The following is a 144,179-nucleotide window of genomic DNA, read 5'->3' as shown; positions in this document are numbered from 1 at the left end:
AAGTGTTAATGACTTGAATTCCCACTGAAAAGGCACAGGCTGGCTGATTGGATAAAAATGTACATAAAAGTTCCATATATTGTCTTCAGGAAAAACAACTACTCATGAAATACAAAAGAAAACTCAGGGTAAAGGATTGGAAAACAATATTTCAGGCAAATGGAAACCAGAAGAAAGGAGAGGTCACAATCTTATTTTCAGATACAGCTAAATTTAAGGAAACTAAAGTTAAGAAAAGACAAGGATGGTCACTTCATACCGATCAAGGGAACAATACATCAAAAGAGCATTTCAACTCTAAATATTTATGTGCCCAACTTAAATGCTCCCAGATTTATAAAACAGACATTGATTGGTCTGAGTAATATGACATCCCATAACACCATAATAGCTGTGGACTTTAACACGTCTCTGGTTGAACTTGACAGATCCTCTATACAGAAACTAAAGAAAGATATAAGAGACTTAAATGCAATCCTAGAACACTGGGCTTAATACACATATACAGAACTCATCATTGTAAGCTAAAGAATTATATTCCACTCATCAGCCCATGGAACATACTTCAAAATAGGTCACATCCTAGGTCACGAATCAAATCTCCACAAAATTTAAAAAACTGAAATTATACCTTGTGTCTTGTCTGACCACATGGCAATAAAGTCGGAACTCAACTCCAACAAAAGTGTTCATTCTCACAAAAAAGCATGGAAATTAAACAACTTTATACTAAATGACATCTTGGTTAAGAAAAAGATAAATAATATCTCAAAGTAGTTAAGATTAGCCCACATCACAAAATCCCAAAACCAGAGATGTTGGTGTGGATGTGGAAAAAAGGGAACACTTCTACACTACTGGTGGGAATGCAAACTAATACATTCCTTTTGGAAAGATGTTTCGAGAATACTTTTTTTTTCGTAGAGACAGAGTCTCACTGTACCGCCTTTGGGTAGAGTACTATGATGTCACACGGCTCACAGCAACCTGTAACTCTTGGGCTTACGCGATTCTCTTGCCTCAGCCTCCCAAGCAGCTGGGACTACAGGCACCCATCACAACACGTGGCTATTTTTTTTGTTGCAATTTGGCCGGGGCTGGGTTTGAACCCACCACCCTCGGCATATGGGGCTGGCGCCCTACTCACTGAGCCACAGGCGCAGGAGAATACTTAGAGATCTAAAAGTAGACTTGCCATTTGATCCTACAATTCCTCTACTAGGTATATATCCAGAAGACCAAAGATCACATTATAACAAAGGTATTTGTACCAGAATGTTTTGCAGCCCAATTCATAATTGCTAAGTCATGGAAGAGGCCAAAGTGCCCGTCAACCCATAAATGGATTAATACATTGTGGTATATCTATGCCATGGAATATTATGCAGCCTTAAAGAAAAATGGAGAATTTACCACTTTCATCTTTACATGGATGTAGGTTGAACATATTCTTCTTAGCAAAGAATCTCAAGAATGTAAGAAAAAGTATCCAATGTACTCAGCCCTACTATCTATCTAATTTATAGCTTTTAATATGAAAGTTACAGCCCAATTATAGCCCAAGAATATGGGGAAAAGGGAAAGTGAGGGAGTGGAAGGAGGAGGATGGATGGAGGGAGGGTAATTGGTGGAACCACACCTAGGGTGCATCTTACAAGGGTACATGTAAAATGTACTAAATGTAGAATATAAAAGTCTCAACACAATAACTAAGAAAATGCCATGAAGGCTATGTTAACCAGTTTGATGAAAATATTTCAAATTATTTATAAAACCAGCACATTGTACCCCATTATTGCATTAATGTACACAGCTATGATTTAATAAAAAAAGAAAGAAAGAGAGAAAAAGATACAGTAGAAAATTATAAAATTTCTTAAATATAACAACAAAGAAGCCTAGAAGTTACCAATACCTATGGAATACTACAAAAGCAGTCCTAAGAGGGAAATTTATTGCATTAGATGACTACATAAGCAAACAAGAAGAGACCACATCAACAATCTAATGAAACATCTTAAGGAAATAGAAAAATAAGAGGAATTCATTCCCAAATTCAGCAGAGGAAAAGAAATGAACAGTATTAAATCAGAAATAAATGAAAGTGAAAATAAAAGAGTTATTCGAAAAATCAACAAAAGAAAAAGTTGGTTCTTTGAAAAAATAAATAAAATTGATAAGCCATTGGCCATATTAATCAGAAACAGAAAAGTAAAATTTCTATTAACTTCAATAAGAAACAAAATGGGGAAATAACAACAGATACCACTGAGATACAAGAGATTATCTCTGACTACCAAAAGAAACTCTATGAAACTCTAAAATTTGACAATGTGAAGGAAATGGACCAATACCTGAAATCATACCATCTCCCTAGACTTAACGAAGAAGAAATATATCTATGAACAGACCAATATCAAGCACTGTGATTGCTGGAAAAAAAAAAATCTTCTAACAATAAAAAAAAAAAAAGAAAGAAAGAAAGCCCTGGAACAGATGGCCTGATACCAGAATTCTATCACACCTTCAAAAATGAGCTTGCACCTATATTGCAGAACCCATTCCAAAACATTGAGAAGGAAGGAAGCAACACATTCTAACACATTCTATGAAGCAAGCATAACCCTGATGCCAAATCCAGGAAAGGACCCAACTAAAAAGGAGAACTACAGACAATTTCACTGAAAATTATGCAAAAACACTCAAAATCTTAGCCAATAGATTACAGCTATACATTATAAAAATTATAAATCAAGATAAAAAAGGATTCACCCTAGGAATGTAAGGCTGGTTTAATATATGCACATCCATAAATCTAATACACCATATTAATAGACGCAAAAACAAAGACCATGTAATCCTTTCAATAGATGCAGAAAAAGCATTTAAAACATTCAGCATCCTTTTCTTTCTTTCTATTTTTTTTGGTGGGCAATTTTATTAATTAATTAATTAATTTATTTATTTATTTATTTATTTTTATTGTTGGGGATTCATTGAAAGCACAATAAACCAAGATTCACTGATTGCATTTGTTAGGGAAAGTCCCTCTTGCAATCATGTCTTGCCCCCAAACAGTGTGGCATGCACCAAGGCCCTACCCCTTCCCTCCTTCCCTCTTTCTGCTCTTCCTTTCTCTATCCCTCCCTCTCTTTCTCTCTCTCTCCCCTTCCCCCAACCCCACCATGACCTAAATTGTCATTAATTGTCCTCATCAAAATTCAGTACATAGGATTCATACTTCTCCATTCTTGTGACGCTTTACTAAGAATAATGACTTCCACTTCCATCCAGGTTAATACAAAGGATGTTAAAGTCTCCATTATTCTTAATGGCTGAATAGTATTCCATGGTGTACATATACCACATCATGTTAATCCATTCCTGGGTTGGTGGGCATTTAGGCTGTTTCCACATTTTGGCGATTATAAATTGAGCTGCAATAAACAGTCTAGTGCAAGTGTCCTTATAATAAAAGGATTTTTTTTTTCCTTCTGGGTAGATGCCCAGTAATGGGATTGCAGGATCAAATGGGAGGTCTAGCTTGAGTGCCTTGAGGTTTCTCCATACTTCCTTCCAAAAAGATTGTATTAGTTTGCATCCCACCAGCAGTGTAAGTGTTCCCTTATTTCCACATCCATGCCAGCATCTGCAGTTTTGAGATTTTGTGATGTGATCCATTCTTGCTGGGGTTAGATGGTATCTCAGGGTGATTTTGATTTGCATTTCTCTAATAGATAGGGATGATGAACATTTTTTTAATATGTTTGTTAGCCATTCGTCTGTCTTCTTTAGAGAAGGTTCTATTCATGTCTCTTGCCAATTGATATATGGGATTATTGGCTTTTTTCACATAGATTAATTTGAATTCTCTATAGATCTGAGTTATCAAGCTTTTGTCTGATTCAAAATATGTAAACATCCTTTCCCATTGTGTAGGTTGTCTATTTGCTTTGGTTGTTGTCTCCTTAGTGGTACATAAGATTTTCAGTTTAATGAAGTCCCATTTGTTCATTTTTGTTGTTGCAATTGCCATGGCAGTCTTCTTCATGAAGTCTTTCCCCAGGCCAATGTCTTCCGGTGTTTTTCCTATGCTTTCTTTGAGGAATTTTATTGTTTCATGCCTTAAATTTAAGTCCTTTATCCATTTTCAATCAATTTTTGTGAGTGGAGAAAGGTGTGGGTCTAGTTCTAGTCTTTTGCATGTGGATATCCAGTTCTCCCAACACTATTTATTGAATAGGGAGTCTTTCCCCCAAGGTAAGTTCTTGTTTGGTTTATCAAAGATTAGGTGGTCGTAAGATGTGAGTTTCATGTCCTGGTTTTCTATTCAATTCCAAATGTCTATGTCTCTATTTTTGTGCCAGTACCATGCTGTCTTGACCACTATGGCTTTGTAGTACAGCCTAAAATCTGGTATGGTGATATCCCCAGATTTATTTTTATTACTAAGAACGGCCTTAACTATATGCATTTTGGGAGGGTTCTATACAAAACACAGAATAATTTTTCCCAAATCTTGAAAGTATGATGTTGGTATTTTAATAGGAATGACATTGAATTGGTAGGTTGCTTTGGGAAGTATAGACATTTTAACAATGTTGATTCTTCCCATCCATGAGTATGGTATGTTATTCCATTTGTTAATATCCTCTGCTATTTCCTTTCTGAGGATTTCATAATTTTCTTTATAGAGGTCCTTTACCTCCTTCATTACGTATATTCCTAGGTATTTCATTTTCTTTGACGCTATGGTGAAGGGAGTTGTGTCCTTAATTAGCTTCTTATCTTGACTGTTATTGGCATATACAAAGGCAAGTGACTTGTGGACATTGATTTTATATCCTGAGACGTTATTTTATTTTTTGATGACTTCTCAGAGTCTGAGGTTGAGTCTTTGGGATTCTCTAAGTATAATATTATATTGTCAGCAAAGAGGGAGAGTTTGACGCCCTCTGCTCCCATTTGAATTACCTTTATTTCCTTGTCTTGCCTAATTGTATTGGCTAGAACTTCTAGCACTATGTTGAATAGTAAAGGTAACAGAAGACAACCTTGTCTGGTTCCAGTTCTAAGAGGAAAAGCTTTCAGTTTTACTCCATTCAGTAAAATGTTAGCTGTGGGTTTGTTATAGATAGCTTCAATCAGTTTCAGAAATGTGCCACCTATGCCTGTGCTCTTCAGTGTTCTAATTAGAAAAGGATGCTGGATTTTATTGAATGCTTTTTCTGCATCTATTAATATGGTCTTTATTTTTGCTTTTGTTAATATGATGGATAATGTTTATGGACTTGTGTATGTTAAACAAGACTTGCATCCCTGGGATGAAACCTACTTGATCATGATGTATGACTTTTTTGATTATAAGCTGTAATATATTGGCTAGGATTTTGTTGAGAATTTTTGCATCTATATTCATGAGTGAAATTGGTCTGAAATTCTCCTTTTTAGTTTGGTCTTTTCCTGGTTTTGGTATCAAGTTGATGTTTGCTTCATAGAACGTGTTGGGGAAGATTCCTTCCTCCTCAGTTTTTTTGAATAATTTCTTCAGTATAGGAATAAGCTCTTCCTTGAAGATTTGATAGAATTCTGGTGTGAAGCCATCTGGACCAGGGCATTATTTCCTTGGAAGCTTTTTTATTGTTTTTTTAATATCAGTGCTTGATATTGATCTGTTCCAGAGCTCTATTTCTTCCTGGCTAAGTCTAGGGAGAGGGTGTGATTCCAAATATTGATCGATTTTCTTCACATTGTCAAATTTTGGGGCATAGAGTTTTGGTAGTATTCAGAGATGATCTCTTATATCTCTGTGGCATCAGTTGTTACTTCCTCTTTATCATTTCTCATTGAAGTTACTAGAGATTTTACTTTTCTATTTCTAGTTATTCTGGCCAAAGGTTTATCTATTTTTTTTTATTTTTTTCATAAAACCAAATCCGTGTTTCTCTAATTTTCTGAATGCTTCTTTTATTTTTAATTTCATTGATCTCTGATTTAATTTTGGATATTTCCTTTCTTCTACTGGGTTTAGGCTTATATCATTCTTCTTTTTCCAATTCCATAAGTTGGCTTGTGAGTTTGTTGATGCCCTCTCTTTCTGTTTTTCGAATGTAGGCATCTAAAGCGATAAATTTTCCTCCCAAACTGATTTTGCAGTATCCCACAGGTTTTTGTAGCTTGTGTTTTCATTGTTGTTATGGTCAAGGGAGTTAATGATTTCCTGTTTTATTTTTCCTGCACCCAACTGTCATTCAACTGAAGGTTGTTTAATTTCCATGCTTTTGTGTAGGGTTGAACATTTTTGCTAGAGTTGAGTTCCACCTTTAGTGCCTTATGGTCTGAGAAGATACAAGGTAAAATTTCAATTCTTTGCATTCTGTTGAGGATTTTTTTTTTTTTTTTGTAGTCTAGGATATGATCAATTTTGGAGAATGTTCCATGGGGTGATGAGAAGAATGTATATTCTTTATCTTTGGGATGGAGTGTTCTATATGCGTCTATCAAGCACAGTTGTTCTAGGGTCTCATTTAAATCTCATATATCTTTGTTTAATTTCTGTTTAGAGGATCTGTAAGAGGAGTGTTAAAGTCCCCTGTTATTTTGGTATTATCAGATATCATATTGCTGAGACTGAGTAAGGTCTGTTTCAAGAATCTGGGAGGATTTAAATTGGGTGCTTAAATATTTAGAATTGAAACGTCTTCTTGTTGTATTTTTCCCTTGACCAGTATAAAGTTATCATCTTTGTCTTTTTTGACTTTAGTTACTTTAAATCCACATGTATCTGAAAATAAGATTACAACTCATCTTTTCTTCTGAATTCCGTTTGCCTGAAAAATTGACTTCCAACCTTTAACTCAGAGTTTTAATTTGTCTTTTGACATGAGGTGTGTTTCCAGCAGACAGCAAATAGATGTCATGTGTTTTTTAATCCAGTCAGCCAATCTATGCATCTTCAGTAGGGAATTCAAGCCATTAACATTTATTGAGATAATTGATAATTGTGGTAGTATTCTATTCATCTTATTTTGTGAGAGATCATTCCTTAGTTTTATCTTTTGCATCAGTGTGGAAGTAGGTTCTGTCCTTTAATTTCTGAGTTCCTACTTTGCTGCTGATCCATTGTGATGGTCAGTGTATAGAACAGTTTGAAATAGCTCCTGTAGAGCTGGTCATGTAGTGAATTTCCTCAATGTTTGTATATCCATAAATGATTTGATTTCTCCATCAATTTTAAAGCTTAGCTTAGCAGGGTATAGAATTCTGGGCTGAAATTTTGTTTTTGTTTAAGTAGGTTAAAGGTAGATGAACACTGTCTTCTTGCTTTGAAAGTTTTATTAGAGAAGTCTGCAGTCACACTGATAGATTTGCCCCTGTAGGTCAACTGGCACTTACTCCTGGCAGCTTGAAGAATCTTTTCTTTTGTCTTGACTTTGGACAGGTTCATCACAATGTGTCTTGGAGAAGCTTGGTTAGAGTTGAGGCGACCTGGGGTCCAATATCCCTCTGAAAGAAATGTGTCAGAATCTTTGGTGATATTTGGGAAATTTTCTTTTATAATATTCTCTAGTATGGCTTCCATTCCCCTGGGGCATTCTTCTTCCCCTTCTGAGATTCCTATAACTAGTATGTTGGAATGCTTCATAAAGTCTCATAGTTCTGTCAGTGAACATTCTGCTTTCTCTCTTCTCTCTGCCTCTTTAACTATCTGAGTTATCTCAAGAACTTTGTCCTCTACCTCTGAAATTCTTTCTTCTGCATGGTCTAATCTGTTGCTGATACTTTGTATTGCATCTTTATGTTCCCTAACTGACTGCTTCAATTCCTTCAGCCCTGCCATATCCTTTCTATATTCTTCATATCATTCATCTCTTATTTGATTCTGTTTTTTTATTTCCTTTTGGTTATTTTCAACTTTATCAGCAGTTTCCTTTGTTGTTTCCATCATTTCCTTCATTTTTTCATCATATGTATTCTAAATTTCCTTTCTGTCATTTCTAACATTTCTTTATAGTAGGAATCCTCTGCAGTAGCTACCCTTTGGAGGGGTTCCTCTGGACTGGTTCTTCATGTTTCCAGGAGTTTTCTGCTGATTCTTCCTCATGAGTGATTTCTTTTATCTGTTTCCTTGCCCTAACTTTCCTTTCACTTCCTCCTGCTGTTTAAGTTGCCATGCCTGTGAACTAGGGTTTCAATGAATCCTTTTGGTATAGGACCAGAAGAATGTGAAGATTGAAGAGCAAGAAGGGATAAAAAAAAAAAATAAGAAGAAAAGAAAGAAAGAAAAGAAAAAAGAGAAAGGAGAGTGGGTAGGTAAAAGGTAATATTGACAAAAAGAAGAGAGGAACAGAAAGAGGAAGACAGAGCAATATAGGTGTACAGTAGGGTACTTTGACCCAACCTTAAAAAAAAATCCCCAACCTCTGGGGGTGTCGAATTGGGTGGTTCCCTTGAAGTCAGCAGCTCTTTGCTAGCCTGTTTGGACACAGTACCCCACCTCCACCAATTAGAGAGGAAAGACAAAAATGCTATAAATCAAACCAAAACAAGCAAAGAGAAAACTTTACAGGATAAAATTAGGGGGAAAACCAAATAATAGGGGTAGAAACACTAGCGAAAATGAAGTTATAATTATTGAAAAAGGCAGAAATAGGAAATTGTATTTAAACTAGAAAAATGGATAAAGAAAATAAAAAAAGAAAAGAAAAATCTATAGGGAAAAAGTTGAAATAAAAAATCAACAACAAAAACCCAAAACAAAGCAATATATATATATATAATACATATATATATATCTTTAAAGAAAAACCAAAGCAAAAACAAAGCAGTATATATATCTTGCCAAATATTGTCTGGGCAACAGATCTTCTTGGGGTATGAGATGTTAATCACAATGCTGATATGACTGGAGGCCTCTGCTGATTTCTCAAGCCCCACAGGGTGGAGAGCCTAAATCTCTCTTCAGCCCTCTTAAAGGGCTTTAACTTCTAAATTTGGCTAAGCAGAAGCTTTCCATGGAAAGCGCTTGTCACTGGGATCACTGCTGAAGTGGCTATCCACTTACTTTTGTGCCAAAACTCGTCTAATTTTGCCCCTGAGGGCTAAGGCTGTAAGGTGGCTCAGTCTCTGCCTTTAGGCTGCTCAGTCACTAGATTATTAGCTCCCATCCAATCCTTGCTGTGTGACCCTGAGGGCAGAGCTTGCTGGGGCAGTTCTCTCACAATGGCTCTGTGTGGTGGCTCAGTCTGGGGACCTAGACAATGCCCAAATTTCTTCACACTCCTGCCCAAGCTCTCCCAAGGCAGTTCAACTGAGTGCCCAAATTTCTCCGCACTCCTGTCCAAGCTCTCCCAAAGCAGTTCAACTGAGTACCAAGTCCAAAAACACCAAAACAGATCACCAACATGGTAAGGTCTTTCCAGTTTGCAGTCTCACTGTTGCTGTACTTACAGCTGCCAGCGGGATTAGATCGAAGGAACACATGCAACCACTTGCCAGTTTTTCACTGCTTTTGTCCTCCTCGTGGGGTCCAGAAGTCTGTCACTTGCTCCCTGTGTCTTCAAAGGGATGATTATAGGCATATCCCACCAGCCAGAGATGCCTGAAGTCTTGTCTCCCCAGACTCACCATGCCCAGTTGCAAGGAAGTTGTTACTTGGCCACCATCTTGGTGGGAAATTTTCTCAGCATCCTTTACTAACAAGAACTCTTGAGCATATAGGCATAAATGGCACATTGCTTAAATTGATTAAAGCCATCTACGACAAATCCACAGGTAATATCATACTGAATGGAGTAAAACTAAAAGCTTTTCCACTTAGAACAGGAACCAAATAATGATGTCCTCTATTGCCACTACTATTCAATCTAGTGCTGTAAGTTATAGCTCATGCAATCAGGCAAGACAAAGGATAAAGGTCATCTATATTGCAGAAGAGAAGGTCAAACTCTTACTCTTTGCTAACAATATGATGTTATACTTAGAAAACCCTAATATTTGACCACAAGACTACTGGAAGGGATGAAGAAATACAGTAACATGTCAGAGTATTAAATCAATGTCCACAAATTGGCAGCCTTTGTATATACCAATAACAGCCAAGTTGACAAACTAATTAAAGACATAATTCCTTTTATAGTAGCTTCAAAGACAATGAAATACCTAGGAATATACCTACAAAACAGGTGAAGGACCTCTACACAGAGAATTATGAAACCCTAAGAAAAGAAATAGCTGAAGGCAAATGGAAGAACATACCATGCTCTTGGCTAGGTAGAATCAACCTTGTTAAAATGTCTATAATACCCCAAACAATCTACAGATTCAATACAATTCCCATTAAAATGCCCACAACATATTCTGAAGACTGGAAAAATAGTTCTTTATTTTTGTATGGAACCAGAAAAAAACTTGCATACCAAAGCTATTCTTAATAATAAAAACAAAACTGGAGGCATCACCCTACCAAACTTCAGTCTGTATTACAAGTCCACAGCAATCAAAAGAGCATGGTATTGTCATAAAAATAGAAACATACACATATGGACCCAAATAGAAAACTAAGAGATGAAACCAGCCTCTTATAGCCACCTGATCTTTGATAAACCAATAAAAACCATATAATGGGACAAGGAAATTCTATTCAATAATGCTGCTGGGAGAACAGGATGACCACATACATGTAAAAGACTGAAATTGCACCCACACTTTCCACCACTTATAGAAATTGATTCAAGATTGATAAAATATTTAAATCTAAGACATAAAATAATAAAAATCCTATCAGAAAGTATGGGAAAACTTTTTGAGGCTGTCAGCCTGGGGAAAGATTTTATGAAGAAGACTTCAGTGGCAATCACAACAAAAATAAAAATAAACAGATGGAACTTAATTAAACTGAAAATCTTTTGCAAGGGAAGAACACAAAAATCAAAGCAAATAGACAAACTTCAGAATGGGAAAATATATTTGCATATTACAAGTATTACAAATGCTTGATAACTAGGATCTCAAATTAATTAACAAAAAATACATGAACAATCCTATCACTGGGAAAGAGACATGAACAGAACCTTCTCTGAGGAAGACAGACAATTGGGTAACAAACACATGAAAAAAATGCTCGTTGTCCCTAATCATCAGGGAAATGCAAATCAAAAGCACCCTGAGATATCACTTAATCCCACATCACAAAGTCCTAGAGTTGCAGATGCTGGTGTGGTTGTGGAGAGAGAGGGACACTTTTACACTGTTGGTGGGACTGCAACCTAATATAGCTTCTTTGGAAGGAAGTATGGAGAATGCTCAATGAACTCAAATTAGACCTCCCATTTGACCCCAAAATTTCACTACTAGACATCTACCCAGAAGACATTTTCACTAGAATGTTTCTCGCAGCTCAATTTAAAATTGCCAAGATGTGGAAGCAACCTAATTACCCATTAACTCAGGACTAGATTAACAAGTTTTGGTATATGTATACCATGGAGTACTTACTACTCACCTGTAAAAAAGATAGTGACTTTACATCTTTTGTATTAACCTGGATGGAGATGAAACACATTCTTCTCAGTAAAGTAACACAAGAATGGAAAAACTAGCATCTGATGTAATGAATATTATTATGAAGCCAATAGATGATCTAACACTTGCCACATAGGAAAAAAACTTAATTACATTTAAATTGTAGGAAGGTCAAACAAGGAAGGGAGGAGGGGGAATTGGTGTGCTCCCACTTAAGGGATACATGGTAGGGGTGTATGGCACATCTTTTGGATGTGGGGCCCAACTACAAGAGGAACTCTACCTGAAATATTCAAAAATTGTGACCTGGTTGTACCCTCAGGATAACCTGAAATAAATTAAAAAATTAATGTTGAGTTTACAAGGCTATTACAAAGCCCTTTTGAAAAACTGGCTGGGAAACTCATCAGTAATGTTTCTTGACCTATAATAAGTAAAGAATGTCACTTTCTGAAAGGTCTGGGAACCCTCAGTTCCTTTGAGACTTTAAGATAAGAAGAATTTATCCAATTCCTACAAGTATCTAATAACACAGATTAATCCTTGGCTTGACTTGAGAGACTTTCAAGTCTAACCTGAGATTCCTTATGAAAAAAATAATAATAAAGCTAATTTAAAAAGAAAAAAAATTAGACAACACCATTTATTAACAAGATAAATCTATGTGTGGCCATGGTTCTCTTAGTCAACTCTTCTCTTAGGACCCCTAGTGGCTGTACTTTTAGCACTCATTTTTGGACCCTACATTCTCCACTATGTAGTAACATCCATGCCAAACTGAAATTGAGCTCTTTCCATTGCCCTAAAACATGATCCCTATCCCATTTCTACTCTGGCTTTTAAGATTGTTTTGTTTTAACCTCTCCTTTGAGTAAACAGCCTTAATTGGACACCCCGGCAGGCACAAGTCTACAACTCTTGTAGACCATGTGAACGTATTCCTCCTATTCATGTACTTCAACAGAAAGTACATGAAGTTATAGAAGAATTGACCCATTGTCCACACACCCCTGTCTCCCCCTCCATGGATAAGAATGTCGATTCTAACCAAAGGAAAGGGAAACTAATAAGAATTGTTACTAAGCTATCTACCATTTAAAAATATATTTTAAAATATAAGATGCTTCTCTGCTTAATCTATGGCTTAACTCATTGTTTTTAAGAAACTATTTTTTAATAGCACCCCAAGAGTACTGAGCACACAGAAAGGGTGCAGCCCTTCCCTGTATCTTCCAGACCATATTCTGAGACTGATAAAGCCAACCTAGTAGAGAAACAAAACAAAACAAAACTTGAAACATGCAGCCAGCTTCTGTTATTTTGCAGCAAAACCTACTTTTTTAAATCCTTTATAACCCCAATAAAATCCAAGCCAGTTATATTTATGGCCAGTACTTCTTTTTTTCTGTTCCATGCTCTCTTCTCTTGTGAAAAGCAAAAGAAATACCTTGCTTCAAACCTATTCTAATATTTTAGTTGATAATTCTTTCTCAGCCTTCAATACAAGCTTCCCCCTCCTTAACTATAGTAAATAAAACAGTATGGCATTAGCATAAAAACAGACACATAGACAAATAGACAGAATAAAAAGCCTAGAAATAAACCCACATATATTTAGCCAACTGATTTTTTCATATAGGTACCAGTACACACCGTTTTCCATCAATGGTGTTTGGAAACTGGATATCTGTATGGATAAGAATCAAGCTAGATCCTATCTCCCGCCATATTAAAATAAGGGCGGCGCCTGTGGCTCAGTGAGTAGGGCGCCAGCCCCATATGCTGAGGGTGGCGGGTTCAAACCCAGCCCCGGCCAAACTGCAACAAAAAAATAGCCAGGCGTTGTGGCGGGCGCCTGTAGTCCCAGCTACTCGGGAGGCTGAGGCAAGAGAATCGCGTAAGCCCAGGAGTTGGAGGTTGCTGTGAGCCATGTGACGCCACGGCACTCTACCCAAGGGCGGTACAGTGAGATTCTGTCTCTACAAAAAAAAAAAAAAAAATCAAAATAGATTAAAGGCTTTAACACCAATAAGTGCAAAATGACTAGAAGAAAATATAGGTGAAAATTTTCAAGACGTTAGTCTAAGCTGGGATTTTTTTCAATAAAACATCAAAATACAGGCAGAATAATATATGGACAAATGTAATTGTATCATATTAAAAAGTCTCTGATAATCAAAGAAAATAACAGAACAAAGAAATAAACCATAGAATGATTCAATATATTTGCAAACTATACATTGGTTAAGGGGTTAATATCCAAAAGATATAAGGAACTCAAACCATTCAACAACAGTAAAAAGAAATAACCAGATTTAAAAATGGTCCAAAGGTCAAAACAGACCTTTCTCAAAAGAACACATCAAAAGGGCAAAACATGAAACTTTTCTCAACTTCACTAGATATCAGGAATTGCAAATAAAAATTACAACGAGATCACCTTTGTCTAGTCAGAATGGCTATGATAAAAAAATTAAAAGACAGCAAGTGTTGGTAAAGCCATGGAGAAAAGTGAACTTGTATGCACTGCTGGGGAGAATGTAGATTATTATAGTCATTATGGAAACAATATGGAAGTTCTTGAAAATAGTAACAATAGAAGTACCATAGAATGCAGAAATCTTACTATTAGATATATATCTCAAGGAAATGAAATCGATATGTCAGAGAGATATCTGCTTGCTTATGTTTTTGACAATACTGTTCTTCAATAACCAAAATATGGACTCAACCTACATGTCCACTAGTGGATTAATGAATAAAGTAAATGCGATATGTGTATACAATGGAGTACTATTCAGAGTACTGGAGTAGTGGTTACCAGAGGATTGAGGGTATGGTCAACATGTAGAAAGCTATAATTAGATAGGAAGCATAAGTTCAAACGGTCTATTTCACAAGATGTTGACTAGAGTTAATAACGTATGATTTCAAAATAACTAGAAGAAAGATTTTTGAATGCTTTTATCACAAAGAAATGATAATCTTTAAGGTGATGGATATACTAATTTCCCTGATTTTATGATTACACAATGTATATATGTATCAAAATATACATATTACACAATTTATTTATTTATCCATAAATATGTACATTGATAATGTATCAGTCATAAATAATATTTTTTAAATTGAGTATAAGGAAGATGAAAATTTTTCCCCAAACACAACATGATTATAGGTCATAGTATTAGAAAACAAACTTTGCCAATCTAGAATAATAATTTTCTATGTAAAAATGTGGAATGATAAATGAAAAATTAACCCAAAAGGCCGATAGCTGTAAAAGGAGTATGAATGCCTGACAAAACTACATCTAATACAGAATAAAAGTTGGCAGTCATTCTGCTATGAAAATTGAACTAACTCAAAAATGCATTAAGTAGATTATCTCAGTAAAACAGCAATTTCTACTCTATATTTAGCTTATCTAATACTGAAAGAATAAAATGCAAAATGTATTTCCCAAAATTCATGCTTTTTTTTTTTTTAACATTTTGTAGGACAGCAGCCCTTATCATTGCTCTGTAATCCTCACTAGGATAGAATTTCCCATCAACAAATATTTAGAAAATGCTTCACTCTAAGGATACTTGTCTAAAGTGACTGACCTTTGTCCTGATGCAGAATCAGAAGTGTTTCCATACTGTTGTCTCCTTGAGTCATCTCAATTATAACAAAACAAAATAAATCTTTAAGACAGAAATGCACTTAGGATAGCTGATTTACTATTGTTCTGAGCTAACAAAAGTCTTCTTCTTTCTTCCTAGCACATTTCAGATGTGATAATAACAAAATAAATCTCTTAGAAACAAACAAATCTCTTTGGGAGCTAGAGAAAAGCTCTTAAAAGAGTCATTTTGAGGTACCCAATTTCCTCTCTTCCACATTTGGATGTTCAGATATATTTTGGAGAGAAAGACACTTAAAAGAATAGATGTCAGACACCTTTTCTCCCTTTTGGAATATTTTTGAAAAACAAACTACTTATATGTGCTGCCTAGTAGCTCATTTTCTATTTATTTATCTCTCTATTCCTTCAAAGGTACCAAATGTGTTCTAATGGACTCATACTTAAACTCTCATTGATATACAACAAAAGGAAATAATTTTGAGAAAAAGCATATCAAAAAAGAAGAAGTATTTACCCCCTAAGATTCTCAGAGAGAAACGGATAAATATGTTTCTTTCTCTACTGCTTTCTCCATTTTATTAAATTTGTATTTTACCATCTTCATCATCTCCCCACCAGGATATTACCACTGGTCAGCAGAAAACTTAATCTGGAAGCAGGAGGTAAGGCTCCAATCACACCATCCCATGATGTTGGTAGGACCTAGCAGGGAGCTGATTTTCCATCCCACAGACAGCAGAGGCATCAGCTGGTATCCTGATTCTTCCTCCAGTATCAATGGGGTTCAGGAGCCAGTTGAACTTCCACCACCAGTCAGAACCATGAGAGTCAATGAGGCAAGGCAAAGCAGTGGTAGTTGCCACACTACTTCACATACAATACCTGTTTCCATCTGTAACATCAGCAGGGAATTGAGCTTCTACATCCCCTGTCCCAGCTGACCCCTGCCAGCATCCAAGAGATAGAACAAGATTGTGGAAAGCAGAGATAGTTGACACTGAGTTTCCCTCTTCCTCATCCCTAGTGTCAGCTAGGTCGAGCTGAGAAGTGAGTCAGATGGAATCAGAACATTTTTCAATTACTTATAGAAAAGATGAGTCAATAAAAAATTCTCTATCCAGTGAAATATATCAGAAATGAAGGGAAAATATAGACACGGTTGGATAGAGAAAACAGAATTTGTTGATAGCAAACTGTTTAAAAGATAAAATGAGACAGTAAAATTTTAAAGTGTTTATTTAAGCACATAGCAATATATAAATTAGAAAACTCCAAACCAAACAGGTTTGGGAGCTCTGCCAAGCGAATGCAAGGAAGAGGCTTTGTAGAATGAACATAGAAGCAAAATATATATATATATATATATATGTGTGTGTGTGTGTATATATATATATATACACATACATTTAATTAGTTATAGTTAGAGTTGCCTTATTTGGTGTATCCCACTGGAAAGTCCCTAATTATGTACTATTATATGTTTGTTGGCTGCTTAAGTTCTGCTGTTCTTTAATATAGGCATTTACAAAAACTAACTTGCAAATCAGGCAAGGTTAAAATCACCTATGAGGCCTACATGGCTTTGTCTGCTCAGGATTTTACAGGTCTTGGTCTCTATTTTAACTAACTTTAACAAAACCTATTCTTGAAGAATGAATAAAGAAATTCTCTTAATAGAGAGGAAATCATAAGAGAAGAATACTAGGAGCTTCAGAAAATAAAAGAACATGATGAGTGAAAAATGAAAGACCAATCACAAAATCACTATCCTTCATCTCATGAGTTTTTGTATCACATTTCATGATTGTTGCAAAAATTATAATACTATCTCATATGGTATTCAATATATGTAGAGGAAATACTCAAAACAATTACATTTTTTAAAAAAGAAAAATGTACCTTTATGGGAGTAAAAGCAGATCTAATTAGGTGATAAGAATTTGTTCACCTAATGAATAAAGTTGACTTCTTTCCCTAGAGATTTTTTAAATTAACTTAACATTATAGGTGTAATATCTGATTCCTAAGTACTTCTTAAGGGCTTATAAAAATTATAAAGACCAGAAAGAAATATTATAACTCAAAACAATAACTGAAACATTACAAAATTAACTGGCCTGACTTATTTAAAACTACAAAGATCAGGAATGTCAAAGACAGGCTGAGGAACCATTTCCAGATTAAAAAAAAAAAAAACTCTATGCTTGTGATGACTAATTGCAATATATAATTCCAATTTGAATCATGGACTGAAAATTTTAATAGCTATAGATAATATTATTAAAACTAACAAAATTTGAATGTAATTGAGAATCAGTTAATAATGGAAGTACTTAACAACGATTATGTCAATTGCTTTGAAATGATTTAGCATAAACAAGAAAATAAAATATGTATGCAGTTGTAAGGGAAAAAGGTGTAATGGGGAGCAAATGATAAAATGAATAGGAAAAATGGTCACAGCAGACATAAGTAGGAAAGAGTATATTCACATTCTTTTCATATTCTTCTAACTTTACAAGTCTGAGATTATATCAAAATTAAATGTTTTAAGTTAAAAAAAATATTTGAGGTAAGAGAAAAACTTTGTACAAGACACAGAAACAATGGAACTATGCATTTTTGTAAAATTCTTAAAATTTTTCTAAATTTATAATTTCACTGATAAGATATTAGTAAATACTACAAACAAAATAATTAAAAAGAATAAATATTACATAGCAGGAAAAGCATTTGAATTGACCTTAATATAATTTATGATCACAAACCCATAAAAATAGCATGAATCAATTTATATCTCATTACGTACTCATTAGTATATAGTATATTTATTAACCTGAAACACAAAAGAAAGCCAAGAATGTAAAAAAAAAGAGAAAATTATATTAAATATTTAAAGAAATTTTGCAGAATAATGGACTGCATGTATTTTATAATATCAAGAATTAAAAGAGCAGGTTAGAACAGGCCTTGTTTGGAAGGAGAGCAATTGTCTTCAATTTCTCACAAGACAATACATGTAGGTCATCTTCTTAGTAGTCACAATAGTAATTATTAGGAATTTTAAGCAATTACTGATAGACCTTTACAGATTTAAGAAATGTAAAATTAACAGCAAAAACAAACAGAAAAATATACACACATACAAATTTTAGTTACATTTTTAACGTGCAAAACTGTGAAAAACAATATTCTGTATTTAAATCAGCCAGAAAATATTCTTTCCAGAGAAATAAAACTAGTAGTATGGATGGATACAAAGATAGATAATAGAAAATGAAAGAAAGAGATAAAGAGAGAATGGGAAAAAGGTAAGGAAGGAAAGAAAAGAAAGAAAGGAAGGAAGGAAAGATGGAAGGAGGGAAGGAAGGAAAGAACAGAAAGAGAGAAGAAAGGAAAGAAAGAGAACAAACCAAGACAGAGAGATAAATATTTTAGGATGGGGGATGTGAGTATGAAAGATAAAAATGTCTCATAATTTGCCTTCTGTAAACTGGAGGTGTGAAAGCTGTTGGTATAGTTACAACTCAAGCTCAAAGTTTCAAGAACCAGCAGAACTAAGGTTCAAGAATCAGGAGAAAAAGATGAATGTGCCAACATAACCAAAGTTGCCCTTTCTCTGCCTTTTTATACTATTTATGCCCTTAATAGATTGAATGATACCCATCCACATTGGTAAAAGTAATCTTTATCTATTGTACCAATTGAAGTGTTAATCTCTCCTGGCAATATTCAGAAAGACACACCGAGAAATAATGTTCTACCAGCTAACTGGGCATCCCTTAGCCCAGTAAACTTAACACATTAAGTGAAATTAAGCATTACAAGTCTGTCTCTTATTAATTTGGCAGCCATAGGTACCTTCTTAAACCATACTTAATCCCCAAATAAATATAATCACAAGGATGTGATTTCATCTACCATAAGTATTCTGTATTTAATTGAAAATGCACTAATTTCTTCCCTAGAAGAGAAGGTAAAGTCCTTGAGTGATGTCCATTCTTCTCTTAATATTCCATAACTTAAATACTATGATGTAAAATTAACAAATTAAATACTGATACAAAGTCAATTACCTTATGTTACATGATAAGGGAACAAGAGAGAAAACAAAGATATTTATACAAACATAGTCATAACAAATAAGGGGAAAATACTTAAGACAATTCAGTCCTCAATTCTGTAAATGTTCACGTGTTCATAGCCCGTATTTATAACAACCTTCATCTACCATCCATTCTGTATTTCCTTTGTCTTTAGCAAGCATCTCACCTGGTTGTGGATCTTTACCTTACCAGGTAAGGTGACCTGAAGCTTCATGCCTGAAGGCTCTGGGTCATTAGTAATCCTACCTACTTGTAGTTTTCCATTGACCCTAAGGAGAGGGCATGTTATCATAATATTAAGATACACTCTAAGGTATCTCCCTATTCCAGGCATATTTTCTCTTACCTTCATTGTGGAGGAGTAGTTCGATTTCTCTTTGAAAGTTAGGATCAATAACCCCAGCCAGTATCATAACTCCCTTCTTGGCCTGTTGATTCTGAGGCAACTAAAGTGATAGGGTGGGAGTATTAACTCCCAGTTCAATGGAATCGTTGTGTCTCTTTGTGAAAGCATTTTTCCCTCTGGAACTAAGACCACTGGGCCAGTAAAGCATAATGTCTTGAAAACAGGCCACAAAATTGTTGCTAAGCATCACTAGTGATAATGAGTAGAGGCACTCCCACCTTCACCCTTTGATTCCTGGACATGTTTAACATGCTGAAAAAGAACACGAACAAATCAAACTTGTAAGTCCAGTATCCTACACCCATTGCAAATATATTTTTAAAACAAAGGGAAAATACTCTATCAAGTGATTAAACATTGAAAAGATTCATTGTCAATGAATCTTTTGCTCAATAAATCTTAAAGACAAGTCTTCAGGAAGAAGAAATATGACAGTAGATAAGAAACTTGAATCTAGAAAAAGAAATAGTGCTGGAAAAGGAATAAAAATAGTGTCAACTTTATTTTTATCGTATCTTTTATCACACTAAAAGATAACTGATTGAAAGGTACCAGCAATATGCTATAAGTTCATAACGTGTTAATTTTTAATATAACAAAGGATGGGAGTAGGAAAATGGGAGTAGACTTGTAAGCTTCTTAGAAGACAGAAAAACACTAGAACTAATGATTGTGTCTGGTAAAGTTGCAGGACACAACAGCAATACAGAAAAATCAATCAATTTTATATTTATTCACTAGCGATAAAAAAATTGGATATTGAATTAAAAATAAAACACATCATATACTGCAACATCAAAATGAGGAGTTGTAAATGTAAGGTTTCGATATTGATTTTGTTACCTAACAATTCCTAAGATGCAGATACACCTTTGTTTTATTCCCTTGGGGAAATATGTTTATTTTGCTTTTAACATAAGGTACAAAATGGGTTTTTTTGACTTTTTGCTTAAGGACATAGAAAATTAAACTTTTAACTGCTAAAAAGAGAATAATTGCACATTAGGGAATTAGGGATTTCAATGTTTCAGGTGTTTTAGAAAAGCCTTAATAATCTGAAGTTTCACACACTCATTTACATAACACATAAGCTCTGAGACTTTTGAGGTTCACTTATTCCACATACTGAACTCTAAAAGCAGCATGTGCATATTTTTGGGATATCAAATGTATAATCTTGGAATGGTATTTGAAATACAAAATGCATTTAAATGAACCAAAATGATTCAAGAAGAGCACATTGCACTTGCAACACTTACACTCTATGCTATGGGCTTCTAAAGAGAGGTGGGTGAGATTCTGTGAAGAAAAGCAATTCCATTCTCAGTAGGTTATCACAGTGTATTTTCAGAAGTTTCTAATTGAAGGCATGCTTCATTTTCCCTGGCTATAAAAAAAATCTACATTTGCTCATGATTATGCCTGTAAATGCTCTCATAAAATGTACTCTAGCAAACACACCCGCACACTTGCATATGTACGTAGACATGCACATATACAAAAGCATTTTACAATTTACTATAAAATGCCTTAATGCACATTAATTCTTTTTCTTTGTGTTTTCCCTCAGATCTCTAAGAATATAGAAAAAGATAAATATGAATATAAGTTGATTTAAATTTAAATTTATTGAACCACATCAAATAACTGCTGCATTCTGATTTATGAAATTTAATTTTAATATAAGAAAATGTCAAAAAGAGCTTCCTAAACTGTGGACTCCATACCTTGATTTCATTTCATCAATGATTCAATGTTTTTTAAAGGTGTTAATTGTTTTGTTTAGACTTTTTTGAAAACATTGCTCTCTGTACACATACACACAACATATGGAAACAGATAATGTGTATCTATTCTATTCATACCATTTTCCATATTTCCTTGTATCTTGTAATTTGCTAGTGCCTGTTTAGTGCTTATAGAGGAATGGATGTTCATCATAATGTATTTATATATTTTCAAAGTAGTTACACAGGATTATAATAATTATTATAAAATAATAAAAGGATTGAATTAGAAATTGAGTATCAATAGTGCCTTAAGAACAAAAATCGTCTGCTGGGCACAGTGGCTTACACTTATAATCATAGCACTCTGGGAGGCCAAAGCAGGTGCATTGCTTGAGATGAGGAGTTCAAGACCACCCTGAGGAGGAGAAAGACCCCAACTGTACTAAAAGTAGAAAAATTAGCCAGGCCTTGTGGTGGGCACCTGTAGTCCCACAGCTACTTGGAAGGCTGAGGTAAGAGGATTGCTTGAGCCCAGGAGTCTGAGGTTGCTGTGAACTATGACTCCATGGCACGCTAGTCTGGGGCAACAGAGTGAGACTCTGCCTCAAAAAAAAAACAAAAGAAAAAAAAAAACAACAAAGCAACAAAGATCATTGTGTCAATCTCTGGTGGTATTCGTGTTCTTCTCTTCTAACCTGAGGAGGCTAGAGAAATTGGACCCTAAAATGATCTTCACCCTGAAACTCATTCTCATTACATAATATTTAATTCCTGAGAATATCTGCCTAACAAACTCTACTTTTAGAAACAGCACCCATTTTAAGATTCAATAACTTATTTCAAAAATTAGAAGTTATCTCAGATTTTGTTGCCAAAGAGACATTTGCCAAAATATTTGATCTGCCACTTATGTGAGGTTAGACAAATATCTAGCCCCATAAACCTCAGATTGGTCAGATGTAAAAACTAGTAGGTCAATGAGACAGGGTGATATTTTGGGTGACTAGGATAAATGTTTGCTTGAGTAGTCAGGGAGCTGCCTCTGAAGAGGAGACTTTTGATCTATGAACTGTATGAAATAAAGTAGCCCTTATAATAAATAACTTAAAGATAGTCTTTCAGGCAGAGGAGCTCCTTTTGCCAAAGTCCTGAGGCTGGGACACTTTACATTATTCTAAATTCCATACTACTTCTGTTAGACATTCTAAAGTTCCTTCCATATCCCTTATGGAGTCCTAACTCATTAAGGGTATCTGAATATGATGTAGAAATCTAAAAGTAGTGGTTCAGATAAAAGAAAATGAGAACTAAAATGGTGGTAAAAGGAACAAAAGGAAAAGAAGATCATAAAACAAGAGTCTTGATCATATTCTTAATATAAATATCAAGGGAAAAGTAAAATAGAACCATCAAGAATTGAGATTTGAGGTTCATGTATTAATGTGTGAATATTTTAACTCACTCATTTAATTAATATGTGTGGCATTAATAATGGTGATAGTAGTCCAAGAGAAAGGAGACAGGATTATGAAGATTCCTTAAAAGCTTCAAAAGTACAATCCAGTAGCTACATAGCTACTAAAATTTAAATTAAATAAAATTAAAAATTCAGTTTCGAAGTCTTAGTAGAAACCACTCAAGTGCTCACTATACAGACAAATACAATTTCCATTTCCACAGCAAGTTCTATTGGACAATGTTGCTTTACCATTTTAAGCATTAGAAGACCTGCCTATGGTAATATTTTAAAGTGTTATGAAACTCAGAAAGAAGGCTATAATTATTGATAAGTAATATAAACAATAAATATAATAAACATTAAAAAGAATTTTTTTTCCATTCCTGAGATACTTTACTAAAAAGAATATTTCCAGCTGTACTCAGTACTACTATAAAACCAATTTATAATCACTCACACTTTCATATGAGAGATGAATCACAACTATAGCCCAGGATTAAGGAGGGAAGGGATGGAGGATGGGAAGAGAGGGGGTGGTTCCATAGAGGGAGGGTTAATGTTGGGACCACACCTCTGGAGCATATTGCAAGGGTACAAGTCGAATCTATCAAGTATTGAACACAAATGTCTTACATTGTGATTAAGTAAATGAGGTGAAAGCTATGTTAATTAGTAGGATGTAAGCACTCCAATCTGTACAAATAATCAATGTCACAGTCCCTATGGCCCTGGTCTCCATTGCTGCAGGAAAGAACCAGGTGTGTTGCAGATTAGAAGTACAAGCTTGCAAGAGGCGGGCTAACCTTGACTGCAGGGTAGCCCCAGGCAACCTCTGAGGTAGCCTTTTATTGAGACAGTACAAGATAGGTGAGGGGAGTATTAGATAATGACTACATGCCTAAAGATCGCCATAGGCTCCTGTTCTTTCTCTGCAAGGAGCACCTGTGGACGGATTGCCCAAGGGTCCGCTCCCCAGCTGCAAATCATCTTGCTCAGAGGTCGTCTGGCTCTTGGTGTCCCCTATGCACATCAAATCCCACAAAGGCATAAATATATTCATGATCTATGTATATATTACTTAATTTTTAAAAAAAGAGAGAATGTTGAATTGAAGGCAAGCGAGTTAAGTACAAAAGTCTACAGGCTGCAAAAGATAGTAGGAAAGGGCAGCACCTGTGGCTCAGGGAGTAGGGCGCTGGCCCCATATACCAAGGGTGGCAGGTTTGAACCCGGCTACAGGGAAACTGCAACAACAACAAGAAGAACAAAAAGATAGTAGGAAAACGTGAATATTCCATGAACTCCTTTTGTCCTCAAAAAGAAAGAAAAAAAATAGTTTCCTAAAAGATTAAGCAGACTGAAAAAAATAAATAACTTAATAATGAAAAATTAATAGTAGAGAATGAACATTTAGGAAAGATGAGTACATTTGTAGGTTAGTAGCTCTTATTTTGGGGGAGTTATCAGCAGTTGCAGTACATTTCTTAAAGGAGTTGTAGATGAGAAAAAATTTAGTGAGCATTTTAACAGCAATACATTTTAAGTTATTTTTGGTCCATAGTTCATACTTGAAAATGAAAGTTTTGAGAAACATAATGCAGTATGTTTCAGATAATATTTGCAGTAGAAGATAAAAATGCCATGCCTCAGAAGAGGTTATTTTTGTCAGCTGCATATATATATATATATATGTAAATTACATATACATACACACACAAAACTCACATATATGTAGGTCTGAAATATAAGCTAGAAAATCTGACTTCTTGGAGCTCCTAATGTACCTCCAAGATGCGAGAAGTTCCTTATTCATATAAACAATGACAACATATCAAGTCAAAGTATCTTTCAACAAGATATAACACTAAAAAGGAAGTTCACTACAGGAGCCAGGATTATGGCATATAAATTAATAGTGAAAATGCCACTTTAGAGATTTCTTAGAAATTCTTGTGAAGAAATCATTACTTATTAAGCTATGAAGTTTAGTGAGAGCATTGATACTACACCTACCAACAAGCAGAAGCTCCCAGTATTACTAACATGTATCATGGAAAAGAGGCTATGCCCAGACCATGACACCATAGAACAGCAGTTCTCAACCTATGGGTCATGACCCCTTTGGGGGTCGAAAGATCCTTTCACAGGGGTCACCTAAATACATCCTGCATATCACATATTTACATTACGATTCATAACAATAGCAAAAATTCAGTTATGAAGTAGCAATGAAAATAATTTGTTTGGCCTTACAGGTGCACATCATTATTATCAGGCAAGACTGACTTCTAAAGTAGAATTAGGTCTATAAAACCTGGTTTTGTAGGGCTATTTTTTTTGTATCCTTTCAAGTAATCCTCTCTGAACTGCAATTGCTTTGAGGAAGTTGAATTTACCTTCATCTCTGGTCTTTGGTAGTTTGGCTGGTGCCTTCTACTGATGACTCTGGAGAAGAGGAAGAAGGACACATTATCTTCAGCGCCACCTAGTGTCCACATATTTCTCCCATATATTCTAATGTGCTACCCACGCTACCAATCCAACTAACACGACTATGATGAGGAAACTTGATTTTTTTTTTTTTAATTAGAAGATTGGGCATGTTTTAAACATGTAATACAGAAAGAAAGGTTGTAAGTCTTTTTCTAATATTGCAAAAAGCAGACATTACCAGATTGCAATCATCTGTGCAAACCAACTTGCCTCCCATTATCTCAATCTCTGATTCATTTAGGCCCTTCAACTCCTCTTTGTTTTTATCCATACTACTCTCAATAATTTTTAGCCTGCTGCATTCACCCCTACCCTCTGGAAACTCTATATCTCTCCAATGAAGATACAGTTTTGTCTCTTGGCTCTCTGAGCATCCCAACCCGGAACAGAACTTCAGTCTTAAGTAAGTGAGCCTTGCCTCTGTTCCAACTTCCCATCAGAGGAAGAGGAATTCCAGTCCTAGGAAGGAATAAATAGTTTGATTCCATAGATGATGTAAGAAGTAAACACAAACACAGCTCTTTAAGACAAACTTTTCCCCATTGTAGTCACAATAGTAGACTTTTGCACTAAATGCTAAGAGATGTTAACGTACATTTGCTTTTCTTTCTTATAATACAGCACCAAAAAATAGCTGCAAATGTCTTTCTCTTTGGTATACAAAATTATGTCAGTGCCATAATATTATTTAAAAATCTTCTTTCTCTGATGCAAATGAGGTAGTGATATGTTACGGTTCAAGTAAAATCTGCTCTTAAATGTAAGCAAATACTCTGAAATCCTGCATAAATAATCAATAAAAAGACAGCACAAGTATTGAATAATCACACAACAAATTTATATTTCCGTTACATTTGATCTTTATATTAGATACTCACAAAGTTACTTACAGTGGTAGGGAAATTGTTTTCCAGAACTAACTTTCCTACACATAATTTCATTAGCTACCCTGTGGCAAGCTGAACTATGAATATATCAAATAAAACCTGAAATCAAATTTTTAATGGAAAACACTCCATTAGCTAAAGCATGCCTTTGAAGACCTACTAGTTGTTCACTTTAATATCCACTATTCTCTTTTTCTTTAATGGTAAAATACAGGATGTTTAGATGAAGACATGGCTGCCAAAAATAAGCAGTACAATCCCCTAGTTTCCCATGTAATCACTTGTAGTAATGGGTATGAAATCTAGGAGTTGTATGTGGAAGTATAATGATCCATTTGTGAATGGAGGGTTCATACTATTCTTTGGTGTAACCACATTCCCACTGGATGGAATAAGTGTAAGACGGGGAGAACCAGAATTGCCATCTTGGATAATGAGGCACACTCTGAGACTGCACAGCAATCTGCTCTATGCAACTGTTGCAGGAATTTCTTTCTGCAGTAGTAGGTCCTTGGTCTCAGAGACTCAAAGAATGAAATCACCTCATGGACCACAGAGATCAGTGATAAGATAGAATTTATTTCATAGACAGTGATAGAAAGAAGGAAAGGCAGCAGAGTCCCTGGAGGGGAGGACACTAGTGGGAAGCCCCTGAGTGAGTCTTTTCGCTGGGAGTTTATATGTTGGGGAATTATACTTGGCTAGGACTTCACAGACTTCAATGTGGATTAGCAACTGAATGAGGGTGCAGTTCTTTCAACCCCAGGAAAAAGAAGCAGGAGGTCCACTCCAGAATTGCCCAGCTTACATAGAAAAATTGCCCCTCTCCTATCTTTCTTGTATTCAGAGAGTGCATTTTTTTTTTTTTTTTTGAGACAGAGTCTCACTATATCTCCCTAGGTAGAGTGCTGTAGCGTCACAGCTCACAGCAACCTCCAGCTCTTGGGTGTAGGCGATTCTGTTGCCTCAGCCTCCCAAGTAGCTGGGACTACAAGTGCCCATCACAACACCCGGCTTTTTTGTTCAAACAGGTTGAACCCGCCACCAGGGTATATGGGGCCAGCGCACTACTCACTGAGCTACAGGCACCACCCAGAGAGTGCATTTTGGAGAGAAAAACTCTGTTTGCTCTGGCCTAGAAAATGGGGGTCACTGTCCAGCCCTGAATGAGGTACACCTTGTATCACACCTTGTACTAAATCTGGATTGCCAAGTTTATTAATGCTTTATATGAGGAGATTAAATATTTTTTTCGTGTTAAAGTCAATGCTATTTGTGCTTTTTCCGTTGAGTACTATTGAACCTAAAAGTATTATAACTTGTAATCCATCTTAACCAAGAAGTTAAATGTTCCAAACAATAATGTGATACAAATGATAATATTTTATATCTGGAAAATGTAATCTATTTTATGACACTTAAAAAATAATATAAGAATTGCGAATACCAAGTAGTGTCATTGTCTTCTTGCCTTTTCTTTTTCATAAGTTAAGTGGTCAAACATATTTGCCTTTGAAAACTGTGGAGGTTTTTCCTAGCATTTAGTTACCTAATAAGTACATAGTTTTATTGTTTATGGAATATAGAATTTGGCTGAGCAATATAAGAGCTAGAGGTACAAAATAATTAGGTTTTATTAAGTTTTCTCTGTCTTTGTCACAGCACCCCCAACTTCACTTGCTGTGCACTCTGAAGCTGATTACTTTGCTTCTCTGAGCCTCAGTTTTCTCATATTAGAATAAAGATAATATTGCTTCACATAGCTTTTGTGAGAGTTAAAATAAGTGTAAAATAAGTTGATAATATATGTGCATCACATCATATTTAAAACTGTCATCATCATTGTAATGATTAAAATGACTGCTAAATGGGGTAAGACTACATTTGAAAGGATTAGCAAATGGGGTAAAACTACATGTTTTTGGTCAAATTTCATATTTTTTTTAGATGTTACATAATGTGAATTTTCAAATGGAACAAAAAATGAAGGATACTTTGGTCTTGTTCACCAAAATGACTTCAAAGATAAATATTATATTAAGTTAAATGATAGAAATTATGAAGGTTATACAACAAAGTATAATTTAGTCTCTGTGAAGTTAATGCTTCTAAAAATTTATTTTCACTCCAATTTTTAGGAATTTCTTTTAAAATGTAATGTGTCGGGACTAATTTAATAATCCTAACATAATTCGTGAAAATCAGGCTTGCTAGATTTTTCCACTAGAAGTAGAATGTATTCAGACTAACTTATTTACCGGAAATAACCTAACTGAAATTAATATAGCAATTGATATCATCACATGATATATTTCTAAATTATATATGCTATAATTACTACAGACTGATTTGAAAAGCAAACTTAATTTACTGCATTAGGAACATCTGGAAATTTGTTTCTGATTTGATTCTAGGAAGAAAAATAAGTTTGTCAAGTCATGGAGCTCACATTGAATAACCCAGGCAATCCTGGATACCAACAATGTAACATATGTAACTTAATGGCACAATTTACAAAAAAATTACAAAAAAAAAATAAAGGAATCCCTGCTGAACACTTTTAAGTGGGGTACCTATATTCAGACACTCTTAGTTTGGATAATGGCTTCACACATGAAATAAGATTGTAAGAAGTGGAAAAGATTCACTAGTAATGCTTGACTCATTCCAACTGCTTGTGAATTAAAAAGCAGCTGTGGACAGTAGGAGGCTGGTCTCCACTTAAATACAATGTTGGCAACCTGGATAATGATACTATCTCTTGCTTTGAAATAAAATGTTAAGAATCATCAAATGGGAAGTAAAGGACTTACAAACATTATTAAATATTTTCAGTGAAGTAGTTGTTTGGGCATTGCAGGGATATTTTAAATATTTTCAATCTCTTGATTTCATTTTTTTTATTAGTCATTTTTTACACATCACTTTTAAGTCATTGCAAAGATCATACAGATTTCATTTCTTTTTTGCAATTAAAGACTTGAACTAGGCTAATGTGGATAGTATCATATCATTATACAATAATGGGGAATAACTGTAGACTACCTTGTCTTATAGCATCAAAAATTTTAGAAGTCAGCTCTTTAGAAATTTTTCCTTATACTTTTAAAAGGTAATACATGGCACAACTGTCTCTTTTCTGATTGTATTTGTTGCTTACATTTTTGAAGATCTGTTGCTATTGGTGGCATGTATGTATTTATCAATATTTTTAACAATATTCACAGCTCAGTGAAACTTGAATGTTGCTTAAAAATAAGATGTTGCTCTGCTTTTGGAATGTAACAGAAATGCAGGAAATCACCTTTAGAATAGAAACAAGAGAACATTTTTGAGGAGATTGCTGGGGTCAGGGGTCCCACTTTCTTGAATCCAGGTGACCTGATTTCATTACTTGGCTGAGCTAGAAAGTTCAACAGAGGCACAGCTGTAATTGAAAGCAAAAATGAATGGAAATAGAAAATAAAACTGGAGCAGCACAGGCAGTGTGAATAGAGAGCAAAAGTAACCTGAACAAATTTCAGTGTGACAAAGAGAAATTTTGTTTAGGAAGAACAATGAGAACATTTAGAGTACTTCCAAAAAGAGTTAAAAATGGGTCCCTCTCATGATGTAGAGAAGGTGAGAGAGACTGAAAGGCAAAGGCTGTGCAGGGGTATAAATAAATACCCTTCCCATTTGAAATTGATTGCAGTCTTTGGAATGTTCTTAACACAAAGAAATGATGAATGCTGAGGTGCTGGATACCCCAGTTACTCTGACTGATTATTACACATTGTGTGTCTGTATCAAAACATCACACGTAATCCATGAATGAATACTGTATGTAGCAATAATCATTAAAAACATTTAAAAAAATAAAAAAGTGAAATGTGCAAATAATAATTTTACAAAATTAAAAGGTTTAACTGCAACCAGAAAGCTAGAGATAAAATATAGTCACAGATAAACATTCTTTCTATGCTCATGCTGACAAGCACCAAAAATTGAAAGATGAAAAATATGGAGACAGCTCATAAGTATCTTCCAAATGTTCTGTATGTTATAAATGGAATTCAATGCAGAATGCCAGGAGAAAAGGTCTCTGGGGAATGTTGTTCACATTAGAACTTAGAATAGAGAAGAAGACAATTATAAGCACCCAACATAGCCCCCAACAAATAAGTTAAATAGACCAGGTACCTGAAAGAAAAAAAAAAAAAGAATGAAATAATTATTGGAGAAGAAATAACTGAAATGGAAAAAACTACTATAGAAAAGTTGAAAAAAAAAGTTTACAAACCAACAAAACACATATTTCTTAATGAGATGAAGGAAAGGACAAGAAAGATGGGAGAGGTAAAGAGAAGAAAGAAAGAAGAGGAGAAACGATGAAACACTATTATCAAAAAAAAAAAAGGATGAAGACAGATCCCAGCCCAGTGGCTAACGCCTGTAATCCTAGCATCCTAGCAGGCCCAGGCAGGTGGATTGATTGAGTTCAGGAGTTGGAGACTAGTCTGAGCAAGAGTGAGTCCCCATCTCTAAAAGTAGGTGGGTATTGTTTTAGAATAGAAACAAGAGAACAATTTTGAGGAGATTGCTGGGGTCAGAGGTCCCACTTTCTTTTTTTTTTTTTCCTTTGGCTGGGGCTGGGTTTGAACCCGCCACCTCCGGCATATGGGACCGGAGCCCTACTCCTTGAGCCACAGGCGCCACCCAGGACAGTAGTAGGTTCTTTTTTTTTTTTTTTTGAGGTTTTTGGCCGGGGCTGGGCTTGAACCCACCACCTCCAGCATATGGGGCTGGCGCCCTACTCCTTGAGCCACAGGCACCGCCCCTGGGTCCCACTTTCTTGAATCCAGAGGACCTGGTTTCATTACTTGGCTGAGCTAGAAAGTTCAACAGAGGCACAGCTGTAATCGAAAGCAAAAATGAATGGAAATAGAAAATAAAACTGGAGCAGCACAGGCAGTGTGAATAGAGAACAAAAGTAAGCAGTGGCAGGTGCCTCTAGTCCAAGCAACTCGGGAGGTTAAGGCAAGAGGATAGCTTGAGCTGAAGAGTTTGAAGTTGTTATGAGCTATGATGCCACCATACCCAGATCAACAAGGTGAGACTTTGTCTCCAAATAATAAATAAAAATAAACAAACAAAACAAATTTAAGAAAAGAGTAAATAAGAGATGAATTAATACTGCCAAAAAAGAAAATATTATCAACAACTTGAATCAATCAATTATAAAATATTTTTTTCCTTGAAGTGTACAAATGGCCAAAATAGAATGCACAGAAATAGAAAATCTGGTAGAATTATAAAATATGCATAAGTTGAATCTCTAGTTAAAATATTCCTACAAAATGGATCAACTCCAGGAGTTCATTCCCAGTAAATAACAAAACCCACAGAGCAGAATTAAATGAAATTGAAAACTAAAGAATTACACAACAGATAAATAAGTCAAAAAGTTGGTTTTTTGAAAATGTCAATAAAATAGATAAACCTTTGGCTAACCTAATCAGGAAAAAAAGAGAAAAATCTCTAATCTCATCAATCAGAAACGACAAAGATGAAATAACAACAGACTCCTCAGAAATTCAAAAAATCCTTAATGAATATTACAAGAAACTTTATTCTCAGAAATATGAAAATCTGAAGGAAATTGACCAATACTTGGAAGCACGCCACCTTCCAAGACTTAGCCAAAATCAAGTGGAAATGTTGAACAGGCCCATATCAAATTCGGAAATAGAATCAACCATACAAAACCTCCCTAAAAAGAAAAGCCTGGGACCAGATAGCCTCACATCAGAATTCTACCAAAACTTTAAAGAGGAAATAGTATCTATATTACTCAACCTGTTCCAAAAGGTAGAAAAAGAAGGAAGACTACCCAACACATTCTATGAAGTAAACATCACCCTGATCCCCAAACCAGGAAAAGACCCAACAAGAAAAGAAAATTATAGACCAATATCACTAATGAATATAGATGCAAAAATATTCAACAAGATCCTAACAAACAGAATCCAGCAACACATCAAACAAATTATACATCATGACCAAGTGGGTTTTATCCCAGGGTCTCAAGGCTGGTTCAATATATGTAAATCTATAAGTATAATTCAGCACATAAATAAATTAAAAAACAAAGACCATGATTCTCTCAATTGATGCAGAAAAAGCTTTTGATAATATCCAGCATCCCTTCATGATCAGAACACTTAAGAAAATTGGTATAGAAGGGACATTTTTCAAACTGATACAGGCCATCTACAGCAAACCCACAGCCAATATTGTATTGAATGGAGTTAAACTGAAATCATTTCCACTCAGATCAGGAACCAGACAAGGCTGCCCCTTGTCTCCACTGCTCTTTAACATTGTAATGGAAGTTTTAGCCACCGCAATTAGGGAAGAAAAGGTGATCAAGTGTATCCATATAGGGTCAGAAGAGATCAAATTTTCACTCTTTGCAGATGATATGATTGTATATGTGGAAAACACCAGGGATTCTACTACAAAACTCTTAGAAATGATCAAGGAATACAGAAGCATCTCAGGTTACAAAATCAACATTCATAAATCAGTAGCCTTTATATATTCCAACAATAGTCAAGCTGAAAAAAGAGTAAGGACTCTATTCCATTCACAGTACTGCCAAAGAAGATGAAATATTTGGGAATTTATCTAACAAAGGACGTGAAAGATCTCTATAAAGACAACTATGAAACTCTAAGAAAAGAAATAGCTGAAAATGTTAACAAATGGAAAAACTTACCATGCTCATGGCTGGGAAGAATCAACATTGTTAAAATGTCCATACTATTCAAAGCAATATACAATTTTAATGCAATCCCTATTAAAGCTCCACTGTCATACTTTAAAGATCTTGAAAAAATAATACTTCGTATTATATGGAATCAGAAAAAACCTCGAATAGCCAAGACATTACTCAGAAATAAAAACAAAGCAGGAGGAATCATGCTATCGGACCTCAGACTATACTATAAATCGATAGTGATCAAAACAGCATGGTACTGGCACAAAAACAGAGAAGTAGATGTCTGGAACAGAATAGAGAACCAAGAGATGAATCCAGCTACTTACTGTTATTTGATCTTTGACAAGCCAATTAAAAACATTCAGTGGGGAAAAGATTCCCTATTTAACAAATGGTGCTGGGTGAACTGGCTGGTGACCTGTAGAACACTGAAAATGGACCCACACCTTTCACCATTAACTAAGATAGACTCTCATTGGATTAAAGATTTAAACTTAAGACATGAAACTAGCTGGGTGTTGTGGCTGGCGCCTGTAGTCCCAGCTACTCGGGAGGCTGAGGCAGGAGACTCACCTAAGCCCAGGAGTTGGAAGTTGGAGGTTGCTGTGAGCTGTGTGATGCCATGGCACTCTACCGAGGGCAATAAAGTGGAACTCTGTCTCTACAAAAAAAAAAAAAAAAAAAGGACATGGAACTATAAAAATACTAGAAGAGAGTGCAGGGAAAATTCTTGAAGAAATTGGTCTGGGCGAGTATTTTATGAGGAGGACCCCCTCACCCCCTGGGCAATTAAAGCAGCTTCAAAAATATACTACTGAGACCTGATAAAACTAAAAAGCTTCTTCACAGCCCAACACAGTAAGTAAAGCAAGCAAACAGCCAACAGAATGGAAGAAGATATTTGCAGGTTATGTTTCTGACAAAGGTTTAATAACCAGAATTCACAGAGAACTCAAACGTATAAGCAAGAAAAGAACAAGTGATCCTATCGCAGGCTGGGCAAGGGACTTGAAGAGAAACTTCTCTGAAGAAGATAGGCGCACGACCTACAGACATATGAAAAAATGCTCATCATCTTTAATCATCAGAGAAATGCAAATCAAAACTACTTTGAGGTATCATCTAACTCCAGTAAGATTAGCCCATATCACAAAATCCCAAGACCAGAGAAGTTGGTGTGGGTGTGGAGAAAAGGGAATACTTCTACACTGCTGGTGGGAATGCAAATTTATACATTCCTTTTGGAAAGATGTTTGGAGAACACTTAGAGATCTAAAAATAGATCTGCCATTCAATCCTATAATTCCTCTACTAGGTATATACCCAGAAGACCAAAAGTCACATCATAATAAAGATATTTGTACCAGAATGTTTATTGCAGCCCAATTCATAGTTGCTAAGTCATGGAGAAAGCCCAAGTGCCCATCGATCCACAAATGGATTAATAAATTGTGGTATATGTACACCATGGAATATTATGCAGCCTTAAAGAAAGGCAGAGACTTTACCTCTTTCATGTTTACATGGATGGAGCTGGAATATATTCTTCTTAGTAAAGTATCTCAAGAGTGTAAGAAAAAAAGTATCCAATGTACTCAGCCCTACTATGAAACTAATTTATGGCTTTCACATGAAAGCTATAACCCAGTTATAACCTAAGAATCGGGGGAAGGGGAAAAGGGAGGGGAGCGAGGGGGGAGGTGAGCGGAGGGAGGGTGATTGGTGGGACTACACCTGTGGTGCATCTTACAATGGTATATGTGAATCTTAGTAAATGTAGAATGTAAATGTCTTAACACAATAACTAAGAAAATGCCAGGAAGGCTATGTTAACCAGTGTGATGAAAATGTGTCAAACTGTCTATGAAATCAGTGTATGGTGCCCCATGATCGCATTAATGTACACAGCTATGATTTAATTAAAAAAAACCCCACATGAATAGATTAACACAACCATAAAATTTTGTTGAATTTTTAAAACTAGAGGGTTTTCAGGAGATAAAAATGTAAAGAGCAATTGTAATCCTAAATACAGATCCATAGGCTTTAAATTATATATTAGCATATTGATATCAACAAAGTTAATCCATCATAACCAACACAATCTATTTCAGGTTGATGTGTTGACCCAAATGGAGAAATCAATTACCAAGAAATCATTCTTGTAATATATTTAATTAAATTTCAACAATCTTGATTAAGAATAAAACAAAGAAACAAATAATCCAAGAAAAAAAAAATAACTTTCAGTATACAGGAAAAAAGGCAAATTTAATAATGAATATAGTTTATCCATTTAAACATTATATTTACTATATATAATAAAAAAAAAAAACTCACATCGAATGGTGGAACACTACCAAAAACATTTAAAAAAAATTATATGTACATTCAGTAATCATCACTTATTGCTGTTTCAAAGCCAGTATTGTAAAAAAAAAAAATGATACATTTTAATTAGAAATTTAAAAATTGAACATCATGGACAATATAATTATTTACATAGGAAGCCTTAAAAAACCAAATTATTAAAATTATTGGAATTGTTGTCCCAGACTATTGGATATAAATTTACCATCAAAGATGAATCCATTTTTGTAAACCAGAAAGTAGAAAATGTAATACTGAACATATAACACCATGATTTTCCAAAATGATGAATTATAAAATAGATCAAATTGAAAGAAACTTCAAATAAATAATGATTTAAAAGCATAATGTATCTAAGTAAACTTAGACCTCATTTTAATGAATATTAGATTTCAGTTTGTAATTCCTTCTATTCTCCTCCAATTGATAATTTTGATTACAATTCACTTCAAAATTCCCCCAAATTGTCATTAGGTCAGTAAATAAATAAATATACAACGCCCACAAACTCATCCTAGAAAAAGTGCTACACACCTAATTGCTGAGTGTTGCTGCAGTCACCTCTGAGTAATCTTTCTTGGGAAGCTGTGTACTGATAACAGTGCCTACTACACCCTTCAAAGAAATCTTGGCACTTTTCTTCTGAAACAACCATCAGAGCTGTTCTTGTTCAGCACACACACATGCAACAAAAATGAAAGCCACTCAGCAAGACACACCACACATAGACACAAAAGCAACCTGAGGACACAGATATACCCAGGTTATGAACCTTACAGAGTTGTTTGTACAGTGCTGCCAACGTAAGTGCCTGGGGACAACTTCCTGAACATAACTGTCAGACCTCCTACATTGAGAAGTTTGATGGTTATTCCAGGAAAAGAGTTCCAAAATTGCTTTAAAGAGTGGACTAGGAGCTCACATCAGTGCATAGCCCCCCAAAGGGAGTACTTCAAAGGTGATATATCACGATATTTAGCAATGAGGTATGTAGTACTCTTTCTAGGATGAGTTCACAAACTTAATTGTCAGATCTCCATAGTTATGCATAGAAATATAAGATGTGTATAACACCTGGGAATTATATTCATATATGTAAAAAATAATCAGGAGTGTGGTTTGTAAAAGAGGGAAGAAGTGGTTGAATTCATTTTGGAGTACCAACAGGTAATAATAATGTTCTCTAAATTAGAGGGTATTAATGTAAGACTTTATTTCTTATTAAACTGTTTATTTCAATTGTATGCTCCATTTAGGCATTTCTTATATTTCACAATAACAAAATTTAAAAATCCTGATTTTGGCTAACATTCTTATAATCAAACACATCTAAGTTTTACTAATTTAACATCCTCAGGCTTATAAATGATTTTAGCAAAATGGTTTATTTTTTTCCTTTTATATTTTTTGATCTTATTTAGTTCTATCTTTCCATTTGATTGGGAAATAAAAGTACCTGGCAGACAATGAAGTTGGAAAGTTCAACTTTTATTCCATTGAGACCTAAGTCTCAGTATTTTATGTAGTGTAATGCATTCCTTTTAATTTTATGTCTTGTAACATTCCACTTTGTAAAGCTCAATTAGTGTCATAGTTATAAAATCATTGTTAAGTACCAAAACTATCATTTGATATATTCTTTGATAAATTTTCTTCAAAGTTGTATCCATTTAAACTTTTAGTTAATCAAATGTAAATGAAGTAAAGTTTAGACTTAACTGGAATTGCTGTATAAAGATTAATAACAGTTTTAAAAGTAACTTACAATATTTATTACAAAATTTATGTGAGGCATTCTGAGAAAAGTTACTCAAAGTGCTGTATACGTTAGATCAAATATTTTTCTTATTGTCTTATTCAGGAAAAATTTTTACAAAAGGAAAAGAAACTCCATTAATTCAGATTGGCTCTACATACCTAGAATTTAGAGGAGTCTAACATATAAATTAAAAAAAAAAATCATGGAAACTCAGTAAATCATTTCTAGAAATTCAGGTATTTTACCCTCAGTAAACTTTTTCTGTAAAGGGGCCAACAATATGTATTTGATGTTTTGCAAGTCCATGTGGTCTTTGTTTCAACCACTCTACTCTGCCCTTAGAGTACAAAAGCAGCCATATACAACATATAAATTGGTGGGTGTGATTGCTAGGGTTTTGAAACAATTTTAGTTTTAATAACACATGACTACCTGTTCTTGCAGACCTTAGTTTGCCAAACTCTAATCTTGACTTTAATTAATAAGTTCAATCCTTCATAAAAATCTTAAAGAGAAAAAAGATTATTTGTATCACATATATTGTTTTTCCTACTTCTTGTTTTTCAATGCCTTCCTCAAGATAATTTCCTAATTCTTGTTTTCAATGCCTTCCTAAAAGCAATGTCTGCTTATTAAAGATATTTTTGTTTAAGTCATATCAGTTTGTATCTGGATTACTTAGTTCAGGAGACTCTATCCACTGTTCTTGACTGTGACCTATCTTTTTTGTATCTATACTCCTGATTTCAACCAGATGGATATTTCCAAACAAAAAGTTCATTGTATCTTTCTTCATATTCAGAAATTTTAATTGTGTCTTACTGCCTTTTTGATAATGCTGCCCAATGTTCTTTTGTTTAAAATAATAATAATTATGTCCAAATACAGTACTCATGTAACCCATTACATTATATAAAATAATTATGCTAACTTAATTTGCTAAAGGTTTAAAATTAAAATTCTAATGAATTATTAAATTTTAATGAATTTATAATTACTTTGAATTAATAACCTTAATTAATGTTCCAGTATACTGTATGTTGCCTGACGACACATATTCATGAAATGGGAGAAAAAATTTTTGAATATTTTTCAGACATGTGCAGCTCAAAATTGAGCTTCTAATATTTTTTGTGGGTGAACACATGACATAGTATGTATGTTATGTTTGCATTTTATAATTTTCCATAGTCTCAAGATGTAAGAAGAACAAAGTAAGTAAGATAAGCCAAAACATAAATTTTTACTTATGGTGCAAGGAACTGGCCAAGGTCTTGAGTGAGGCTGGGATCTTGCCAAGTGCCTGCTCTTGTTCTATTACCACTTCAATGGAATCTGCAAAAAGGAATCCCTCAGTTTGCTCAGGTGATACAAATATTTTGGAATGACTCCTAACATAATGCTTAATTCAGAAAATGAAATTCTTATTTTTATGAAGAAACATTCAAAGAGAACGTAGCATCTCCTTTAAACAATGAAAAATATTATTCCCCGAGTGGTCACAGAATTTCTTTTAGAACTTGTAAATAATTAAAAAGACATCTAGAAATAGACATACAAGAAAACTTCTACCAAAATGCTATTATATATTTCTAATTCTGTCATTGTATTTGTCTCATATTAATAAAAAAGACAAAATATACCTTCTTCCAAGCCAAAGGATTGTTCTCCTTGACAAGTAATGTGTCTAAGACATGTGTCTATGTACAAAGAAGGTTTGATATTCATTTGATGACATTATATGTGAGGAGTTGTTTAATTTTAGAACACATTGATATTTATAATACAAAGAGCATAGCAAATTTTACTCTTTCTTAAATATAAAAGTATACAGTATACATACAGCTCAAAGAATCATCACAAAATGAACATACTGGTGTAATTTGATTAAATACTTCCCGAATCAACTCTCCAGAAACCTCTCTCATATTGACTCCCAGTCACTACCTCCTTTCTCAGAGGGAACCATTATTCTAACCTCTAAAACCAAAGATGGTTTCTGCCTCTTTTTCAAATTCATACAAAACCACGCTATGTGTTGTTTGGCTTCTACTGTCAACATTGTAAAACTCATTTTCAGTGTTATACCTAGCTTTAGTTCATTATTGCTACAATTTATCTATGCAACTTAACAGTCAGCTGGCTTGTTTCCACCATAAGACCATCACAAATAATGTTGCCATGAATGCAGAACTTTTTAATGTACATGTTCAAACACTTTTATTGAATATTTCTATATCAAAATTTTAAATTTCACATGTACGACCATAGTAGATACAGTCAAACGGTTATTCAAAGGAATTGTACCAATTTAAACTTTAGCAGCAGCAGAGAATTCTTCTAACACATTCTTGATCATGGCTAACAACTGGTATGTCGGTCTTTTTAATTTTAGCTATTGTGGTGGGCATGCAATGGTAATCTTTGATTACCAATGAGGTTGAACTCCTTTTCTTGTTTACTAGCCAATTTTCTTCTTTGAAGTGCTTGCTCAAGACCCTTCCTCATTTTTATACAGGATTATCTGTCATGTCCTTATTGATTGGTAGTTCTCATTTAATCTGGACACGAGATTTAATCTCATTTAATCTTGATTGTACATCATGAAGCTCTATTCTCCTGCCCTGTGGTTTGCCTTTTTATTAAAAGGACATGTTGGTAAAAGTTGGATTCAGTCAAAAGGCCACACTCAAGCATACAGAAGACCACAGGTGGCCCATAGCCGCAGGTTCCTCACCCCTGCCAGGCTCTCCCTATTTTTGAAGGTTGACTAGGTTGCTCTTTGCCTTTGACTTTCCATGTAATTTTTACATTATCTTGTCACATTACACACATACATACTCTCAAACACAAACCTGCTGAGATTTTGTTTGGGATAGCATTGAATCTGTAGACGGATTTGGGCAGAAAACAGTGTCTTTATAATAGTCGATTTTCTACTCCCTGGTATATCTCTCCTTTTATTTAGGACTTCTTTAACTTCCTCAGTTTTCCATGAGGAGGTCTTGCTCATCTTTTATTAAATTCACTCCTAAGTATTTAATGTTCCCTTGATGCTTTTGTAAATAAATTAAAATTTATAAAATTACATAAAGTTTTATAAAACTTTACAGAAAAACAAACGGAATCTTTTAAAATGTGCTACTGGTAGGGAGAAATAAAATTGAGTTTTATACTGACCTTGCTAAACTCATTTTCTAGTTATAGTTGGCTGAATGATGAAAAGCTCTTGTTTTGTCTTTTTTTCTTTTTTAATCTTCATATCCTTTCTTTTTCTTGCCATACTATAGTAGCAAGAATTTTTAGTAGAATGAGAAAGAGAAATGGTGACAGGCATTTTTATCAAAGCCCCTATCTCAGAGAAGTTCTTAACATTACACCATTAAGTAAATTTGCTCTAGTTTTTTCACAGCTACTCTTTATCAGATTAAAAAAGTCCCCTTTTATTCCTAGTTTGCTAAGAATTTTTATCATAAATGGATGCTAAATATTCATAAAATGTTTTTTCTTCATCTACTAAATAATCAGTAATTTTTAAACTTTTTTTACTTTATCATGAATCATGCAATTTTTCCCTTTTTATTAACCTAACTATTGTTAATCTTCATGCATTCACAAGAGCCCACATGCTACCTTTTCATCACACACACATCAAGTGTACATTTTTTCCCATCCCATCTGACAGTATATTGCAGTCTTTATGACATTTCATTATAAATACCACAGTGTATACCTCTTCAGATTTAAGACATCTTCTGGCATAACTAACAAGGATAAATTGACACCTAAAATCTAATATTCCCTAATGATGCCCAGCCTGTATTCAAATTTCTCTAATGGCCCCCAAAATATCTTTTGAACATTTTCTGACTCAAGAGTCCATTCAAGGATCATACATTTGACTATTATAAGCCTTAGCCTCTTTAAGTCTACAATAGTATCCTTATATCATTTAAGAAAATGACATTATATGACATTCTCATTAAAGCTATCAAGGCATATATATTTCTTTGTTGTAGAAAGTACAGATTTCTTATAATTACGGATTCAATTTCCTTAACAAATATTTAGATTTTCTATTTACTCTTTTGTCCATTTTGTCATGTTACTCCTTTGACCTGTTAGAAGCTCTGCCATTTTCTCATCTTCCTCTTTTCCATCCAGCCTCTTCTTGTGGAATGGACAGTCTCTCTCCTCTAGGAAAAAGTGGCCCAAATACCAAGATCACATTTTCTTGTTTGGTTTCTGCTTCCAGATCTTGACCTCATAATTCTTCATTGCTTTAGCAGTACCCTATTTGTTTTGCAGCATGTAATATTTTTTTTAATTCTTCATTTACACTTTGCATTTTACTCTTCTCAAGTCTTTCATTCAAAAATTTTATTATCTTCTTCCATGTCAGGCCCAAATCTAAACCTTGTCCAAAGTTTGGATCGCTTTATCTTTTTTATTTACTTTTTTATTTTTTTTATTAAATCATAGCTGTGTACATTGATATGATCATGGGGCATCATTCACTAGCTTCACAGACCGTTTACCAAGTTTCATATATACCCTTGTAAGATGCAACGCTGGTGTAATCCCACCAATCCCCTTCCCTCTACCCACCTCCCCCTCCCACCCTCCCTTTCCCCCTTCCCCCTATTCTTAGGTTGTAACTGGGTTATAGCTTTCATGTGAAAACCCTAAATTAGTCTCATAGTAGGGCTGAATACATTGGGTACTTTCTCTTCCATTCTTGAGATACTTTACTAAGAAGAATATGTTCCAGCTCCATCCATGTAAACATGAAAGAGGTAAAGTCTGCATCTTTCTTTAAGGCTGCATAATATTCCATGGTGTACATATACCACAATTTATTAATCCATTCATGGATCGATGGGCACCTGGGCTTCTTCTATGACTTAGCAATTATGAATTGGGCTGCAATAAACATTCTGGTACAAATATCTTTGTTATGACGTGATTTTTGGTCTTCTGGGTATATGCCCAGTAGAGGGATTACAGGATTGAATGGCAGATCTATTTTAGATCTCTAAGTGTTCTCCATATCTCTTTCCAAAAGGAATGTATTAATTTGCATTCCCACCAGCAGTGCAAAAGTGTTCCCTTTTCTCCACATCCGCGCCAACATCTCTGGTCTTAGGATTTTGTGATATAGGCTGGTCTCACTAGAGTTAGATGGTATCTTAAAGTAGTTTTGATTTGCATTTCTCTGATGATTAAAGATGATGAGCATTTTTTCGTATGTCTGAAGGCTGCACGCCTGTCTTCTTCAGAGAAGTTTCTCTTCAAATCCCTTGCCCAGCCTGTGATGGGATGCCTTGTTCTATTCTTGCTAATGCATTTGAGTTCTCTGTGGAGTCTCGTTATTAAACCTTTGTCGGAGACATAACCTGCAAATATCTTCTCCCATTCTGAGGGCTGTTTGCTTGCTTTACTTACTGTGTTCTTGGCTGTGCAGAAGCTTTTCAGATTGATCAAGTCCCAGTAGTGTATTTTTGAATCTGCTTCAATTGCCAGGGGGGTCCTCCTCATAAAATACTCGCCCATCCCGATTTCTTCAAGTGTTTTCCCTGCACTCTCCTCTAGTATTTTTATAGTTTCATGTCTTAAGTTTAAATCTTTGATCCACAAAGAGTCTATCTTAGTTAATGGTGAAAGGTGTGGGTCCACTTTCAGTCTTTTACAGGTTGCCAGCCAGTTCACCCAGCACCATTTGTTAAATAGGGAATCTTTTCCCCACTGAATGTTTTTAATTGGCTTGTCAAAGATTAAATAACGGTAAGTAGCTGGATTCATCTCTTGATTCTCTGTTCTATTCCAGACATCTACCTCTCTGTTTTTGTGCCAATACCATGCTGTTTTGATCACTGTCGATTTGTAGTATAGTCTGAGGTCTGGTAGCGTAATTCCTCCTGCTTTGTTTTTATTTCTGAGTAATGTCTTGGCTATTCGAGGTTTTTTCTGATTCCATATAAAACGAAGTATTGTTTTTTCCAGATCTTTGAAGTATGACAGTGGAGCTTTAATAGGAATTGCATTGAAATTATATATTGCTTTATATATTGCTTTGGGTAGTATAGACATTTTAACTATGTTGATTCTTCCCAGCCATGAGCATGGTATGTTTTTCCATTTGTTAATATTTTCAGCTATTTCTTTTCTTAGAGTTTCATAGTTGTCTTTATAGAGATCTTTCACGTCCTTTGTTAGATAAATTCCCAAATATTTCATCTTCTTTGGCACTACTGTGAATGGGATAGAGTCCTTAACGGTTTTTTCAACTTGACTGTTGTTGGTATATATAAAGGCTACCGATTTATGAATGTTGATTTTGTAACCTGAGATGCTGCTGCATTCTTTGATCACTTCTAAGAGTTTTGTAGTAGAGTCCCTAGTTTTTTCCAGATATACTATCATGTCGTCCGCGGAGAGTGAGAGTTTGATCTCTTCTGACCCTATATGGATACCCTTGATCGCCTTTTCTTCCCTAATTGCAGTGGCTAAAACTTCCATTACAATGTTAAAAAGCAATGGAGACAATGGGCAGCCTTGTCTGGTTCCTGATCTGAGTGGAAATGATTCCAATTTAACTCCATTCAATATGATATTGGCTGTGGGTTTGCTGTAGATGGTCTCTATCAGTTTAAGAAATGTCCCTTCTATACCGATTTTCTTAAGTGTTCTGATCATGAAGGGATGCTGGATATTATCAAAAGCTTTTTCTGCATCGATTGAGAGAATCATATGGTCTTTGTTTTTTAATTTGTTTATGTGCTGGATTACATTTATAGATTTACGTATATTGAACCAGCCTTGAGATCCTGGGATAAAACTGACTTGGTCATGATGTATAATTTGTTTGATGTGTTGCTGGATTCTGTTTGTTAGGATCTTGTTGAATATTTTTGCAGCTGTATTCATTAGTGATATCGGTCTATCATTTTCTTTTCTTGTTGGGTCTTTCCCTGGTTTGGGGATCAGGGTGATGTTTGCTTCATAGAACGTGTTTGGTAGTTTTCCTTCTTTTTCTACCTTTTGGAACAGGTTAAGTAATATAGGTACTAATTCCTCTTTAAAGGTTTGGTAGAATTCAGATGTGAAACCATCTGGTCCTGAGCTTTTCTTTTTAGGGAGGTTTTGTATGGTTGATTCTATTTCCGAATTTGATATGGGCCTGTTCAACATTTCCACTTGATTTTGGCTAAGTCTTGGAAGGTGACGTGCTTCCAAGTATTGGTCAATTTCCTTCAGATTTTCATATTTCTGAGAATAAAGTTTCTTGTAATATTCATTAAGGATTTTTTGGATTTCTGAGGAGTCTGTTGTCATTTCGTCTTTGTTGTTGCTTATAGATGAGATGAGAGATTTTACTCTTTTTTTCCTGATTGGGTTGGCCAAAGGTTTATCTATTTTATTGACCTTTTCGAAAAACCAGCTTTTTGATTTATTGATCTGTTGTATTATTCTTTTGTTTTCAATGTCATTTAATTCTGCTCTAATTTTGGTTATTTCTTTTCTTCTACGGGGTATGGGGTTGGAATGTTCTTTCTTTTCCAGTTGCTTGAGATGTCCCATTAAGTAGTTAACTTCCTCTCTTTCCATTCTCTTGAGGAAGGCTTGCAGTGCTATAAATTTCCCTCTTAGAACTGCCTTTGCGGTGTCCCATATGTTCTGATAGTTCGTGTCTTCGTTGTTTTGTTCCAAAAAATTGGCGATTTCTTTCTTAATCTCACCTCTGATCCAGCTATCATTCAGCATAAGGTTATTTAACTTCCATGTTTTTGTATGAGTATGCAGATTCCTGTTGTTACTCAGCTCAAGTTTTATTCCATGGTGGTCCAAGAAGATGCATGGAATAATTTCTATTCCTTTAAATTTACTGAGGTTAGACTTGTGACCTAAGATGTGATCAGTTTTGGAGTAAGTTCCATGGGCTGATGAGAAGTATGTGTATTCAGTTTTGTTGGGATGAAATGTTCTGTAGATGTCTGCTAAATCCAAATGTTGGATGGTTAGGTTTAAATGTAAGATTTCTTTGCTCAGCTTGTTGGAGGATCTATCCAAAAGTGCCAAAGGAGTGTTGAAATCTCCGACGATTATGGAGCTGGAGGAAATCAAGTTGCTCATGTCTGTTAGAGTTTCTCTTATAAATTGAGGTGCATTCTGGTTGGGTACATAGATATTAATAATTGAGATCTCATGATAGTGAGTATTACCCTTAACAAATATGAAGTGACCGTTCTTGTCCTTCCTTACTTTTGTTGGTTTAAAGCCTATTGTATCTGCAAATAAAATTGTAACACCTGCTTTTTTCTGATTACCATTTGCCTGAAATATGGACGACCATCCTTTCACCCTGAGTCTGTATTTGTCTTTTAGGTTAAGATGTGACTCTTGTATGCAACAGATATCTGGCCTGAGTTTTTGTATCCAGTCAGCTAACCTATGCCTCTTTAGAGGACAGTTTAAGCCATTCACATTAATGGAGAATATTGATAAGTCTGGTGAAGTTTTGGGTATCGAGTTTTTCAAAAGTCCAGTGGGCATTTTTAATCCTTTCACCAGTGTGGAAATTGGAGTTTGATCTGAAGTTTCTGAGTGAGTTTACTTTTGTGGTATAGGATTGGGTTGTTCATTATGGAGGATAGGTCTGAGAATATCCTGAAGAGCTGGTTTGGTTATGGCAAATTTCTTCAACATATGAATGTCATTAAAGTATTTAATTTCTCCATCATAAATGAAACTCAGTTTAGCTGGATACAAGATCCGGGGTTGAAAGTTATTTTGCTTTAGGAGATTAAAAGTTGGTGACCACCCTCTTCTGGCTTGAAAAGTTTCAGCAGAGAGATATGCAGTCATTCTAATATTCTTGCCTTTGAAGGTAATGGTTTTGTTTCTCCTGGCAGCTTTGAGGATTTTCTCCTTCATATTAACTTTAGTGAAGTTAATTATGATATGCCTTGGGGATGTCTTATTGGGGTTGAGTCGTGCTGGGGTTCTGAAGCTGTCCGCTATCTGAATTTCAGAATCTCTAGGCATGTCTGGAAAATTCTCTTTCATAATTTCATGCAGAAGGGCCTCTGTGCCCAGCGAGGCCACTTCATCTGTTTCTGGAACTCCTATGATTCGCATATTTGCCTTCTTCGAATTATCCCAGAGCTCTCTGAGTGAGTGATCCATTTTTGCTCTCCATTTCTCTTCCTCTTTGAGAGTTTGGGAGCATTCAAAGGCTTTATCTTCGATGTCAGAAATCCTTTCTTCTGCTTGCTCCACTCCGTTACTGAGGGATTATACTGTATATTTCATATCTTTGAGGGCTGCAAATTCTTGCTTCAGTGTGTCTAAGTCTTTGGTGGTTTTACCTTTAAATTCGTTAAATTCTTGAGACAACTTTTGAATTTCTCCTCGAATTCCTAATTCCACTTTGTTAATCTTGTCTGCAATCCAAATTCTGAATTGATTTCTGATATCTCAGCCAGTTGTTTATGAATGGGATCTTCAATTGCATCTGCCATATCTTTCCTTGGGGGGGTTGATCTATTCTGGTTATTCATGTTACCAGAGTTTTTCTGCTGATTCCGCCCCATGGTTGTTTTACTCCATCTGATTTTTTTCCCGTGGGGCTTTGTCGAGGGCCCGTACAGTGTTGTGGCCTGAGAAACTGGGGCCCTGTCTGGTGTGGTGGGGCTAAATGGTTCTGCCTTGTTTTCAGCTGTTTTCTGTTCCACCCTAGTGAAACAGATACTTTGGATTGAAGTCTCAGCTGTGGAGAAATATCAGCAATTAAGTCACCCCGCCCCCCACCAGCAAACAATTGGAAAAGAAAAATCAAACCTTCCTACCACTGTGCACGTAGGGCACCACCTGATTTGTCCTCAGGTGATTGGTTCAGTTCAAAAATGTCCAAATCAATTGTCTCAGTCTGCACCTGTCTCGGGTGAGAGAGTTTAAGAGGTCTCTGGGAACTGGATCACAGGGGTCTGGTGACTACTCTGGTGTGGCTTGCTCCAGTGCTGCGTGGAGTCAGGAGAAGCCACCCAGCCTATAAATCAGTCTGGGAAGGTTGCTGCCTCCTTCCCCACCTTGCTCCACTTTACACCCAGTCACTGATAGCCCTGCAGTTGGCTGACCCAGTTTCCTGTAGTGAATCGGTACTCCAGGAGTTTGTACCTGCCTGAATCACCAGGAAGTCTTCCAGGCTGCTGCGCTCTGCCTCTCTCCAGCAGGAGGAGGTGAGGCCTGACAACCTCGGGTGCTAGATGAAGGTTGAGGTGTTTTCACTCAGGTCCAGTCTCACCCCTGATTAATGTTACTGACAGAACAGAACAGAACAACTCTGCATTTCCCCTGCAGAAGAGAAGCTGAATTGAGTTCCAAATCAGCTTGTCTTTGCTCTTGTATTGTCTATAGGCTGACGATCCCCTGAGGGCCAGGTGAGTCTTAGGTTTAGTAAGGCTGACCTCTGGGTCAGCCCCACCTTGGGAGTTTCCCTGGTTTGCAAGTTTATGTTGCCTCAGGCCAACTCAGAGTCTCTGGTTGCCCAGGGAGACAGGGGGTGTGGCTTCAGCATATTCTGTAGTGAGCCGTATTGCTAGCAAAAGAGGGCTGCTGCCTTATGGCTCAGGCAACTGTTGCTCTGGTGTAGCTCCCCTCCGGCCAATCGTCCTATCTCCGCTCCGTACCCCAGAGTCTGCACGACAGGCTGCAGCCCAGCGCTGTCTACACCCCTCAAGCAATCGCCCAAGAGTCTGGATCGCTGGGGGACAGGCCTCCAGATCTTGGAGCGAGAGCAGAGGGGAGTGCAGGGAGTGCTGGAAGCCTGGGGTTGCGGGTGGAGAACACACACAGCTTTACACAGTTTTATGCCTGGCCGTATTATCACCAAAAGACAGCTGTCGCACTGTGCCTCAGGGAACTGCCACTCTGGTGCAGTCCCCTCTCCGCCAACCAACCGGGACTGGCCTCCAGACTCCAGTGTGAACGAAGGAGAGCGCTGGGAGCTCAGAATTCCAGGTAGAGACTATATACAGTTTATACAGTTTTATGCCTGGCAGGAGGACCCCGTGGCACCCCAGTAGGGGAGGTAGGTCCAGTTTTTAGAGGGTCTCTCCTGTGGAGTGTAGTGGGAGGACCTTTGAATTCTGCCTGGTTGTTTGTGGGGCACTCTGAGCCGTTCTCATGGGGGAGGGGACTCCTGTCCGCTTGGTGATGGATTTTGTACATTTTGTTTGTATCCTTGTGGTCGCAGCTCGCCTCAGCGGGGTTGACATTCCGTTCTACAACCTTCTCTCTTAGTGCAACTCAAATCCACCAGGTTACTTGCTGAATTTTTGTCCTTTAACTCTCCTTCTGAACAGGAGCCTCTGTGGAAAGCTGGCTTCAGTCAGCCATCTTGTCTCCTCCTCAAGTAAACTCTTTAAGTCATCTGGATCACTTTATCTTTATGTCAGCTATGTCTTCATTATAATTATCTTGCTTGGTTTTAAATGAAAAGGAGCTCCTGTGAGATGAGGTAAAGTCATCTGTCATTCAATCAGTGATCCATACAACCAGAAACCAAATAGTATGATATTTATCTGCTTGGAGGAGGTAGGAGAGGAAATCAAACTCAACAAATTGACCTCTTTACTTGGCTCACGCGCTTCCCATCACTCCGTCAGCTCTTACCACCGCTTCCCTCCTTTTCGGTTTTAACTTCCCACACCTGGTGGGGAGCGGAGGGCAAGGCCAAGGATGCCAACGGGCAACTGCACCGCCCCGCCCCCGTCGGCACCCAACGCCGGCCTAGTCACAGAGAGCCCCGCGCTAGGACCGCCAGACTGCTCGACAGACCGACAGACCCGGAGAGGAAGAAGTGCGTGGAGCCGACCCAGGACTATACGTCGGCCACTCACTGCAGCGCCAACGTGCGTACATCAGCATGTCCCCCGCTCACTGTGGCACCAACATGGGTAAGTCCGCACGTCAGCCGCTCACTGCGGCGCCAAATGGGTACGTCAGCACGTCGGCCGCTCACTGCGGCGCCAACGTGAGTGCAGAACACAGTGATTTCTGTCAGAGAAGAAATACATTATTTTATGTGACAAACTAGTGTTTAACTCTGATGATCTCGCAATTAATTCTGAAGTAATCTTGTCATAATATTGCATTAATTTGGAAGTATAATGTATGTTAGATGCTAAGAACTGCTTAGAAAGCAGTGTGTTTCTAGTTCACAAGATGTTGATTTTGCTTTTTTATTGAAAGAGCATTTGATCTGAATGCTACTCTTACAGTCACTATTGAGAAATGCAATAAACTCCCACCTAAGCTATTATATAAAAAATATAATTCTAAGGCACTGCATTGTATGTTCCCTAAATTATGTTTTTTGACTGGTTCAACTTGGGTAAATACTTCAGAGCCAAATTTAAGAAGATAAAATATATAGAAATATCTATTGTAAACATTCTGACAATATTGCTTATGTTTTATTTAATTTTTCTGAAAACACTATCAATTTCAATTGATAGGTCCATTACAATAAAATCTCAAATACTGAATTAAATTTGATGCAATAATTATTTAATGTATTATAATACTAGTTCTTTCAATTTTATGGATACCAAAGTTATATAATTCATCTCAATTAAAAATATTAATAATATGTATTTTATTGAATCTAAGTATTTGTATAATATACTTAAGTTTTGACAAATTTTACTAAACTGGCCTTTCATTCAGTACTTGTAAGTTTGGAATACTTTTACTAATACTAGTTTGACTGTTCTGTATTACATGTTATAAGAAAGAGACCTCACAGCATTTTGTAAGTGACTTTTTGCCCTCCAAAGATATAGAAATCAATGAAAAAGAGGCAGCTCTTGGGCAGCATTATTTACAATGTATCATGAGAGACCAGTCCTCTTTCCCTTTTTTCCCACAGGCCTAGTGTTGTTTCTAAGATTGTCAAGTATTAATAAAATACCAGATTTTTCTTTTGTTACTGAACTTTTGTATTGTAGATAGGATCCTCTATGTAGACTAATATTCATAAATATCAAAATCCTCTGGCTTTGAAATAACCTCTGTAGAACTGAGCCAATAACCCCTTTGGGGCAAGAAGGCAGAGGCTCAGTTGACTCTGGACAGCATTCCTGCATGTTGGTTTACTGAGAATGAAAGGCTCCCTAACTTTTTCATATCAATTTTATAGGGAAAATTTTAATACAGGGTTTATTCTAAATTTGGTGATAATAATCTTTATTCTAGGTTAAGCCCTCAAATATTGTTTGTGGTCATGTATCTAACTATAAGCAGTTAAGCATTTATTTTGCTCCTATAATTGAGCAGTAATAGATTACTTCTTATTAGATTACTTCTTCTAATCTTTATGTACTTAAAGATTTTCACTTATCCCACTAGACGTTATTGTTCTTTTTTAAACATCATCACATATTTATGAATTTTTATGAATTCAACTCTTTCTAAATGACAATGATTATTTGCTATGTAAGACTGAAATTTTCAGTATTGGTAAGTGTGACCCACACTAAACCATTACTATCGTCAATTATTGATTAAAGTAGTATGCTTTCTCCCCAAATGAAGATGATATTATGTCATCTTTAATTCTCTACCCCAATTAAATTCTGAATAAGCCAATATTAAAATATTCTTAATTCTCTTATATTTTTAATCTATTTTCTTTTCCCTATCAAATTGTGATTTATAGTTCATAGAACTGATAATTATTTTTACATATGGATCTATTATCCAGCAACCTTGCTTAACTTTCTTATTATTTTGACATGAGTAAAATTGTTTATTTGAAAGGTACCTTAGAACCAAAAGGAAAAAAAACCCAGTTAGATTATATGCCTGACGGAAAGAGAAAGATTATATAGAAATGACATAATTTAAAACAGCATATTTAACACTTTTAAATATGTTTGTGTCAAATAGGTAAGTGTATTTAACCTTTCATCATTCCTTACAGCAGGTAAATAATTAGCATTTTACAATGATAATTTATATATGACCATAACCATCCCTTATTTTTTTCTTTTCCATTCTTTCTTCCTTCTCTTGGGGAAATTTGATAATCAATTCATCATTGTGTACATATATAGCAACCTATGTAACAGAATATGTAGCAACTTATGTAACAGGGTATGTAGCAGCTTATGTAACAATATATTTAGTGATCTATGTGGCAACCTATGTAGCAACCTATGCAGCAAGATGTATAGGAACCTAGACAGTAGGCTTGTAAAGACAACCTGGCAGTTTTTTGAAATATACAAGCTATCACTAGATGTTAATGAATAGACCTTGGCAGTTGAATATTGATCAGCTATGGAATTCCAGTGTGGGGGTCCACCTCAGGGGAGGAGAGCTTGTTCTCAATAAATAGCAGCTTCAAAGGTTGCTTGAGCCTTTTCCCAGAAACACATGAGAAGGCCCACCTCCTGCAAGCTTCAAGCTTACAATCCATTGTCCAGCCTGCTTCCTTAGTGATGGCACTCACATGCATATACTAAGATTGTGTAGTCCTGATAAACAGCAAAGAATTCCTAAACAAAAGTAAAAATAAAATGTTGACTAACAGGAACTTCTCTTGTTAAAACTATAGTGGGAGGCTTGGCCCAGTGACTGACACCTATAATCCTAGCACTCTGGGAGGCCGAGGTGGGTGGATCACCTGAGCTCAGGAGTTTAAAACCATCCTGAGCAAAAGCAAGACCCCGACTCTACTAAAAATAGAAAAATTAGTCCTGTGTTGTGCTAATCGCCTGTAGTCCCAGCTACTCAGGAGGCCAAGGCAAAAGGATCACTTGAGCCCAAGAGTTTGAGGTTGATCTATGATGGCACTCTACTGAGCGCAACAAAGTGAGACTCTGCTCAAAAATAAATAAATAAATAAATAAATAAATAAATTTAATTGAAAATTAAATAATATTAAATTAAATTAATTATTTATTTTTTCACTTAAATAAAATGAAATTTATTTATTCATTCATTTTATTTAATTGAAAAAAAATCAATACTAGGATCTGTAATTGAGCTGATCTGCAATTGCTAATTGGTTAATGGGTAAGAGAAGCTCAGATTGTAATGAAATTATAGAGTCTTAAATACCGTTTGAATCCTGATAGTTTCTCAGGGGTTTATAAGTTATGTCAAGAAAAGCTTCATGTAATAACATGGATACAGAGATTTTTTTTGACAAGTTCATGTTAATGTTAAAAGATTAAAGGAAAAAAATGTTAGACTTACCTACCTTCTAGAAATGAATAAAGGCTTTACTTTTTCCCTCCATTTTAGTGATTTCTCCTTCTTAACCCTTGTAAATATAAGTAACAAAATGTATAACAATGTTCACAATACTACTCCAACACTATGTTTAACAGTAAACAATGAAATAATCCTAAGTATCTGTTGCAAGGCTAATTATATTCATTTTATTCATTTAATGGAATCTTATTGAGCAATAAAAAGAAATGAGTAGTCATTTGTTTTGTAGGTTTATATTGAGGAGATTCTCACAGAGTTAAGTATAAAATATTTTAAACTCGAGAGAAAATAATTATATACTTATTCTTTGATAATCATTCATAGGATTAATCATTCATAAGAAAATGTAAAGACATTCAAGGAGAACATAGTCTCTTTCTATCAATTACCTTTGGGAAGCTGGGAGGATAATGTAATTAGAAATGGAGTACATAGTATTTCTAATGTTTCGCTACATTATCTGTTGATATAGATGTTTCTATTGTATTATATTATACCTCTTGCATAGATTATATGTATTGTAAACTGTTTTAAAATGAATGTTGTTAGTTTTATATAATGTTTCTTATGATATGGGTTAGCTTGACTGCAAATTGTTATGTAAAATATTTTAAACATGAGAAAATAAAATAAAGAAAATGAGAAAATCAAAAGCTCAGGAAACTAAGGGTACAGGAAGGAGAAAAGAGAGAGAAAAAAAGAACAGTGAGGTAGAATGGGTGGGGGCAATGAATCGTAAGGGATTAAGCAATAGTCTCCTTCTCATTAGTGACAAAAAAGACAATTTACTACTTGAAAGGATTTCCTTAAGGGAAGTCTTGCATGAAACAAACATGTTTAATTGGAATTGTCAGAATCAATGCAAGAGATGTAACAGTTTCAGTCTGACAGAACCAAAACTACAGAGCCACAATTCAATTCCATAGCTGTAAAATAGTGAAATTTTACAGTAGTAAGCCATGGTGTAAAGACTGTGTTATTCTGAAGCAATGGAATGAGAAATTGGTGTCAAGGAAAAACTGAAAGGATCATTGCATATAACATACTTAGGCTGTGAAAATTTCATTAAAATACTCCTGAAAAAAATATAAATAAACATTCTTATTTTTAAAAAAAATTATATAAGCAGTTTTAAAATGGATAAAATCTAAATTTTATGCATGAATACTTAAGATGATAGTATAACAGGATCTTCATAGAGGATCAAATTATATTATAACTCTTGGATGCATTTGGAATAGCGTGCATTAAAATGAGTGTTGGCATGCAGTTATAGTTTGAGCTACCCTTCTGATGTGATGCAAGAGGATTGAGTGTAGGATAATATTTAAAAATAAACATATCCTACATCAAGCACACAAAGTGAACTCAGTGAGTTAAGAACGGCTTGTTCTGCACACCTCAGAATTGAAGGTCTGGATTTAATGCAAAAGAAAGTGTGCCTGCTGGAGTATCATCTCCTCTTCATTGTAGGAACCACAAGAAGGAAATGAGATCCAAGCCATCTTTAGCATGAATGTATATACCACTGAAATAGGAAAAATGGGGGATAGCTTCACTCCATATGTTAAGCCTGAAGGGTCTTTTGGTCACCAGAGGGGGGGTTGGTGCAAAGAATGAAGAGGAATGAATAAAGTCCCTGTCAGGGGACTGAGGAACTCTGGGAGGAGACCTCCTGAGTAAACTTGGGTCTATATTTATTATGATAAAGCAGGAAAAAGTAGTTAAAAGTTATTTATCAGACATAAGCACTAAAAATGAGGGAACATGGAAAGTGTCAGACAGAATGTTTCCAACTCGTGTTTGCAAAATTGGAGGCCTAAAGCAAGACCTCTCTTTCTCTCTTTCCAGCTTCAAGAGACATTGGGAATCTAGAGAATCTTTACCGTAGCCATTAGGCCTATTATCACCACACCTCACACATACATTCTCCCTGGGAGGCCAGTTTTCTGATTGCCTGCATGTATGCAACTCACAAGCTACTCATGATTCTCCACATCTCTCAAGTAGGAAGGGATTCTTATGCTAAAGATCAAGACTCAGTTTCCCCTACAAAGCCCAAACTAGGTGTAATTTTAACAAAAGGGTAACATCAGGATCAAGTTTTCTAGGATAAATAGGGGGGAGTGCAAATATAAAATTTTGACTTCAATTTTGGAACGTAATTTTGGAGATAGACTAAATGGATTGGACTTACATCATATACGAACAAATACAAATAAAAAATAAGTGCCTTAATTCTCCCTGGTGAAATCAGAAAAGAGGTTTTCCCTTTTCTTAGAGCTTTTTTTTTAGAAAATTTGGAATTCAATGTTCTTAGTTTCTTTGAAATGTTTGGTCAATCTATTTGAAAGCTAAATAAGCCTCTTCCCAGGTTTAAGAACCAGGGATGTCTTTCTCAAGTACTGACTTTTTGTCTTTGAAAGCTCTTAGTGAATTGCCTATGGTACACATTCTATCTTATTAAGTGTTCCTTCAATAATGCAATTTCTTTTTCTTTCTCTTTTACCTTTTTGAAGAGGTTTTCTGGGTTGGGGAGATTTGTTTTATTTCCCTAAAAAGCACCACCAAAGTTGATAAATCAAAACAAAATTTGGCTCAGAAGCCCTCTGTACTCTGTTGAGTAGTTATGTATAAACCACAACCTAAATAGTAGGAAAGCAATCTAAAAACCTAATTTAGGAATATGCCTCTGTAACAATAGCTGAGTCTCAGTCAACCACAAACAGCCGCTACTTCAACCACTCATAGGTGACCAAATGTTCAAACAAACTGATACAGGGCAGGTGGAGCCCCAGCTAGCTCAGCAAGCTGAGCTGGAGGACCTGCCGCCTCAGCCCTGGCGTGTTGGTGCAGCCCTGGCAGTGGAACCAATGGGCTGGAGTGGGGTGGGGAGGCTCCAGTAGCCAGAGGGGCCAGACAACTGCTAGGGAGACACCAGCGCCTTAGGTCTCCCTCCCCCTGGCACTTCCGGCTGAATGGGAACCCCACCTTTTCTAAGCCTGGTCAATTTCATGGCGTGGTCAATTTCACATAAGTTTCCTAGGCCTTAATGAAAGGAATTGTAGCCATTCCTTAACTGAGTTCCGGCCCCACACTGCTAAATGTAACAAATGAGCTCTAGCTGAATATAACTTTAGAGGACCCCCCCACACACACTAAAGGTAACAATTGGGTTTCAGCTAAATAACCCCATGTGACTATACATACCCCTGAGAAAAGAACAAGGGAGAGAGAGAGCATGTGTGTGCGCTTCTCCCTCGCCCAACTGGGTTCTCTCTGCCAGGAGCTTTCCTATTTTTGTATTTTTTTTTTTTTTTTTTTGTAAATAAATCCTGTCTTACCACTGATCTGTGATCCATGGATTCATTCCTCCCATTACTGAGACCAGGAACCTACTGAACACAAAACTCCAGTATCAAAACCATGTTCAAATAAACCAAATGCTTGGCTGTAACCAGTACCCCTGTTTGTACCTCTCTGTCATTTTCTGAATTTCACTTTCCTTTTTCTATCTATAAATTTTATTGACCATGAAACAGTTCTTGGATTTTCTTCTGAATTTATTGTTTCTGGGGTGTGCCAGATTTGTAGATTTGTGAATGCTTCTTTTCTTGCTCAATTAAACTCTATTAAATTTAATATGGATAAAGTTTTCTTCCAACAGATTAATATACTGTAATAATTTTTTAAATCTCCAGTCAAATTTATAATTCTAACATTTATTGTGAACATTATGAATTAAACACAATTTAACCATGACTTACTTCCTTATACTACTATGGGGCATAGATGTAGGGGGCATTTGTTAAAATGCCATCTGTCTTTTATTTAAATACATCGTGTAAAACTTCAAGATTATAAAAATACAATTTTGTACAGTAAATTATGGAACATTCTGAAAATCACTAATTATATTCTTTGATGAGAAACTACCAAGTCCTTCTTTCACAATACCCTGGCCAGAAAAAGACCTGGGACTAAAGCTAGTGTGTCACTTTTTATTCAAAATAACTGCAAACAACTAAGAAGCTACTCTCTCTGCTGGAGCAGTGTCGTAGACTGATGTTTGTGTGATTAGAAATGTGTTTATCCTCTGGGTACAAGCTGCATAAAAGAATGATATTATTTCTGGTTATGTTTGTGAGAATTTGAGTGAAAAGGAAAGGAAGAGCAGACATGAATATTCCATAACAGCCTGGCTCTTCAGCGTTCAGCTTCCTCTAGGGAATGACTATATTAAAAAATGATTAGAAAAATGTTTAAAGGCAATTTATCTGGTTGATCAAACTCCATCTGAATGTATTTTGGCTATATATCTTAAGCATATTCTGTCAAATCCCAATGATTAAATATCAAATTATAACTACAAAAAGATTTGAACTTGGTGTAATTTCTCTTATTCAAATCCATTAAAATTATTTTTAAGTGAGTCAGTTCATTTCTAACTCTTTCAAAGCCTGGATAATAAAAATAGCAAAATTAGAGATATATGGTACAAGAATGAATAATATATGAATTATTTTTAAAAGTCAAATAATATAATACACAACTTATTTCCAGAAGTTAAAATATTAGTTTCTTATCACATAAAAATAGAATGAAATAAAGAAATATAAATGTATTGTAATAAACAATAATTTTAATTCCATAAATGTTTAAGGCATATAATTAAATTTCAGGAAATGGTGAGTTTTTGTATCTAAGACAGCAATCCTTTTAATAGCAAATTTTCTGTAATGTAATTGTGTGACTACAATACTTATACTCAAAATGCTAACACTCTCAGAATAATATCTTCTAACATGAGAAGTTATTTATATCAAATCACCTTTATTCCTTTATTATATCAGTTTTATAAGGCAAGATACAAAAAATTTCCCCAGATTTTCCTAATTTCTTCTATCTTAAAATACAGCAAGTTTACTAAAAAAAAAAGTTAACATTATTAATATGGCCATTTTACCCTCAGGTAGCTGTATTGATTTAGAATAAATTGCCACTTCTCATATGTTTGCCTGGGACCACCTGTACAACTTAGGTGCTAAAGTATTACATTAATCTGCAGTCATGAAGTCGAATGAATGACTTGTACATATTTTATCATTTTTTTGTCCTTGGTTTTTCATTTGGGACTACCTTTATACAAAATAAAAGTGTTGATCAAATTTCATAAAAGAAAATGATTTAAAATAGATTTACTTTTAAATTACAGGAGAGATTTTATTAAGATAAATAAATGAAGATTAGATATAAAACAGTAAAGTCATGCTCATTTTTCTCAATTTAAACATCTATCTGCAATTATTATTATCAACACTAAAATATATCACAGAACAATTTAACAATTCTGCTTTTAAAAGCAAATTCTTTTACATTATTAATACCAGAACTTCTTATAATTTTACTGATTCATAACATTTCAAAACTTATTGAAAGAGTCTGATAATTTAATAATAATATAATAATGTTACTTTTAGAAGTTAGTTTCACTGTTAGTAGTACTTTTTTACACTACATACGCACCCATTTCATTTGTTTAATTTTTATACATACACGCATTCGTATTTATTTTAATATATTATGCATTTGTGGTGAAAATTAAATATACCTTCTATATTTAAGTACTCTACAGATACTCAGACTAAAATTTTAATCCAAAATGAACTCTAAAATGTTGATCTTATAGTAGAGGGAGAAATGGTGGATAGCAGAGGCTAGGCATATCAGTTACAGGATATATATAAAATTGCAGTTAGGTGAAATAAATTCAAGGGAACTATTGTACAGCACAGTAACTATAGTTAATGATGATATATGGTATTAAAATATGCAAGGGAATGAATGATAAATAGTTTTGCCACAAAAATAATAACAATGTGAGGTAATGTATATTTTAATTGCCTAGATTTAACTATTCTACAATGTCTAATGGTTTAAAACATCATAAACATCACTGTACATAATAAATATATAAAATTTTATCTCATTTAAAATTAGTAATTTTAGAAAATATAAACTCTAGAAGATTAATGTTGAGAACAAGAATTATATGAGATTTTTTACTTTGTTTTATGAATTAGATTTCCTTTCCCCTCTATCTATCTGAATCTCATTTCCTTTGCTTCTAATTAAGTATGGTAGGTAAATCTGAGTGTATGAGAAATTTGACCCCAGTCATGGAGAGATTCTGTTTATCAAAGATTCTCTCATGAGATAGCAACGTTTTCATTTGTTCTTTTAAGAAATATTTATGGAAAACCTGTTCCATGTCAGCACTTTTTGGATGCATATGATCTATCAGTATATCAGAGAGGAAAAGCTATTCTCCCGCAGCGAGCAGCTATTCTAGTGAGAGCGTACCAACAATACATACTGTTAGTAAAAAAGCAACACATGCAATATTTTCAAAGATTAAAATGGTTACAGGAAAGATAAGAGTGATGTCAATAGGAATGGAGGGGAGAATAGCTTCCATATTAAATGAGATAATGAGGTGAGCTCTTACTGAGATAATAGGTAAAGAAAAACTTGAAGGAGGTGAGGGGATTAGCCACCCAAATAATTAATGGAAAAACATTTCACAGAGAAAGAGATATCATAATATCATAATCAAAATACCTTCCTCTTACTGTTCTCTGGAGAGTAGACAGTAGGAGAATCAGAGTAGAACTAGGAGTAGAAAGCAATAGCGATAGTCAGCTGGGATAAGGACAGCAGAGCTCAGAGACAGGACCCTGCCTAGCCCAGGCAGTTAAGTTGGGCCTAACTTTTGAGTACAGGGAAAAATTCAATTAACTAATTAATTAAAGCCTCCATACAGAGACTAAACTTTGCTAAAGGGAAGGTTGGTTTTTTTTTTGGAACAATTTTACGTTCACAGAAAACCTGAGAGGAAAGTACAGAGATTGCCCAAATATGCTCTGTCCTTATGCATGCATGGTCTCTCCTGTTATCAGCATCCCCACCAGAGCAGTACATTTGTGAGAGCTGATAAACCTTGAGTGGCAGATTATAGTCACCTAAAGTCTACTCTTTCAATGAGGGTTTATTCTTGGTGCTGTGCATTCAAAGCCTGGGGAAATGTATGATGACATGTGTTAAAAGGAAAAAACAAATAAAATTCAGGCAAATTAAATTAACAGAGTTTATTTGAGTGAGGAAACAATTCATGAATTGGTCTCACTCTGAGCAAGTAAAGGGAGAGTTCCACCCAGCAACATGGCAGGCAGTATTCACAGACAGGAAAAGAAATGAAGTTCAGAAACAGGTTGATTGCTTATAGCTCAGTATTTGTTTATGGACATGATCTGATCAGTTGGCACATACTAAGTTAGGTTACAGTTTGCTACGTAAAGAGGAAGTTTTAGGCCAAATTTAATTTACCAATTCCTTCCCCCCGTCCCCCGCAGTTTTTGGCCAGAGCTGGGTTTGAACCCACCACCTCCAGTGTATGGGGCCAGTGCCCTACCCCTTTGAGCCACAGGAGCTGCCCCCAATTCCTTTTTCATCAGCCTCTCAATTTTGAGAGATTTTCCACAATTTTGTGCAAAGATACCATACTCTGTCATTATGATTATGGTCTTTTGGTCTCAGTAAGGCATTTACAATTCTCAACATCAGGTCAGCTAAATGTTCATTATGTTCTCTTCGTAGTTTCATTACTCTAACCATAGATCATTTGATGTTTAACAGATGGTAGCATATGAGCATTTAAGACTCTTAAGAGGATGTGACACTCCAGGGAAATTATTATGGTGGGTATCAGGAAAAAATTCTAAAAGACTGAAGTATACCCATTGAAGTATAGGAACCCACATGAATTGCACTGATCAAAATCAAACACATCAAAAATGATCAAGAATCTATGTTTTAGCCAAGTAGCTTGTTAGTTCTTATCTTGCAATTTAGTTTCTACTCTACCAGCTGTCTTTCTCCAAGTGCAGTAGGAGGTGTTAGCTATCACACACACTCCTCCCCATTCAGTCAACAAATAGTCCAAAGCAATCCTGTTATATAAAACAACTTTAGGAAGAGAATTTAAAGAAATTTGCTGGGGAACTAACTTCAGTGAAGTCAGCTATAGTACCCTGTTTTCCCGAAAATAAGACATCCTCCGAAAATAAGACCTACTTACAAGAAAGATAAGATGTCTCCTGAAAATAAGACCTAGCGCATCTTTGGGAGCACACCTTAAAATAAGACACTGTCTTATTTTCAGGGAAACAGGGTAGCTGATGTTTGAGATGTATTTCTAATCGAAACCTCATTTATATTTATGTTAAGCCAGTGAAGGAGCATTCTGTCCATTTGGAGGATTTATGCTTCATGGCAAATTTCACTTTATTCTATAATGCAAATTAAGAGGTACTCCGTGTCAAATTGCTTATGGAGGACAGAGGTTCTGCTAGAATCTCTAATCTACTTTGCCCCCTTATTTTTCATTTTTGAGATGTGGAGTTGCCCACACTTATGGCTGATCATTAAATCATCCACAGATAAAAATACATCCTGGAACAGCACAACAGACAGTTTCCTGTGGGATGCCTTGCATGTTAGGGGTCAAGAGACGAAAGTCTTATTTGTCTAAGACAACACTATCCACGTATTATACAGTTGGAACCCAAGATATTCAATAATTTAGGAATTAGGGTTACAAATTTATAAACTCTTAAATTATCTTTCTTTTGGTTTTCTTGTTCTATCTCTGGCATAGTTTACCTGCAAAACCCTCACTATAGATTTTATTTACTATTAGCTATAACAAGGAATCTGAACACATGAATTTGAAAGCTTAATCCTATAGAAAGTGAAGGGGTTTGGTGTCACCACATGAGGGGGACATGATGTGAGGAACAAAGAGGCTTAACACAGAGTCTCTGTTGGGGGACTGAGGAAATCTGGGAGGAGCCCTCCCAAGTAAACATGGGGTTGACAGAAAAAGTAGACAAAAACTGCTTATCTGACATCAGCACTGATTGGGGAGGAGATGAAGAAGGTCAGATAGAATGTCTCCACTTTGGTTTTTGCAAAACTGCAGACCTTGAAGTAAATCCATGATCTTAGAATCCATGTTGTCCATGCCTAGAATGCTACCTGCTTCCGAAAAAAAAAAAAAAAATTTCTGTGGTCAGTTTTACTCTGAGGTCTTCAATTGGTGTACAATACCCAAGGTCTGGTATTGTAGCCCCTTCAGTTGAGAAAAGTTAATATAAGACTCAAGGAGTGAAGTTTTCTGCTGAAAGAACTTAGTATGGTCCCTTCCAAGGGAGTTCAAGGGCAATTCTTCTTGGATTTCTTTTGAAAAACACTTAATCTCCAGGTTCTAGTCTAGGTCACTAAGGGTTTGTTTGTCATCACTTGATAGATCACTAAGGGCTTCTTTTACCAGGTGAAAATATACTTTAGCATGATACATTAAAGCCTTGCACTATTACAGCATGTCAGAGTTTATGAAGTGGGAAATGCATGAGGTTCTTAGAGGCATAGGCCTTCCAGCAGTAGCTATTTTATAAGGGGTCACTCTTCATTTTCCAGCTGGAGTGGACCTGATTGCCATCAGTCTGTAGTTGATCAAGGGAGTCTAGTTATACAGTTAGCTTTGCCTAATGCCATTGTGCTTGTAAAAAGCATATCTTACTGTTTTATTATTTGCCTAGTGAAATGAAAACTCTGTTGCTGGAGATTACTCCAGGAATGCCCCACAAGGAAAATACTTCTTCCTGATAATCATTTGGCTACTGTGACAGAATTGGCCTTATTTCATAGAAAAATTGTTGTAAAATTAAAATGCATACTTTGAAGGCAGCAATTAAACAAAGTCCATTTGTAAATGTTCAAATGATTCATCAGTTGCTGGAAATGTATCACTTGAGGTTCTTATTGTCTTACCAGAGTTATGGGCTTGACAAATTAACCATTGTTTATAAACCGCTTTAACAATTTTAGAAAAATTGCTTCACCATTTTTTTCTGTATGTTTTGTATGATTTTTATCTAATCCATAATGAGTCACAGAATACAGAGCTTTTAATAATGAAAGCTTTAAGAACTCAGGAAAGACCCAGAAGCTTCTCAGGCTCTCTGCAGGTTCAAAGTGCAAATTAACAATGGATTTACATTTTTTTAAATACTTGTTTTGTTTTTCCAATATAGGTCCATAGTATTATTTATTAGACTGCTTATCATTGATAATTTGACTTGGATCAATCTTTTGGAGTGTATCAAATAGCATTTTTCAACAGTTTTAGTACTGACTGACTGTATTTCCTTAGTATTTAATTAATTCTTATTGTGTTTGATGTTGGGTTAGAAGTTTTGTGAACCAATCAGTTTCTTCATACTTTTCTAGGAATCCTCATCCAGTCCAGCATGGTCTTAAGTTCTCAGAGTTTGTTCTATGAGCCTTTTTGGTGGATTAAACTCTTTAGGCTTACAGTTGCTCTGGAAAGAATAATCAATTCACTAGATATAAATTGCAAGACTTAAAATGGCCATGAATAAAGATCTGATGAGTTTATTATAATAATGATGCAGCTGACAAGAAAATTTGGTTATTTCGGTTGCATATGACATTTTAATATAATTGCTAGAATTATGACTGGTATGACTGATAGTCTTCCACTAGAACTATTAAATTACTATGAATTTGATAGAATTTCTGAAACACATATTACCAACATATCTATGTATATATAACTTAAAGGTTTAGCATTCCTTATTATTTGATAAGCGTTCCATATAGTTTAATATATAAAATAAACCCAATTTATTTCAAATCTTTCTTTTTATAAAGGGAGGTATCCTTTTGAGATATTCCTATGGTCAATATGGAAAATTGCAATGTTAATTTAAGGTCAAGAAAATGACTTATTTTAGAATTTGATTTTAGGAAGTTTGTTGAAATATCAAAGGCATAACATATTTGATAAAAATAGGATCACGAGTCACTGTGAACAGCAATTTATTTATCCAAAGTGATAATTAAAAGGCTTCAAAATCAAATGCAGAAATTTACATAGTTGTAGGAACATGATACCTCTTTTAAGAGAAAAGGCTCAGTTATCTTAAGTAATCAAAATACAAAATACACTGAAGACAGCAAGAAGTGTAGGAAATTAAGCAAAACACAGAATCTTTGTTTCCTAAGGCCAATCACCAAAAAACGTATCTTTAAAAAGCTCCTATTAATAGCAGACAAATATGTCCAGAAACCTCATTGTTTTAACACGGAGGATCAAATTCAAGTTTTGTATCATTGTAATTTTGATATAGCTCAATTTTTAGAGAAAAAGTATCGATAATTCCTTTCTAATCTTAGCCAGCTTGATCACACATATCTTTCTTTATAAGATTCACCTTTCACAAACCTTCTAACATTTCTTTTCTTGTTTTTTTTGTAGAGACAGAGTCTCACTTTACTGCCTTCGGTAGAGTGCCATGATGTCGCAGGACTCACAGCAACCTCTAGCTCTTGGGCTTCGGGGATTCTCCTGCCTCAGCCTCCTGAGCAGCTGGGACTACAGGCACCCGCCACAACGCCCGGCTATTTTTTGGTTGCAGTTCAGCCTTCTATCATTTCTTATGTGTTCAGTAATTGCCCTATAGTTTTTCTCTTCTCATATGGAAAACATCATCCTACTTTAGAACAACAACAACAAAAATACTTTCTTTCCCTTAACAAAGCAAAACACCCTGATATTTTATACCTTTATCTTACCCAAATCACATCTCACCTCCTCATATGCTTGCATAGAGAGTTTTATTGTCTTATTATTTTGTATAACTTTAGTACATATATGAAGTCTGAGAATTAAGCTTCCAACTTGCCACTGGGTGCTTACATTAACAGCACTGTACAAACAGCTCAGTATGGTTTTGTAACCCCGGCATATCAGCGTCTCACAGCTGTGTTCACATCCATGTGTGGTGGTGTCTTACTAAGTGGCATTCATTATTGTCATTGAATATTTTTGTGTGCCATCTCAATAATGTTGGAGCTTGAGTTAGGGCAATGAACAAATGTTAAATTTCTTGTTAGACTTGGCAAGAGTGGAAGTGAAATCAGGAACATTTTAGTCCAAGTTTATGGGGATAATGCCGTGAAGAAAATGACAGTGTAAAAATGTATTAAATGTGTTTCCGAAGGGAGAGAAAGCCTTATCTGATGAAGAGAGCTCAGGGTGGCCAGTAACGAGCAGAACTGATAAAAAACATCACAAAATTTTGCCAAATTGTGTGTCAAAATCGTTGTTTGATTGTGAGAAGCATAGCAGACCAAGTAAACATCTTTAGAGAAATAGAAAAATCTAAACTGAAAATCTCGGCATGAGAATGTTGTGTGCAAACATGTTCCCAAAGTAGCTCACCGATGAATGAAAGCAAAGAACTCACCCGGCAGTGTGTGTGAGGGAGTTTTAGCCAGTAAAAAAATAAATGTGTTGGAACACCTCTCTATTTATCTAATATCTGGCACCAGCCTTTTCTCTTTACCCAAAGATAAAGGAAATATTGAAAGGAAGACATTTTGATGACATTCAGGGTAATACATTTAAGGATAATACGCTGACAGCTCTGATGACCCTTCCAGAAAAATAGTTCCAAAACGGCTTTCAAGGGTAGATTAAATGTGGGCATTAATGCATACCTTCCCAGTGGGAGCACTTTGAAGGTGACCTTAGTGGTATTCAGCAATGAAGTATGTAGCATTTTTTCTAGGATGAGTTCACGAACTTAATTGTCAGACCTCCTAATTTTTTTTTTTTTAAACACTGGAGGGTAATAGGTTTATTTTATTTATAATTAGCAGTTTATTATTTTGAAGTCAATCTCATAAACATGAATATAGTGACATTACAAATTCTTCAAACAAAAGTTCTTATATCCTGATCCTAAAGCATCCTGTAATAGATTACAGTGAAAATAATGTTAGGAATAAAAGATCTCCCGGTGATAGAGAACTTAAGAAAACAAAAAGCATTCCTATAAAGTTAACAATAAAAAAAGTGTAAAAAAAGGACCCCTCCCCTTTCTTTATTAAAAAAGAAAAATCGCCAGCTCACGTAATTTGTCAACTAATAAAAAGCATACATGAAGTAAAATATTGATTTTTAGAATATCTGACGCTGGCTCTGCTCCCATAGCATAGTGGTTACAGTGCCAGCCACATATACTGAGGCTGGTGGGTTAGAACCTGGCCCAAGCCAGCTAAACAATAATGACAACGCCAACAAAAAATAGCCAGGCGTTGTGTCAGGCCCCTGTAGTCCCAGCTACTCGGGAGGCTGAGGCAAGAAAATCGCTTACGTCCAAGGCTTTGAGGCTGCTGTGAGTTGTGACACTACAGCACTCTACTGAGGGCAACATAATGAGACTCTGTCTCATAACAACAACAACAACAAAATCTGACACCATAATGGGCATATTCAATCTTTTAAATATTTTAACTTTTAGACTACTTCAGTATTAAACACCTGGATTTTCTCAGGAAGCTGTGCAAACCCAGGTATTATTTGGACTGTGAAAAAATCAATAATCTTGTGTTCTTTCTCTCTCTCTCTCTTTTTAAGGCAAAATAAAGTATAAGTCCCTTAAATAACACTCATCTTTTTTTTTTTTTTTTTTTTGTAGAGACAGAGTCTCACTTTATGGCCCTCGGAAGAGTGCCGTGGCGTCACACAGCTCTCAGCAACCTCCAACTCCTGGGCTTAAGCGATTCTCTTGCCTCAGCCTCCCAAGTAGCTGGGACTACAGGCGCCTAATAACACTCATCTTAATATTAAGCATCTTCCATTTTTTTTCATTACCAGAAACAGTTTTCAAGAACTGTATCTTTCCATGTCCATTTTTATTTTTATAACAACTTTGCTATTTGCTTATATTCATGCAGAAAATACGAAGATAGATTGAAAGAAAATAAAAATTATCCAGTATCATACCTTCTGCCTAATATAATAACAAGATTATACATATTTCCTTCTTGTCTTTTAGTACATGTATACAGCATTTTAAAACAAGTATTGTAAAATTCTTACATTTTCCTTCTTTCATTTCATATTATAGGAGCAACCATTTCTTCAAGACATGGAAATATTACGTGAAAAGGAATCTTTGGTTGGCTGATTTATGATCTAATTATTACTAAATAAAATTTACCCCCAATTGTTGAGTACTCAGATTATTTTAAATACTTGCCATTATAACACTATTATACCCTCTTCTTCATACAAAATGTCTTGTATCTGATAATTTTTTAAAGAGAAATTCCCAGGAGAACCCAGCACAGAGTATGTTAAGTATTTTTAAGCCATTCGATGCATTTTACCACACTGTCTTCCAGAAATATTTTACCAATTTACAGTCATATCAATAAATAACCAGAGTCTCATTTCTTCTTCACAGTCCACGGGCAACATAGGAAATCAGGTATCACCTATAAATAACCCTTTATTGTTGCAAATTTGATAGAGGAAAGAATGGTATCTTCTTGGAGTTTTTTTGTAAATGTAAAAATGTAAACGTAAAAGTAAAAATGTAAAAATTTTCCCCACATTTACTGGTCATTTGCTTTTCCTCTGTATTCTGAAGTCACTCAGGTCATTTAGCAGTACCTCCTCATACACACAACATCTCGCTTTTTATTTTATTTTTTTGAGACAGTCTCACTATGTTGCCCTCGGTAGAGTGCTGTGGCATCACAGCTCACAGCAACCTCAAACTCTTGGAGGCTCAAGCAATTCTCTTGCCTCAGCCTCCCAAGTGGCTGGAACTACAGGCGCCCGCCACAACACCCAGCTATTTTTTGTTGCAGTTGTCATTGTTGTTTAACAGGCCTAGGCTGGGTTCCAACCTGGCTCCCTCGGTATGTGGCTGGCTCGGTAACGACTGTGCTACGGGTGCTGAGCCAACATGTTGTCATTCTTACCACAGGCAAGGACATGAAGGAAGGATGTCTTTCCCATGCTTTTCAAGTTAAGCAAAAATTTTCAAATCAACTGGAGTTAGAAAACCTTCTGCGGAGCCATGCTTTTCTAATGTCTTGGTAATAAAACAGAAAGCTGGGCCATATTCTCCAGATTATGGAGAGTTTCTGACCATTCCATGGACCCTATCAGTGGAACAGTGGTGAGAAGTAAACTTTTGGCTTTTTTAGCATTTCTTTCAGGGTCTTTAAGACCCAGTCCATGGAAACTGCTTCCTTGAGCTCCTTCCAGCAATCCTAATCTGTTGCCCTCGCGATACTTGCGTAGCAGATTCCAGCCTCCTTGGCAAGAACCACTTCTGGAACTGTGGTCATGTTGACAATATCTGCCCCCCCAGGTGCGGAACACAAGGTTTTCTGTCTGGGAGCCTAAAACGAGGTCCTTTGATTGTCACCATTGTCCCCTTTGAGTGGCACCGGAGTCCAAGCTTCTGAGCAGTCTCTATGAGGACCTCTCTCATTTGGGGGCAAAACGACTCAGCCATGGGCACGTGGCACCCTCCTCTGGTACCGGAATGACTTCCATCATAGAAGGTCTGAGGCCTCTTGGTCCTGTCGATGAACTGATTAATAATAACTATATCACCAGGCCGAATCTACTCCTCAAGGAGCCACAAGCTGTGGTCACCATGACATGTGAACATCCTTCTTCCTTCAAAGCCCACATGTTTGCCTGGTAGTTGATTTCTGAAGGCATGATGGTGAGCTGCCTCCCAGGCCTTGCAAGGAGAATGCAATCAACATTTTTTATCTTTCCCAAAATTAAGGCATCAGATGGATTACCAAATGTAGTGTTCACATATTTTTCAGTTCTTCCTTCTAAAATTTCTGAATCATCCAGGCCTGTTCCACCAATTATTCCAATCTTCACAGCGATGGTGGGGGCGCTTGAGGCCACGTCTGAGCCGGGAGATTGCAGTGGACCAAGGGGACCAAGCCGGCCAAAGAACAGCAGCAGGAAGACCCGGCAGCGCCAGGGTCAGACCTCTTAATTGGTAACCCTTACTGGCCTTAACTTTCAGGGAACACTAGGAATTAAGCAATTGTGATCTTTCATATCAGCAATTTATAAATTGGAAAATCTATGCATCATAATTTGTAGAATTATGTACTTTCTTGTAGTATGATTAGCCAATATGGCACAAAACATTCTTCCTTATGGTTCTAAATACCTCAAGTCTCTCTGTAATAAGAAACTGTAGAGAGAGAAAAATTTAGTCCTCTTGGCAAAACTTCATTCTCTTAAGTAATTTTATTGTTGTTGTCTTCTTTTGTTTTGGTTCATTTTGCCAGGCCTGAGAAGTAAATTGTTATTTCTCAAGATTTCCCTCAGCCTCAACTATCCATCTTTTTTTAAAAATATGATATAATATATATTTGACCAATATAGTCTGAAATATTATCATTTCAACACATAACAAGGATGAAATTATTGATGAGAAAATGTACGCTCTTTTGTTCACATGAAATGTTAGAAATCTAGTGTATGGTTTATAGTTATAGCACATTGCTGCCTGGCCATCCATATTTCAAGTACTTAGTAACATACGTAACTCATGTTTGCCTATTGGAACTCTCCATTCTTGATTAGAAGAATTCTAAAACCTTCTGTTGTAGAGAGAATATCTTTCACATGGGATTTTTTTCTTACATCAATTTACCTCACTTGTTTTTTGTAATTACCTTTTCATTCCCTTCAATATGTGATATTTAAAAGCTCATTATTAAGCTATTTTTCTTACTGTCAAATTTTGTGCTGTAGTAGTAATACAAGGTTATTTCACTAAAAAATTAAAAAAAAAAGGATAGGAAAAGTTGTGCATCTGTGTTATGTTTAGTGCTGAAAACTGCAGACATAACAATATTCTATTTACCAAAGATTTCCCAGCCCAAGTGAACTTTAAAAGCATTTGGGGTTGTCTTTATTTTTATGAGAGAGTACTTTATTTCTATAAGCACTTATTTTTCTTTAACTTAATAAAATAGAACTCTTACAATTTAACTCTGGCAATTTCTTAAGGACATAGAAAAATGTCACACACATGTATGATGCCTACAGACATACACATAAACATACGTACAGAAAGATATTTTGTAGCTTTCGTTCTAAGGTTTATCCATGTGCTAGGTGCACTAACATAGCTGGCTAATAAAAAAAATTTTGTTGTTTTAATTAGGCAGAGTCTCATTATGTCACCCTTGGTAGATTGCCATGGCACCACAGCTCACAGCAACCTCAAACTCTTGGGCTTGAGCAATTCTTTTGCCTCAGCCTCCCAAGCTGGGACTACAGGTGGCCGCCACAACTACAATGCCTGGCTTTTTTTGTTGCAGTTGTCATTGCTGTTTGGCAGGCCTGGACGGGGTTTGAATCCACCAGCCTCGGTGTATGTGGCTGGACCCCTAACCACTGAGCTATGGGCGCCAAGCCATAAAAAAAAATTTTACAGGCAACTTGATAAACAGAAATTTGTAAAGTTGAAGTAATCAAATTTCCCAAAATTTCCATTTAAGTTTGTTGCTTCTTTTTCTTTCAAAACGCCTTTTTTGAAATATAATACACATAACATAAAACTCACCTGTTCAAAGTACACAATTTAAAAGTCACAGAATTGTGCGAACACTACCAGAATCCAAGTTAGAACATTTCAATACATTCACCTTCAGAAAAATATTAATCATGCACGTATATATACATATATATATATTTATTTGTGTGTCATTAAATGGAAGGTTTATTTGGTTCTTTATTTAGGGTTTCTCAAAAATTCCCCTCAAATCAAGAGTTGAGGTCAGAATTTAAACTGGAGTTCTCAAAAAGGTTTCCTCCACCAGGGTTCACTCAGTGGGGGTTCTGACTTGAGGATGATTTTGTGCCCCCAACAGGACACTGAGTGATGTCTGAGGACTTTTTTAAAATTTCAAATTAATATGATGAAATAAATTTTTAGATTACATTGTTCTCACTTGTAAGAAAGCCCCTCTCCCAGGCGGGTGTGCTGAATATCCTTGCATTGTGCATATTAGGAGAGATCCCATCAAATGCCCTCCCTCTCCCCTTCAATCGCCTTCCCCTCTTCCCTTTGTTTCTCTCTCCTCACCTCTCCCCCTTTCTAGAATATATTTATGTTTTACCATTTGTATAAGTGTGTATTTATATATTGGTTTTGTAATAGTATTGATACTTTACAATGGATATTTGCTTTTCCATTTTTGAGATACTTTACTATGAAAAATGTGTTTCAACTCCATCCAGGAAAACATAAAAGATGTAAAGTCTCCATCATCTTATGGCTGAATAGTATTCCATGGTATTCTTTTACCACAACTTGTTAATCCATTCATGGGCTGATGGGTATATGGGTTGCTTCCATGACTTGGCAATTATAAATTGAGCTGTAATAAACATTCTGGTGCAAATGTCTTTGTGGTAAAATGATAGTTTTTCATCTGGGTAGATACCTAGAGTAATGGGATTGCAGATGGAATGGAAGGTCAACTTTTAGTTCTTTGAGAATTCTCCATACTTCTTTCTATAAAGGTTGTACTAGTTTGCAATCCCACCCAGCAGTGTAGACTGTTCCCTTCTCTCCACATCCACACCAGCATCTGTAGTTTGGAGGCTAACGGCAGTAGCACATTAAGATGCAAGCTAATCTTACTAGAGTTAGGTAATATCTCAAAGTGATTTTGATTTGAATTTCTCTGATTAAAGATGAGCATTTTTTTTCGTGTGTTTTTTGGTCATTCATCTGTCATCTTCAGAGAATTTTCTGTTCAAGTCTCTTGACCACATAGAAATGGGGTTGTTTGCTATTTTCTTATTGCTTAGTTTCAGTTTTGTGTAGACTCTAGTTATCAGATCTTTCTATCAGATTATCAGATCTTTCTCAGATTCATAACATGTAAAAATCTCCCATTTTGAAGGTTGGCTGTTTGCTTTTTATGTAGTTCAGAAAATATTTTCCCATATAGGTTATAAAAATATTTCCAAATATTATCTTTCAGGGCGTTATTGCTTTGAGTGCATAGTATGAAGAAGAATCTATTTGCTTTTCTATTTGAGTGTTTTTTCATCTCAAATAGGACTTAATGAAATATGTGTGCTTTGCCAATTGCCATGTAGTTTCGTTTACATAAATGTCTATATTCATGCAGTGATTTTATTTTCAGGTTCTTAGTTTTGTCACTTTTGTCACTTTATGTATTTCTGTGCCAGTACCATAATTTCTTAAATATTGCATTCAAGCCATTTTTAGTTTCGTATTTACATATCAAGTATATAAGTAAAAAACACCCCCCCCCAAAAACACCAAAATTGATGAGATTTTAATTTTGATTTATTGTACCTCTACCACAGTGAGTTGTAACCTTGAGTTGTTAATGGGGCGGGGGGGAGACAGTATTGCTGAGCAGAAAGGACTGGATTTCATATAAGATGAGATGTATTGGAACAGTACAGTGATAACACATCTAGGATAGACCTCTCAGAGTAATTGATTAAGGTCAACTTTAGGTAAAGATAATATAAATTAAGGGCTACCAAAGAGAGAGCTAGAGAGAAAGAGAATTTGAATCACTGAGTGGATTTTTCATAGGGATATTATTTTTACCAAAGAAGATGGAAAATGAAATGTATATGGTTTGGAAACAAACGAGCTGATTTCAAAGTCTTCAGCAAAAGTAAAAATATAACTAGAAGATTTATAGTTTGTAGCCACAAAAAGTATCAGGAAATAGAGTTGTTCTTAAAGCAAAATGAAGTTTGAAAGAGGAAGAAAAGTAGCATTTGGACATACTGACAAGGATCATTGACTATGGAGCATAGTAAAAAAGTAATAATTTTTCTTCAAATTCTGATTTCTTGTTCAGTAAGGCAAAGAGACTATTCAGTTAAACATTTGAAGAAGAGAAAGTGAATTTATCTTTGAAAAAAGAGCAAACCAGGAAGATCTGTTGGGGAGGTACTCTGAGAGTGGATCAGAAGATAGGAAGGATTTTGTAATAACAGGAATGACAATTTGTATTCCAAAGCAAGGATACCAGGAAGTAAGGTGTCTTGGGTGGTGTTAGCATGAACTCTGGTGAATACAGAAAGTCTTGCCGACAAAGAGCTTTTTCTGTGGCTTGGGTAGTTCAAAGTTCGAGAAAACCCTCATGATAGTAAAAAATTAGGAACCTGGATCAGTTGCTTCCCAGGAATAACATCTTATTAAGAGAACCTGATGGTATTCTGGTAAATTTAAGTTATAAATTCTATAATGTAAATTTGTTAAGGAAGATTGCTGTGTTTATACACTTTTTATAAAAGTAAAATATTATACCTGAGCTTTATTCTATATTGAAAAATATGAGTGTGTATGATTATTAATAAAAAAAAAAACTAACCCTCCAAGATTAGGCTTCACATGCAGTAAAAACAGAATATCAAAATGAAGTGTCACTTATTATAATTGAAAATTTAGGAAATGTTATTTTAATGAGTGCTGTGATGCTCACTTTTCGTGGAACTAGCAATTCTGACTACCCACGAACTTGAAGTTGCTGAAGCTCAAGCCAAAATAAATCTAGTATATTCTGGTACAAATTGAAAAATAAAGAGACGTGGGAAGAGCTAGAGATAGAAAGATAAAAGTGGAATTTCAACACTGAGGCTATTCTTGAACAATAGAATAATTATACAGAATAAGCTACAGAATTAAAGATAACAAGGGGCAATGTGAGATAAAAATGAGTGAGGGAAAGTTTAGAAAAAAATAGAAAATGATGGAAATAGGTCTGAAATGGGTAGAGTCTATAAAAGTAGAGAAAAATAAGAGGTCAAAAGTTAGCTTAGTTGATTAAAGTGATGTTTTAACTTTAGAGAGTCATTAAAATGAATGTGTAAAAGAGGATTATACCAGACAGGTGACAATTAGAAATAGACTGCTCATTTTTTCTCCTATTAATTTACATACCATATTGTCCTCGTTTTGCAAGTTTATAAATTTCTAATCATTTAACTAAGTTCTGTCTACTTCAATCTTTAGTTCTTTTCTCAAACACTTCTGGTTCACCGAGCCAGTTTACACATATGCATGCACACACCACACACGTGCATGTTTAAAGCATTCCAGAATTATTTTGATCAATTCCAGACCATCATATTAATGATCTAAGATGGAGCATATGATTAAACAAGGCATGTAGTCATTTATTTGATGATGTAGAAATAGAGTTACTTTTGCTAAAAAGCTAACATACAGAACACTTATTTGAAGGCCATTTTATCCATTTTATTCAAATGAATGTAATCACTCATTTGGAAAGGAGAAAGAACATTAAAAAAAAATATATAAGAGAGAAAAAGTTTGATTTAAAGACGAATCTGAGATAAGAGACCAGTAACGGTCACATCCCCTATTGCTCTCAACTGCTTTCTCAGTAACAGCTAATTATAATGTGAGCAGCGTGATGAGTCATGGTGCCCTTAAGGTGTGTTTTGAGAATTCTGAACACCCATCAGAGCCACACCAAGGAAAAAAGTGAAGACAGGAAAGACCTGGCTCTTGTACTTTGTATGTTTGTTTCAGCCAGAGTATTTCATCTTTCATGTTTTTCGCCTTCTGATTTTGTTTTATGAAAGAGTGTTTCTACATTTAGAAAAGAGTAGAAAGAGCACAAGACTTTTAACGAGGACTTTTTTTCTGAACTCAGGTCTAGATTTCCTAGATGTATAAATTTTCTAGTAATGTATGTATTTTTTTAATTCACAAGGGAATAAATGAATTTTAACATTTTCTTTTTGACTTTCCACATATGACTTCAAGTTTGTTTTTTAAGCACTGTGAAAGTATCTCTTTGTATATTTTTTTTACTTTACCTTTTTTAGATGGATAAGGTCTACTTTCATCTGCACGTGCACCGGAAAACTTCTGTACTGCCTGAACCTATGTCCTTACTTTCTTTACACCATCATAAAACAGCTTCCACTTTTATTTCAGAGATCAAATCTGTTCTGTTTCAAAAGTCAAAAAGCTCTAAATTGGTATCATTTTCCCAAGATTTCTGCCTCTTTCCAGTTTTTGTTATTCTCTTACAAATTCACAGAGCCCTTGGCTCTGTCTTTTTAACACATTCCCAACATATTCCAATTTTAGTATCTTTTCTTCATTGCCTAAATCCTAAATTTGTTACAGGTAAGTATGGCACTCTGTTGAGTTGGGACACTGACCATGAAATGATCCTTTTAAGTTGGTCTTCAATAAAAACTATTTGCACCATACACTTGTCTGCTGGTGATCTTCTTGGTCACCATGTGATGCTGACCCTGTGACTCCCCAGGTCTCCTCTATCACTATTCATAGAACCTCCAGTTTCTCCAGGTCGAAATCTTTTTTTTTTTTTGGTGGATGGAGACTACTTGTGAGGGGTTTCTAAACACTTTATTTCCCGCCCTTTTGTGTTCATGCAGTCTCTGTCTTTACACTCTCAGTGACCTTTGGCACTGATCTGAGAACATGCTCTTAAAATTTCCCCCAATTTGATAGCATCTCTAAACTTGATGTATATACCTATTAATCATAATTAAGATTAATTTTACTGGTCTTATCACTCTCTCCCTGTTGGTGTTCTTGCCAAATGTGGGCCCTAATATTAACTCCTTTCAAGTTCATGAAGCAAATGTGAGTCCAAGAGAAAGTGCCAAACTCAATCTTCCAGCAGTTTGGACAGTCTTCCTAAGGGACACATGTAGAATACCACCCCTGCTTCTAGTTTAACTCCTACTGCTCAGGTCCAATCTATCATTTATGTTTTTGCCAGAACTAAAGCAACAGTGTCTTAGCTGTTTTCTCTGCTTCTCATCTTGCTCCATAGAGTTTATTCATAGTACAAGAAGTAGAGAGGTTTCCATTAAAAGTCAAAATGTGCACAAAGGTGCAAAACTCTCCAGTGTATTCACATCTTGCTCAAAGGTAAACTTCCCAGTCCCTGACGTGATTTATGATTTGGCTTCCCTGTTACAAATTTTCTCCAGTTCCCACATCCACCTCCCCACATCCGCCACATTGGCCTTCTTGATCTTCCCAAATCTACAAGTCATTCTCATCAGTAACTCCCTTGTGTGGAGGAATGTTAGCATATATTATATTATTTTTTTAAAAGTGCATCATTGTAAGATAATTGCATGGCAAAATTAACTCAACATTTTTATACATGATTTAACCACTTTCAGAATTATAGGAGAAAAGTAAAAATGATGCCCATTTAAGGCCACACTATACATGCTTTTGATCTTTATTTCTTTCCTATAAGTTGGAAAGTGTTTTGAGAAATAAAATTAATTTTAAGTATGCATTATCAAAGTGTAATTAAAGTGGTTAACCTATTGCTGGAGGAAAAAAATCACAAAATCTGTTTCACAGACAGGAATTATTTTCATATTATCTATAGTCAGATTAATTTCAATTATGCATTTAAAGTAAGAAAAGAATGAATTATACACATACTGACTTAAATGCTCCATTTTATTCTACCTGTATGGATAAAATCAGTATTAAATAGATTGCCATGACTATTTAGTAACCAGCTTTGTTAACATTCACAGATAAGATGCTAATATTCCTTTTTCTATGTTATTTGGTTAAAAAGTAAATGAAAGAAGAGAGTGCACAAGTTTTGTGAAAAATCTTTCCAATTCTTTTGAACAAATGGTGATTCTTAAACATTATAAATGAAGAGAATTACTTTTGTCAAAATCAAAAATTCTTTGCCTGCTTTCTGCAGGGGTTTTTAAAGTCCCTGCATTTATATAATTACCTACTTATAAAATAGCAGAAAAATTATCTCATCAGAGTGCTATTATATTGTAGTAATTTTATTTAAAAAGAAAAGTGTTTATATGTTAAGTGAATAGCCTTCAATAAAGTTTTTAAAAATATATTTAAAATTTTAGATTGAGATGTAAGAACATTTTTCTATGAAATACTTTTTCTTCAAAAATTTACTTTCTCACTTCTCCCAAGGAATTATGAAAAATTTGAGAGGGAAGAAGAAGTATTTTATAGATGCTACATCTTATCTAAATGGCCAAAAAAGTGTATTCCATTCAGAAATGAAATATTTTTTTTCAGTGGTATTGTTGTACCTTTTGTGACACATCACATACTACTTTGGATTACAGTTCTTGAAGTGATTATTTTAACATAATAACCTATCTACATTACAACTCGTTATTCAATAGTGGTCTAATATTCTCCTATACAACTATGCTGCCTTTATCAACTTGACCATTTCTCAACTGATTGATCATTAAGTTTTTCTCCTGATACTTTGATTATGTAAGTATCTATGGATACACATATATAGGCTAGATACACATATATAGGCTGGATACACATTTATATATAAAAAAGCAAAGTCCTTTTGGCATTTTAGAATAAGTATTTAGACTTAGAGTGATGTCACCAAAATCGCAGAGAAGTAAGCTGACTTTACTTCACCTGCCATTGCAAACCAAATATTTGCCCTCACAATTTTCTGTAAATAGCAATATTCTGAACTCAAATGTGAAAATAGGCAAGTTTCCAGATCCACAGCAAAGTGAAAAAACTTTGAGCTGATGGTAAGAGAATCAGACTTCTGTATCTGTGATGAAGTCTCTCCTGAAATAGTGAAGCATATAAGTATGAAAAATTTCCCTCAGGATCATGGTTTCCACAAAAGAAAAAGTGAGATTAAACTGTGCAACAAGCGTTCCCACCATGTTGATTTCCCTTGCAGCAGAGCTGTCTTAAGAAAGGGAAAACCCTCTGTGAAACTATAGATTAAGGAGAATGGAAGAACTGTCTTATCCTGCCCACAAAACTCTGTTCTGTATCTCAGCCACTTACCATACCAAATCAGATTGGCTGATCAGCAGTACCACGCTATAGGAGGCATGTTCCATGGAGCCCTTAGGCAAAAACATCCCACCTAGGCTATTCACAGAAACAGAGCATCTTTTTTAGGACCTCTGCCATCCTAGAAGATCAACTCTTTGAACATTTTCTTTTCTGGTTTTTTTTTTTTTTTTTTTTTTTTTTTTTAGCAGTTCTTTTGGCCAGGGCCAGGTTGAAACCCACCACCACCCTGGTATATGGGGCTGACACGCTACTCCTTTGAGCCACAGGCACTGCCTAGCACTTTGAATATTTTCTAGAGCTGAGCCAAATTTGAGGTTAAGGCAGTGACAATTCAATAGAGAACCTGTAAAGAATCTCTCAGAAAGCATATTAAAGAAAAAATAAAACATGACAGATAGAGAAGACTGTGGTAAGCAATTAGTTCTTCAATGTTGATTTCATGAAGAACATCCATGAAATCAACAAATAAGGAACCATAACCTCCCTAAAATGAGAAAACAAGGAGTCAGTGACCACTCTTAACAAGATGGTGATGTGTGAGGTCTGTGGTCAAGAATTCAACATAGAAATTTTAAAGAAACTCAGGGAACTCCAAAATAACATAGAAAAGCAATTGTACTAGAGAAATGTAACAAAGAAATTCAAAGAATACCAAAAAAAGAAATCCTAGAACTACAAAAGATATTTGCAAGCTCTACTGTCATACTTTAAAGATCTTGAAAAAGCAATACTTTGTTTTATATGGAATCAGAAAAAACCTCGAATAGCCAAGACATTACTCAGAAATAAAAACAAAGCAGGAGGAATTACGCTACCAGACCTCAGACTACACTACAAATCAATAGTGATGAAAACAGCATGGTATTGGCACAAAAACAGAGAAGTAGATGTCTAGAAGAGAATAGAAAACCAAGAGATGAATCCAGCTACTTACCGTTATTTGATCTTTGACAAGCCAATGAAAAACATTCAGTGGAGAAAAGATTCCCTATTTAACAAATGGTGCTGGGTGAACTGGCTGGCAACCTGCAGAAGACTGAAACTGGACCCACACTTTCACCATTAACTAAGATAGACTCTCACTGGATTAAAGATTTAGACTTAAGACATGAAACTATAAAAATACTAGAAGAGAGTGTAGGGAAAATCTTTGAGGAAATTGGTCTGGGCGAGTATTTTATGAGGAGGACCCCCCAGGCAAATGAAGAGCTTCAAAAATACACTACTGGGACTTGATCAAACTAAAAACCTTCTGCACAGCCAAGAACACAGTAAGTAAAGCAAGAAGACAGCCCTCAGAATGGGAGAAGATATTTGCAGGTTATGTCTCCGACAAAGGTTTAATAACCAGAATCCACAGAGAACTCAAACGCATTAGCAAGAAAAGAACAAGGGATCCCATCACAGGCTGGGCAAGGGATTTGAAGAGAAACTTCTCTGAAGAAGACAGGAGCGTGGCATTCAGACATATGAAAAAATGCTCATCATCTTTAATCATCAGAGAAATGCAAATCAAAACTACTTTGAAATATCATCTAACTCCAGTGAGACTAGCCTATATCACAAAATCCCAAGACCAGAGATGTTGGCGTGGATGTAGAAAAAAGGGAACACTTCTACACTGCTGGTGGGAATGCAAATTAATGCATTCCTTTTGGAAAGAGATATGGAGAACACTTAGAGATCTAAAAATAGATCTGCCATTCAATCCTGTAATCCCTCTACTGGGCATATACCCGGAAGACCAAAAATCACATCATAGCAAAGATATTTGTACCAGAATGTTTATTGCAGCCCTATTCATAATTGCTAAGTCATGGAAGAAGCCCAGGTGCCCATCGATCCACGAATGGATTAATAAATTGTGGTATATGTACACCATGGAATATTATGCAGCCTTAAAGAAAGATGGAGACTTTACTCTTTCATGTTTACATGGATGGAGCTGGAACATATTCTTCTTAGTAAAGTATCTCAAGAATGGAAGAAAATGTACCCAACGTACTCAGCTCTACTATGAAACTAATTTGGGGTTTTCACATGAAAGCTATAACCCAGTTACAACCTAAGAATAGGGGGAAGGGGGAAAGGGAGGGGGAGGGGGGTAGAGGAAAGGGGATTGGTGGGATTACACCAGCGGTTCCTCTTACAAGGGTATATGTGAAACTTGGTAAATGTGGAATGTAAGTGTCTTGGCACGGTAACTGAGAGAATGCTAGGAAGGCTATGTTAACCAGTGTGATAAAAGTGTGTCAAACAGTCTGTGAAGCTAGTGAATGATGCCCCATGATCATATCAATGTACACAGCTATGATTTAATAAAAAAAATAATAATAATAAAAGAAAAAAATGTTTTTGATGCTCTTAAGAATAGAATAAATCAAGTCAAGGAAAATAATCAATGAGTTTAAAGATAGAGTATTTGAAAATACTTAGTAAGAGGACAAAAAAAAATAATGAAAAGAAAAGGAACACAACAAGATATAAAAACATTACTGGAGGGGAGGGGAGAGGATGGGTGGATGGAGAGTAATTGGTGGGATCACACCTATGGTGCATTTTACAAGAGTACGTGTGAACTTTACTAGGTGTAGAATATAAATGTCTTAACACAATAACAAAGAAAATGCCAGAAAGACTATGTCGACCAGTTTGATGAAAAGAATTCAAATTGTATATAAAACCAGCACATTGTACCCCATGATTGCATTAATGTACACAGCTGTGATTTAATAAAAAAAAAAAAAAGTCAGCAACAACAACAAAAAGACAAAATTTAAGAACTGTTATATTTAAGAGAAAGTTGGGGAAGATGAAGGGGAAATACTGTAAGAGTAGCAACTGAAAATTTCCAAAAATTGACAAAGATATAAATACATAGGTAGAGAAAGAGCAAAGATTAATAGACAGATTTAACTTAATAAGACTACTTAAAAGCATGTAACAACCAAACTTTCAAAGGTCAATGACAAAGAGAGGATCTTCAATCAGCAAGACAAAAGAAGCAAGTAGCATGTGAAAGAGCTTCAATTTGCCTAACGACTATACAAGCCAGGAGAGAGTAGAATGACATTTTTACAGTGTTGGAAAAAAAAATCCTTCCAAGCAAGAATGCTGTACTCAGCAAAGCTATCCTTCAAGCATAAGGGAGAAATAAAAGTCTTTTCCTATAAAGTTCTGAGAGAATTCATCAGCACTACATCTGTCTTACTAGAAATGCCAAGTGAAAGAAAAAGATGCTAACATGGAAAAAGAGGATATATGAAAGTAGAAATCCTGCTGTTAAAAGTAAATATACAGACAAAGACAGAATACTCTAATACCGTAAATGTGATAGGCAATCTGCTCATAACTCTAAAAACCAAAAAGTAAAGCTATCAAAAGCAATAGTAACTATAAAACTCTATTAGTGGGAAATATAAAAAGATGTAAGTTGAGATAACAAAAGTCAAACTCTGGAAAAGGGATAGAGTTAAAAGGTAGTATTATTTTTATTTTTTCTTTTGTTTTTTTGTGATAAAATGTAAGTTGCCATCTGTTTAAAATAAGTTATTTTGTCAATAAGATCATTTTGTAAGCCTTATGGTAAGCACAAAGCAAAAATTTATAATAAATACCCTAAAATTAAAACCAACAAATCAAAATATGCTTCCAGAGAAAATCAGTTAACTACAAAGGAAGGTATAAGAAAGGACAAGAAGAGTTATAAAAAAGCAGACAACAAGTAACAAAATGGCAGTAGTAAATCCTCAATAATCAATAATAACATTGAATGTATATGCATTAACTAAATTATCCAATTAAAAAACATACAGTGGTTGAATGTTTTTTAAAAAAGATCCAAATATATGATGCCTACAAGAAATCCATCTCACCTATAAAGAAGCATAGTAAACTGAAAGTGAAAGGATAGAGAAAGGCATTCCATCCAAATGAAAACTCTTGTCAAAATCACCCTGGGGTTTTTGTGAAGACCCCCTTCGCAATTGTAACAATACCAAAAATAGACAAAAGGGACATGATCAAGCTAAAACGTCTCTGCATAACTAAAGGTATAACTACAACAAACACACAGTCTTCAGGATGAAAGAAGATACTTGTGTGCTACCAATCTGACAAAGGACTGATAACTAGAACCAAAAGAGAATGCAAAGTAATCAATAAGAAAAGAATGAACAATCTTATTTATAATTGGGCAAGAGGCATAAATAGAGCCTTATTTGAGGAAGACAGATAAATGGCCAACAAACACATGAAAAAATGCTCATCATCCCTAATCATTGGAGAAATGCAAGTCAAATACACCCTGAGATATCAAATAACTCCAGTAAGAATAGTCCAAATCACAATATTTCAAAGCTACAGATGCTGGTGTGAATGTGGAGGGAAGGGAAAACTTTTACCTTTCTGTTGGCATTGCAAACTAACACAGCATCTATGGAAAGAAGTATTGAGAATCCTCAAAGACCTAAAAGTCAATCTTCTCTTTGATCCTGCAATCCTAAAAAAAGAAAATCATGTTACCATAAGGACATTTGCACTAGAATATTTATTGCAGCATAATTCACAATTGCTAAGAAGTGGAATCAAGCCAAGTGCCCATCAATCCATGAACGGATTGATGAACTGTGATATATGGATTTCATGGAATACTTCTCAGCCATAAAAAATAAATTAGGAAGAGAATAAAAAAAAAAATCCAGAAATAACCTAAAATTGTAATAAAATGTACTGAATTCTGTGGGATGGCAAACAAGTAGTACTAAGAGGAATGTGCATAACCATAAACACCCATATTGAAAAGTAGAAAAACTTCCAATAAATAATCTATGCACTTCAAGGAAATATAAAAGTTAGATAATATCAAACTCAAAATTAGCAGATGGAAAGAAATAAAGATAAGAACAAAAATAAACTGAGACAAAAAATAAAACACCAAAGATCAACAAAGTGTTTTCTTCTTAGAAAAACAAATTGACATAATTTTAGATAGACTAAGAAAAATGTGTAAGGTGGCCCACATAAATAAAATCAGAAAAAAGAGACAGTATAATTAGTACCACAAATATAAAAAAAATTATTAGAGATTATTATGAAAAAGTATATGCTAAATAAACGGAAAACCTAGAAAAAATAGATAAATCTCGTCAAGGAAATTAGTCAGGAAGGGCTAATCTGTGCTCAATTTCAGGTATTTTGTAAGCCAATAATTTTTGTTTATAGTTTTGGTATTGGAAAACCAGTTTGGGTGGATCTAACTATCTAAAGTTTCAATAACTTTTCTGTGGGTATTTTATTAATGGTAATGAGAATTTCTGTCTTTGGCTGAGAATGAGAAGGCAAAAGTTTTTTATTTAAAAAATACAAAAATAAACTAGCCAGGCGTTGTGGTTGGTGCCTGTAATCCCAGCTTTTGGGGAGGCTGATGCAAGTGGATCACTCCTGAGCCCAGGAGTTTGAGGCTGATGTGAGTTATGACACTGTAGCCCTCCACCCAGGGTGGCAAAGTGACACTTTGTCTCAAAAAAAAGTAAAAATTAAGGTGAAAAGGTATGGTGCCTGTAGCTCAGCAGCTAAGGTGCTAGCCACATGCACTGGAGCTGGCAGGTTCAAACCCAGCCCGGGCCTGCCAAGCAACAATGACAACTACAACCCAAAAATAGCCGGGCATTATAGCAGCAGCTACCTGGGCTAAGGCAAGAGAATCGCTTAAGCCCAAGAGTTTGAGATTGCTGTGAGCTGTGACAGCACGGCACTCTACCCAGGGCAATATATGGAGACTGCCTTAAAAAAAAAAATTATGACGAAAAATTACAAAATCATTAGTCTGGATCTAATCATGCAAGTCTTCTTACAATCTGATTTTTAGGCCAAACTACTACTACCAAATAATCTGTTCCTTTAATATACAATTTAGTATTTCATGTATTTTGGTACCTGATACATGATACCTTTAAACAAATGTGAATTGTAAAATATTTTACCTGAATTTAAACTGTATAATATAAGGGCATTTTAAAACGTACTATAGAACTGGAGGGTTATTCTATAAAATAAAAATATGAATTAAAAAACTTTCTACTATAATATGTTGTATTCAATGAGGGTAAAATAAATACAGAAGGTAGCATTTTATTTCCTTAAAGACAATACATTTTATTTGGTGAAATAAATCATGGAAACATGAGAAAGTAATTACATATTATAATCATTTAAGATATATAGATTAAATTTTAATCCTGATATAAAACCTTACATCTCTTAGTTATCTTTTACTCCCAGGAATCTAGCGCAGTGTAGGAACATGGCAAATTCTCAACACATTTGTGTATAGTGTAATGGGGCTGATAATCCCCCTCTGAGGTTAAAGAAACGAAGAAAGTCCATCTGAGGAAGCAAACCCAACTGGACAAGCAAGTACAAATGGAGAAAGTGTAAGAGCAGATATTGTTCAAGTTGGATCATGAAAACTAGGTTGGAGTTAGAAAAAGAAAAGAAAAAACAAGAGATTCTTGATATAGGAAATATTGTGACAATAGTAGAGAACAGTGTTATTATCAAAATCATTCTCTGTCTATATAGTAATTGAATTATAGCTGGCCATATGAAAGCTCATATTAAATGTATACTTTTAACCTTTCTTGTAGGTGGATGCACCCATATTAACTAATTGTCATTGATATAAGCAGAAGTGAAGTACTCCACTACCAGCTTGGCCTCACATTGAATATAAACTCCTCGTATTCTCTTTTCACTTCTTGTTACTTAGATGATTAGAATTTTGATGTGACCAAGGAAAGTATGATAAATACCCTAGAAAAACATAGAAGGGACCTGGATCATTGAGTGACCATGTAGATTAAAAATGCCTAGACCATTTGGACTACTCACTTCAAGATGACTGAAAAACAAATTTATAGCATCTTTAAGCCATGTTGTTTTGAGGATTCATTTTTATACTTCCTTAAACACCATCTTAATTAATACAAGAAAAGACAGAGAAAAGGAGCACAAAACTTTGTGTTCTAGTATTAGATTAGTTGGTTATAATTTTGCAAAAAGAAAAAAAAGAAACAAATATTAATTGGATGTATCTAAGTATTCTCCTCCATCACCTCTGTGATGTATACCTTACAAAAGAGATTTGGCAAGTTTCCTTTTCTAATTTTAAAATCTGTACATTATGGTAGAAACTATAGATAAAAATACTTTGTAGACTGTAAAATATGGACCAAGGATTTTTTAAATTTTCTTCTTAGCATTGGGTTCACAAACCTATAGGCATAAATGAAGGAGGTAGGAATTATTTTGCAAATTAATAGCACAAAATTCTTATTCATTCCATAAGTTAACAAATTTAACACATTAGTTTAAACAATAGCATTTTTGGTCTATTTTCTCTCTTTGTATATAGATAAGACATAATTACAGAAAATATTTGACTTTATTTCTAATATTTCTTAAGGAAAAACAATGAAGCAAACATTACCTAGGTGTAACAACCTAGTTGTTGAGAGGCAAACTCATTGCTAAGATAACTGCACAGTAAATACTTCCTACCTTTTGTGTGTACTTCCATGATAGCATCAAAGGACTCTTACCCTTTAGGAATTCAATGAATAAGGAAATTTTATCTTTCTTCTTCATTCATTCATCTATAGTTTGAAACTTAGGTTGATTTCATCTTGGATATTATGAATAGAGCTGCAATAATGTGTTGATGTTTCTCCAATGTATCAATTTCCTTTCCTTTGGATAAATGCACAGTATGGGGTTAATGGAACGTACAGTGGCTCTATTGTAGTTTTTCAAGTAGTCTCCATACTGTTCTTTATAGTGGTCATACTTGTTTACATTCTCACCAGTAGCATATCAGAATCTACATTTTTCTACATCTTTGCCAACTATTGTTAATTTTCATCATTTTGATAATAGTCATCCTACCTACAGGGAAATGATATTGCATGTGGTTTGATTTGAATTTCCCTAATAATAAGTGCTATTCAGCATTTTTTCATACATTTACTGGTCATTTGTGTGTCTTTTCATATCATTTGCTCATTTTTAATTTTTTAATTTTTATTTTTTCAAATATACCTCATCTCATTTACTTAATTATTATGTTAAGACATTTATACTTTATACTTAATAGATACAACATGTACCCTTGCATTATGCACCATAGGTATGATCCCACCATTCACCTTCCCTCCATCTGCCATCCCCCATTCCCACCCATCCCCCCTCCTCTCTCCCTCATCCTGGGCCATAGTTGTAATCTATTCTTCATATGAAAGTGTGATTGTAAATTGGTTTCATAATAATACTGAGTACATTGGATATTTATTTCTTTCATTCTTGAGGTACTTTATTATGTAGGATATGTTCCAGCCTCATCCATGTAAATGTAAAAGAGGCAAAGTCTCTATCTTTCTTTTTTTTTCTTTTTTTTTTTATATTTTATTATTAAATCACAGCTGTGTACATTAATGCGATCATGGGGCACCATACATTGGTTTTATAGACCGTTTGACACATTTTCTTCACACTGATTAACATAGCCTTCCTGGCATTTTCTTAGTTATTGTGTTTAGTTATTGTGTTAAGACATTTACATTCTACATTCACTAAGTTTCACATATACCCTTATAAAATGCACCACAGGTCCCTCTGCTCACCTCCTCCCTCTCTCCCTTCCCTTTTTCTCCTTCCCCCTAGTCTGAGGTAATAACTGGGTAATAGTTTATATTCCATGGTGTAAATATACCACAATTTATTAATCCATTCGTGGATCGATGGGCACTTGGGCTTTTTCAATGACTTAGCAATTATGAATTGGGCTGCAATAAACATTCTGGTACAAATATCTTTGTTATGATGTGATTTTTGGTCTTCTGGCTATATGCCTAGTAGAGGAATTATAGGATTGAATGGCAGATCTATTTTTAGATCTCTAAGTGTTCTCCAAACATCTTTCCAAAAGGAATGTATTAATTTGCCTTCCCACCAGCAGTGTAGAAGTGTTCCATTTTCTCCACATCCACAACAACATCTCTGGTCTTGGGATTTTGTGATATGGGCCAATCTTACTTGACTTAGATGATATCTCAAAGTAGTTTTGATTTGCATTTCTCTGATGATTAAAGATGATGAGCATTTTTTCATATGTCTGAAGGCCGTGCGCCTGTCTTCTTCAGAGAAGTTTCCCTTCAAGTCCCTTGCCCAGCCTGCGATGGGATCACTTGTTCTTCTTTTGCTTATATGTTTGAGTTCTCTGTGGATTCTGGTTATTAAACCTTTGTTGGAGACATAACCTGCAAATATCTTCTCCCATTCTGAGGGCTGTCTTCTTGCTTTACTTACTGTGTTCTTGGCTGTGCAGAATATTTTAGTTTGATAAGGTCCCAGTAGTGTATTTTTGAAGCTGCTTCAATTGCCTAGGGGGTCCTCTTCATAAAATACTCACCCAGACCAATTTCTTCAAGAGTTTTCCCTGCACTCTCTTCGAGTATTTTTATAGTTTCATGTCTTAAGTTTAAATCTTTAATCCAGTGGGGGTCTATCTTAGTTAAAGATGAAAGGTGTGGGTCCAGTTTCAGTCTTCTACAAGTTGCCAGCCAGTTCACCCAGCACCATTTGTTAAATAGGGAATCTGTTCTCCACTTAATGTTTTTTATTGGCTTGTCAAAGATCAAATAACGGTAAGTAGCTGGATTCATCTCTTGGTTCTCTATTCTGTTCCAGACATCTACTTCTCTGTTTTTGTGCCAGTACCGTGCTGTTTTGATCACTATCAATTTATAGTATAGTCTGAGGTCTGGTAGAGTGATTCCTCCTGCTTGTTTTTATTTCTGAGTAATGTCTTGGCTATTCAAGGTTTTTTTCTGATTTCATATAAAACGAAGTATTATTGTTTCAAGATCTTTAAAGTATGACAGTGGAGCTTTAATAGGGATTGCATTAAAATTATATATTGCTTTGGGTAGTATGGACATTTTAACAATGTTGATTCTTCCCAGCCATGAGCATGGTATGTTTTTCCATTTGTTAATATTTTCAGCTATTTCTTTTCTTAGAGTATCATAGTTCTCTTTATAGAGATCTTTCACGCCCTTTGTTAGATAAACTCCCAAATATTTCATCTTCTTTGGCACTACTGTGAATGGAATAGAGTCCTTAACTGTTTTTTCAGCTTGACTATTTTTGATATATATAAAGGCTACCAATTTATGAGTGTTGATATTGTAACCTTAGACGCTGCTGTATTCCTTGATCACTTCTAAGAGTTTTGTAGTAGAATCCCTGGTGTTTTACAGATATAAATCATATCATCTGTGAAGAGCGAAAGTTTAATCTCTTCTGACCCTATATGGCTACCCTTGATCATCTTTTCTTCCTTAATTGTGGTGGCTAAAACTTCCATTACAATGTTGAAGAACAGTGGAGACAATGGGCAGCCTTGTCTGGTGCCCAGTCTGAATGGAAATAATATCAATTTAACTTCCTTCAACACGATATTGGTTGTGGGTTTGACGTAGATGGCTTCTATCAGTTTAAGAAATGTCCCTTCTATACCAATTTTCTTAAGTGTTCTGATCATTAAGGGATGCTGGATATTATCAAAAGCTTTTTCTGCATCAATTGAGAGAATCATATGGTCTTTGGTTTTTAATTTGTTTATGTGCTGAATTATACTTATAGATTTACAGATATTGAACCAGCCTTGAGACACTGGGATAAAACTGACTTGGTCATGATGTATAATTTGTTTGATGTGTTGCTGGATTCTGTTTGTTAGGATCTTGCTGATTATTTTTGCATCTATATTCATTAGTGATATTGGTCTATAATTTTCTTTCCTTGTTGGGTCTTTTCCTGGTTTGGGGATCAGGGTGATGTTTGCTTCATAGAACGTGTTGGGTACATTTTGGAACAGGTTGAGTAATATAGGTACTAATTCCTCTTTAAAGGTTTGGTAGAATTCTTACGTGAAGCCATCTGGTCCCGGGCTTTTCTTTTTAGAGAGATTTTGTATGGTTGATGCTATTTCAGAACTTGATATGGGCCTATTCAACCTTTCCACTTGATTCTGGCTAAGTCTTAGAAGGTGATGTGCTTCCAAGTATTGGTCAATTTCTTTCAGATTTTCATATTTCTTAGAATAAAGTTTCTTGTAATATTCATTAAGGATTTTTTGAATTTCTGAGGAGTCTGTTGTTATTTTGTCTTTGTCGTTTCTGATTGATGAGATCAGAGATTTACTCTTTTTTTCCTGGTTCATCTATTTTATTGACCTTTTCAAAAAACCAACTTTTTGATTTATTGATCTGTTGTATAATTCTTTTGTTTTCAATTTCATTTAATTCTGCTCTAATTTTGGTTATTTCTTTTCTTCTACTGAGTTTGGGGTTGGAATGTTCTTCCTTTTCCAGTTGCTTGAGATATCCCATTAAGTTGTTAACTTCCTCTCTTTCCGTTCTCTTGAGGAAGGCTTGCAGTGCTATAAATTTCCCTCTTAGGGCTGCCTTTGCAGTATCCCAGAGATTCTGATAATTCGTGTCTTCATTGTCATTTTGTTCCAAAAAATTTAGCAATTTCCTTCTTAATCTCATCTCTGACCCAGCTATGATGCAGTATGAGGTTATTTAACTTCCATGTTTTTGTATGAGTATGCAGATGCCTGTTGTTACTGAGTTCAACTTTTATTCCATGGTGTTATGAGAAGATGCAAGGAATAATTTCTACTCCTTTAAATTTACTGAGGTTAGACTTGTGACCTAAGATGTGATTGATTTTGAAGTATGTTCTGTGGGCTAATGAGAAGTATATGTATTCAGTTTTGTTGGGATGAAATGTTCTGTAGATGCCTGCTAAATCCAAATTTGGATGGTTAGGTTTAAATCTGAAATTTCTTTGCTCAGCTTCTTTTTGGAGGATTGATCCAACAGTGCTAAAGGAGTGTTAAAATCTCCAACTATTATGGAGGTGGAGGAAATCAAGTTGCTCATTTCTGTTAGAGTTTCTCTTATAAACTGAGGTGCATCATGATTGGGTACATAGATATTAATAATTGAAATCTCATCATATTGAGTATTACCCTTAACAAATATGAAGTGACAATTCTTATCCTTCCTTACTTTTGTTGGTTTAAAGCCTAGTGTCTCTACAAATAAAATTGCAACACCTGCTTTTTTCTGATTATCATTTGCCTGAAATATGGATGACCATCCTTTCACCCTGAGTCTATATTTGTCTTTTAAGGTAAGATGTGACTCTTGTATGCACAAAATATCTGGCCTAGGTTTTTGTATCCAGTCAGCTAACCTGTGCCTCTTTAGAGGACAGTTTAAGCATTCACATTAATGGAGAATATTGATAACTCTGGTAAAATTTTGGGTATCGAGTTTTTGAAAGTCCAGTGTACATTTTTACTCATTTCACAACTGTGGAAGTTGGAGTTTGATCAAAAGTTTCTGAGTGAGTTTACTTTTGTGGTAGAGGATTGGGCTCGTCATTATGGAGTTTAGGTCTGATAATATCCTGAAGAGCTGGTTTGGTTATGGCAAATTTCTTCAACATATGAATGTCATTAAAGTATTTAATTTCTACATCATAAATGAAACTCAGTTTAGCTGGATACAGGATCCAGAGTTGAAAATTATTTTGCTTTAGGAGATTAAAAGTCGATGACCACCCTCTTCTGGCTTGAAAAGTTTCAGCAGAGAGATCTGCAGTCATTCTAATATTCTTCCCTTTGTATTTAATGGATTTCTTATGTCTGCCTGCTTTCAGAATTTTCTCCATCATATTAACTTTAGTGAAGTTAATTATGATATGCCTGGGTGATGTCTTATTCGGATTGAGTTGTGCTGGGGTTCTGAAACTGTCTGCTATCTGAATTTCAGAATCTCTTGGCATGTCTTGAAAATTATCTTTCATAATTTCATGGAGAAGGGCCTCTGTACCTTGCGAGGCCACTTTATCACTTTCAGGGAATACAATGAGGTGGATATTAGTCTTCTTCAAATTATTCCAGAGTTCTTGAGAGAATGATCTGTTTTTGCTCACCATTTCTCTTCCTCTTTGAGAGAGAGTTTGGGAGTGTTCAAAGGCTTTGTCTTCAATGTCAGAAACCCTTTCTTCTGCTTTCTCCACTCTGTTCCTGAGTGCTTCTACTGTATTTTTCAGATCTTTGAGAGCTGCAAATTCTTGCTTCAGTGCATCAAAATCTTTGGTGGTTTTGTCTTTAAATTCATTAAATTTTTGAGACAACTTTTGAATATCTCCTCGAATTTCTAATTCCGACTTTTGAATTGCTCCTCAAATTTCTAATTCCAAATATTCCTCCATTTTATTAATCTTGTTTGCATTCCAAATTCTGAATTTGTTTTTTGACATCTCGGCCAGCTGTTTATGAATGGGATCTTCAGTTTCATCTGCCATATCTTTCCTTGGGGGGGGGGGTTTGATCTATTCTGGTTATTCATGTTACCAGAATTTTTCCGCTGATTCTACCCCATGATTGTTACACCATTTGATTTTTCCCCTGGAGCTTTTTCGAGGACCCGTACAGTGCTGTGGCCTGAGAAACTGGGGACCTGTTTGGTGTGGGACTAAGTGGTTCTGTCTTGTTTCCAGCTGGTCTCTGTTCGACCCTAGTGAAATAGTTACTCTGGGTTGAAGTCTCAGGGGGCCTGCATTTCCATCCCAGATCTGTTCTGTGGTGGTTCCCACCTGAGTAGATGCCCGGCCTCCTCTGGTTGCCCAGGGTGACAGGGGGTGTGGCTTCGTATTATCTGTGAGTGAGCTTTTTTGTTTGTATCCTTGGGGTTGCAGCTCACCTCCTCAGGGTTGATGTGCATTCTTCAACCTTCTCTCTTGGTGCAGCTCTAATCCACCAGGTTACTTGCTAAATTTCTGTCCTTTAACTCTCCTTCTGGACAGGAGCCTCTTCTAAAGGGCCATAGCTCAGAAAACAGAAGCCATCTTTTCATAGTGGTGATGTATAGCCCTTGCAGGAGAATCTGAAATATGTTCCTATGAGAAGTACAATGTCAGACTCTAAGGTTGCTTCAGAATTTAGGAAGACTTCTAAAATGTTATAAGAAGTAGAAGCTCCTCCATTACACCAGCATTTCCTCTACTCTAGCCCTCTGACTAAACCACCAGCACATCTCCATCTCCATCTTTCTTAAGGTTGCATAATTTTCCATGGTATACATTTACCACAATTTATTAATCCAGTCATGGGTTGATGGGCACTTGGGCATCTTCCATGACTTGGCTATTATGAATTGAACTGCTTTGAACAATTTGGTGTAAATATCTTTGTCATAAAGTGATTTTTGTTCTTTTGGATATACACCTAGTAGAGGAATTGCAGGATCAAATCGCAGGTCTACTTTTAGATATCTGAGTATTCTCCATACTTCTTTCCAAAAGGGACATATTAGCTTACACTCCCACCAGCAGTTCTCTTTTCGCCACATCCATGCCAACATTTGTAGTTTTGGGATTTTGTTATGTGAGCCACTCTTACTGGAGTTAGATGATATCTCAAAGTGGGTTTGATTTGCATTTCTGTGATGATTAAACATGATGAGCATTTTATCATGTGTCTGTAGCATGGGCCTACTTCTTCAGGGAAGCTTCTGTTCAATTCCCTTGTCCACAACGAAATGGGATTACTTGTTCTTTTCTCATTAATAAGTTTGTGTTCTGTGTGGATTCGGGTTATCAACCTTTGTCAGAAGCATAATCTGCAAATATCCTCTCCCATTCTGAGGGCTGTCTGTTTGCTTTATTTACTGTGTTGTTGGCTGTGCAGAAGCTTTTTAGTTTGATCACATCCCAGTCATGTATTTTTGGTGTTGTTTCAGTTGCCTGGGGGGTAAGGGGGTCCTCCTCATAAAGTATTCTTCCAGGCCAATTTCTTCAAGTGTTTTTCCTACACTCTCTCCAAGAATCTTTATAGTTTCATGCATTAAGTTTAAATCTTTTATCCAGTGAGAGTCAATTTTTATTAATGGTGGAAGGTGTGGGTCCAGTTTCAGTCTTCTACAAGTTGCCAGCCAATTCACCCAGCACCATTTGTTAAATAGGGAATCTTTCCCCCAATTTATATTTTTGATAGGCTTGACAAAGATCAAATGATGATAAGTGCCTGGGTTCATCTCTTGGTCCTCAATTCTGTTCCATACATCTACCTCTATATTTTTGTGCCAATACCATGCTGTTTTGATCACTATAGATTTATAGTATAGTTTAAAGTCTGGTAGCATGATTCTTCCTGATTTGTTTTTATTTCTGAGTAACATCTTGGCTATTTGAGGTTTTTTCTGGTTCCATATAAAACGAAGTACTATTTTTTCCAGATCTTTAAATTATGAAGGTGGTGCTTTGTTAGGGATTGCATTAAATTTGTAAATTGCTTTGGGCAATATGGACATTTTAACAATTTTGATTTTTCCCAGACATGAGCATTTTATGTTATTCCATTTGTTAACATATTCAGCCATTACTTTTTTTTTTTTTTTTTTTTGAGACAGAGCCTCAAGCTGTCACCCTGAGTAGAGTGTCATGGCATTACAGCTCACAGAAACTTCCCACTCCTGGCCTTAAGTGATTTTCTTGCCTCAGCCTCTTAAGTATCTGGGACCACAGGTGCCTGCCACAATACCCAGCTATTTTTTGTGTAGTTGTCATTGTTTTGGCAGGTCCAGGCTGGATTCGAACCTGCCAGTTCTGCTGTATGTGGCTGGCACTTTAGCCATGTGAGCTACAGGCACTGAGCCTATTCAGCTATTTCTTTTCTTAGAGTTTCATAGTTCCCTTTATAGAGATCTTTCACATCTTTTGTTAGGTAAATTCCCAAATATTTCATCTTCTTTAGCACAACTATAAAGGTAATAGAATCCTTGACCTTTTTTTTGGACTTCACTATTATTGGTATATATAAAAGCTACTGATTTGTGAGTATTGGTCTTGTATCCTAAAATGCTACTGTGTTCCTTGATCACTTCTAAGAGTTTTGTGGTTGAGTCCTGGGGTTTTCAGGTATAAAATTATATCATTTGCAAAGAATTAAAATTTAATCTCCTCTGACCCTATTGGGATATACTTGATCTCCTTCTCTTGCCTGATTGTGATGGCTAAGACTTCCATTACAATGTTAAAAAGCAGTAGAGACAATGGGCAACCTTGACTGGTTCCCAAGCTGAGTGGAAATATTTTCAATTTTACGCCATTCAATATGATATTGGCTGTGGGCTTGGTGTAGATGGCCTCTATCAGTTTAAGAAAAGTCCCTGCTATACCTATTTTCTTAAGTGTTCTGATCATGAAAGGATGCTGGATATTGTCAAAAGCTTTTTCTTTATCTATTGAGAGAATCATGGTCTTTGATTTTTAGTTTGTTTATGTAATGTAATATATTTATATATTTACATATATTGAACCAACCTTGAGACCCGGGGATAAAACCCATTTGGTCATGGTGTGTAACTCCTTTGATATGTTGCTGGATTCTGTTTGCTAGAATCTTATTGAATATTTGTCCATCTATGTTTATTAAAGATATTGGTGGATAATTTTCTTTTGTTATTGGGTCTTTTCATGGTTTAGGAATCTAGGTGATAGTTGCTTCATAGAATGTGTTGGCATGTATTTCCTCTTTTTCACTGTTTTGGAAAAGGTTAAGTAATATAGGTACTAGTTCCTCCTTAAAGGTTTGGTAGAATTCTGATATGAAGCCATGTGGTCCCAGACTCTTCTTTTTTGGGAAATTTCGAATAGTTGATTCTATTTCAGTACTTGATACAGGTCTGTTCAGTATTTCCAATTCTTTCTGATTAAGTCTAGGAAGTTGGTGTGCTTCCAAGTATTGGTCAATTTCTTTCAGATTTTCATATTTCTGGGAATAGAGTTTTTTGTAGTATTCATTAAGGTTTATTTGAATTTCTGAGGTGTCTGTTGTTATTTTACCTTTGTAATTTCTGACTGATGATATTAGGGACTTTAATTTTCTATTTTTGGTTAGGTTGACCAAAGGATTATCAATTTTTTTGAATTTTTTAAAAAATCAACTTTTTGATTCATTGATCTTTTGGATAATTTTTTTGTTTTCAATTTAATTTAATTCTGCTCTAATTTTAGTTATTTCTTTTCTTCTGCTGGGTTTGCAGTTGGAATGTTCTTCCTTTTCCAGTTGCTTAAGATCTCAATAAAGATATTTGAGTATAATTTATTTGGGAAGTAATCTCATGAAGAACTAGTACAAATGAAAAAATTGAGACAGGGAATGAAAGAAAAGAAAGTGATTAGAGAATGGTCTAATGAATAAATTACCTGAATGTACAATTGGATAGCTGATATAGCCTGTAACTTGCCTCAGAACTGATCCACTCTGTCCCTATCCTCTCCAAAGGAAATGAAGCTGGGGACTGTATCCACCACATCTGCCTGCCATTGGTTAAGTTCTACTCCAAGAATTTCAACCACCTGCTATTTTTGATGTGCCCGTATACTGCTGCTAGTGAACATCTCTTTGTCCAGAAATAGTCTTCAGAATGAGTGTTACAGGTTCTTGAAGAATAAAGTCATAGCCATATATGGATTCCTGGAGTATGAAGGGAATATGGAATTCCAACTATATATGCTATACTTAACTAATTGGCATATATGTTTATACCAGGAAGGGAATGAAACTAGGAGATGCAGTAAGTGAAGGAAATGAAGGCTAAATACTAGATTATAGTAAGAAACTGAAATAATGAGGCATTATAGAATTTAAGAGTAGGTAGAAGAGATTTATAAATATGAATGGAATCAAATAAATTATATATTAATCCATACATGCATTATATTCTGTTTGGGGAAATATCAAAGTTTAAAATGTCCTATACTCACATTGGAATTTACAATTATCTTGAGGGTTATATTTTAACATACGAGTTTTAGGAAACACAAACATTCAGTTAATAGATACCCTCTTTGAAAGCAGAGGCTGGTTGTACATTGTTAACTAGCATAGAAGAGAATGACCCTTACCAAGCAACAAAACAACTTTCTACTTGTGCACTCACTGGAAGGAACTGGTGACTTTCACATAGAACATACAGAGAGTCACAAAAGGAAAACTAAGTTTAGTAAGTTCAGAACAGTTGAAAAGATTTGCACTATTACTTTGCTCATGCTATGCTACTCAAAAAACAGGTAATGTACTTTTTGTATGCTTTATAAAACTAGTTAATTTGTACTTTCTTGGGTTTCAACTTGGTGTGTCCATTATAAGGATCTTTTAATCAAAGGAGATAAAACTTTGTCTTAAGCCTTGGTTGTATGGCCCATGAAAAACCTATCTAAAACCGTGGTTCTCAACCTCCCTACAGGCTGTATTAAAGGGTCACAGCACCAGGAAGGTTGAGAACCACTGATCTAAAAGAACACTAGATCTGTCCGAGAGATAACTGTTTCTTAGTTGCACATATTGGCGTGCCACTTTAGAAAAGAAAGATACATTTATGTGTAGAGGTAGATTTCCCAGAAAAGCAATTTACATCATGCTCTGCCAAGTATTTATCTGGCAGTCAATAAATGACACTGATGATGATGATCTGTTGGACTTACAGGAGCACCTGCAGGAGCTATCATGCCTGACTGATAAGCTGAGAAAAAATCAGCGAGAAGTAGAATTGGGACCAGGAGAGCTCTATGTAATAAACTGCCCAAAGCTTAGAGTCCATGTAAAAAGATTGAAGTTACTATTGGGGCTTGATTAATTGGAGATTCCAAATAATACTGTAAATCATAAATTTTTCCCATCTACTAAATAGATGTTGCTTAATAAATTCTTAACATTTTGCTTCCCCAAATCCTGACTTTCATTTAGCAAATGGCAAGAAAAAATCTACCAAAGTACAACTCAGCTTAACATAAAATGTTATCAACATGGAATAATTAAAATCACTATACATTAAGATTTGGCATCTTAATATATAAAATGCATTAATAAAATATTTTGGATGATGATGGCAAATGGAAGAGAAAAACACAAAACCAAAAAATAAGTTTCTTTGAAGAATTTCATGTGATATTATATTAAGATTTATGGGGACTAATTTTATGTTTTAGAGTGGAAAGAATGACTTATTGTTTTATCCTATGTTTTTGCGGTAGGGGATATCTGGAGGTATACTACTTTCCACAGTGTAAGACCTCATCAGTTTGCATTGGCTACATTAAACTCAGCAGGCTCAAAGGAAAGAAAGGGAAAAATTCTCACATAGCCAAATCACATAAAACTTCACTAGGAAAAAGAAAGTAACAAAAATTCAAAATAAAGCAAAGAGCTCAGGGAACATAGTTGAAACCAGTTTCATCTATAAATAAAAGTAGCAGTGCTAAGTTGCCCCAATTTATCCTGAAATGCTATTCTTTCATGACTGTCCATACAGCAACACTAAGTTTGACTCTTAGTAGCTTTAGAGAACACTCTTTGTACTCATTCTATTCTCTGTTTAATGATGAATTTCAAGTTGCTGGATACCTAGAGGAGCTTATTGCCATGGATACTGTGAAGAGTAATTGTTAAAATAGACTGTGAATGTTTATTTTTCTAAGTATTCATTTTGAATACTTGTTTACCATTCTTTTTATATTTGATTCACCTGTATAGTACCATTTACTCTCCATCCTGCTTTGTTTTTGCCATTGATACCAAAGCAGTGGTTTAGCTATTATAACTGAAATCATGTCACATAAAATGGATACTTTAAGTACTACCCCTGACATTGGTCACCTTCACTGTTGCATGACTCTCATCTCAGATTAACATTGGCATTAGATTTAATAAGGTAATAGAAAATTATTATCACAATAAATATGTCAATTCAAGGAAAGGTATGCATCATTGAAACATTACCTATTTTTGATGTTCTATTATTTTGTTGAATTGCTTTAACTATATAAATGCAGATCTTAGTAGCAAGAGTAAAACAAAACAGTAGGGATATTTAAATTGTATTGAAAGACTCTGGCTCAAGGTAGATTTCCTTCATCTAAAATCCAAACACAAGTCTTTTATTTTCTTTGTAGGGACTGGGTTTTTGATTTGACTCTCAGATTGGCTGTTACTGGTATAAGGTACAAGGAAAATAAAATACTTAGGAATATGCTCAGGAATCAGTAGAATCAACATTGTCAAACTGCTCACACTGCCCAAAGTGATTTACAGATTCAGTGCAATCCCCATCAAAACACTGACATTATATTGTACAGATTTAGAAAAAAACAAATACTGTTTGTTTGGAACCCAAAAAGATCCTGAACAGCTAAAGCAAAGTAGAGCAAAAAGAAAAATCTGGAAGCATTTCATTACCAGACCTCACATGATACTACAAGGATCTAGTACTGATACTAGATCAAAAAAAGAACCATAGACCAACAGAACAGAACAGAGAACCCAGATATAAAACCATCCACCTACAACCAACTAATCTTTGACAGAGCAGACAGCAGCATACATTGGCGGAAAAAACCTTATTTAATAAATGTCTTGGAGAATTGGAAAACCACACGCAGAAGAATGAAATTAGAACCATGTCTCTCACCACTCACAAAATTTAATTCAAGATGAATAAAATAATTAAATGTAAGGAATGAAGCCATAAGAAATTGACAAGAAAATGTAGGATTAAGTTAATAGGCCCTTGCACAGTAAAGGAAATAATAAACAAAGTAAATAGACAACCTACAAAATGGGAGAAAATATTGACAAACTATACAAGGAGAAAACGAATATCCCCATTAAAAAGGGGGAAAAAGACAGGAACAAAAGTTTTTCAACAGAAGGTAGACAAATGGCTACCAAACATGAAAAAAAAGTGCTCAATATCACTAATTATGAGAGACATTCAAATTAAAATCATAATGAGATATCACCTTACTCCTGTCAGAAGGGCTATTAATAAACAGTAAAAAAACAATGGATGCCAAGAGCAAGGCACATTTATACACTGTTGATGGTTCTGCAGATTAGTGTGACCTCTGTGGAAAAGGGTTAGGAGATGTTTCAAAGAACTAAAAGTGAACTTAGCATGTGGTCCAGTTACCTGACTTCTGGGCACCTACAAAAGTAAAAGAAGTCATTTTATCAAAAATCCAACTGCCCTTGAATATTTATTGCAGCACAATTCATAATTGCAAATATGTGGAATCCACCTAACTGCCCTTCCATACATAAGTGGATTAACAAAATGTGATTATACATATATATTAAAGTTATATATATATTATGCTGTCTGCCCTTCCATACATAAGTGGATTAACAAAATGTGATTATATACACACACACACACACACACACATACACACCATGGAGCACTACTCAGCCATAAAAAAAATGAATCAACATCTTTTGCAGCAACTTGAATGGAACTGGAGACCATTATCCTAAGTGGAGCATCTAAAGAATGGAAACATAAAGACTATGTACTTTCTAATCACTTGGAACTACTCAGTGGACACATGTGGACAGAGACAAGTAAAAGTCATTAGAAAAGTAGAAAGAGGAAGGATGAATGAAAGGACGAGTCAAAAACCTACCTATTAGTACAATGAACATTATTCAGGTGATGGACACACTAACCGCTTTGATTTAAGCTTTATAAAAGCAATCCATGTAATGAAAATATTTGTGCCCTCTTAATACTTTGAGACTAAAAAGTGAAATTCAAGCACATGAAGTATAATTGGATAGAATTGTGCTAAAATCCTTTAGAACGTAAAAAATGTATTTTATTAATTATTGTTACTACTATAATATTAATAAAATATATCCACATGTCAATTTCTTCCATGTCCATTCACAAATAGTTCTTCTGTAGCATCCCAACAACTCTGTGAAATAGATAAAAAATGTACAAATACATCTGTATTATAGATAAAAATGAATTATACAAGACCTCATGTTAACATATGTAAAATTCAGGATTAGAATCTCAACCAGAGTCAGGCAATACCCTTGGTTTAAGCTAGTTACACACCAGTTACACACTAGTTAACCTGGAAAATGAGGCACTGACATATATACTACAGGAATGGATGTTTAATAACAAAGGATAAGTCTTTTCTTAAACTATGTCTTTTCACCAAAACAGTTTCAAAATAGTTTGGTTTGCCTTCATAATATAATATATTTTCATCATATTAGAACCATCTACACGTGTGATATCTGGTACATCGTAAATGTAGATTTTTGAACAAAGGGATGGTTAGATGGCTGGAAGAAAAGCTACTAGATTGCCTGCTCAGCTAGGTAACCGCATTAAAATAAAAACAACCTTAGGATTTTGGCATGTAGAATTATGATGGGATTATATACATGAATAATAAAACCTAGAAATTATTTCTTTCATATAAAGAAATTACTATCGAATTTTACATTATAAACAGTGACCAAAATTTATTTATTTCTGAACTCCATTTCTCATAAAAAATTCAATATATCTAGGTTGGCATCTGAGAATATACAAATTAACATACTCAAGTTTATGCTAATACAGGCTGCCTGTGGATTGTTTTGAGAGCTATGCTAACTTAGTACATAGCTCTAATTGCTAATTGGAACAGTCCCTTTTGAAAATTTCTCAATAAACTTAAGATGAAGCATTTAGATTATACATCTAGAATTGCTCAACTGATTTCTTTACCCCTGCCAGAAGTCTTCTAAGGCCAGTTGAGTATTGCTATAATGTAAAAATATTAAGAACACAACCTCAAACTTGTGTTGAGTATTTGACACATGCAAGCCTTTAGAATGTAAGACACAGCTCTTGTTTTAAAATGCCAAGGTTAAAACCTGGCTCTCTCTTTTACGTATATCTCCTCAGGCACATTACTTCTCTCTTCTTCAGTTTCTTTATTTGTACTAGTGGAAAAAGTAGTAATATTTCCTTTTTAAGATTCCTGTGACAGTAAAATGAATTAATTCATGTAAAGTTGACATATTATGAGCTCTTAATCAGCAAAATTTTCTCTCCCCAAATCTATGTTCTTTTCTTTCATTCCTCTAATGTCCTGGGGATGTTTAATCATTAGAGATACATAGAAATCTTAATGCTTAATAGGACTTTAAAATTGATTAGCTAAGCCCCTTTATTTGAGAGATAAGATTGCATCAACTAGAGAGGTTGTTTGAAATCACTCAACTGACCTGAGAGAAATAGAACTAAAGCTCCAAATACTGATGATTCCTTATATTTATCTTTCACAATACCTTTGTAAACCCTACTCATTTCCTAGGCTTAATCCCAGAGCCATATATGATGAGCAATTTTTTTTTTCCTTGAGAGATATGTGTAGAATCTTCAGGTTCTAGAGTGAGAATGAGTTTTTAAACACCCTAAAATTAGGAATACACTACAAGCCAGCATCCCATTTTCTTTAATAAACAAATATTTGTTATGCATTTATTTACTAGGTAAATAAAAATTAACCAGGCAACCCTCAGCCATTTTACTGAGGGCAAACCCATTCTCATCTGTTTCCTTGATTACATAGGTGATACAATATAGAAATGACTGACACATTTTTAGAAAATAAAGCAATTCTTGTGAGAAAAGAGCTAATGACTGAAATTTCTCTTTCACAAGGAATAAAAAATATTTGAACTATCCATGTGAAATATTCTTCCTTTTGCTGTTCTTCATTTTGTCTGTCATCAATTATCTTAAAAACATCAATTAAGTAAATTTTATTGATTATCAATCAAAATTGAATACACCTTTTATTGTGTCAAATACTTAAAAGAAGTGTTCACCAAAGTGTCATAGGCAATGGAAAGTTGATATTTAGTACTTTTTCAAAAAAGATTTTTTTCAAGAATCTCAAACCTGTGTTTCATGAGACCCACAAGAATAAACTTTTTCTACTAAATACACTAAAATGACTTTAATTCAAGTCTTAAAATTCATATACAAAGCTATACATATGCTTAGGAATATAACAAAAATGTCATTGGAGTTTTATCCTTTTTATGATATACTATATGAGAATATAAGAAGAAGAAAAAGAGATACAATTCTTGGATTTGAAATTTGGAAAAGAGGTCAGAATTCTTCTATTCTATGTATGCCATTTTATAGACAGGTAATTAATAAAGAAATACACAATCTAGATATAATAGCAACTGATAAATATTTGCATATATGTAAAACACTATTATCTATATGCATTACAGTGAACATGCTAGCTTTTTAAATAGTTTATATGATAAATTTCAGATTTTAAGCAAGGGCAGTATAACATTTTTTGATATATGAAGTATAAACCATCTACTATATGCAGTAGGTTCTCTTTAATATCAATAATAGGTTCTTGGAAACTGACACTTTAAGGAAACTGACATCAAAACCAGTTGAGTTTTGTGTTTACACCAATAACTCTTGTATAAACAAAATTTAACTTTCTGCAACATATTTCAGGTCATAAGACAGCAACAAATTTCTAAATACAGACAAAAACACTGCTAGTATTAAACATTGAAATAAATTGGGTTATACATACATTTTAGAAAGATTAATTTATAAAGTAAGATAATTATTTACCCAATTATTCTAGTTCGAAGTCATGGTGGCCACAAATCAGGGCCTACGGGAGGCACCCTCTCTGGGTGGGACAGTAATCCCACACTCACCGTCACTCACAATGGGATAATTTAGACACATGGATTAATCTAATGTGCACATATTTATAATGTGGTAGGAATCTGGAGGATTCAAGGAAAAATACAGACAGACATGGGGAGAACATGTAAACCCACATAGACAGTTGCCCTAATCTGTAATAGATTTCTCCTACCATCAATGTTTCAACAAATAATATTGAACACAATGATATTATGTGAAGATCTTCTATACTTAACAAATGATTTTAACAAAAATATATTAGTTGAATATATATTATATAAGATACTCTAATATATATATTTAGCAACAGATTAATATGTACAATAAAGTTGTTTATAATCTTTGACTTAAACAAATACAAAACTGATCTTTTTGTAAACATTAATGGAATAATCCTGATACAAAAATTTAAATCTTAGCATCAATTTTCAACCTTAGTTTTTCTCTTAAAATTTAGTATTAATTTCTAGAGTTTATCTGGAAAAGCAGAACAGCCATAATAGCCAACACAATATTGAAATAAAAAAAAAAAAAGTGAGAGGACTGACACTACACAACTACAAGACTTATAAAGATAAAACAACAAGAACATTTTGGCAAATGAGTAGACAAATGATCCATGGCACAGAATCAAGAGCTCAAAAATTGGTGTAAATACAGTTAGCTGCTTTCTTTTTTATAGAGGAGGAAGGCAATTCAAAGAAAAAAAAGATAGTATTTTCAAAAATTGGTGCTAGAGCAACTGAAAACTCACATTAAATATTCATTGTTCAATCTAAGACTGACTTATACCTTTAAGAAAAATTAAGTCATAGACCTAATTTGAAATACAAGAATATTAATATCCTAGGAGACAATCTAGATGACTATAGGTTTGGTTCTGATTTTTCCAGATATAATACCAAATGCACTATCCAAGAAAGAAAAAAATGATAATATTGACTTCATCAATATTAAGATACTGCAAAAGGTACTAAGACAATGAAAAGGTAAGCCGTTAGTCCAGGGCAAAAGATTTCTTAAAGAATGTGGATTTTCAATACAAAATATACAAAGAACTCTTAATACTCAATAATAAAAACAAACAACCTAGTCATAAACTGGACAAAACATCAGACCAGATAACTCACCAAAGAAGAGACACAGATGGCAAATAAGCGTGTGAAAGGATGCCCAGCATCACTGGTCAGTAGGGAATAGTCCACTAAAATAACACTGAGATATCACTCACATCTAGTGGAAAGGCTAGAATCCAGAGCACCAACAACACCAAGTACTGGTGAGAATGTGGAGCAAACATAACCCTTATTCATTGCTTATTTTGGGAGGTCAAGGATCCTGGTTCCCTGAACCCAGTTGACCTGGTTCAATCACTTGGCTGAGCTAGAAAATGCAACAGAGACATGGGCGTAATCGAAAAGAAAAAAATGAATGGCAACTGAAAATAAAACTGGAGAAGCACAAGCAGCATGAATAGAGTGTAAAAGTAACCTGTGCAAATTTCAGTGTAACAAAAACAAATTTTATTTAAGAATAAAGGGAAAGTTTAGAGCACTTTCAAAGAGAGCTACCAGTGGGTCCCTCTCCTGAATGAGAACAGGTAAGGGAGATGACACAAGGCAGTACAGAGGTGTAAATACCCTCTTTCTCTCCATTTGAAATTGGTTGCAGCTCTTTCTTTGGCCTCTCTGGGTCTCCAGGCATTATTGCCTATAGAGTGCTAGCTGTGAGGTGGCAGGGCCTCCACAGCTTGGGAGAACGTCCAGGGGATGAATCCCCCTTTACTGACCCTCCTCAAAAGATAACATATTTTTTCTAAGCTTCAACTTTTCACCCAGCAGAAGAAAAACATGTTTTCCTTAAAGCTTGAGCTTTTAATGTCACAGCTGCACTTCAAAGCAGTCACATACATTTCCCAGCTAATCTTGTAGATGTGTAGTATTGCCCATATTTTAGAGGTCACACACTAATAATACGTTATATTTACCTAGGAATATGTGCATGTTTTTCTTCTCATAATTAAGTTGAAAATGTTTCTTACCTCCTCGAAAAACAACTTTGTACTGCCTCCTTGAAAATAAAGCTGTTCGGGCACTCCATTTTTCTCTTATGATAACAGAAAGATATCCCAGACCCCCTGATCCCATCTTTGCCTTTCAATTCCATCTCTGTCTCTCATGTCTTTGTCTTTCATGTTTTATTTCATCACTTCCCACCAATCCCTCTCTGGTTCATTTGCTTTTCATGGATTGGTGAAAATTGCCCTTTTAGTCATTGGTTACCTAGGTTTGCCTCATGCTTACATTCTTTCCCCTTTTCTTAGTAAGAGCTGATGAGTGGTAAATGTTCCTATGGGCCCTCCAGACTTCCTTGTTCAGCCAGCCAGGCTTTCCTCCCATCCCTCTTCAATCTCTTATTTTTGTGTCCCTTCTTTCTTTTTTTTTTTTTTTTTGAGACAGAGCCTCAAGCTGTCACCCTGGGTAGAGTGCTATGGCTTCACAGCTCACAGCAACCTGCAACTCCTGGGCTTAAATGATTCTCTTGCCTCGGCCTCCCAAGTAGCTGGGACCACAGGTGCCTGCCACAACACCTGGCTATTTTTCGGTTGTAGTTTTCATTGTTGTTTGGCAGACCCAGGCTGGATTCGAACCTGCCAGCTCTGGTGTATGTGGCTGACATCTTAATCACTTGAGCTACAGGAGCTGAGCCCTTTGTGTCCCTTCCTACTGGTGGGTATAAAAATTGGCACAGCTACTTAAAAAAGATAGTTTGGCAGTTTCTTATAAAATAAAACATGCTTTTACAATACAACCCAGCAACTGTGCTTCTTAGTTTTTACTAAAAGGAGTTGAAAGCTTATGTCTACACAGAAATCTGTGCATGAATGTTTACAGAAGCTTTGTTTATAATTGCAAATCTTGGAGGCAACCAAAATGTCCTTCAGTAAGTCAATAAAAAAGTAGCGTACATCCATACAATAGCAATAGCAATAGTGTTACAAACAAATGAGTTATAAAACCATTAAAATACATAGAGCGATCTTAAATGCTTATTGCTAGGCAAAAAGAAATCAATCAAAGAAAAAAATGCATAATCCATGATTTCAATTACATTATGTTCTAGAAAAAGACAAAACTATGGGGATAGTAAAAATATCAGTAGTTGTTAGGGGTTTGTGAGGAGGGAGGAGGCACAAGTTTCCTGCGCAAGTTTCAGTGTAACAAAACAGAGAGAAATTTAGAGCCATAAAACAATTCCATGTGAAACTGAAATGGTAGTCACATGTTCCAAGACCCCTAAAATGTACAATGCAGAGTGAACACTAGGTATGCTGTGAACATTAGTTAATACTAATGTTCATACAGATTTCTTTTTTGTAACAAATTTACCACCTTATGAAGATGTTAACAATAGAGAAAACTGAGACATGAGGTGGTAGTTAACAGGTAGATGGAAACTCTACTTACCCCTCTATTTTTCTATAAACTTTAACATGTTCTGAAAATATAGTTGATTAACTATAAACAAAAATAATGTGAGGCCTATTCTTAAAGAGAAACAAATAAAAATATTTTTAACCTTAAAATATCACTCATTAAATTCCTTAATTATTTTCTATAAAATTTTTTAAAATGTGCTATGGAAACCTTTCTAAACCACAGAATTATTCCTAGTACCTCCAGAAGACTATGGTTGATAAAGAACTTTAGGAGAATTTGGACACACACACACACATACACACGTGTGTGTGCACACAAACTAAGTGTAATAACAATGAAGAGTCATGTTTGGACAATTTTTATAAGTTTATGCAATAGAATATACTAAAAATATTCAGAAAATCAGTAGGATAGTTTGAAGGGTTTGTATAATTAAGCTCAAACAGTGTTGGAAATTTAAATAAATACCTCCAAAGACCCAATCAAAATTGGATATTTTATTGTTTTTTTTTTCACAATTTTAAAACTTTTTATTGATAGAAAGTACAAAGTTTAGGGAATAACTACTCTTAGGTATGTTTATTTAATGAAGATTTTATTTCTCCTGATCCAGGAAAGCCACATAGTTCCTTCTTCAAGGATAGGATGTTCACTGGATAGTCCACAGAAATAATGCCTTCAAGGATAGGATGTTCACTGGATAGTCCACAGAAATAATGCCTTCAAAAATGACTTCTGATGATGGTATTTCCTCCTCTATGCTTTAATTAAAAATAAGTTATTTACACTTTCATTATAGCTCTTTGGAAATCTGAGGTATTACTTCTCCCTTTTATTTTTGAATCTTGGTCCACGTAGACTCCATTATTTTGGTGGATTGAATGTTTGCTGACCCGAGGGTCACTGAAATGTGGTTTTATTGCTTTACTGACCAATATGTAGTATCGTCATAATGCCTTTGGAGCAGAAAACAAACAGTGTTTGTCTAGTTCTTTGCTTTTACTGCTTGAAAATATGGCTCAATTGCCTTCAAACTCATTAATTTTCTGTGCTCTTCAATGAAATGTTGTCCCATATAACACCTGAACAAGAGTGAATTATTTTACTTCAGAAAATGAAGAGAAATAGTCTTGCCCTATTGAACTTTTAGTATAAACCAACTGCTCCTTGAAATGCTTAATGATTACAGAAAAGTCACAGGGAATCACCAGGCTAGATATCTTTTAGAAGACTAAATAAAAAAGACAGGCAATTAAAAACAAATTCAGTTCTTGGTTTCCTGCTCCGTACCTTGGCTCACTCTGAGTTCGCATTTCATAAGCAGCAATGCAGGACACTAAGCTGGCCATAGCCTTTGTCCATACAAGATACCCATCATATAATTTTCACTGCAAAAATCTCAGCAATTGAAAATCTTCAACCTTAACCTAAGATCCAGAACAAAAGTTGATCTCTGCTCAACTACTAACTTTATGATAGATGTGAGTGAAGAATGATATGAAATTTGTGTGACTGTAAGCATATGTGTGATAAGCCTTTTATATATAAGAATATATCAGAAAGTTCCTCGGTGAAAATACTTTAAGATTAGCTTTTCTTCTTTATAAATTTTCTCCAAATATTTAATAATTCCAAGTTCCTAGACACACATCAGTTGTATTGTCTATAAAATTAGTTGAACTTTCAAACTTCCCTCTTCTTTTTTTTAAATGTACTGCTTATAATTTCTGTTTTCCTCAGACCCATGTATCATCCTTGCTTTACCTATGAAAAATTTAGAGTAAAAATGAAAGCCATTATGATTTTAATTTTTATTTAAATGAATCAAATAATTTAGAAATGCCCCCTATGGTTATGTATTTTGTGTACTGGTCAACTCTACAAGTATTACTTATTCTAATTCTATACTCTCTCCCTTCTTACCCCCAGAGTTGTGCTATTTGTAATTTCTACACCAAAACTTAGTTGTTTTTTGAATAGAATCCTTTACATGGCATCAGCATGGATAAAGTTATCAATCATCAGATATTGGGAACTTATTTCACTTGTGCTTTATGGCATAAAGCACCTATCCAGTATCCATTTTTTATAACTTCCCTTGAAACATAACTATGCTTGATCTACAGCCATCTATATCCCTTATTTCCCAGCTTTATTTGAAGATTGATAAGATCAAGGAGATATAAGGAGAATCACCCAATTGGCTTTCTGAGAAAGTTCTTTAAAGAAAGATAACGTTTTTTTCATGAGCTTTTCTATTTGAAACAAAAATGATGACTGAAGCTACAAAGGAAAACAGGTAACCACAAGATGTGCTTGACAATAGAAACACTGTAGTAAAAATGATGGATGCAAGAAAAAGAAAATGAAGCATTGATGATATCACGGAACTTTCCTAGCAGTTAAGGGCTCTCTGTCTTAGAATTCTTTTACATGAGAAAACTGTAAACCTTTACCTTTTTATGTAATTTATGTTACTTTTATAGGTGACAAATATAATTGCCAATGCGTATAGCATTTCTTATGTTTGTAATATCTGAATCACTTAATTATGTAAACTATAAAGTAGCCAGCACATTTTGGGCAATATATAGTTAATCAGTCAAAATGGATATTACTGATACAGTTGGAGAGGAGAATTATTTTTAAGTAATTCTCAGCATTAATGTGTTTCTAATTTCTCAACAGAATCATGACTTAGCTATAAATCTATTTCTTTCTTTTTTTTATTTAGCTATAAATCTATTTCTTTCTAGCACTGCAATATAGATGGGGAAATAAAATCAAAAGTATTCACAGATATTTATTTATTTATATTTATATTTTAAAGTTTTGAAAATTATATACCAGAGCTGACACCTGGTTGGTCTCCATTTTCCTTTTCTCCTCTATTAAAGTCTTTCCTTGTCCCTAGACTGGCCTCCTCTTCTTTCTTGCGGACCCTGACCATGGTTCTATGCCAGAACCTCTCATATTTTTGCTGCATTGGCTATGAAAGGAGGCAGTGAGACCAGTCCAGGGACCACCTGAGACTTGAGCGGCCTTCCTTCCAAACACCACTGCACACCAATTTCTAAGGACTTAGTAAGTTGCAGAAAGGGACTCCTCCTTTTCCTCTGGGAACTCCTGTTCCTCTTGCATTCATTCCCTTTTCCATTCTTTGACTACTCTGAAAATCCTAGTACTAGGTTGGGATTTGCCCCAGGATCTGGGATCAGTGTCCCAATCCCCCTAACACCTTCCCTTGGGACGCCTAAGGGACAGGGTTGGGAGTCTCCAGACTTTGTCCTCTTGGTTCTATGGGTGACACAGGGATGCCTGCCTCCACACTGGCGAGCCTCAGCCCCCATTCCTCCTCCTTACCTCACATGCAGTGGCAGTCATACATTCTGTCCTTCCTCCATAACACTCCGGGCTGAACATGCACTAGATAATGGAAAGCAATACCCTGAGAATGGAGCCTTGGATTTCAACATTCTCAGTGATGGTCACAGTTCCATAACCCAAGTCAGCAAGTGGTCTGGTCTGGGGTCCCCTATCTTTAAGCTTTCTTCTTCTTTTGGGGTCATCCTTCACTCTGTCAGACCTGTATCACCTTTCAAATTCTCCTTTTCAGTGAATAGCTGCCACCTCAACCTTCCACCTCTGACATAGACTTCAACCCCACTGATCATTTTGTCCTGCACTTTATGCCTCTCCATCTCCTGAAACTTCTGCTCCCACTTGGTCCCCAACTCCTACAATTCCAACCTTTCCACTACCTTATTTCCTTTTTCCTCCCTCTCCGCCTGACCCCTTTTCTCTTCTACACACCTGTTCTTGGAAACAGCCTCCAGAAGCTATTTTACCCTCACATAAAGTAGTGGGAGCTGAAGGTGTTATCAGAGTCCATGTCCCCTTTAACCCAGAAGATCTACTCCAAACTAAAAAAATACCTTGGGTCCTTTTCTTTTTTTTTTTTTTTCTTTTGGCCGGGGCTAGGTTTAAACCCGCAACCTCTGGCATATGGGACTGGCGCCCTACTTCTTGAGCCACAGGCGCCGCCCAACCTTGGGTCCTTTTCAAATGACCCTATCCAATTCACAAAAATTTCAGTATTTAACCCAGTCTTATGACCTCTCATGGCAAGACATTAACAGTGCTTTTCTGTACCACTACTCTTGAGGAAAAAACCCATATCTGGACTGTAGCCACAGCCTTCACATACATCTTAACTGATATGCCAACCTCAACCCCAAATCTGAGGCTGGAAGGCTATACCTAAACACCCACTTTATTTCTTAATCAACCTCAGATCTAAGAGAAAACTTCAGAAACTCAATGAGGAACCTAGACTCCTCAAAAGGAATTAGTTAAGCTGGTCTTCAAGGTCTATAACAACAGAGAAGTGACCAAGCCTAAGCAGCCTAGGTACCAGATGCTGGCTCTGCCCTTCAGGGACAGAGAAAGGAATCTACCAGGCAACCTAACCACCTGGCTCATTCCTCACAGCCTCCAGGTGCTTGGTAGAAGTGTGGCAAACATAGCCACTGGGCCCACCACTGCCCTAATCCTCAAGCTCCATTCAGACCCGACCCAGTTTGTAGTGTCCAAGGTCACTGGAAAGGCAAGTGTCCCTGGGCTGCAGGGCCTGGAGCCACCCTTTCCATAACAGTGACTAAGCCAGGAACAAGCCACCTGAACTCCTGGGACTAACAACTGAAAACTAAAGGGGCCCAGGCTCTCAGGCTCTCGTGGGTTATCATCTGATTTGCAGAGCCCCAGGTTGTCTTCTGGTTGCCAGTAAGAAAATTTCCTCCCTCTCAGACATGGAGACCACACTCTTGTGACTGCCTCATTTTCCAAGACTGCCATGTTTCTCTTCCATTTCTGTGGTTGGAGTTGATGGAGTCCCACTTAAAACTCCAACTCTAACCTGTCAGTTAGAACACCTGACATTCCCCCATTCTTTACCAACATTCCTAAATGACCTAATTCCTTGCTTAATCAAGATCTACTATCCAGACTCAAAGCCACTTTTACCTTATACCCATCACTCAAAACCCATTATATCTCTCACTTCCCACTCTTCTCTTACTCTCCTCTAGGCCTCTCTTTTACCTACACAGAGGTTTCTCCCTGGAGTTTTATGTCAGCTCTATCCTAAAATTTTGCATACCTCAGAAAAGCTTATTGCTACCTTATACCTCCCCACCTCTAAAACAGGTTTTCTATTTTTTGTCAGGTTGGCTAATTTCTTCTATTTGAGAATCCCCAACTTTGGAATTTTAGCTAAGAATATATTAGGTAGCCATGGGGGAGCCTTGCAAACCTCTACTCCTCTAGCCCTTCCTCTCTCAACCCTCTATAAGATTAAGGATGCCCTCTCTCCTGTAGCCTGCCCTGAAAGTCCTTGACCTCACCCTACCTTCTCTACAATCTAAACACTCTCAACCATACACCTATTATCCAGTCTAAGCACTTCATTCTCTTCTGTAACATTAATACAAACTTAATAATGACTCTCAACAGCCCGAAAAGACTTCTTTAACTTAAATGTCCTTCAAGGCCTTAACAATTTTTGCCATCAAAGACTCTTGACCCTCAAGTCATCTTCACTCTTTGGAAATTTCTGTCTCTCTGTCTCCTCCTCCCCATTTACTTAAAAGTTAGTCACCATCCCCTCATTTACTTCTTCAGAGTTATTACTCGACAGCTGGTAGTTTTTTAAAAATTATTAAAATTCAGATGTTTTAAGATCATAAAACTGTCATTTCTATATAATTTATATTCTTAATTTTGAGCCTCTTATTTCTGAACTCTAGATAAATAACTGTAATAAAATGTAAAGACACATTCTCAGAGCCTTTGCCATCAGCTACAGTGTGCAGTATAGCCCACATGGGCTTGTCTTTCCTCCTCCAGCTTTGCCCCATGGCTATTCTGAGAAAAATTGAATCCTCCAATCATCCTGTTTTCTGTCTTAATACCTGTTAAATTAATTAAAGACACAGATAAGTCCTGTCCTTTGTATCCATTTTTGATAACATGTAACCCCGTGAAACTTAGGAGGACCAGAAAAGACATCAGGGATAGTAGTTATATTGTGGTTTTGAAACACTTTTCAATAACTTAAAAACTCTAAAGTCCTGTTATGGTGAGTGACTTGTAGTATATACTACTTCAGCTGTATTTGATTGTTTGGGAAACTAAGTCTTTTCTCTATTAGAGACTAGAATTTTTGCCTTTCAATATCTTCTAATTATCAGTTTAACTGTCATGTTTTATGAAAAACGTTTTTGATAAGAAAGGTTATGTCATGTTTATAGTTTGTGTGTGTGCATGTTTCAAGTATGAAAGGTATTGTATTTTTTTTTTTTTTACGAGAAAGGGTAAACAGAAAGGAGAACAATGTAATATTGTATAAGAAACGATCTTCTATGTTAAACTTTCATTCTGAAATAGAATGACTAGTTATTTAAGACAAGTGAAAGTGAGGACAAAACAGAAAGTGTAGCAGGTTTATAGATTATCTATGCAAGTTTAATAGAACTCATAAGAGGTAATTTATGAAAGAATTTGCATAGATCCAGTTAACTATAATTTATAAAATTTGGTTAAAACAACAAAGCTTTCTTGAAATATTAATTCATACTTGATGGAATTATATGATTTGTTTTCCTTTAAATTAAAAACCACAGTAAGGGAGGTTTCTTCTTTTTTCTTTTTTCCTTTTCAATTACTGGCCTGAAAAAAACTAAACTTTAAAAGAAGTTATGGTTTACACCCATATAACCTCCTGTATTGTCCTTAAAATCTTTGGAAATTCAGTTTTTTGACCTCAAACTAACTTTTAAAATATTAAGACCACTGAAATTCTAAAAGAGACATATTAGGCTTATTTAAAATGTTAAAATAAAAAATCCTCACCTACCCACCAACTGGATAGGCACCTATACTCTTACCTATCTGTCTTCTAAAATAAATATTTTCCCAACCTTTACTTATTCCAATAAAAACATGTCAGGCCCCAAAGAGCCCTCATCTTAATCCCACTTCTTACCCCCATAAAGAATGGCAGGGATCAGGATATGGGGTCTTCCCGACATTTTTTTAACTACAAGACCAAATAGATTCCTTAGCAGCCATGAACCCCCAAAACAGATGTGGTTTAGAGCTTGTCATTGCCAAAAAGGGAGATTTATGTTTGTTCATGGATGAACAATGCTGCTTCTATGTCAACCAAATAGGATTGTTGGAGGTGTGGCCAAGAAATTAGCTGACTGGGCTGCCAACCTCTGAAGACAAAGAGAAAACAGCTGGCAGTTTTAGTTTGACCCACAAAGCTTGCTCCAGTGGGACTTAACCGCTAATCACCCCTTTAATTTTCTTATTACTTTGTGTCTCCCTACGTCTGCTCCTTATATGAACTGTGATCCAGTTCACTCAGAACACCATTTGCAGCTTAACCCAACAACATAGCACCCAAGTTTTTCTTCTAAAAGAGATTTGCTCAAGACAACCAATAACTCCCCCTCTAACCCTACAAAAGTTGGCACTCCCATCCAGCAGGAAGCAGTGTTGAGAGATCTCTGCACCCATATTTCTTAAACTAAAAAGTGGATCATCATAGGAAAGAAATTCTCTTAACCTTGACAAGAGTACAGCCATTTTAAAAGATAAGGTCAGAAATCAACAATTCTCTTCCCAGATTCCTGGAATGCCTCAAGGCCAGAGGTCCTGGAAACATCCTACCCATATCCTGATTCTAAGGATGCACTCATAAGGAGCCCACTCAGGTGGTAGTCTGGGCTCACTGCCCCATTCCAGCTATACCTATAAGGGTAATAAAAGCCCTTTGTGACGGTGTGAGGGCCGAACTGACAATTGGTAAGTCTCCACTCTCCTTTTTTCCTCTATTGAAGTCTTTCTTTGTTCCAGGGCTGGGGTGGGGGCGGGAGGAAGAGAGAAAATTATAAACCAAAAAACACCTGAGAATTGTTTCAACTTGTTCTGTTGTAAATCCCAAAGATCTAAATGTCTTATTTATTATCAAAACTAATAAAAAAACCCAAAAAACCTGCAGTTCAAACAAAGATCTGAAGGGTCCCTGATGCTCAGTTTCTTTATGTCTATTCTTTTTATATTTTTAGTACAGCTTAAAGATGAACATAAATAATAATGCTAACATATGTACATATGTTTGATAAAACTTACCATAAAATCTTCTTAGAGAACGTAACAGATGACTTCTATGGGGAAAAAATGCTGATTATTATAATGATTCAAAAGAAATCAGAGATATGGTCCAATTTCTTCCCCAAAATGTAAAGTTAACAAAATTTACTAGTTTATAAAACAAAATCATGATGTCTTTACTGCTTTTACAATCTGTGCTTTGATAAAAATTTGACAAATTATTTTACAAGAGTAAATGTCACTGCATAATTTTTAAGTGTTAAAGGAGACTCAGAAATAAATAGCTTACATAAGTGTATCAGCTGTGATTGTCCAATTTTTTCAAACAACGCTTTTACATGCCTCTTACAATATAACTTTGCTGTAATTCCCCTTATCTTTGGGCAGAATCTATTTCTTCATCCTTTGAATCCAAAAAAGCCAGATAATTTATTTTAATGATAATTTTATTGTAAACATGACTTTCCTTAACCCTCAGTCCTCAAGGGATTTTATAAGTTTCCAAACCCTCTCCTGATTTCCTTTGCCTTACCATGACAGCAAGCCAGTGGCATCCTTCTTGACTTGGCACAGAGCCCAGCACACCCTCACAATGCCCCCAAATAAGCCACCTGACTAATTAGCAGCCATTTGAACAAGACCACCTCTCCCCCTCAGCCAGTTTTGAGCAGTGAATTATTGTTTTAAACTACTCAGTTTTGGAGTGCTTTGTTACACAGCAATATTGTGGCAACAAATAACTGATACAACAGTCTGAAAGAATAACATTATTCTGAGTTACTAAGCAAACATTCTAATTTTGTTGCAATCAATGAATAGTTGAAGTAAAATTATATTTAGTATAGGAGGTAGAGAGAAAATGGGTTTAGAAAAAAATGTGATTATCAATTACTACTTACATAAATATGGACAATTAACTTTTGTGTGCATTACTTTGCTCCTCTATTACCTGGGCCTGATAATGTCACACCTTATGATATCTGCAAGTAAAACTTTTTTTCTATTTACAATAAAGTTGTTAAAACCAAAACAGTATGAATATTTATTAATATATAGTAGACATCTAGCATTTAGTCTAAATCATTTTCAAAATTATTAGTTAAATATTGTCATCAATAATAAGTGCAAACAAAAGCTCTGAAGCTCAGAAAATGAAAAATACTGTAATAAACCTATACAGTTTGAATACTGGAGTCAGATATTTGTTACTTAATTTCAACTCAACAATTTTTATATGCATATTATTAAGGTATATAAATAAAATATTTTTAAATATAGAGAAAATGCATTAAATCTTAAGAGACATTTTAAGACATAACAATTAGTAACTTTTGAAAAAGCTGTACATTTCATTCATATAATAAAATTGCAAGCAATATCACAATGACAAAAATTACATTAAAGATTCTTATGCAAATATAATGTTAAGAAATCTTTCATATTAATTAATATTTTTTCTAACATCATAATTAATCTGAAACACATAAAAATAAATACATATGTTATTTTGCACAATATAATTACACACAAAGACCAAGTGTGATTTATTCCACAAATCAAAGACTGCTTATATATTAAAAAATAAAGTCAATGTAATCAAACACTACAACAGACTACTGAAGAAAATTTATAAGATTGTATCAATTAATATAGGAAAAAACAAAAAATCAAGACGATTTACAATCTAGAATAAATGAAATCAACAAAGTCACAAGATATAAGATAAATACACAAAAATTATGTTTTTATGTACTAACAATGACATGTAGAAACAAAGATTTATGACTAGTATCATTCAAAATTGTTCCAATTAAGATGAGATACTTAGATATAAATCTAGCAAAACCCGAACAGAATTTTTAGAAAGAAAAATTACAAAAATTTTGATGAAATAAATAAATAAAGGAAAAGATCGTGTTCATGTTTTGGAGGCTTGATGTAGTTAAGATGTCAATTATTCCCAAATAGATCATTAGTTTTAGTTTATTTCTAATTAAAATACCAGCAAGAGGTTTCAAATGTCAGCAAACATTCTAAAGTTGATGTGGAAAATAAAAACTACTAGACTATCTGAAACGATTATTTAAATAAACACAGTGTGGGAACGTTACCTTATATTAGGACTTACTATATATCTACTGCAATTAAGACAGTGTAGTATTGTAAAGAGACTGACACATAGATCAAATAAAGAATAGAAAATCCAGAAATAAACTTATGCAAATATGTACATTTTGGCAAAACTCCAAAGACAATTTCATGGTGTATAGATAAGTTTTCAACAAATCTTCAATATTATGTCAAAAATTAATTTATAAAAGAAAATATTTATAAACTGTATGTCAGCAAAATTAAAAATTTATGTTCTATGAAAGATCCTGTTGAGAGGACATATAAACATTTTACCAACTTGGCGAAGATAGTTGTAAAACATATAGTCAACAGAAGACAAACATCTGAAATACATAAAGAACTCAAGATTTCATAGTAGAAAAACAAGAAGTTTAAATAGAAAATGTACAGAAAACATAAACAACTATTTCATCAAAACATAAACAGAAAGTAAGCTTTTGTTAGGCAATATAAAAATGAAATTTAAAATCATAATGCTGTCATGCGTGAGCTTCATCTGAGGGATGCAAAGGTGGTTCACCACATAATTAGAAGTAAAAGCCAAGACCTTATGAGGTAGGTAAAGAAGGATCATGTCTCAAAATTATAAAATTTACATATGACAAACCCACAGCCAACTTTATCCTAAATTAGGAAAGTTTGAAAGCATTCCACTAACAATGGGAACAAGACAAGTGTCTCCACCGTCACCACTCTTATTCAATGTAATGCTGGAGTCCTAGCCAGAGCCATCAGGTAAGAGAAAGAAATAAGGAGTACCCAAATCAGGAAAGAGGAGGTCAAATCATGGCTTTGCTAATGATGTTATCTAGACAACCTCAAGCTCCAAGAGATTTCTGGAATTGATAAATAAGTTTGACAAAGTCTCAGGTTACAAAATCAATATGCACAAGTCATTTTCTTACACTCCAGTAACAGTCAGGCTGAGAGTCAAGTTAGAGACTCAACACTACTCACAATAGTCAAATGAAAATTAAAAAACATCTAGTAATATATTTAAATAAGGAAGTGAAAGATCTCTATGAAGAGAAACATAAAATACTCTGGAAATAAATCACAGATGACACAAACAAATGGGAAAATAGATCACAGTTATGAATTGGTAGAATCAATATTGTTAAAATATTCATACTATCCAAATGATTTGCAGATTCAATGCAATCCCCACCAAAATACAACATATATTTCACAGATCAAGAATAAAATAATTCCACACTTTGAAGCCAGAAAAGAGCCAAACAATTTTAAGCGAAAAGGACAAATCTGGAAGTGTCACATGACCGACTTCAAACTATACAAGGCTATAGTTATTAAACGAGCATGGTATTGACACAAAGGTAGAGAGACATAGACCAAGGGAAAAGCCAGGTGTAAAACCACTCACATATAGCCAACTGAGATTTATAAAACAGACAACAGCATACACTGTGAAAAGAAGCCTTATTCAGTGAATGGTGCTGGAAGAATTGAATAGCCACACACAGAGAGACACAGGAGCCACTGACAAACATTAATTCAAGATGAATAAAAAATGTAAATGTAAGACACGAAACCACAAGAACACTAGAATAAAATGTTGGTAAAACTCTTCTTGGTATTGACCTAGGCAAATAATTTAGGAAGAAGATTCCAACGGTGATCATAGCAACAATAAAAATAAATAAATAGGAAAAATTAAATTAAAAAGACTCTTCACAGCTAATTTAACAGACAGCAGTGCAAAAAGACAACCTACAGAATGTGAGGAAATATTCACAAGCTATATAACTGATAAAATGCTAATATAAGAATCTATAAATAACTTAAGTGTATCAACAAGAAGAAAATATTAAAAAGTTAGAAAAACAAGAATTCAAATTAGTCAATAAAAGAACAACCAACCTAATTTATAAGTGGGCAAGACCCTTGAACAGGAACTTCTCTGAAGATGACAGACAAATGGACAATAAATACATGAAAAAAATGCTCTTTGTCTTTAATCATCAGAGAAATGCAAATGAAAACCACTCTGAGATACCACCTAATACCAGTGAAATTAGCCCACATCACAAAATCCCAAATTTGAAGTTACTGGCATGGATGTGGAAAGAAGGGAACACTTATACACTGCTGGTGGGAGTACAAACTAATACAACCTTTATGGGAAAAGTATGGAGAAGTCTCAAAGAATTAGAAGTCAACCTTCCATGTGGTCCCACAATTCCATTGCTAGGTATCTACCCAGAAGAACAAAAATCATTTTGCCACAAAGACATTTGCACCAGAATTTTTATTACAGCTCAATTCATAATTTCCAAGTCATAGAAGCAACCCAGATACCCATCAAGCCATGAATGGATTAACAAACTGTGGCATGGGTATATCATGGAATACTATTCAGCTGTAAGGAAAGATGGAGTTGAAAGGTGTTCTTAGTAAAGTATCTCAAGAATGGAAAAAAATATTCAATGTACTAAATACTAATATGAAAACAATATATAAACAATTATATGTCCACACAAATGATAAAATCCAAACATAGTCTAGCAGGGGTAGGGAGAGGAGAGAAGAGGGAGGCAGGGGAGAGGGGAGGTGATTGGCAGGAGGAGGGAGGAAAATTGGCAGAATCTCATCTAATGTGCACAATGTGAGGTTGGACAACATGTCCCCGTGTGAAGGGCTAAACTACAACTTGAACTTTACCTGGGAAGTGAGAATAATGCAACCTAAAAATTTGTATCCTCCTATTAATTTGTAAAAAATAAGTTGGAAAAATACAGGAATAGAAGCTTTTCAAAAGAAGATACATGCTTGGCCAATAAACACATGAGAAAATGCTCAGTATTACTAACCAGCAGGTAAATAAAAATTAAATGCAAAATGAGATATCTTATCCCAGTTAGAATGGCTTATTTTAAAAAGTCTAAAAATAATAGATGTTGGCATGTATGCAGAGAGTAAGAATAGTACTGTTTGTGGGACTGCAAATTAGTACAACCTTTACAGAAAACTGGAAATTTCTCAAAGAAGTAAAAGTAAAGTAGTTAGACTACTTTAATAGTTAAAATAGTAGACTAAAGTACCTATCAGTCTATCAGGTATTTACTGAAAGGAAAATAAGTCACTTTATCAAAAAGACACATGCACATGAATGTTTATCATTGTTTATCATTGTTTACAGAACAATTTACAATTGCAAAGATGTAGAATCAATCCAATGACCCATCAGTTCATGAGTAGATTAACAAAATATATATTTTGCTATACATTTTTGTATATTCTTATGTTTACCCTGAAATGCTACCGAGTCCTGAAAAAGGATGAAATAAGTCCTTTTGCTTCAATTTGTATGAAACTGGAGATTATTATCCTAACTAAAGTATCTAAAGAATGGTAAAATAAGTAACATGTGTAGTTGCTGTTAAATTGGAACTAACCAATGAGCACATATGTGAACAGAGAAAAGTAAAACTCATTGGAAATCAAGCAGAAGGGAAGACAGAGAAGGGAATGGACAAAAATCTACCTAATGGGTACAGTGTACACTATCTGACTGATGGGCACGTTCATAACTGACTCAAGCATAACAAAAGTGTTCCATATAACCAAAAACAGTTGTACACTAGTAATATTTTTAAATAATAATTTAAGAAAATAAATGAATAAAAATAAAAAATTAAGAATTTACTCTTCCATTTTAATTTGAAATGCAGTTCTTCAAAGCCAGATTATTGCAATTTAAAAAAGGATGCTTTTCTTGAAGAATGATAGTTAATCATTGTGGAATACAGTTAGAAAAATCACTGTTTCTGCTTCTTTTGTGATTCATAATGAAATAATTGATTTAGGCAAAGATCATCAGTGCATGCTAAACCATCAGTGGATAAGTTGCTGGGGAGCCCAGTATTTACCAAGTGGCAAAGCAGCAACCTATAGAAGTCAGATGCAAAAAGAACAAACATATAACTTATCAATGGAGGGATTAAGCTCTGTCCACCTAAACCCAATGATCAACCACAGCAACACTAGCAGATATTCTGTACCTACATGTACAGATGCAATTCTATAAGCAGAAAAAGCATCACTTATTAAACGTAAGTTCACAGAGCACAATGTTGCACAAAACCATGAGGAAACAATTAGAAAACTCCCAAAGACAGTGTATAGTAAGACAACAGATAACTGCCTTGGTCTCTTCAAACTGTTGGTGACAAGTGGAAAAAAAAAAAACCAACAAACTCCGTGTTTGTGTATGTTTGTGTTTATGTGTGTGTGTGTGTGTGTGCGTGTAGTGGGGGCTTGTACTTCAGGTAGGTATTACTCTATATTAAAAGACATAACCCACAACCAAATGCCATATTTAGGTCTTGATGGGATCCTTGTTTGAACAAATGAGCAACAAAATGGCATTTTTTAGGGTAATTGAGGAAATTTGAATATAAATGGATAACATAATTTGCTTTTGTTTTTGTTTTTATTAAATCATAACTGTGTACACTGATGCATTTATGGGGTTCAGTGTACTGATTTGATATACAATGTGAAATGCTTACATTGAATTAAGTAGCATCCATCACAATTATACTCTTAATAGTTTTGAAATATACCTTTGCATCATTCACGTTAGGTGAGGTCCCCCCTTCACCTTCTCCCTCTTCTCTCTCTCTCCTCTTCCCTTCTACTTTCTGGACTTTAGTTATGTTTTACAATTTATATGAATGTGTAGGTGATTATATTGATTTCATAGTAGTATTGAGTATATTGGATACTTTTTTTCCCCATTCTTGAGATACTTTACTAAGAAGAATGTGATCCAGCTCCATCCATGTAAACATAAAAGATGTGAAGTCTCCATCTTTTTATGGCTGCATAATATTCCATGGTGTAAATATACCACAATTTGTTAATATCCATTCATGGGTATCCATTCATGTTGATGGGCACTTGGGCTTTTTCCATGTCCTGGCAATTATGAATTGGGCTGCAATAAACATTCTGATACAAATGTCTTTGTTGTAAAATAATTTTTGATCATCTGGGTACATACATAGTAGAGGAATTGCAGAATGGAATGGTAGGTCTACTTTTAGTTCCTTGAGTAGTCTCCAAAATTCTTTCCAAAAAGGTCATATTAGCTTGCATTCCCACCAGCAGTGTAGAAGTGTTCCCTTCTCTCTGCACCCATGCCAACATCTGTATTTTGGGATTTTGTGATGTGGGCTAATCTTCCTGGAGTTAGATGATATCTCAAAATGGTTTTCACTTGCATTTCTCTGATGATTAAGGATGATGAGCATTTTTTCATGTGTTTGTAGGCCATGCACCTGTCTTCATCAGAGAAGTTTCTGTTCAAGTCTCTTGCCCACATAGAAATGAAGTGATTTGTTCTTTTCTTATTGATTAGTTTGAGTTCTCTGTGGATTCTACTTATTAAACCTTTGTTGGAAGCATAACCTGCAAAAATCTTCTCCCATTCTGAAGGTTGTCTGTTTGCTTTACTTACTGTGCTCTTGGCTGTGCAGAAGTTTTTTAGTTTTATCAGATCCCAGTAATGTATTTTTGGTGTTGCTTCAATTGCCCCAGGGGGTCCTCCTCGTAAAATATTCTCCCAGGCTACTTTCTTCAAGTGTTTTCCCTGCACACTAAAGATACCAGTCTCAAAATTCTGCACACTATATGATTCCTATTAGACTTTAGGGGAAGTGTGGTGGTAGCACGATGGGAGTTTCTTTAGAATGATGATGGTAAAACAAATCTATGTGTAAATTTTGTAGAATTATATACATAAACACAAATTAATGCATTTACAATTGGTGAAATCTGAATAATATCTGAAGTTTAATAACAATATTGTGCCAATGTCAATTTCCTCATTTTATTTCTGTACTATAATTATGGAAGATGTTACTATTAAAGCTTATCATTAGTAAAGAGGACTCCATCTTCCTTTTTGAACATTCCAGTGTGTCTATGATCATTTTACTATCAAAAATGTACAAAAGTATACTCTAGGATTTTTCCATTTCAATAACGCAACTTGAATCTTAGTCTATCAAAAATCAGAATCTCCTCACATTTCAGTGCCCCCCCCGACATTCCATTTTAAATGTTCCAGATAAACATTCATAATTAACCAGGTATATTATAACATATTATCAAATGACTTTGCTATTTGGGGTATTCCGTTCCATTCACCTTCACACGTGGCTAATACTTGAAACTACCGACAAATATCATATAATCTAAAGAGTCCTCTTAGACTCACATTTATATACACACCTACACATAAAAATACAATACGAAACTTGTTTAGCTACTTTGGAGTATTTGTATCTATAGGCATAAGGGTAAGCAAATGGGTAAGGACTTTACTCAGTATTTCCATCTCCTCATAGATGCATAGAATATAGTAGCATAGTTGATAATAAAGTACTAAATAAACAAATAAAATGTACTATTTTTGAGTGATTTTATCATCTACAGATTGAATGATTTCATAGTAAAGTATAAGGAATCTGTCATTTTCAAATAAATCTGGAATGTTGTTAACATAATATTAATTTGAGTTATTTATTTTTGCTGTTGTTGTCTATTATAAAATCCACCAGATTGAGTTATTTGGTGAGTCAACTCATTAAATATTGAACTCATAAGTGTTATTTTATGACTATTTTAAATATTATTCTTATACCAGTTTTTTTAATTGACTTCTGAAATCACTTAGAATGTTTATGTAAGTTAATTTTTTAAAAAACTTTTGAGAATAATTATTTCCTAGTTGACAATATACATTATGAGTTTAATTCTATCATAATTCTATGATATTTCTATTATATTATATGCATTTCTTAAAACACTATTAATTGATCCTTTTTACTCTGAATTTCATGTAATTCTATCTCTTGGGAATTTTAATTTGTAGAGAAGAAATGGAAAATTCAGATATAAGCTCTGTCAGTTTCTTATTCCTCATTCCATTATGTTCACCTCAATGAGAGAAAGTGAATACTTAGTTTTCTGGAAATGTTTATATAGCAAGATGTTCTTTTTATTATCTGTTGAATTTCACATTCCAGTAGTTTAATATAAAAGCTAATTTGTTTGTAATTATGCTGATTCCATTTTACATCTTGTGGTTTTGATGAACAGGCACAGAAATTCACAGCATACCTGAGGTTTTTTTAAAAAAAACTGAACAGATGCTAAAATCACAAAGCTTTCTATTAGTAAATATTTAGAAAAATATGTATTATGCAAATAAAGTGTGTCACAAAGACTTGTTGAAAAGGTAGAAAGCTTATGCATACCAAAATGAAAAAAAATATAAGAAAAAGTTTGGTTTATTCCCAGATATACTTGTGTATGTTTATGTCTAAAAGTATCTTTATAAATATATAATTTTAAGTGGATAGTAAACAATAAAACATAATAGGTATAATATAAAAATTTGGGAATTATATAATCTGATCAGGGAGCATTGTGTTATAAAAAGTGAAAAGGAAGATAATATTAGGATGGAATATCAGTTATGGTACCCATCTCCCCAGAAAAACATGAATTTAATAACCATACATAAACCAGAATATCTATAAGGAAACCCCTGAATTCAGGTAATAAATTGCAGCACCCCAGAAAAACTCACAACCAAGAAGAGCTGCATTGAAACAGGAAACAACAGTATCACTTTGCCTTATCTCTCTGTTTACTCCAAGTGAGCACACTACAAAGCCAGGAGATATCCTTTCAGTCCATGATTTCTACTGCAGGATAAGGAAAAATGAGCTGGATTTTGGGTCGCTATCTGAGACCTCGTCCTGATCAACTAGAATTCTGTGAGACCTGGCATAGCTAGAATTTATAAGAGTAGTTAAGAACTGAGTAGAAGAATAGGTGACTCCTAGTGCCTGGGAGCAGGAGGGGGGAGAACACAGCAGAGGGCTTGAATTGCAGCTGCTATTGTTTAACTCAGGATCTAGAGAAGCCCATAGTAGCTAGTGCAGTCCCCTCTTACTTAAAGCAATCTATAGCTTTAATGCTATTCTTATAAAAATCGCAATGGCATTTTTTTTTCAGAAATAGAAAAGCAGTCCTAAATTTGTATGAAGTAACAAAACACCCAGAATAGCCAAAATAATGTGAGAGAAAAAAACAAGGCTGGAGCTTCAGAAATTAGAGCTGCATGTTACTGACATAAACTCAAACATAAACCAGTGAAACAGAATAGACCACTCAAATGTCAACCCATATTTACATGGTCAACTAATCTTCACCAAGAGTGCCAAAAATACATAATGGGGAAAGAAAAGTATCTTTACAAAATTTTGCTGGGAAAATGGGATGTCCACATGCAAAAGAATGAAAGCGAACACTTACCTTATATTATACAAAAATCAACTGAAAAGGGATTAAATTTAAATGTAAGAGCTGAAACTGTATAACTCTCCTTAAATGTAAGATCTGAAACTGTAAAGGAGAAAAGCTTCCTGACATTGATCTTAAAGTAATTTCATGGGCATGACACCACAAATACAGGCAACAAAAGCAAAAAAACATAAGTGGGGCTCAGCAGCCATTATGCTCAGCGGTTAGAGTGCCAGCCACGTGCACCAGGGCTGGTGGGTTTGAACCTAGCCAGGGCCTGCTAAACAACCATGACAACAATAATAATAATAAAAAAAAATAGCCAGCTGTTGTGATCAGAGCCTATAGTCCCAGCTACTGGAAAGCTGAGGCAAAAGAATCAGTTAAGCCCAAGAGTTTGAGGTTGCTGTGAGCTGTGAAACCAGGGCACTCTACTGAGCATGACATATTAAGACTCTGTCTCAAAATAAATAAATACATAAGTGAGACCGCATCAAACTAAAAAAAATCACACAGCTAAGAAAATAATTATTAGAGTGTGAAGGTACTTTAAAAGACCTACGAAATAGAAGAAAATATTGAAAACTATATATCTGATAAAGGGTTAGTATTTAAAATATGTAAGGAACTCCTACAACTCAATTGCCTGAAAAAATAGATTGATTATAAAATGGGCAAAGGACTTGAACAGACATTTTACAGGATGACATACGAATGGCTAAAGGTACATGAAAAACTGTTCTACATCTTCAATATATAAATGTAAGCCACAGTGAAATACCAATTTATACCTGTCAAGATTATTATCATTTAAAAAAAAAAGCAGTTTGGAAGGAGTATCTGGAGAATGGTGGTCACTGTACTAAATGGACTTCTGAGTTATTCAATTATTTCCATCTTTGATTATACCAGGAAATTGTCCACAGAGTTGAAGTATTTATTGGAGTAATTTCTGGCCTTACATGATTAAGATTTTGCAAACTTCAGGGCATGGGTCAAGGCCTTCCTTGGGGAAATGCCATACAAACACTCTTATGACACACTTTTCTCTGGGGACAGAGCAAGATGCAGACTAGAAACAGTTCTTAACTAGCCACTCATGGTGAGATGGGGAAAGAGAATGCCATCCACTTTTTTCTGGGGGAACCTATCCAGGGACATCACTCCATGGGCCAGCAAGGTAGGTAGACTCCAGGAGCCAGTGAGGAGGTCTGGAGCTAAGGAAAACCAACACAGAAGGCAAGTGCTTGGGTATGGGCAGGGGCTAGCCAGACATCCTCCCATGGAGGACTGGAGCAGAAAAGAGCTGTCCTGTAGTTTTTTGATTTAGACTAAACTGCTGCTGGAGCTGCACTGGAAGGCTTAAAAGAATGAGTGAACTTGAACAGCATCCAGTGGCTGGGACTGAATATCAGGTGGGTGGATCTCTCATCAACTGGATTACTAACTGGGTGCCACCATTGTGGAAAGGCCATGCAAGAAGAACAGTCCACAGGGTTCTGGTGCATGACCAACTGTGATGTGCCTGTTGAGGTTAGGCAACCATCCTTAGAATGAGGCAACATCCCCTGCACCCCTGGGAAGGCCACTTTTTGTCAGAGGGTATTGATGACATGCCTTCTAAGGAAGCTGGCAAGAGCATTAGGACCCCATTTCCACAAGGACTGAATGCTGATGAAGGGATGAGTTCATGATTGAGGGCAATTACATCAGAAAGGCAGGTTAGGATCTCCTCTGCATATAGAGAGTGGCTTCCAGGCCTCTATATAGCAAAATCAGCATGTATGGTCTCTGTTATCTAACACCAAAGTGCCGCCTGCTGTCCAGAATATATATTGCAATATATATGTGTGTGTGTGTGTGTGTGTGTATAGTTACACATACACACATAAATGTGTATATTTCTTTCATTTTGACTCCTTTCCCCTTTCTTTTCCTTAGCTTTTTTCTCAATATTATTGATGTGGTTGTGTTGGTTTGGGTTTATTTGTTTGGTTATTTTTTCATTTTTACTTTTTTCAATAGCAAGAAATTCTTCTATTATTCTTCTACCTGTTATGGTTTTTCAGTCCCTTTTATACTTCTTTCTTTTAACTTCTCTTCTTTTTTCTCTTTTTTGGTAGAGATTTTTCAATATTTTCATATTTCTCACATAAATTTCTGATATAACAACTAAGATATTATTTTTTCATTACCTTATATAATTTTTAATTTTTTAATTTATTATTTATTTATTTTTTCTTTTATCAGAGTGCTGGGGGGGTTATGACCTTGGTCTGACTAGAGGGTCACAGTATTTGTCTGGATCAAGGAGATCATGTGCTCATGATCTAACTTACACTTCTGGCTTTGGTCTTTGGAAAGACAGTATTGGTAGGTCCCCATTGCTATATATGCTAATTTACCCTTCTTCTTTGGCAAGAGGTTGGAACATACTTTGGCCCAAGATGGAGAGGAGCTCATAACTTCAAAAAACCCACCAAGCCTGATACCCTAAAGGCTGAGATTTGTAGGTGTAGTCATAGCACCATGCCAAACACCACCATATAGCCTGTTGCTGTCTTTAGCCCTTTTTGTCATTCTTCCCTTTTCTTCAGTTCTTTTCTTTTCCACCTCCCCCCCCACCTTTTATTCTTTTTATCTTTACCTATTCTTTATCCATTTTTTTTTCTTTACCCTTTTGGCCACTTCCAAAAGGGGAAATTACCACCTAAGCTCTGAGACAAGGGAATTTAAAGTGAAGGAGGTAGTGAGAAGGAAAAATCAGGAAACGACATGAACAAGAAGAAAACAAACATGAGAAGTAACTAACAAAAATTCTTGGGAGGTTTTTCAAACATGATAAACCAAAACAGTAACACTATCAAGGGACAATGAGGCAGCTATTGCAGAGGATTCCACCTATAAAGAATTAATGGAAATGACAGACAGGAAATTTAAAATATGGATGGCAAAGGAAAGAAAGGGAATTGATGAGAAAGTAGAAAAACAGAACCAAAATATGGAGGAATGATGTCAAGAACATTGAAAGGATATTGTGGAGATTAAGGAAATGAAGGAGTCAACCAGAGAACTTGAAGATCCAGTAGAAAAGATTAATAACAGGTTAGAACTTGAATAAGAAAAAAACCTCAGTGCTAGATAATAAAGCTTTTGAGCTAACCTATAGTAGTAAAAGAGGCAGACAAGAAGTGAGAGAGAACAGGATATTTGCTCAAAGAATGATGGGACTTCATGAAGTGTTCACACTTACTAATTATAGGTATACCTGAAGGGAAAGGTGAAAATCCTAAAGGAATCAAAGCCCTATTGGAGGATATCTTAAATGAAAATTGCCCAAAGTTCACTAAAGATTCCCAAACAATCCTTTTAGAGGGCTACAAAAACCTGGGCCATCTCCAAACAAACAGAGCATCTCCAAGACACATTGTGATGACTCTTTCCAAAGTTAAGACAAATTAGAAAATTTTGCAAGCATCCAGGAGTAAGTATGAATTGACCTATAGGGACAGATCTAGCTGGATGACAGTGAACTTCTCAGTTGAAACTTTCCAAGCCAGAAGAGAATGGTCATCTAACTTTAACCTTCTTACACAGAACAATTTTCAGCCCAGAATTCTATTTCCTGCTAAGCTAAGCTTCAAAATGATGTAGAAATCAAATCTTTCACTGATATTCTAATATTGAGGAAATTAGCTGCAACAAGATCAGCTCTACAAGAAATACCTAGACCTTCACAATGACCATCACAATGGCCACCAGCAAAGTAAAGACCCAGAAACTAAAAGACAAAGCTAGCTTCCATAATGCTGTAAAGGACAAAACTAAGCAATGAACTTTCACAAAATAAGATGAATAGAACTCCATCACACTTATTAATTCTCTCAGTAAATGTTAATGACTTGAAGTCCCCATTGAAGAGGATAGTCAATTGGATAAAAAAAGGACAAGTCATCCATATGCCGTCTCTAAAAAACACACCTAACCTTGAAATACAAAATAAGACTCAAAGTAAAGGGATGGAAAACAATATTTTGGGCAAATGAAAATCAGAAGAAAGGAGGGGTAGCAATTGTGTTTTCAGTTGCAAATGATTTTTAACAAACTAAAGTTAAGAAAGGCAAAGATGGCACTTCATTCTGGTCAAGGGATAATATACTGAGAGGACATTTCAATTCCTCATAATTAAATAATGATTTAATTAAGTTCATAATTAAATAATTATGAACGAACTTAAATGCTTCTAAATTCATGAAACAGACTTTGTTCTGGGCAATATGATACCCCATAACACCATAATACCTGGGGAATTTAACACCCCTTTGGAAGAACTAGAGAAATAGCTAAACAGAAACTTAAAAATACAAGAAACTTAAATGTGACCCTAGAACAAATGACATTAAGAGACATATACAGAACATACCATCCCAATGCTAAGAAACATCAATTCTTCTCATTAGCCCATGGAACATACCCCAAAATAGATCATATCCTAAGATACAAATCAAACTTCAACAAAATTAAAAGAATCAAAATTAGACTTTGTATCTTAAAAGTGAAACTCAACTCTAAAAAAAATTTTTAGTCTCAAACAAAGACATGGTAATTAACCTTATACTAAATGCCAGTTGGGTCAAGAAACTAATAATGGAAAAAATGGTTAAATTCAACAAACATAACAACAATGAAGCTATAAGTTACCAAACCTTGTGAGATACTGCAAAAGCAGTATCCCAAAAAGGGAAATTTATCACTTTAAATGCCTATATGCATAAAACAGAAACAACCTAGTGAATCATCTTAAGGAAATAGAAAAGGAAGAGAAATCCAATCCCAAACCTATCAGGAGAAAAGAAATAACCAAAATTAGTTCAGAAAAAAATAAAATTAAACACAAAAGAATAATTCAGAAAATTAATGAAAGAAAAAGTTTGTTCTTCACAAAAGATAAATAAAATTGATAAACTTTTGGCCAGATTAACCAGAAACAGAAAAATAAATTCTCTTATAACCTAAATCAGAAATGAAAAGGGGGAAATAACAATGGATAACACTGAGATACGGAGATAATCTCTGACAAATACAAGAAACTTTATGCCAAGAAATTTGACGTTGTGGAGGAAATGGACCAATACCTGGAATCATACCATCTCCCTAGGCTTAACCTAGAAAAAATAAATCTCTTGAACAGACCAGGATCAAGAACTGATAATGAACAATAAAAACCTTCTAACAACAACAAAACCTGGATTAAATGGTTTCACAACAGAATTACATCTAACCTTCAACGAAGAGCATGTACCTGTGTGGCAGAATCTATTGAATCTATTCCAAAACACTGAGAAGGAAGGACCATTACCTAAGACATTCTATGAAGCAAACATCACCTTGATTCCAAAACCAAAAAAAGACCCAACCAAAAGAGAGAACCACAGACCAATTTCACTAATGAATATTGATGCAAATTACTGAAAAAAATTTTAGTCAATAGATTACAGCTACCCATGAAAAAAAAATTACATATCATGACCAAGTAGGTTTTATCTCTGGGATGCAAGGCTGCTTTAACATAAGCAAATCTATAATTGTAATTCACCACATCAATAGAAACAAGCAAACAAACAAAAAACCATATGATACTCTCAATAGATATAGAAAAAGCATTTGATAAAATTCAGCATACTTCTTGAAGAACAAATTAAAATATAGGCATAGTTGGAATTTTTCTCAAATTGATTGAAGCCATCTATGACAAATCCAGAGATAACGTCACAGTGACTGAAATAAAAGTGAAAGCTTTTCCAGTTAGAGCTAGAACCAGACAAGGGTGTCCTCTATCACCAATATTATTCATCACAGTGCTAGAAGCTCTGGTTAATGCAATCAAGCACGAGAAGAATATAAAGAGCTTCTAAATGGGTAGACAGGAGGTCAAAACCTCCATCTTTGCCAATGACATAATCTTATACTTAGAGAAATCCAGAGACTCAACTACAACACTTCTGGAAGTGATTAAGAAATACAGTAATGTCTCAGGGTATAAAATTAATGTCCACAAATCAGTAGCCTTTTTTTAACTTTATTTTTATTAAATCATAACTATATACATTTGGGGGTACAATATGGTAATTTGATATACAATTAGAATACTTAAACTGATTAACATAACCAACATCTCACTTTTTTGTGGCAAGACACTTATAATATTCTCTTTGTTGTTTTAAAATGTACATGTTCATTATGTACATTAAGTGATAACCCACCAGATATCCTCCTTCCACGCCCCCCTTACCCTCCCTTCTTCCTCCTTTCCCCTCCTTCTTTCTGTACAATATTTGTGTTTTATCATTTGTATGAATGTATAAGTGATTATATATTGGTTTCATAATAGTATTGAGTACATTAGATACTTTTTTCCCGTTCTTGAGATACTCCACTAAAAAGAACATGTTCCAACTCCATCCAGGTAAACATAAAAGATTTAAAGTCTCCTTTTTTATGCTTGCATAGTATTTCCTGGCATATATATATCACAATTTGTTAATCCATTCATGGTTTGATGGGCATTTTGGCTGCTTCCACAACTTGAAATTTATGACTTGGGCTACAAAAAATATTCTAGTGCAAAAGTCTATATGGTAAAATGACCTTTGTTCAAATGGGTAGATACCTAGTAATGGAATTACAGAATCAAATGGTAGGTCAACTTTTAGTTCCTTGAGAATTCTCCATACTTCTTTCCAAAAAAGCTATATTAACCCGAGTTGTTGGGTTCAAATCCAGCCCAGGACAGGTACACAACAATGATGGCTGCAACCAAAAAATAGCTGGACATTGTGGCGGGCACCTGTAGTCCCAGCTACTTGGGAGGCAGAGGCAGGAGAATTGCTTGAGCCCAGGAGTTGAAGGTTGCTATGAGCTGTGACACCACAGCACTCTACCAAGGGTGACAGCTTGAGGCTCTGTCTCACAAAAAAAAAAAAAAAAAAAAAAAAAAAAGCTGTATTAGTTTGCAATCCCACCGGCAGTGTAGAAGTGTTCCCTTCTCTCCAAATCCATGCCAATATCTGTAGTTTTGGGATTTTGTGATGTGGGCTAGTCTTACTGGAGTCTGATATCTCAAAGTGGTTTTGATTTTCATTGTATGATGGTTAAAGATGATGAGTATTTTTTCATGTATTTTTGGCCATTTGCCTGTCATCTTCAGCAAAGTTTCTGTTCAAGTCTCTTGCCCACAAAGAAATGGGGTTGTTTGTTCTTTTCTTATTAATTTGAGTTCTCTGTAGATTCTACTTATCAGACCTTTGTCAGAATCATAACCTGAAAAAAATCTTCTCCCATTATGAAGGCTGTCTGTTTGCTTTACTTACAGAGCCTAGCTATTTAGAAGCTTTTTAGCTTGATTATATCCCAGTAATGTATTTTTAGTGTTGCTTCAATTGCCAGGGTGTCCTCCTCATAACAAATTTTTCCAGTCCAAAACCTTCAAGTGTTTTCCCTGCACTCTCTTCTAGTAGTTTTATTGTTTCATGTCTTAAGTTTAAAACTTTTATCCAGTGAGGATCAGTTTTTGATGAAGATGAAAGGTAAGGGTCCACTTTAGTGTTCTATAGGTTGATAGCAAGTTCTCACAGCACCATTTGTTAAATAGGGAATATTTTCCACAATGTATGTTTTTGCTAGCCTTATCAAAGATAAAATGATGATATGTAGCTGGGTTCAACTCTAGATTCTCTATTTTGTTTCACATATATACATCCTATTTTTGTGCCAGTACCAAGATGTTTTGATACTCTCTTAGGAAATGTTTGGTTCTATTCTTGTTTTCCTTTTTTTTTTCCTCTTTGAATACTTGGGTTCATTCAAAAGCCTTGTCCTCAATTTCTGAGATCCTTTTTTCTGCCTCTCAGCTCTATTATTGAGAGATTATACTATATTCTGCAGCTCCTTGATTAACTTTTTTACTTCCTTGAGCTCTGCTATCTCTTTTCTCATTATGTCCAAATCCTTGGTGAATTTGTCTTTGAATTCATTAATTTCTTGAGACAACATTTAAACTATTCTTTGGATTTCTATTTTCATCTTTTTCTCCATTCTATTCATCTTATTTGCCATACATATTTTTCATTTTATTTCTGAAAGTTCAGCAATTTGTCTATGAATGGCATCTTCTGTTGTACCTCCTTTGTTATTCCTTGGGAGACTTGATTCCCTCTGATTATTCGTGTTGCAGAGTTCTTCCACTGGTTCTGCCCCATGATTATTTTCTGCAACTTGGCAATTAAAACTGGTAAGGTGAGCTTGGATTAAGGGCTTCAAGAGGTAGAGTTAACAAGCCCTTTGCCAATGAGCTCTGGCTTGTGACTGTGACTTTTCCCCCACAGCTTTACAAAGATAACTTTCAGAGCAGCAGCCAGGGACTCTGAGGATCTGCTTGGTGAGATAACACAAGCTGGCTGTGTCTTCAAGAGAGCCACCCTCTACCCAATCCTAAGAAGTTGCAGTGTTAGGCTGATCTCTAGCTTGGGAGAGGTACAAGCATCTATGGAACCCTGCCCCCCACATTTCTCACTACAAAACAAGTGCCACTCAACCTTGGTGGGTCCCTGGGTGGGCATCTCAGGTTGAGAGTTCTAATCAGATTATCCTGGGCAGTATAATTACTGCTCAACAGGAAGAGTTCAAAGGGTCTCCAGCAGCTTGAGAGTAGAAATCCATAGGCAGTTCCATCCTGCTTGAGGAGATGTGGCCTTGGACCCCTCCAGTAAGCCACCAAGTCAGAAAAATTGCCCACTGTGCACCGTCATGGTGCATATCTCTTCCCTGCATGTCTCTCTCATCCTGCACCTCCACTTTTCTCTTGAATCATTGTTTCTGCAATTCTTTCCAGGGGCCCACACAATTACCAGTCCTCTCAGGGAATTGCCAAACACTCTGGGCTCTGCAGGGGGAAGATTTTCAGACCACCAGGCAAAGGGAGAAGGGTGGACTGGGAGTGCAGAACTGTGAGGAAAATATTTGTTCAATTTTGTCCCTGGCAGGATGTTGCATAGACTCACAAGTGGGACCTCCCTGGAGAAGGAGGCCCAGTGTTTAGCAGCTCTCTCCCATGGGGTATATTGAGAGGTCTCTTGTTCACTGCCCACTTGCAGAGAGCCCACATCGAGCTTTCTGCTTGGGAAAGGGGGGGTCTCTTATCTTTTTGGGGATGGGCTTTGTACCTGGAATTTGTTTTCTTGGATTCTCTTTCTTAAAGTTGTAGCTTGCCTCAGCAGAGATGATATGCACTTTTTTAATCTTCTTTCTTAGCTCAGCTTCCCACCATTGGCTTCACTGAATTCACTTCTGTCTAGTTTTTTCTGTTTGAACAGGAACTTCAGCTGCCTCTCATTGGCCAACTTACTTCCTCCCATCCTTCAGTAGCCTTTGTATATATCAATAATGGCCAAGTTGAGAAGCTATCAAAGACACAACTCCCTTCACAGTAGCTTCAAAGAAAATAAAATACCTAGGAATGTACATAACAAAAGAGATGAAAGACCTCTACAAAGAGAATTATGCAACCTTAAGAAAATAATAGTAGCAGAAGACATTAACAAATGGAAGACCATACCATGCTCTTGGCTGGGAAGAATTCTCATTGTTAAAATGTCTATTATATCCAAAGCAATCTACAGATTCAAAGCAATCTCCATTAAACACCAACATTAGTTTGAAGAAATTAAAAGAATAGTATTTCATTTTGAATGAAATGGAACCAGAAAAATACCTGTATAGCCAGGGCAGTTTCTAGTGACAAAAACAAAGCCATAGGGATCACTCCACCAGTAAAGGACTGAAGCTGAATCTTCACCTTTCACCACTTACAAAGATTGACTCAAATGGACAAAAAGATTTAAATCTAAGACATGAAATCATAAAAATCTTAGAAGAAATTTTGGAAAAACCTATTGAGGATCTAGGCCTGTGAAAATATTTTATGAAGAAGACTTTAGTGGCAATTGCAACAACAAACAAAATAAACAAATGGGACATAATTTGCACAGCTAAAGACACAACAATTAAAGCAAACAGACAATCTTCAGAATGGGAAAAAATATTTGCATGTTATAAATCTGACAAGGGGTTGATAACTACAATTTTCAGATAGCTCAAATTAATCAACAGAAAGAGCAAACAATCCCATCTATCACAGGGCAAGAGACATAAACAAAACCTTCTCTGAGGAAGACGGATGAATAGCTAACAAACATGCAAAAAATGTTCATTGTCCCTAAGCATCAGAGAAATGCAAATCAAAACCACTGAGGTATAATTTAACCCTCATGAGAATAGCCCACATCACAACATCCTAGAGTTGGATGTGGAGAGAGAGGGAGAATTTTACACTGTTGATGAGATTGCAGACTAATACAGCCTCTTTGAAACGAAGTATGGAGAATTCTCAAAGAGCTCAAATTAGATCTCTCATTTGACTCTGCAATCCCACTATTAGGCATCTACCCAGAAGAAAAATATTCATTTTATCATAAGGATATTTGCACTAGATTGTTTAATGTAGCTCAATTTACCATTGCCAAGATGTGAAAACAACTTAAATGCCCATCAACTCAGGAATAGATTAGCAAACTGTTATATATATATTATATATATATAATGGAATACTATTATGGAATATAAATATATAATGGAATACTAATGGAATATATATATAATTTATAATATATATAATGGAATACTATTTACTTTACATAAAAAAGATGGTGAATCTTCATTTTTTTTATTGATCTGAATGGAGTTGAAACACATTTTTCTTAGTAAAATATCTCAAGAATGGAAAAGCAAATATTTAATGTACTTAATACTAATACAAACCTAGTAGAGGATCTAATTCATACTCACATAGTAGGAAAACTAAATTCAATTAAATTTGGGGAGAGGGGAAACAGGGGAGGATGGAGAGGGGAAGAGGGGGGAATTGGAATTTACCCACTTAATGGGCACAATATGTGGGTATATTCTCATTTCCTGATAATAAAATACTCTGAAGGGTATCTTGAATGATACCAATTGTGACACATTAAAATATTTTCCTTTAATACCTCAGGTTGAAAGTCATATGCATTTTAAAATAAGAAAAACTAGTATGTAGTTATATTTAAGAAACCACTAATAGTAGTTAACTTTTGCAGTAAGTAAATCAGTCAACACTTAATAAAAAAGGTTAGCACATATTTTTATTGGTAAGGTAGACATATGTACACTCAAATTCTGAATTTGCCTTATGAAAGCAATCAGGGACCTAGTACTCAAACAACATTTGAATTTGTGCATTTTTAGGTTAGATACATAGTTATGATAAAAATTACTGTTGTATTAAACTCATTCAATATTGTTCTTCAAAATAAAAATATAAAAACTACTGAAATATAGAATCGCAATTTTTTTCTTCGGCTTCCAACTTAGTATCTGCATGCAGACACACACAGGCAGAACCCTTTAGTCATGTGCCATGCATACGTTTAAGGCCTCTATGGCATGGGTGTAATAGTAAAGTTAATATATTCACTTTTAAATAGTTAAATTTCTTTAACATTTTTTGGAAGTTTATTTTAATTCATAAATATTGTAAGAACACACAATATTAAAAATAATAATAAACCTGCATTGAGGAATTAAACTATAGCATTTACTAATGGTTAAGTAATGCACATATTTTTGCATATGAATCTACATAACTTGCAAATTACAGTAGGTAATTATGAATAGCATGTGGGACCAGTTAATTGAGAAGTCTATTTTACAACAAACGCTCCCTGCAAGACCACTTTTGCAATTCCAGACTACCCTTGTAGGGAAATAATGTCCTTGGAAGAAAGGGACAGCAGTTACTCCACTTGTCTTAAAACTGTGTTTGTAGAGCATCCACAGACTCATTAACAAGGTTATATTCGGTTAGCTGGGGGGGGGGAGGATGGGCGGAGGGAGGGTGATTGGTGGGATTACACCTGCCGTGCATCTTACAAGGGTACATGTGAAACTTAGTAAATTATAGAATATAATGTAGAATATAAATGTCTTAACACAATAACTAAGAAAATGCCAGGAAGGCTATGTTAACCAGTGTGATGAAAATGTGTCAAACGGTCTATAAAACCAGTGTATGGTGCCCCCATGATTGCATTAATGTACACAGCTATGATTTAACAATAAAAAAAGAAAGAAAGAAAAAGAAAAAATGAAAAAAGAAACAATAAACATAGTAAGTTACCAGGAAAAAAACAAAACAAAACAAGGTTATATGTTTATTTGAAGTAATTTTGGAATAAGAGAGATGATACTATTTAATTTGAATACTATTTGACCACCACTCCCTCCTCACTCCCTGGAAGCCACCCATTTTATGCTCCTATGATTTGTAGCCGGGTTCTGGCTCCTGATTCTGGTTAAAATTCTCTTCATCTAGTTCTCATATTTGTACTGCTTCTTTCTGGATTTTTTTTTTTATTTTACTGTTTCTTAATATTGAATATATTAGAATATTTGCATTATTGTCTGTGTTTGTAGCACTTTGAACTCAGTCTTCAAAGTATTCAGGCATCCTCAAACTTTTTAAACAGGGGGCCAATTCACTGTCCCTCAGACCGTTGGAGCACCGGAGTATAGTTTAAAGAAAAAAAAAACTATGAACAAATTCCTATGCACACTGCACATATCTTATTTTGAAGTAAAAAACAAAGTGGGACCAAATACATTTCACACCACTTCATGTGGCCCGTGGGACGCAGTTTGAGGATGCCTGGATGTATCTTAATTATAATACACTTTAATAATCATATTTCTAATGCTATGGCCTTTTCAAATTTTCAATTTCTAAACTAAGGTATTACATAAATACCTGAAAGAACAACTTCAAGAGATTTTTTTTTTTTAAATTCCATGAGCATTTTTTTTTTTAAAGAGACAGAGTCTCACTTTGTTGCCCTCAGTCCAGTGCCATGGCATCAAAGCTAACAGCAACTTCCAGCTCTTGGGCTTAGGCGATTCTCTTGCTTCAGCCTCCCAAGCAGCTGGGACCACAGGTGCCTGCACAATGCCCAGCTATTTTTTGTTGCAGTTTGGCCTGAGCCGGGTTTGAACCCGCCACCCTCGGTGTATGGGGCCCGTGCCCTACTCACTGAGGCACAGACGCCACCCCACCATGAGCATTTGTTAATATGCCATCCATAGAGAGCAGCCTCTTTTTGTATTAAATAATTTCATATATTCTTCATGACACTCTGTGACAAAGGCATTGATAATCTTATTTACCCTTTTAGATATTGTTACTAGAATTTGTTCTTCCATAGGTTCTTGGTCTCAGGGATTTGAAGAATGAATCCATGGACCACAGATCAGTGGTAAGATAGGATTTATTTTATAGAAAAGAATAAAGTAAAAGTACCAGAGCTCCTGGCAGAGGTAAAGACCCAAGTCCTAACAAATGAATGAATAAAATCCCTTCTGCTGGAGGCAAAATGTGAGTGCCTGCTCTGGTCTAGGAAACTTACATGAATTTGATCAGGCCTGGGAAATGGGTGGGTTTCTAGTTCAGCTGGAAGTGCAAGGAGAGGGAGACAGAAGCCTGGGGAAGAGAACTACAGCCCTTCCCTGAGCTGACAACCTAGATGAGTCTCCCCAGCTGCTGTCTGGCCCCTCCGGCTACTGGAGCCTCATGCAGCCCCCTTTGCCAACCCGCTGGCCCCTCTGCCTGCTGCTGCCTCATGGGACAGGGCCACCAGGGCTGCCCCTACCCTGTATCAATATTACGTGCTCTCCTGAAATTCTCACTCTATCTGAAAATCTGTGAGACCTCACTACTATGCTAGTTTACGTAGTTTTATGATTGAAAGAGAGACTTTTATTTTATTTTTTTTTTTAACTAAGCACTGTAAGAAAATAGCTCCTTCATCACTTGAAATTTTTTTCTAGATATTTTGTTAAATCTTGTAAAGAGGTCCAGGACGTCAGCTATTTTAATTCCTAATATCAGCACTGTACTAATATGGTATGTATTTTAAGTTCCTACTGTCTCCCTCTGTACATGCTTTGCTAGGTTTTTCTGTTAATTTTGATATGCCCAATATTAGATCTGGTGGAGGGTAACAGGTGGCAAGGAAGGGGCTAAGGATAGAGGCAGGAACTAAATTATAGCTAGCAACCAAACTGCAGCTAGGAACTAACGGTTCCCAAAGAAAGGAGTCCTAGTGACCTTTAACTGACCTGGGGCTCATTACCCTCTAATTAGCATAGCATGGATGGAGTTCTCATAAAGGATTCTAAAGAGGGGGGTGCAAGTGTGGGAGGGAAACTTATATAACCTACCCTGTTATGTAAACTGTTGTGTAATCTGTTCTATAATCCCAAACTGTCATTCTCTCCAAAAGTGGGAAACCAATCCTGTAAGGAGAAAGGCGGGACAAACTGATGAGCATATAAAAGTGTGCGCTCAGACTTCGTGGTCTTTCTCTGCTCATGAAGGCTGACCCCTTGCTCCCTCTGAGACATGCTTTCACTTTGCAATAAATGTGTGCGTATTTGCTTTTAATCTATGATCACCCTGTCGAGGGCTCATCTTGGTAAGAGTATTCATTCATTCTTGACACTTGGAACCAAGCCACCAGAGAACATCCAGACAGACCTAACACCCAACAAAAGTGGAAATGCTTCCTCTTGCGTGCATATCCACGTACCTGAAAGGACATAGTCATGTGAATGAGTACACACACACACACACACAGACACACACACACTTGTTTTTTAATTAAAAGGATTTGTGTATAATGACCTAGATTAGGAAAAGTACTTTCTACCTTAGGCAAAAGCTAGTACTTGAAAGTGTGTGTAATTGAGTTCAAATAATTTTGGATTTAGAAACATAAGCCCAGTAGAGAAGTTGAGAAATACTGTAATAAAATTGTAGTCAACACTTAGTTTAAAATGGAACATACTGTTCATAGTTGGAACTTATGAACAAGAGAGTTCGTAATAAGCCCTATGCCAGAGTTCTGGCCACGTGAAATTTCACTGACATCTTGTGGGAGAAAAGAGAGTAAACAATGTCTATGGATTTTACTGATGACAAACCAGAGAAACAGCAACATTTGTTACAATGCTGCATAGATAATGATGATGATGATGATAAACAAAATGGATAATAGTTTCTGGGATTTGGGAGGTCTTCCATCTACATTTTCTCCGTGTGTAAAGTGAAAAGGAAGCATCTGGCATAACAGATGGTTTATATTTCTGATGCCCAAGCAGGGAAAAAAGCTTATAGGAAACAGAAAGACATGCTCCTACTGATACTAATAGTTTAGTATTCAAATGATGCCACAAGCATTTTTTCTCTATAGGACATTAATGTTACTATGTATCAAAAAGAAATTTTGAAAATGAACTCTTAGGAAAGAAGCAGACTTAATTTAAACCTATTTTCTTGGTAGAAAATTCAATCTCCTAACCACCTGAGGGGTTTTACCAGTTCTATAACAGTATTATTTTTCTCAACTTCTCACCAGCGGGTATTCAGACAGGAAAGGCTCCATCTTTGTCTTCACGTTCTACATCCTTTTTTATTATTAAAAGAATTAAGATGGGTTGAATGCCTCTTTATTTATTGAGTTATTAATGTCTAAGGAAGGATTGATTTCATGAACTACATATATCAGGTACTGTGCGTTCTAGCATGTAATCGGCTCAGTGAATTTTTTGATGTAAGTCCTATATTTTGTAGTGTCCTTTACAGAGCATAAGGCTTCACTAAGTCTCTTCTAAAACAATGAAGTGTTGATTACAATCTCTTAAGCCATCCAAGAAGCATACAGTAAAGAATAATGAAATGAACATGAGATTCTTTTAAACTCTGATGAAAAAAATTGAAGCCCAAACTAGATTTTAATGTGGTATCTAAGTCAAAATAACTCACATTTTAGAGTAAACATAGATAATAGGATATTATATAATTGTTTGGTTAAAGTAATATGGCTAAATTATCATAAGTCATAGTGGGCTTCTCCCTTGAAAAAAACTGATATCCACAATGAGTCATCCATGATTCATGGCAAGACCAAGGCATAAAATACAGGACCAAAAGGTTTAAAAAGTGGATTTAATGTCAAAGGCAGCTAGACCTTCTGGCTTAGAGACGTCTGAAATAATTTCAAAATAGGAGACTGAACTTAGATGCATGGAGGTAAGTCATGACTTAGGTAATGAGTTGGGCTTGAGAGACACCCTAATGAAGTAGAGACTCGGAATCACCACATTTTCTTTTCCTTCTTTTTTGTAAGGTCTTGAAAACACTTTTTCTCGGTGTCTATGGTGTTGTGAATTAAGGATAAGTGCTCATTCTCTATTTGGGGCCAACTGGATTCTTACTTTTCTTCTTCCTCTGCCTTAATGTACTTGTTATAATTTATTTATTAATGTCTTTTTCTCAATTGTTTTTTCAGATGACTTACTTTGCCACGTATGTTTCTGCATTTTTGATGATTCCATTTATCTCTCATCATCCCTGCAAGATGGATGATGTCTCATCAAGATATAAGATTTTAGGATTACAGTCTATTTCTCAAGTGTGTAGATTGTTCTATATTGTTATCCAGCTTTCAGAATTAAAGATAAGAAATATAATAATGTCTGTTTGTCTCTTACAAAAAGTACTTCTTCTGGCATAAGGATTATGAAGTATTTTTCCTTTAGCGATGAAGACTTTAAATCAGAATATGCCTAAATAAATGTCTGTTCTTGAAGTACATATTATGACTGTATAAACCTTTCAATTTCTTGGACTTAGCTCTGTACCTTATTCAAGCATGTTTCTTTTCAATATATATTAGTATCTTAATTTTTATTCACCTTCCTTTGCCCACTTTTTTCTCCTTTTGGAAAACTTAATTTCCAAGTGAGATTCCTGGGACTCATTGGCCACATTTTTAAGCTTTGTTAAAAATATTGTACTGTATTCAAGACGAGTGTTCCACAGGAAGAAGTTGTCTAAATTATTAATGACTGTGGCCCCCAACTCCTGGACTGAAGACCAGTACTGATCTGTGGTCTGTGAAAGACTAGGCCACACAGCAGGAGGCGAGCAGGGCCAGTAAGCTGAGTTTCATCTGTATTTACAGATGCTCCCCATGCCTCACACCACTGCCTGAAAGCGCTGCCTCCTGTCAGATCAGCAGCAACATTAGATTCTCACAGCAGCAGCAACCCTACGGTAAACTGTGGTAAACTGTGCGCATGAGGGATCTTGGTTGCACAGTGCTTATGAGAATCTAATGCCTAATGGTCTGAGGTGGTGCTGAAGTGAAGATGTAATGCATTTGGATCATCCCCAAACCACCCCTCCCATTCCCCAATCCCAGTTCATGGAAAATTGTCTTTCATAAAATTAGACTTTCCTGCCAAAAAGGTTAAGGACTGCTTTTAGTGAGATAGATGCAGGAAAGTCAAAGATCACTTTTGTTCTGAGAATGGTTGTGTTTAATTTATTGAATGCATGGGAAGCAAAACTGTGTTAACTATGAGATGGAAGGCAGAGACAGTTAAGACTGGGGTCCAATTTTGCTAAGATACTGGCTTGTTAACAGGGGAAGGAAGGTAAAATTGAGGGTAATATCTTTGTGCATCAGCACAAATTTTTCATTTCTTGAGGGTCTTTCACACACAATTCCTACCTAATTGCAACAGTAATGAAGGAAAGACTGTCGCACATTCAGCACTTTTGTGACATTCTAGATATCATGGAGTTCTGTTAAACATTCTTCTGTGTAACTATAGATCCCTAAATACCAAATCTGCAGCTTTTACTTCTGGGTTTGAAGAATCTTTTTTGGTGAATTTCTCTACTTATTCTGAAGGGAGTTCTTATTAGCTCTTTCCACAGATAACTCAACAGAACCTAAGATTTTGTTAGTATTCATTCTCCTGGATTAAATTGGCAAGTATTTTGAAGATGAGAATATTGGAAAAGAATGCTCACCTTTAGTTCACCTGTTTCTAGTTTAATAATTTTTGACTTTTAAAAATTAAGAATTTTGTTTTTATATGTATACGGAGTTTCAAGTAGCAAGAAAAATTTCTAAGCCCTACTTTGCTACTTATCTGATAAAAATGTTGGCGATTATTTGCACATTTTTCTTCTTTATTATAATAATAATTAAAAAGAACTAACCACGAATTAGTAAATTAGTAGCATCTATGCCAAAGTGTTTTGCTATAGAGATAATTAAGAAATAAATGTGATAACATGATAGCTATTCCTAATCTAAGTGGAAAATATCACGTAATAAATTACAGATTTCAGTAAATGTTCCTGTGAGTTCCTTTGGTGAAAACATACCTGTTTATTTTAATTAAGTGCATTGTGGATCTTTTTTTTAATTTTAATATGAAACTCTTTTTAATAGAAACTCTTACTAGTTTCTTGCATTTTATTTATTTCAGATTAGATTATGTTTTATTTTTGGGGTCTCATGTTGTTTTGTGTTTGTGTGTGCGTGCTCATAGCTCAGGGCCCTGAAAATCTTACAATCTTTTGTGATAGGCTGAATAATGGCCACTGAAGATACTCAGGTGCTAATTAACAAAATTTGTGGAAAGTATGAGATGGGAAGATTATCTGTGTGGGCCATAAAGTAAATGCAATCAGAAGAGAAGTTATAAAAGGCAGAGGGAGATTTAAACACAGTAGAGAAGAAGGCTATATGACAAAGGCAGCAGAGAGCAGAGTCAGAGAAAAATGATACCACAATGCTCGATTGGAAGACAGAGGAAGGAGCCATGAGCCAAGGAATGCTGGAGCCACCAGAATCTGGGAAAGGTGAGAAAATGTGTTCTTCCCTAAAGACCGTGGATGGCACATAGCCCTGTTATATCTTCGATTTTGCCCAATGAAACTCACTTTTAAATTTCTGGTTATTAGAATTGCAAGATAATAATGTCACCAAGTTTATAGTAATTTGTTACTAAAGCAATAGAAGATTATTAAACATCCATCAGCATATATCGTCACAGAGATAGGAGATAATAAATAACATTATTTTTGTAAACAATGCATGCCAACTTGTCTTAGTCAATTTCAGAAGCCATAATAAAATACCATAGACTGGGTAGTTCAAAAACAAATTTATTTACTCACAGTTATGAAGACTGAAAAGTTCAAAATCAAATTTCTACAAGAGTTTGGTTTCTGACTTGAGATGGCTGTCCTCTTGCCATGTCCTCACATGTTGGGAGAGTTCTTGTTTCTTCCATTGCCTGTGGATGAAGCCCACCCTTATGACCTCCTTTACTTTTAATTACCTGTTTTTAAGACAGTTATCTGAATATATCACATTGGGGTTTGGGGGTTCAACATAGGAATTCTGGTTCATATGGCATACATTAAGACACATATCTGAGATTTTAAAGGCAGACTGACAATAGGATCAATGGAATCTGAATATTTATACGTAGTTTATGGATTTGACTTTTAAAGAGTTTCAAATATTTTTACCTGTAGCTAGGCACAAGTGTTGAATAAAACTCAAAACCTATACAGTACTATATTAGTGTATTAACAGATTTCTATGTAATAAACATTGTTATGTGAATTTAAAAGATAAAACCTTCTGTATTTTATCACACTTTAAGATAATGGAAGTTAATTAAAACAAAAAATTATGATTTGGAGATTTTGCTCTGTATCAGAAGTAGGTAGTTAATCTCATTAATTCTGAATTTTCAGAGATATATTTATGTGAAACCAAATAATTTTGTCTTAATCTATGATTCAACTTTAGTCTTAACCTACTAATACCTTTTTCAACACTCACACTTACTGAATTTTAGACCTTGCTTACCTGCTTCGATTTGTTCATTTGTTCAACAATATAGTTCATAGATATTACATAGAGTTGAATTAGTAGATACATAGCCCCTGCTATTAAAAAGTCAGAGCTCAAAGACTTATAGACAAATGAGAGCAAAGGCATCATCTACTTTGTGATAAATGCTGTGTAGCGGGTGCGTAATGCACAAGGGAGATCCTCTCACTACACTCATGGAAGACTTTAATGAGACAGCAAGCATGGGATTAGCATT

At 35.2% G+C, this 144,179-nt stretch overlaps 1 pseudogene; it reads right to left on the bottom strand.

The window, feature by feature from the left end:
- Positions 1-67,440: 67,440 nt before the first annotated feature.
- On the bottom strand, positions 67,441-108,351 carry LOC128585528 (S-methyl-5'-thioadenosine phosphorylase-like; annotated as a pseudogene).
- Between the last annotated feature and the right edge of the window lie 35,828 nt (positions 108,352-144,179).

The sequence above is a fragment of the Nycticebus coucang genome, chromosome 5, assembly GCF_027406575.1.
Source record: "Nycticebus coucang isolate mNycCou1 chromosome 5, mNycCou1.pri, whole genome shotgun sequence".
Lineage (NCBI taxonomy): Eukaryota > Metazoa > Chordata > Mammalia > Primates > Lorisidae > Nycticebus > Nycticebus coucang.
This window is presented reverse-complemented; position numbering and strand designations above follow the sequence as displayed.